This window comes from Oryx dammah, unplaced genomic scaffold (assembly GCF_014754425.2).
Source record: "Oryx dammah isolate SB20612 unplaced genomic scaffold, SCBI_Odam_1.1 HiC_scaffold_29, whole genome shotgun sequence".
Classification (NCBI taxonomy): domain Eukaryota; kingdom Metazoa; phylum Chordata; class Mammalia; order Artiodactyla; family Bovidae; genus Oryx; species Oryx dammah.
Window position 1 is genome coordinate 54,222,558 of NW_024070213.1, and position 115,160 is coordinate 54,337,717.

A 115,160-nucleotide genomic window follows, 5' to 3' on the forward strand; every position below is an offset into this window, starting at 1 on the left:
CACTATGCAATCCTTCTCACCCCTCCAGGTTTTAGTACACATAATCTCAAGTGTGTGACTATTACTTTTCAAATACATGTATCTTTTGGCAGAATGTATTTTAAAAGGGTTAAAAATATCACTATGATACACATACTGAACATGTGCAAATATTTAAGTTGCATTAATGATTGAACTAACTTTATATCCTATCTCGCTGGTTCCTGCATTAATGTGAATTAAATTTTTGATGCACATTCATTATACATTTGTATGACAGTCATGTTTTTAACTTTTTGAAAATCATACTTTGAACATTAAGTAGCAATGAACAAAAATGTAAATTTAAACCATAGAATTTATGGTGGGTTTATGATAGGCATTCTCTCAGTTAAAGGAGAGTCAAGTTGAAATTATTGCCATGTGTTTTCTAAAGAAAAAGATATTGTAACTACACTTATTAACGTGAAATATTCTTGAATAGTTCTTACTTCGAAAAGGAATTCTCATGTTGTTCTAGCACATTAGATACTTGCCATTAGAAGTCATGGACTTTGACACTTCTGTCCTTTTTCATGATGGTGTTCCAGCTGCTTGAAACATCCTTTTCCACCTAGTGAGTTAGTAATGATCGCCAACATTCTGTTGTGTCTGGTGCTCTCTAAGTATTTAACCTGTATTAGCTTAGTTAATCCTCACAACAACCTCATGAAGGTAAATAATACCACAGGGCTGGAGAGGTTCGGTACTTTCCCTACCATTACAAAGCTAAAAATCCACGGAGTGAAGTTTCAAATACAAGGCTGACTTTGGAGCCAATTCATTTAAGGTTAGGGCTTCCCTGATAGCTCAGTTGGTAAAGAATCTGCCAGCAATGCAGGAGACCCCGGTTTGATTCCTGGGTTGGGAAGATCCACTGGAGAAGGGAAAGGCTACCCACTCCACTATTCTTGGGCTTCCCTTGTGGCTCAGCTTATAGAGCGAAGTTTCAAATCCAAGTCTGACTTTGGAGGCAGTTCATTTAACATTAAGCTGACATTCTCACCCTTGAAATAATATCTCCACTAAAATCCCATCTCTGACTAACAAGATAGAATCACTCCATCCTTTGTGTTCTCTTGACCTTGTTTCCAATTATGCCAAGGATAATACTAGCATTAAGAGCTTGCTATATGCTAGGTACTTTGTTGAATGCTATATATTTTAATCCTCACAAAATTGTGAGATACTTTTATCTCCAATAGATGAGGTACTGAGGCTGAGACTAAAATAAGTTGCCCAAGTTTACACCCTGCCTACAAAGTGGCTAACTCAGCCTTTGAACAAGAGTCTAATTACAGAGCTCAAGGTCTTAGCATACAAATTTATCTTTCATCTGAGGCTGTTAATTAACTTCTTGATGACAGGAAAAGTTTGTTTTTGTTCAGGCTACCTAGTTACTTGAATAGTCCCTTATTTGTAGTGCATTATGGCTTCCCTGGAGAAGGCAATGGTACCCCACTCCAGTACTCTTGCCTGGAGAATCCCAGGGACAAGGGAGCCTGGTGGGCTGCCTTCCATGGGGTCGCACAGAGTCGGACATGACTGAAGTGACTTAGCAGCAGCGGCAGCATGGCTTCCCTGGTGGCTCAGATGGTAAAGCATCTGCCTACAATGCAGGAGACCCGGGTTCGATCCCTGAGTTGGGAAGATCCCCTGGAGAAGGAAATGGCAACCCATTCCAGTACTCTTGCCTGGAAAATCCCATGGACAGAAGAGCTTGGTAGGCTACAGTCCATGGTGTCGCAAAGAGTCTGACACGACTGAACAACTTCACTTTCATAAATGAGTAAATTGAGTAAATAGTCAATCCACAAGCATCTGCTTTCCCTTGCTTTAAAAGGGTCAGGTGTTGGACTATATGTAAACTATCCCCTTGCCATTCCCATACACTCCCACAGACTTTTCTGATACATCCCTCAGAGGTAGTGTAATTCTCACCCCCCCCCTCACCTTTTCAGATGTCACTGGATGGTCATTTTCATCTCTCTAAAGCGTTGGTTTGGAGCTGGGTCGAGTGAAGGTGCAGAGCTGTAACAGCTGTCCTTGATTTCAAGTATTTCCTTCCTTTTCATAGAAAATTTTAAGTGAAAGTTTACACCTTTATTTCACTAGATACAGCAACCTAGGGAGTTGGATAAGGCTGATATTAACCTATTGTATAGATAATTAAAAGTAAGAAATTATTTTCTCCAGGTTAATGTAACTAGAAAATACTAGAGACAAAACTAGAATGCTTTTGAACTGCGGTGTTGGAGAAGACTCTTGAGAGTCCCTTGGACTGCAAGGAGATCCAACCAGTCCATTCTGAAGGAGATCAGCCCTGGGATTTCTTTGGAAGGAATGATGCTAAAGCTGAAACTCCAGTACTTTGGCCACCTCATGCGAAGAGTTGACTCATTGGAAAAGAGTTTGATGCTAAGAAGGATTGGGGGCAGGAGGAGAAGGGGACGACAGAGGATGAGATGGCTGGATGGCATCACCGACTCGATGGACGTGAGTTTGGGTGAACTCCGGGAGTTGGTGATGGACAGGGAGGCCTGGCGTGCTGCGATTCATGGGGTCACAGAGTCGGACACGACTGAGCGACTGAACTGAACTGAACTGAATGTCCAGGTCCTGGACTCTATTAACACACCGTAACAACTTTCACTTTCCTTAGAATTTCTAGAGGAAACATCAAATTATAGCATTTGGCCAGGGTAACGCAGACTAAGCAAAGAAGAATATGAAGAAAACTGAGTAAGTAAAGAAAGCAAAGCAATCCGCACTTTGTGGAGTCAATTCTGACAGGGAAATGAAACAGAAAAGTGAGATATGGACGAAGCACTCAGTGAAGGACACTAGAGCCTGAAAATGAGGTCTAAAACCCACAAGGTTCTGGGGTTGGGAGTCAAACTACTCAAGAGAGTCAGGGACAGGTAGGACCCCGGACCCGAGACCCTTCAAGGGAAGCGGGACAGCAAACCACCCGAGCCGGCGTTGCCCCGCCCCGCGCCGCCCCGCCCCGCCTCGCGCCGCCCCGCCCCGCCTCGCGCCGGCCCCGCCCCGCCTCGCGCCCGCCGCTCCCGGGCCCTCCCCCAGGTCTCTTAGGTGATGCTGCAGCCAAGATGGCGCCGGCGGCGGCCGCGGCTGCCTGAGCGCAATGCTCCGGGTCCTTGGCGGCAGCGGTGGCGGCTGTGGCCTCGGCCGGGGCCTCGGGTCTGTCCCGGGCGTGAGTGCTCAGGAGACTCTCCTCCGGCCGGGTGAATCCGGACAAAGAGAAGACGGCCTCGAAGAGAGGAGGCAGTGAAGAACCGAGAGAGAGCGCGGCGCCTCCCGCCTCGGCACCATGGCTGGGCTCATCAAGAAACAGATCCTGAAGCACCTTTCCAGGTTAGAGCCTCGAGCGTGGGCACAAGCCCGCCTCCGCCCTACGGTACCAGAGGCAACCCGCGGCTTCTGGGGCGGCGGGGACTGGCAGCCGAGCAGGAGGCGACCCTTGGACTCCCTGCTCCAGAGGGGCAGAGGTCGCGCCCCCTGATCTCCCTTGGCCTCTGCACTCAGGGCTGGCCTCGCGAGTCAGCGCCTGATGGGGTCGTCCCCGGTCGGGGTCGCCCACAGACAGGTTCGCCCCTGGACGGCGCCCCTAGATGGATTTTCTCCCCCGATCGGCTCGCGGAGGAGCGTGTTGGGTGGCAGGGAGAGACTGATGGCTGGGATCGTCCCCGACGCGGCGTCTGGGGGGCGTCGGGAGGACCCTCTCGGGCGGTACTGCGCGGAGACTGGAGATGGTCTGACGTCGCCCAGGTGCTCGGTGTCTGCTCGCCTCCATTCGGAGCTGAGCGGTTCCGTTAACCCAGGGCGTCTAGCGCAGTGTGGACTCTTAAGGCTGAGCCTTGTCTTCTCACTGAAATGTTAACCTTGTTATTGTTCTGAATTCACCCTGCCTCGCCGTTCCCAGTCTGTACATTAGAGGGTGTGCCTGTTTGCATAGTTAGGATTTGTTTTAGGTAAATAATCAGAGTTACCAACTGTGGCAAGTTTTTTCTTAGCCCCACATCATTCGTACAGAGTTTATTACTATTTTTTAAAATCTAAGATCCATAAATTCAGGGAGTCAACATCTGTGGTAACAAACCCAAGACTTGTCATCCTTTCCATTTCATAACGCGGTTTTAGTCAGAATCATGACTCAGTAAAGCTGGCAGTTTGTTACTGCCCCTGACTTTTCCATATTTGTCTCAAAACACAGGCTAAATGTAGGATCTTGTTTCCAAGTTGTTAACAGCGAATTCAGAATGCTTGATTATGACCCTTTCCTCTGTTATTTATAAGATAAAGATTACTTTTAACTGATTTTAGGAAAACACTTGGGTGTGATGATATACTTTTTGTAGTAAAGAGAGCTCTTGGTTGTCCAAATCGTTGTATACCACAGGTTGTATCCTGGAGAACAAAATTATTATTTCTGTGATTCAGCAAATATTTTCCTCACTTATAACATTGAATAAGATAAAGGTATTTTTTTTAAAGTAACCGAGTATAGGAACACTGATGATTATATATTTCTTAATAGCATCACTAATTGGAAATTTTCTTTTGAAATTGTCCATATGATCCAATAATGAATTACTTCATTTTGGTAGAAGATTTTATCATTATTTTGTATGATTTAAGTAAGATCTGACTTGTCAGATGTCCTCCAGCCTTTCTCATACTCAGTTCACAAGAAAATTTACACCTACAGAAGATGATTTGAATTTCTATTTTCTCACTCTCCCGAGGATGACAGTATTTACATAGCTAGTTCCATTTTAGATGCACTGGAGAAAAGTTTGTTCAGTCATTAGGAACCTTAGGACATTATAGAGTTTAATTCTCTTATAGAACTCCCATTGAGAAGGACTCTTACAAATTAGTTGTAAAGGTAATGGCTTACTTCACAAAACAGACACATTCAGAATTGAATCTTGAGAATTACTTTTTTTTTTTTATAATAGAGTGTAGATTTACCATGTGTTAGTTTCAGGTATACAGCATAGTGAATCAGTTATACATATAGAGGATTACTTTTTTAATCTGTATGATTTCTAATAACTGCACTGTTAACTAATGATTTTTTTGAGATGTGTTTTTGAAGCACTTAAGTTTTCAGTTAATTCATGTTTCAAAACTTCCTTAAGTCAAGTGACTGAAGAGTATCTCATTCATCCTCTTGGTTAAGACATTAACCTTACTGCTGTTGCTGTCATCTCCTAAGAAAAATACAGTTATTTATAAATATAAAGGATGACAATAGAAGAAACAAGGTGGGTGTTGTGATAATTTACTGTTAGGTAGTGATGAACTTCTGAAATTATCTAGGTCAAACTTAATTTTATAGATTATTCAGTAATAAAGATGTCACTATACTGATCTAACCATCCGGAACACACTTTGATTGGAAATACTCAGAACATACTATCTTCCGATAATAGGCATTTCTTATGACTAGTGAATGGAACTCATGGTAGTTTCTTAATGGAAGGCTTACCTGACCATTCTTTTCTCTATAGCACTCATCCTCATCTGTAATAAGATGTACTTATTTATTTGCAGTTCATTTGTCTTCTGTACTGAATGTAAACTCCATGAGGGAAGGTTTTTTTTTTTTTGAGTCTAGAATAATGTAGGTACTCAATGACTATTTTTTGAATGAATGCATGAATGGCAACAATGAATTGACTGTGCTTCATACTTCTATTTTTTTTTTTTTAAGCCACCAATATTATCACAGATATTGGGCATGGCCAATTTTCCTGTGGTTATAGGAAATAAAAGCTTGAAGATGGGGTAATTTAAGCCAGGACGTAAAAAGAGATGGGGAAGATCCAGATACAAATGCTCCCCCGCTCCCCCTTTGGACAATTGAATAATTGAATAAATATGGTGTCTTTGGTATCCTGGAAAGAAAATGACACTTTATCTAAAGAGATAAAGAAGATAATGTAGGAACAAACAGGAGAGAAAGAGTGCTCATTCCGAGCTTGGAGGTTTAAGTGTGGTGAAATTTTAAGATTAAAACCAGTGTTATTCAGATACAAGGGCTTAAGAAAGCTGAGAACCGAAGAACTGATGCTTTTGAACTGTGGTGTTGGAGAAGACTCTTGAGAGTCGCTTGGACAGCAAGGAGATCAAACCAGTCAATCCTAAAGGGAATCAGTCCTGAATATTCATTGGAAGGACTGATGCTCAAGTTGAAGCTGTAATTTGGCACCTGATGCAAAGAACTGACTCCTTGGAAAAGACCCTGATGCTGGGAAAGATTGAAGGCAGGAGGAGAAGGGGACAACATGGATGGCATCACTGACTTGATGGATGTGAGTTTGAGCAAGATCTGGGAGTTGGTGAAGAATAGGAAGCCTGGTGTGCTACAGTCCTTGGGGTTGCAAAGTGTCATACACACTGCAGTCCTTGGGGTTGCAAAGAGTCAGACACGACTGAACGACTAAACTGAACTGAACTGATAAGAGAATTATTCTTTAGAGATTAACAAATGCTTAAAGCAAATGATGAACTATTTGAGAAGTGTAAATCTATATACTTATTCCCTATCTAGTTGTTTAGTTTGTATTCCAAGCATCTCTTTCATTGTTAATAAAAAGTTTGTATACTTGAAACAGATCTGAAACTGAAGAGGACAAGTGAGTGAATGACTGTGTGTGAGTTCATGTGCACACATGTGCAGATTAGTTACAGAGTAGTTACATTTTAATATAAGTGGAACAGGATAAGCCTTTGAAGGGGATTTTACCCTGATCTTTCATACTATAACTGTCACAGAATATGTTTTGGAGAGTTCTCTAGGAGAGTATTTTTTTCCCAAGGAAATGGAAAGCTCTAAAGAAAAGTTAGAACAAGTGTAAGAAAGAAAATAAAAGCAGGAGCTTACCTTTCAGCTCAAGTCCTCGTTACCTGTTACTGTGGTATGTGTACATATGTGCTCCAGCAAAGGTGAAGGGCAGGGAGTAAAAGCTTGAAGATGGGGTAATTTAAGCCAGGACGTAAAAAGAGATGGGGAAGATTCAGATACAAATGCTCCCCCGCTCCCCCTTTGGCTCAAGGCATATTATGCTGGAGGTAGAAGTGGGTGTTGCAAAGACATACACTACACCTGAGTGTAGTCTTTGTATAGTTTTAAGCAGTGGTTATGAAACATGGGTGTTTGACCCCTCAGAGGATATTTGGCAATGTCTGGAGACATTTCTGATTGTCATGACTTGGCAGAGTTGGGTCTTGGGGTTGTAACTAGCAGGTAGAGGCCAAGAATGCTGCTAAACATCCTATAGTGGACAGCATGTTCTCTCACAAAAAGAATTTGACCTACATGTCAATAGTTTTGAGGTTGAGAAACTGATTTAAAGTATACACATGTGTGTCAGATTATTGGACTAGGATACTGGGCTAATTAAGATTATATTGTCTGTCATAAATATACTGCTGCTGCTGCTGCTGCTAAGTCGCTTCAGTCGTGTCCGACCTTGTGCGACCCCATAGACGGCAGCCACCAGGCTCCCCCATCCCCTGCCATGTGTTAGATAGATAGCTAGTGGGAACGTCCTGTATAGCACAGGGAGCTTCGCTTGGTGCTCAGGTAATGACTAAGAGGGGAGGGGTGGAAGGAAGTTTCAAGAGGGAGGGGATATATGTATACATGTAACTGATTCCCAGGTAGTGCTAGTGGTAAAAATCCCACCTGCCAGTGCAGGAGAGGTAAGAGTTGAGGGTTTGATCCCTGGGTGGGGGAGATCCCCTGGAGGAGGGCATGTAACCTACTCCAGTATTCTTGCTTGGAGAATCCCATGGACAGCTGAGCCAGGAGGGCTGCAGACCTTGGGGTCACAAGGAGTCAGGCACGACTGAAGCACGTTAGCACCCACACATAGCTGATTCACTTCACTGGTCAACGGAAACTAACACAGCATTGTAAAGCAATTATACTCCAATTAAAAAAACTGTAAAAAAAAAGATTATTTGTCTGCAAACAACAAAAACATGCTCTGTTTCACTTAGGCTAAAAGAGGAAATGTAATAGAATCCTGTTAGTGTGGGTCACAGAATCTGGAACAGCCAATGCTTAGGGCCTCGTTGGAAGAGTACTTGAACCTCAGCACTATTGACATTTGAACCAGACGGTTCTTTTTTGTGAAAGGCTGCTGTGCGCATTGTAGGATGTTGAGCGGCACCTCTGGTCTCTATCCACTAGATGCCAGTAGCACTCACAGTCTTGACAATGAGAGCAGGTCTCCAGATGTTGCCAGATGTCCCCTGGAAGGTACAACGACTCTCAGTTGAGAACCACTACTTTAGGGTGCTGTCCCATCTTTCACAACTCCCAGTCTGATCTTTCCTGTTGAAGTTTCGGATTTCAGGGAGAGAGAATCTGTTTGACCCAGTTCTGTTTATCCATGGGTCAATTAGCAATGGCAAAGGGTCGTACAGCAAAGATGTGGTCATGGGAGGAACTGTTTAGAGTCAGGCTTGTTGCTCCATTTGGTGTCTTTAATAGGCACTGAACAAAATTAGGTTTTGGAGGGCCTCATTTGCAGTGTTAGGGAAATTGAAATTGAACTTCATCCCAGGAGGTGACTGCTAATAAAGAATTCCTGATTAAAGAAGGACATGATCACTTAAGAAAGGTACATGGTTATGAGTTTGATTTGCAGTCTAAGGTTCAGGAACATTTCTCTGGGTTGGAAACCTAGAGTCTATAGTGGTGCTCTGATTAGATTAAGTAGAAAAATAATGTAGAAAGATATCAGTATTCCACAGAATTTATGAGAAGGTTAGAGAAACAGACTTGGGAAAGGCCTGGATACCGGCCAGCTCCAAGGATTGAGGTAAAAGAAACTTCTTGACAGTCTCAACAAGACATACTCCCTAAACAAAGTGGAAGAAATGAGTAGAAAGGGAGAGTGGCCTGAGAAGATTAACTATTTGGAATATTTATTAAGGAGATTAGGAAAGGTTGAGTGTTTGCAGGATCTTGTGACTGAATGGCAAAATGAAGGGAGATTAGAGTGCCTCACAGTATATTTGATGAGTGCTTCTCTGTACCAGGTGTGTGTGAAGTCACTCAGTCATGTCCGACTCTTTGCGACCCAGTGGACTGTAGCCCACCAGACTCCTCTGTCCATGGGATTCTCCAGGCAAGAATACTGGAGTGGGTTGCCATTTCCTTCTCCAGGGGATCTTCCCAACCCAGGGATCGAACCTGAGTCTCCTGCATTGCAGGCAGACACTTTATCCTCTGAGCCACCAGGGAAGCCCTGTACCAGGTACTAGTCCATAATGTTGGGGCAAACTCCGTGCCCTCAGTGGAGCTTACATTTTAATCAGAGAGGGCTGAGAGTAATTAGATTAATAAACCTTCACATTTAAATTACATGTGAAGTACATTGCTATTGCAAAAAATAACAGAGAAAGGGAGTAGGAAGTGCATGGAGGTGGGAGGACAAACTTTGCAATTTTAAATCCAGTGATGGAGAAGGCTTAATTGAGAAGGTGTTATCTGAGGAGAGAGCTGAAATTGGGAGTGCGAACAAATGCAAAGATCCAGAAGAGGAAGCTTACTTGTCATTTTTTGGCAAATACATTAATGCCTCCAATATAGGTGAATTGGAATGAGGACTGAGGTGAGTAGAGCAAGATAAGATCAAAGATAAATCAAAGGCCAGATCTTGTGGGACTTTGTAGTGACTTTTGCTTTTACCCTGAGTGAGACTGGAACCCACTGGAAGGCTTTGAACCATTGATCACTCTGCAGCCAAGTGGGAAATAAATAATTGGAGGGCAGGGAAAGAAGCAGGAGCCTAGTGAAAAGTGTTAACTATCCAGATGAGAAAAAATACTGGCATGGAGCTAGGTGGATGCAGTGGAGTTGCTGAGATACATAGGTTTTAGACATATTTTGAAGGCAGAGCCACAGGTTTTGCCAATAGATAAGATGTGGATTGAGAAGGAGAACAGTCATGGATGACTTTGATGTAAGCAACTGGGAAGATGGAGTTGCTATTAATTAAGTTGGAGAAGATACGCAGAAGGAGCAGGTTTATGGAAAAAGATCTGGAGTTTGGCTCTGGATATGTTAATTTGATTGTCTAATAAGTATATAAGTGGAGATCTCTATTTGTAAGCTAATTTAGACTGGGCCTCTTACAGTTTGGCAACAGTGATGTCAGTGTTTTTTGTGTGTGGTCATCCTTTGGCTTAGCCAATAGATAATTACAGAAAAGTGAATTGTGAGTTGAATTTTAGGGGGTGGATTTTTTTTTTTTTCTATTAAGTACATTTCATAGAAGCATCTAAAATTGAGCAGGGTGCCTGTTTCTTTCACGTTAATTTACAACTACAACCAGATATTGATTTTTAGAAAAGTTACTTTCAGGAGATTGATTTGAAAACTTAAGGTGAGAAGGAGATTGAATGCGTGGTTTATTGGATATTATAATACTGTTATCCTAGAATCAGAAGGTATTTGTTTCTGTCACCTAGAAGGAAGTTATTAAAACGGTGAGGTTATAGACTTTCCTAAGATTTAACAGGTAGTGTTGACAGGGACAGGGGAGCCTGGTGGGCTGCAGTCCATGGGATTGCTAAGAGTCGGACACAACTGAGCAACTTCACTTTCACTTTTCACTTTCGTGCACTGGAGAAGGAAATGGCAACCCACTCCAGTGTTCTTGCCTGGAGAATCCCAGGGACGGGGGAGCCTGGTGGGCTTGCCGTCTATGGGGTTGCACATAGTCGGACATGACTGAAGCAACTTAACAGTAACAGTTGAGTAGTTAAGTCACTGATCCAGCACCTTCATAATTTGATTATTCTCCACTCCAGTATTCTTGCCTGGAGAATCTCATGGATGGAGGAGCCCAGTCCATGGGGTCGCAGAGTTGGGCATGACTGAACGACTTCACTTTCACTTCACTTTCATACTGCCTGTTCAGGCTGTAGTTTGCACCCAAGAGTTTGCTTTTCTTTGAGTTTTCAGCACTTCCTGTATTACTTCTTTATGGTATTTTATCATCCTGTTGCAATATCCCTTAGGAGATTCGTTTATTACTTGGAAATCATTTGACTTTAGGGATTTGGAAAACATAGTCTTTTGACTCAGCAGTTCTTTAAAGTTGGGGAAGGACAATTTCTCCATTCATTTCTTTTTACTTGCATAATTTTTTTTGCAGTATTACACTTTGCCTTAATACTGCAGTTTCCAGTCTAAATGTTTCCTCAGTAAGTTAATCTCTTAGCAGTTTATGTTTTAAAGTTTGCATACTGTGTTACTTAAGATGAGTAATTTAATATTTCTATTAATATTGATATTTACAAGTTGATATTAGCTCAGATTGAATGTAAGTTACAAGCTTTATGGGGCTTCCCTTGTGGCTCAGCTGGTAAAGAATCCACCTGCAATGCGGGAGACCTGGGTTCGATCCCTGGGTTGGGAAGATCCCCTAGAGAAGGGAAAGGCTACCCACTCCAGTATTCTGGCCTGGAGAATTCCATGGACTGTATAGTCCATGGGGTTGCAGAGGGTCGTACATGACTGAGCAACTTTCACTTCACTTTGCAAGTTTTATGACACCATTTCTATAAGTGAAATATAAGTAGTTATCATATCAAGACCAAATTATTAAAATTAAGAGCTGAGCAAATATGATCCAGGATGTATTTTTTTTTAGGCATTATACTTGTTATTGGTCTGTCTCATAATTTATTGACTTATTTTGAGACTTCTCCCAGCCAAAAAGAATGTTGTATAAAAAATTTGAACCTCTATATTAGTCTATCCTTTAAGACAATTTTGGCTGTATGTATAAATACTCTTTTTTCTACCCAAAAGTACCATTAAGAGAGGAATCTGTGACTTCTTTTCTGCCACTGTTATTATAACATTGTGGTGTTTTCCTCTACTGTTGTTTATTTATTTTAGAACAAAAGCTTCTTGTTTATTAGTTCCATAGACTGTCGTCTCTTTAAGGGCAGCATAACCCTGATAGGCTCTGAATTCTGGGGGCAGTGACTGTGCTTGTGTGGGTCGCTACTGTATCTTTAGCATCTGCCTCAGTACTGTGGTACATGGTAGTTATTCAGAAACATTTTTAGCTGACTGGAGAAATAGATTTATACTATCGTAAATTTATACATCTGCTGTCATAGAACACATAGGTCATAAATACATGTGTTTATAAAGCTGTATACATTTTTAGCAATATTACAATCTTGATGTTTGTGGGTTTTTTTCATAGGTGACTTTACTCTTTAGTATTCTTTATGAAATGAAATGAGGATTATAGTTTTAACTGGGCCTTCTGGCAGTTGAAATTTTGACAGTTTGTAGGTTGCCTGTCTTTTAGAGTGCTTGTCCTAATTGGTTTCATTTAATATTGAATTATTTAGTTCATTCTTTGTATAACTTTTGTATAGCATAGCTGTCTCATTTTTGTTAAATATTATTTTAAATATAAAATTTAAAACATATTGATTTAATAGAGTAGTAGTGCTACCAGTGGTAGAGAGAATAAAGAAAATCATAAATGATTAATTTTTCTTAGATTTTAAGCAGCATTTGCCTATAGTTATTCCAGTGTGAAATACAACTGTATTTTCTTTAAAGTGACTGACAGCTAAATATTTTTATCATATCATTCCTTTCCTCTTCCTTCCCTTAAACTTGCTCCCTTCTGTGTCCCCTGTGTACCCATTCCCTGCAGCGATCCCTGCTGGCTGTGGTGGAGATTGGTGTGCTGTGAATTTCATAATCACCCAAATGAGTCCCAGAGGAGTCTAAGAAACCCTGGCAACTGACTACTTGCTTTCACCAGAAGTAGGGACCTTTTGTCTGAATTTCCTGCCCTCAGGTAATTCTTCTATTCCCCATTTTTTTTTTTCTTCTCTCTCTGTAAATGCAACCACTTCCTGTGCCCACATAAAGATACTTTCAGAATATTTTCTAGTTCTTCTTTAGTCAGACACCAATTTCATGGTTTTTTTTTTTTTTTTATTAAACTATGTAGCTACAGGCCCATGCAATTCTCTTAGAATGTCTTCTAATATATAAGATTTGGCAATGCACTTAAAGTTATAACCAGGTCTTTCTGATGTTGCATGAGTGAGAAAGTTATAACCAGGTCTTTCTGATGTTGCATGAGTGAGTTTTTTAACTTATTGTCAGCTACTTGGAAATAGTAATTAACATTATCTACTCTTTAATGGGTTAGGCATTATAGTCTAATGTAATTAATGAGGTATGAAGGCTCTTTTCATAAAGAGAATGTTTTGACCAATTCACCGAAGAACTTGAAAGTTTTGTGTTTTTAATGTTGGTTATAATTTTTATCAAAGACATTGAAATAACTCTCATGAACAGCTGTGAAAATAGAATTCATTTTGAAGAATGTAAGGGCTCCCACCCCAATCTTTTCTTCTCTCTCCCACTGCCCTTTAAAAATCAGGGAAAACAGTTATGCTATAAAACCAGTTTCATGGAAATAGCGCTAAATTTTTTAGTCTAGGACTCAATGAAAAACCTAGAAACTTACATTTGAACGCTTCTCATGCTTGGGAAATTAATACACTTAAATACTTTGGACCTCTAAAAGTCTACTAAGAAATTCATAATTGAAGACTAGTCATGAGCAGAATTGAGCCACTTTTTACATACTTATCCTTGGTGTAATGGAACAGTTGACAAACTTGCTAACCATATATTAGCTGGCAATTGTAGGTGTGATGACTTAAATATTATTTTCCAATATTCTTGTATGCTGCCAGAGTCCAGCTGCAGCAGCCAGGCAATCAGCCTGAAGAGATGAGCAGTGTCTACGGGGAATGATGTAGTCTCTGACTCAAGGTGCGGGGCTACATGTTTATTTCAAGCTTCAGGTTTTCTTTTATACTTTGACAAAAGCATTAGGTCAGAGGTTTGACATTTTTAGTTTCCCCTCACCCAGATTTATTATCTCCAGAAATCATTGTTGCCCTTTAAACAGAGTTCCTGCTTCAGAGTCCCTACTCCTGGTGAAAGCTTTACTATCTATTATCTAATTCCTCTTATTTGTCCTATACTTAACTTTTGATTACATTGTAACTCATGTTTATGTCTGGGTTGCACACCACATTCCTCAGTTTATTTCTTATCTTTCTGAATCCTGTTTGCCCCTAGCATCTTTTTTTTTTTAATTTTAATTTTTATTTATTTTTTATTTTACTTTACAATTCTGTATTGGTTTTGCCATACATTGATGCCCCTAGCATCTTAAGCTCACTATCTCCTAAAAACACTTCTAGCTATTCTTAATTATTCCTAAACCCTAAGCTCAGCAAACTTCTTTTGCCATAAACATTCCCCTCACAAACAGGTCTCAGATAACAATCCTTCCCATGGCCTCAAGCTGCGGCCTACCTGCTCATCCTGGAACATTCTTGGTTAAGATCCTTGAACAAATGTCAGTGGTTACTTTATAGATTATTTTCTGGGCACAACTGCAGAAGGCTTTGTGCTTTCTCATGCTTTTCTCAAGAACAATAAGCACCTTAACATTCTTCCCAGCCAACTCAAGAAAGGAAAGAACAAGTCAGAATCACAAGACCTAACTCCTTCATCCTGGGACCGTGCCTGCAGGATGAGGAGAGGGGGTTGGGGCCGTGCCTCCGTTTTGTCAGTAATGCCTCTCGACAGTTTGCTTTCCAATATTCTTGATTCCATCATCATTTGGCTATCTGGATCTTATCCAAATTGCCAATGAAGAATGCCAAGCTTTATCTTTCAGTAGACTGTTAGAAAAACCTTTGAGATTGTTAAGATATTGGTAGTTAAGAACTTCTGTTGTTTCTGGTGGCATTCAAGGATGGTTCTGATTTTGTGTATACCTCTAGCAAATCCTCTGGAACCTTTGCTTCAGAAGTATAGTCATACTGTAAATTTTGCTTTGCCTAGATTACACCCCCTTAGTGTTTCTTTTTTGGTCTGGTTTGTGCTTAGCTTATTGAAGGTAAGGTATAGTGATTTTCATCTAAGCTTAAATCACATCTGTCTTTGCTTTTATTCAAGTCACCTACGAAGCTTAATTCCTTTTTCTTCTTAACCTTCTCATTTTAATCAGTGATTGTCTCTTTTTATTTAAATAACTCTTGAATTTATCTTTTTTATCCTGAATATAGCATCTAGCAGTTATTTGCTACAAAGTAGATATCAGTAAGATTTGAATATCTCTGCTGTCACTACCCAGATTTAAATCATAATTTCTTGGATCAGTTGAGGTTAAGTATTCTCATTTCTCATACTTCTTTAAAAAAAATTTTTTATTTATTTATTATTGGCTGCTCTTGGTCTTCATTGTTGCCTGCGTGCTTTCTCTCATTGCAGTTTGCAGGCTTCTCATTGCAATAGCTTCTCTTGTTGTGGAGCATGGGCTCTAGGTACCCGGGCTTCAGTAGTTTTGGCATATGGGCTCAGTAGTTGCAGTTTGCGGCCTCCAAATTGCAGGCTCAGTAGTTCTGGTGCATGGGCTTAGTTGCCCTGAAGCATGTGGGATCTTCAGGGACCAGGAATCGAACTGGTATCCCCTGCACTGCAAGGCGGATTCTTAACCACTGGACCACCAGGGAAGCCCTTCTCATATTTCTTTATTCCATTCTTGGAACTGTTACCAGAGAGATCTTGACAAAATACTAATCTTATTTAATTTCTTGGTAAATATTTTTCAATAGCTCATGTTCAAGCTTTAAATTTTTTTTTCTTTTTTTGGTTTATAACATAATTTTTTGTCCAAAGAAATATAAATAGAACTTTACTGTGTAGAATAGTAGTAGGGCTCATTCTAGTTGAAACAGCAATTGGGGGTGGGGTTCAGCTGGCATATCTTTACCCTTTTTATTTCTGTTCCACCTAGGTTGAATCATGAGCAGTCTACTCAGGGCAATGTGGGAATAATACTGATGTGTAGGATGAAACCTGCATTCCTTGGCATGAGATACAAGAGTTCGTCATGATCTGGCTGCTGCTATGCTTTCAAAGCATATAATTTCTTTTCAAACTACCTTATTGTTAGCCTTGTGCTTCATCTGTGCTGGCTGCATATGATCCTGTAACCTTGAACATGCTGCTGCTTATCTGAAATGTCCTCCTCTGCCCTGGTCACCTAGCAAAAACTTACTCTCAAAGACGTGGCTCCAATGCTGCCTCCTCCATGAAGCCTTTCCAAAGCAGTAGGCTTTTTAACAAAGTTGATGACCTCTTCCCTCCTCTATCTTAACCTAGTCTCATTTTTATTATAATATCCGTCACTCATTGCCTAACACATAGTATGACTGTAAAACACTACAATAATTTCTTTCTGTGATTGCTTCTAATAGTAAATCATGAGGTCTTTGAAAGCAGTAATTTTGTCTCATTTGTCTAAGTTATCCAAGAGCTTAATCAGAGCTCAGTTTTTGCCTTGAAGAATGTATATCTAATTGTGTCAGGTTTTCTGACATTTCAACGAAATTTAGAAACCCAGGTTTTGATGTAACATCTATCCATTTTAAATGTTAGCCACATATTCCGTTTGTTAGAAACACTGTGCAGGCCAGACAAAACATGTCTGTGGGCAAAACACAGCTCATAGGCTGCCAGTTTGCAGCCTTTCCATTCTTTGAATGTTTCTGTGGAAAAACTAGTGAGACAGGATTGGTTGGTTTTCTTTAAATGCATATTACAAAAATAAACCAAGCCAAATAAACTCTGAAAATTGTGAATGCTCAAAAAAAAAAAAAAAAAAAGGGAGAGGAATTTATTATGAGCATATCTTGATCGTTGTCCCATCCTTGTAATTTTTTAAAAACAAATTTGTTATTGTTCAGTTGCCAAGTCGTGGCCAACTCTTTGCGACCCTATGCACTGCAGCACACCAGCCTTCCTGAAGTTTGCCCAAGTTCATGTCCACTGAATGGGTGATGCCATCCAACCATCTCATCCTTTGTCGCCCTAATCCTTCTCCTGCCCTCAGTCTTTCCTAGCATCAGGGTCTTTTCCAATGAGTCAGTTCTTCACATCAGGTGGCCAAAGTATTGGAGCTCTAGCAACAGTCCTTCCAATGAATATTCAGGGTTAATTTTCCTTTAGGATTGACTGGTTTGATCTCCTGCAGTCTGAGGGACTCTCAAGAGTCTTCTCCAGCACCACAGTTCAAAAGCATCAATTCTTTAGTGCTCAGCCTTCTTGATGGTCCAACTCTCACATCCATACATGTTGGGAAAGCCATAGCTTTGACTATACCAATCTTGGTCTTCCGAGTGATATCTCTGCTGTTTAATATGCTGTCTAGGTTTGTCATAGCTTTTTTTCCAAGGAGCAAGTGTCTTAATTTTGTGGCTGCAGTGATTTTGTAGCCCAAGAAAATAAAATTTGTCACTGTTTCCACTTTTCCCCATCTATTTGCCATGAAGTGATGGGACTGGATGCCATCATCTTAGTTTTTTGAATGTTGAGATTTAAGCCAGCTTTTTCACTTTTCTCTTTCACCTTCATCAAGAGGCTCTTTAGTTTCTCTTCACTTTCATTAGAGTGGTATCATCTGCATATCTGAGGTTGTTGATATTTCTTCTAGCGATCTTGATTCCAGCTTGTGATTGCCCTTCTAGTTATATATATATATATATAAAACTGGTTATACTAGATTAGTTGACTTTAATTGTATAATATAAAAACAATCAAGCCAAACAAACTGTAAAGCAAATATGTGTGGGTGTGTATCTCTTAATAAAAAAGAATGGACTAGCTAACTTAATAAAATATAAGGAAATGAGAATTACTAAGGTCTTTGAACCATGGCTTTTTGAAAACCACACCATTGCTATTGTCATCTAGATTTAGAGCCAAGTAAAATAACTTAGCAGAGCCATAGGAAGTATTTATACAAGCAAAGAATATAAAATAATTTTATAATTTTAGTGTGACAGTTCCACTTGCTCCATTCTTCACTAGCATTCAGTTTAGTCTTTTAATTTTGCCCAGTTTAGTGGATAAGTAGCGGTATCTGATTGTGGTTTTTAATTTGCAGTTTCGTATTGACTGATGGAGAAGGCAATGGCCACTCACTCCAGTACTCTTGCCTGGAAAATCCCATGGAGGGAGGAGCCTGGTAGGCTGCAGTCCATGGTTTTGCAAAGAGTTGGACACGACTGAGCGACCTCACTTTCACTTTTCACTTTCATGCATTGGAGAAGGAAATAGCAACCCACTCCAGTGTTCTTGCCTGGAGAATCCCAGGGATGGCGGAGCCTGGTGGGCTGCCATCTATGGGGTCAAACAGAGTCGGGCATGACTGAAGCGACTTAGCAGCATTGACTGATGTACATCTTTCAGGGTGCTTATACACTATCTGTTATGACTTTTTTTGTTTGAGAGTCTGTTTAAATCTTTTACCTATTTAATTAATGAGATGTCTTACTTTTGCGTTGTAAGAGTTCCTTATATATTGTAGATACAAGTCCTTTTTCAGATATATGTTTGTAAGTATTTTCTGCCAGTCTGTGGCTTGTTTTGTAGAAATAGTATCTTTTGATGCACAGAGTTTTTAATTTTGATGAGTATAAATTGTTGATTTTTTCTTTTTTGGTTTGTGAATTTTTTGTTGTGTTATAGAAATCTTTACCAAGCTCAAAGTCTTTTTCTCCAGCATTTTCCTACAAAAGTTTTATAGTTTCTGTTCTTAGATTTTAGTCTGCAATCCATTTAGAGTTAATTTGTTATTTGTGGTGTGATTAAGTATCAAAGTTCATTTTTCCTTCTCTTTGCATATTGCTAAACAGTTGCTCTAACACAATTTATTGAAAATACCATCTTTTTCTCACTGAATTGATATTGTACCTTTGTTGAAAATCAGCTGACTATAAACTTGGGCTGTTTAAGGACAGTTTTGTTCCACTGATTATTTGTCTTTACTCCAATATCAGACTGTGTTGATTACTGTAGCTTTTAAATAAGCTTGAAATTGGTGGGACAAGGCCTCCAACTTGATTTATCTTTTTCAGAGTTATTTTGACATGCTAGGTTTTTTGCATTTTCATGTAAATTTTAGAATCAGCTTGTCATTCCTACCAAAAAATCTGCTGGATATTTGCTTTGGAGCCATAATTCTGTTTGGGAAGAACTGACATCTCAACGTTACTGTCTTCTGATCTACCTACTTGTTTTATTTCTCTATATAATTATGTCTTGTTTAATTTCTCTCAGCAGTATCTTCTAGTTTTAAGTATGTAGGTCTTATAACCCTTTGTCAGGTTTATCTCTAAAAATTTCAAACTCGTTCAGTTCAATTCATTCGCTCAGTCGTGTCTGATTCTTTGCAGCCCCATGAATCGCAGCACACCAGGCCTCCCTGTCCATCACCATCTCTCGGAGTTCACTCAAACTCACGTCCATCGAGTCAGTGATGCCATCCAGCCATCTCATCCTCGGTCGTCCCCTTCTCCTCCTGCCCCCAATCCCTCCCAGCATCAGAGTCTTTTCCACTGAATCACCTCTTTGCATGAGGTGGCCAAAGTACTGGAGTTTCAGCTTTAGCATCATTCCTTCCAAAGAAATCCCAGGGCTGATCTCCTTCATAATGGACTGGTTGGATCTCCTTGCAGTCCAGGGGACTCTGAAGAGTCTTCTCTAACACCACAGTTCAAAAGCATCAGTTCTTCAGTGCTCAGCTTTCTTCACAGTCCAACTCTTGCATCCATACATGACCACTGGAAAAACCATAGCCTTGACTAAATGACCTTTGTTGGCAAAGTAACGTCTCTGCTTTTCAATATGCTATCTAGGTTGGTCATAACTGACCTAGATTTCTTCCAAGGAGTAAGCGTCTTTTAATTTCATGGCTGCAGTCACCATCGGCAGTGATTTTGGAGTCCCCAAAAATAAAGTCTGACACTGTTTCCACTGTTTCCCTGTCTATTTCCCATGAAGTGATGGGACCGGATGCCATGCTCTTCATTTTCTGAATGTTGAGCTTTAAGCCAGCTTTTTCACTCTCCTCTTTCACTTTCATCAAGAGGCTTTTTTAGTTCCTCTTCACTTTCTGCCATAAGGGTGGTGTCGTCTGCATAGCTGAGGTGATTGATATTTCTCCTGGCAAACTTGATTCCAGCTTGTGCTTCTTCCAGCCCAGCATTTCCGATGATGTACTCTGCATATAAGTTAAATAAGCAGGGTGACAATATATAGCCTTGATGTACTCCTTTTCCTATTTGGAACCAGTCTATTGTTCCATGTCCAGTTCTAACTGTTGCTTCCTGGCTAATGTAAATGATACTTTAAAATTTTTTGATTGTTTGTTGCTAGCATATGGAACCATAATTAACACTTTTATTGCAGTAACTTTTTATTGAGATAAACTTCCCATATGCAGCTCAATGATTTTTTAAATGAGATTTTTACTTTAGAATACTTTTAGATTTGTGGAAAGGTTCTAAGGCTAGTACACAGAGTTTTCATACATTCCCTAGCGCATCTCCTGTATTGTTAACATCTTACATTAGTATGGTACATTTACCACAATTAATGAGTACATATTTATATAAATTATTATTAACTATAGCCAATATTTTATTCAAATTTCCTTAGTTTTTGCCTAGTATTCTTTTTCTGTTCCAGGAACCCATTGTGAATACTGCATTATATTTAATCATTATATCTTTTTAGGCCCCTCCAGGCTGTGACAGTTTCTCAGACTTTCCTTGTGTTTCATGACCTTGAGAGTTGAGTAATATTTGTCAGCTATTTTGTTCAGTGTCTTTCCAACAGGCTTTATCTGTTTTTTCTCATAATTAGAATGGGTTATGGGTTTTTGGCAAAAACACAACAAAAGTAAAGAGCCATTTTTATTGTCAAATTGAGGGTACATATTATCAGTGTGTTTTATCAGTTTTTTCCAGTTTTATTGAGATATATAATTAATTATACTGAGGTCATACAGCACTGTATGTTTAAGTTCTGTAGCATAATAATTTGTTTTATGTACATGCATCATGAAATGATGACCAAAATAAGTTTAGAGAGCATCAATCATATCACATGTATACAAAATTAAAGAATTGAAAACAATTTTGTTTGTGATGAGACCTTTTAGGATTTACTCTCTTAACGTTCATATTAATATACAGCAGTGTTAATTATTTTTATCATGTTTTACATGGCATCCTTAGTATTACTTATCTTATTACTAGAAGTTTGTATCTTTCAGTCAGTTCAGTCACTCAGTTGTGTCTGACTCTTTACGACCCCATGAACCGCAGCACGCCAGGCCTCCCTGTCCATCACCAACTCCCGGAGTTCAGTCAAACTCACGTCTATTGAGTCGGTGATTCCATCCAGCCGTCTCATCCTCTGTCATCCCCTTCTCCTCCTGCACTCAATCTTTCCCAGCATCAGGGTCTTTTCAAATGAGTCAACTCTTCACATGAGGTGGCCCAGAGTATTGGAGTTTCAGCTTCACCATCAGTCCTTCCAGTGAACACCCAGGACTGATCTCCTTTAGGATGGACTGGTTGGATCTCCTTGCAGTCCAAGGGACTCTTAAGAGTCTTCTCCAACACCACAGTTGAAAAGCATCAACTCTTCAGTGCTCAGCTTTCTTTATAGTCCAACTTTCACATCCATACGTGACTGCTGGAAAAACCATAGCCTTGACTAGATGGACCTTTGTTGACAAAGTAATGTCTATGCTTTTTAATATGCTATCTCAGTTCAGTTCAGTTCAGTCGCTCGGTTGTGTCCCACTCTTTGTGACCCCATGAATTGCAGCATGCCAGGCCTCCGTGTCCATCACCAACTCCCGGAGTTCACTCAGACTCACGGCCATCGAGTCAGTGATGCCATCCAGCCATCTCACCCTCTGTTGTCCCCTTCTCCTCCTGCCCCCAATCCCTCCCAGCATCAGAGTCTTTTCCAATGAGTCAACTCTTCACATGAGGTGGCCAAAGTACTGGAGTTTCAGCTTTAGCATCATTCCTTCCAAAGAAATCCCAGGGCTGATCTCCTTCAGAATGGACTGGTTGGATCTCCTTGCAGTCCAAGGGACTCTCAAGAGTCTTCTCCAGCACCATAGTTCAAAAGCATCAATTCTTCAGCGCTCAGCCTTCTTCACAGTCCAACTATGCTGTCTAGGTTGGTCATAACTTTCCTTTTGTACCTTTGGACTGCCTTCATCTTGTTACCCCTCCCTCTGCCCTCTGGTAACCGCAAATCTCATCTCTTTTTTGTAAGTTTATTTGTTTTTGAAGTGTAATTGACCTACAGCACTATGTTAGTTCTTGTTGCACAATATAGTGATTTGGCATTTCTATATATTTCCTAATGATCACCGCGATGTCTAGTTGACCATCTTTTCCCATACAGTGATATTACATACTTATGACTATTTCCCACACTGTAGATTTCACACCCGTGACTCGTTCATTTTGTGAGTGGAAGTTTGTACTGCTTAATGTCCCTCACCTATTTTTCTTCTTCTCCTGTCCCTCTCCCCTCTGGCAACCGCTTGTTCATTCTCTGTATCTGTTTTATGGCCGAGTAGCATTCCTTTGATAAACATGTCGATTGCTTCCATATCTTGGCTATTGTAAATGCTGCAGTGAACATAGGGGTACATATATCTTTTCTAAATAGCGTTTCAATTTCCTTCGGATAAATATCCAGGAGTGGAATTGCTGGATTGTGTGATAGCTCCTGGTGGCTCAGATGGTAAAGAGACTGCCAGCAATGCAGGAGACTTAAATTCTATCTCTGGGTTGGGTAATGCCCTGGAGGAGGGAATGGCGACCCATTCCAGTAGTCTTGCCTAGAGAATTCCGTGGACAGAGGAACCTGACCGTCTCCAGTCCATGGGTGGCAAAAAGTCAGACGCAATTGAGCGACTCTGTTTTTAATTTTTGGAGGAGCCTCCCTACTGTTCTCCATTGTTGCTGTACCCATTTACAGCCCCACCAACAATCCGTGAGGGTTCCCTTTTCTACACATCCTTGTTAATACTTATTACTTGTGGTTTTTCTGATAATGGCCAGTCTTACAGATGTGAGGTGATATCTCATTGCAGTTTTGATTAGCATTTCCCTCATGATTACTGATTTTGAGCATCTTTTCAGATTTTTTTTGATCATCTGTCTGCCTTCTTTGGGAAAATATCCAGGTCTTCTGACCTTTTTTAAATGTTTGAATTCTTTATTTTGTGTTTTAACCCTTTGTTAGATATATTGTTTATAGATATCTTCTCTCATCTAGGAGGTGACCTTTTTATTTGTTGATAATTTCCTTCACTGTATAAAAGCTTTTTAGTTTGATAGAGTCTCATTGTTTATTTTTGCTTTAGTTTCCCTTTCCTGAAGAGATATGTAAATATATCCAAAAATATATTACTAAGACCAATGTCCAAGAGCAAACTGCCTATGTGTTATTATAGAAGTTTTATGATTTCTGTTCTTACATTTGTTTTTATTAATCCATTTAAAATTTATTTTTGGGCATGGTATGAGAAATTAGTACAATTTGATTCTTTTGTATGCAGCTGTCCAGTTTTACCAACATCATTTATTGAGGAGGCTGTCTTTTCCACATTGCATATTCTTGCCTCTTTTGTTGTAGATTAATTGCCTATACAAGTGTTGGCTCATTCCTGAACTCTGTTCTTTTCCATTGATAGATGTGTCTGTGTTTGTGCCAGTACTGTACTGTTTTGATTATTGTAGCTTTGTAGAGTATTTTGAAACCAGGCAGTGTGATACTTCCAACTTTGTTCTTTCTCAAGATTATTTTGGCTCTCTGAGGTCTTTGTGTTTTCATACAAATTTTAAAATTATTTCTAGTCCTGTGAAAAATACTGTTGGTAATTTGTTAGGGATTGTGTTGAGGGTCAGACACGACTGAACGACTTCACTTTCACTTTTCACTTCCATGCACTGGAGAAGGAAATGGCAACCTACTCCAGTGTTCTTGCCTGGAGAATCCCAGGGACGGGGGAGCCTGGTGGGCTGCCGTCTGTGGGGTCACACAGAGTCAGACAAGACTGAAATGATTTAACAGCAGCAGCAGCAGCATTGAATCTATAGATTGCCTTGGGTAGTATGGTCATTTTAACAATATTAATTCTTCCAATTGAAGAACACATTATATCTTTGCATTTGTGTCTTCACTTTCTTTTGTCATTGTCTTACAGTTTTCAGAGGACATGTCTTTTGCCTCCTCAGATAGGTTTATTCCTAAGTATTTTATTCTTTTTTAATGCAGTGGTAAATGGGATTGTTTCTCATTCTGACAGTTCATTGTTAGTGTATAAGGATACAATAATTTATGCATATTATTTTGTATCCTACAAATTTACTGAGTTTATCAGTGAGTTTTAGTATTTTTTTCTTGGTTTCTTTGGGATTTTTATGTATAGTACCGTGTTATTTGCAAGCGGTGACAGTTTTACTTCTTCCTTTCCAATTTTGTTCCTTTTATTCATTTATTTTTCTTGTCTGATTTCTATGCCTAAGACTTCCAATACTATACTGAATAAAAAAGTGACAAGAGTGAGAATCCTTGTCTTGCTCCTGATCTTAGAGGAAATGCTTTCTGCTTTTACCATTAAGTATGATGTAGCTGTGGATTTGTCATATATGGCCTTTATTATGTTGAGCTGTGTTCCCTCTATACCACTTTGTTGAGTTTTTTTTTTGTTGTTGTTGAGAGTTTTTATCATAAATAATTGTTCAGTTTTATCAAAAGCTATATCTGTTGAGATGATCATATGATTTTACTCTTCAGTTAATATGGTTTATCACATTGATTGCTTTGTGGCTTTTGAGTCATTCTTGCATCCCTGGGACAAATCCCACTCAGTCATGCTGTGTGATACTTTTAATGTATTGTTTAATTTGGTTTGCTTATAATTCTCTAGAGGAGTATTGCATTTATGTTCATCAGTGATCTTGGCCTGGAATTTTCTTTTTTTGTGATGTGTTTGTCTGGTTTTGATATCAGGGTGATGCAAGCCTAGTAGAATGAGTTTGGAAGTATTTCTTCCTCTGTGTTTTTTGGGAATAATATGAGAGAGAGAGGTGTTAACTCTTCCTCTAGCTGGTAGAATTCCTCTAGCTGAATTCTACCAGCTAGAGGAAGAGCCAGCCCTCTGGTTCTGGACTTCTGTTTGTTGGGAGCTTTTGAAATTATTTAATTCACTTTTACTATTGGTAATTGGTCATGTTTTCTATTTCTTTTTGATTCAGTCTTTGAAAATTGTACATATCTAGGAATTTGTCATTTCTTCTAGGCTGTCCATTTTATTGACATATTTATTGGTAGTAATCTCTTATGATCTTTTATATTTCTGTGGTGTCAGTTGTAACTTCTTTTTCATTTTTGATTTTATTGATGTGGGCCCTTCCTTTTTTCTTGAGGAATCTGACTACAAGTTGGTCAGTTTTGTTTAAATTTTCAAAAAACCAACTCTTTATTTATCTTTTCTATTTTTTTCTATTTATTTCTGCTGTGATCTTTATGATTTTTTTCCTTCTACCAACTTTGGGTTTTGTTTGTTCTTTTTTTAGTTTCTTAGATTTACGATTTTCCTTGTTTCCTGACATAAGCTTGTATTGCTGTCAACTTCCCTCTTGTTACTGCTTTTGCTGAATCTGTAGATTTTGGGTCATTGTGTTTTCATTTTCATTTGTCTCTAGGTTATTTTTTAATTTCCTCTTTGACTTCTTCAGTGACTCACTGGTTGTTTAGAGCATATTGTTTACCCTCCACATGTTTGTGCTTTTTTGTTCTTTTTTTTCCCCCTTGTAGTTGATGTTTAGTCTCATAGTGTTGTGGTTAAAAATGATGCTTCATGTTTTCAGTCTTCTGAAATTTAATGAAACTTGTATTATAATCTATTGTGTCATCTGTCCTAAAGAATGTTCCATGTGCACTTGAAAATAATTTATATTCTGCTGCTTTTAGATGGAATGCTCTATAAATATCAATCAACTTCATGTGCTTGTGATTCTAATGTGTCATTTAGGATCAGTGTTTTCTTATTGATTTTTCTGTCAGAATCATCTGTCCGTTGATATAAGTAGGGTGTTGAAATCCCCTTCTGTTATTGTGTTACTCTCAGTTTCTTCCTCTGTGTCTGTTAATATTTGCTTACGTATTTAGAGTTTCCTATGTTTGGTGTGAATGCTAAGTTGCTTCAGTCGTGTCCAACACTTTGTGACCATATGTACTGTAGCCCATCAGGCTCCTCTGTCCATGGGATTCTCTAGGTAGGAATACTGGAGTGGGTTGCCATGCCCTTTTCCAGGGGGTCTTCCCGACCCAGGGATTGAACCTGGGTCTCCCAGATTCTTTACCACTAGTGCCACCTGGGAAACCCATGTTGGGTGCATATATGTATATTTACAATTGTTGCATCTTCAACTTGGATAGATCTTTTGATCACTATATAATTCCTTCTTTGTCTCTTGTTACAGTCTTTGTATTAAAGTATACTTTTTCTGATATAATTATTACTACTCTGGCTTTCTTTTGATTTCCAAGCATAGAATATCTTCTTTCATTCTCTTGACCTTCAGTCTCTATGTGTTTTGAGATCTCTTATTGGTGATGTTGTATTGATCACCTGATTGATAACAGTGTTTGTCAGGTTATCCACTATAAAATTACGCTATTCCTCACTTTCATACCATATGTTTTAGAAGGAAGGAAGTACTATATGCAGCTAACACAAAATGAGTGAGGAATTCTGCTCCACTTCCGTAAGGTTGGACCATCTTATAAGCAATTTAAAATTTTTCTGTGCGGGAGGTTTATCTATTTTCCCCCAGTTATTTACTTATTCAGTCATGCGTTTTTATCTATGTAGACTCACATATATTTATTTTATACTTTGAGTTATAATCCAATAAATTGCATTTTGTTGCCCAGATTTTTCCAGCTTTGGCCACTGGGAGTCTTTCTTGTGTCTTCAATTCATTTTATTTTTTTATGTTAGTCTTATATCTTGTAACCTTGCTAAACTCATTTATTAGTTCTGGTAATTTGGGTTTGTTTTTGTCCTAAGATTAGTAGGATTTTCTACATAAATGATAATGTCATCTGGAAAAAATAGTTTTATTTTATTTCTAAACTGAATGCCTTTTATTTTTATTATTTTAAAATTATTTATTATTATTTTTTTTGCCTTCCTATGTCAGCTAGAACCTCTAATACAGTGTTGAATAAAAGTATTGAGAGCAGACCTCCTTGTCTTGTCTCTGTCTTAGGGAAAAAGCATTTTAGTCTCTCATCATAAAGTATGATTGTAACTCTAGAGTTTTTGTATAAGTTCTTTGTAGTTTTGGGAACGTTCTCTTCAGTTCCTAGTTTATTGAGAGTTATGTGTTCATTCATGGTGTTAACTTTGTCAAATGCCTTTTTATGCCTTTACTGAGATCATCATGTGATTTTATTTTTCATATGGTGAATTATATTAATTGATTTTGAATGTTAAACCAGCCTTCATTACTGGAATGAATACTTGGTCATGATGTATATACTTCTTACATATTGTTTGTTAAACTGTGGGTCATAGTTTGCCTTGAACAGTCAGTGTTGTTGATGACCATTTTAAAAGAAGGAAATAGAATGGAAAATTTCAGACTATATTAACCTTTACTTCGAGAAATAATTTGTTTCGTATGTATGTACTGTAGTTCATATCCAAAATTTTGAAAACAACTAATTCACTTTTTGAGCCTGAAGATGATGAGGCACAAAGTGGGGCAAGAAGGCAACTAGCCTTAAGAGGAGGGTACCTGATTAAAGGAGGTACAACTGGGTATTGGGTAAGGTAGGTGGCACCGGTGGTAAAGAACCTGCCTGCCAGTGCAAGAGACATAGGAAACATGGGTTTGATCCCTGGGTTGGGAAGATCCCCTGGAGAAGGGCATGGTAACACACTCTAGTATTCTTGATGGAGAATCCCATGGATGGAGGAGCCTGGTGTGGGTTACAGTCTAGAGGGTTGCAAAGAATTGGACAAGACTGAAGCAACTTGGCGTGCACATAAGGCAGAAACGGAATAGGGGTTTCTTTAGAAAAGCCTCATTTATTTCTTAGTTTTGATTAGAGAAATCTTTTAAAAAATATTTATATTTACTTATTTGCCTGTGCCGGGTCTTAGTTGTGGCACACATGATCTTTGACCTTCGTTGCAGCAGGCAGTATCTTTAGTTGCATCATGTGGGAACTAGTTTTCCAACCAGGAATTGAACCCAGCCCCCCTGCATTGGGAGTGTGGAGTCTTAGCTGCTGGACCACCATGGAAATCCCAATTGGAGAAATCTTTATGGCTGCCTGATGAAGCCCATGGTCTGTGAAAGGATGTAATTAGGTGAAGATTAACAACTTAATGATCTTAGCCAAAGGACTTGGCAGACCATCAGATTTTGGGAGCATGCTGCAATAGCATGCTGTCTTGTACAACTTTACCATATGGTCTTAAGGTACTCTTCTAGAAATATTATTTTTAATAAAGTCAGGCAGAAGCTATTGTTAGTTTTGCTTGCATAAAGATTTTGGTTCTTATAATATCTTTTCATATGCAGTGAGAATGTAATTTTTGTAGGGACACACAGTCTTGAGATACTGGTTAGTGGTTTTACTTACTAGTTTGTTTCAGGATTTTAGCTGGGCCCAATAGGAGAGAATGGAATAATGATGGGGGAAGAATCTTTATGGTATCTTTTAAGTTTTAAAATGTTGGATTTGTGTTTCTCAGTCATCATTTTTCTTATTTGTAAGCTTGGTTCTAATGTAGTGTTTTAGTTTTAAATTTCTGAAGGAAGAAATCTGATTAAAGAATCTAGATGCCTTGTCATTCTCTAGATCAAATCACCTATAACCAAGGACGTATGTTAACGTGTCTTAGATCTGTATGTTTTCCCTATGTTTATAGCCTTCGAGAAGATGGAATCACTAGTAACTGGGCAGGTACCCTAGGAAGTATTTATTATTAATAAATTAATTTAAAAATAAGTTAATTAAATCAAACACAATGGTATTGAGGTAATTTATTTTCTGGATGGTTTAAATTAATCCTGTTCCTTTAAAGCAATGGTTCTTGGCCATTGTGGTGTTCAAAAACCCCCTTGAAGCCTATCCAAGAACTTCAGATTGTGCCTGCTTTAAACTTTTAAATTATACAATTCAACATGTGTTGTTAAATTACCTGTAAAATCTAGTTTTTCATGCATGGAATACCAGAATTAAAATGATTGTTTCTAATTATAGCTCTTACTTGAGAAAAATATTATCAAGTAGCATAGCCACTTCCTAAGTTTAGAAAAATAGTAGGCATTGATGTGAATCTCTAATAACATATACCATAATAGGAACCATAAAAACTTTCAGGACAAGGTGAATAATTCAAGAAATGTGTATTAGCTGATGAAGTTTTAAAAGAATGTCCAAGGATTTGTTATCTGAATGTGAAGAGATAATTGTGGAAGAAGGTAAGTAGTTCAGAAAAGGCTTTATAAACTATGTTCTAAGATGGTTTTTAACACTAAAATTTTATGATTCTACCCCCAAATAGTATAGTTAACCTAGAGATAGTTCATTTCATAAATCTGTTTCAGATTGCTTTAGCAAGTAAAATAATTTATAATCTTTTTTTTTAGGTATAGCTATGAAATGGATCTGATGAAATTTCAAATAAATCATGACTAAAATTTACAATAACATTACATACAAAATTTATACCTCTGTTTTGTCCTAAATATTTACCTTGCACAGTGCTTTATACATAATTTAGACTCTCATTATGTATTGATTATAAAATGTATAATATAAATCAAACCTATTCTTTGCATTTGCCTGGAAATTTTATTCCTTTGCTTAGCTATTTTGTTGTTAATAATGAAAAAACTAGTAAGTTTATTTTCATGTAATATATGTAATTAAAGAAGATTTTGGGTGAAATAGACATTAGCTTGCAGGTATTAAGTTAGCTTTAAAATTGGTACATTGTTAAAAATATAATATTAACCAGTAAAATGTATACATTCACCTTTAAATTTTATTTCATATAATACCAATGTTAAAATAACACCTGCTTATTTTAAAATAAATCTCTTTACATGGCATAATATACATAGTAATGGGACATTCTGGTGTGTTCTAATTTTAAAAATAAAATCAGTAAGAATTGTGCCAATTTTATCTTTATTATGTTTTGACTTTCTTCTGTGCATTTGTTATGATTTTGACATTTTCAGGTCAATCAGTTTTCTTTTTTACCCTCACTTTAAGTCTTTAACATATCTACTTTGGTTTTATATAGATTTCGTGTTTCTTATCTCCCACCTCTCCCTCATCTCTACCAAATAATTAATTATTCAGAAATTTAATTCATTGACTTAGAGTTTTACCATTTTTTAAAATGTTTGGTTTAAAATGTTTATATACCTTTTAGAGCTTTAAATGAGTCTTTAGTGAACTAAAGAGGTTTATTTCAGATAACAATTGATTCTCTTTAGGATCAGACTCTGGTATTATAATCCTGCTCAATTATAATGTTTAGTAGAAAAATACAATTATCTGGAGTGGCAATTTGGTCCAAAGAGCTTATAGCAACACTTGGACAAAGCATAGGTAGAGGCATAGTTCCCCCATGCCTTGATGTTATTTTGTGGGTTTTTGTTCCTTTGTTTGCCTAGCATACACTTACAGTGTATTTTTCCTCTATCAATTAAGAAATATAAGAAATGTGACTGAGGAACCATTCTCCTGTCTCTGTTTTTGGAAGGAACATAATTATATTAATAAATGATTGGGAAACATTTGTTTAAAACTGAAACATATGTTTAAAGCCTTACATATGAATAATAGCAGAGAAATAATTTGATGTGTCCTTGGCCTACCCAGTATAAGAAACCAACTTTCTCATAGCTGTGGATGTGACAGCATTATATCTTCAGCTTCCTCTTTAAAATGTTTTAATAGATGAGCAATATTAGCATGTTTAAAGTACTATTTGGATAAACTTGAACTTTATTTTTTGGCCCTGTTGCTTGTGGGATAGTAGTTCCCTGGCTAGGGATCAAATTCTTGTGTTCTCAGTGCTGAAGGTGCATAACCCTAACCACTGAACCATCAGGAAGTTCCTAAGCTTGAACTTTTGTTATTGCTCTAGTTAAAAAGCTATAATCAATGCCTTCATAAGTTTTTTTATTTAAACAAATTTTTTAAATGAATTAATTTATGGCTGTGCATGATCTCCCTTGCTGTGCCCAGGCTTTCCCTAGTTGCAGTACTCAGGTTTCTCCTTGGAGTGACTTCTCTTGTTGCAGAGCATGGATTCTAGAGCTCAGGCTTAGTCACCTCACAGCATGTGGAATCTTCCCAGACCAGGAATCAAACCTGTGTCCCCTGCATTGGCAGGCAGATTCTTAACCACTGGACCACCAGAGAACTTCAGTGCCTTTGTAATTTAATCTCAGTGAAAAGCAGGGCAGGAGAAAGAAGACTCTTAATTGGATGTCTGTTTTGTACCCATTACTTTATGTATTATTGATGTCTGTTTTGTACCCAATACTTTATGTATTATCTTTAATCCTCACTAAAATCTTTTGAGGTTGGTATTATTTTCTCCACTTTACAGATGAGCAGATTGAGGCAGAGAGATATCACAGCAGGTAGCTTAACTAGAGTTCACATCTGTTTGTCTGACTTTAAGGTCTATGCTCTTTGCAGGTGTTGTCCCTTTGGTATGAACTAAATTGAAAATAGAATTTCTTGTGAATAACATGTTTTAATCATTCCATCACCACTTTTGCTTGGTTTGTCTTTTTGGGTTTCTGTTGAAGTTTTGTCTTTTTCAAAGTTATATATACTCCTTATAAAATACTAAACCATACAGAAAAGTATAAAGATGAAGAAATAAATCTAAAATCTCACCAATCATAGGTACTATTGATTTGAGGTTTTATAATGCATTTTTTATATAATTGAAATCACAGTATATAATTTTGAACCTTGAATTTTCATCAGGCAGTATAGTGTAACTATTTCTTTATATAATTGGCAACATATATTACTTGATACCATCTTCCCAGATGGTGTTAGTGGTAAAGAATCTGCCTGCCAGTGAAAGAGACACAAGATACATGGGTTTGATTCCTGGGTCGGGAAAGAACCCTGGAGTAGGAAATGGCAACCCATTCCGGTTTTTTTGCCTGGAAAATTCCACAGATAGAAGAGCCAGGTGGGCTGTATTGTCCATGGGGTTGCAAAGAGTTGGACATGGCAGACTACACACACACACACACACACACACTACTTGATATATATGTAGGTATAATATATCATAATTAAAGGGATTATTATGGATATTTAGGTGCTTTTTCCCTTTTGTAAATATCATTGAGATGAACATTCCTGTATCATAGCCAGTTAAGATGTTGTCTGATTTCTCTACTAACAACTCCCCTCTGTCCAACACTAAAGATATATAGTTAGATGTTGGTATTTATGAGTTACTCAGATTAGTTTTTGTTCATCTGTCCATTTGTCCTTTCTTCCCATCTTCCCCTTCAGTATGGTTACAGTATTTTTTTTTTTAATACAATTAGGTTCATTTTTTTCAAGTTACTTTCAGTTTTAGGTGTTTTCCTCTTCACATTCTTTCTTACTTTGTTTTTTACATATGTAGAATATTAACATGCTTTTCAAAAATCAAAACTATTCAAAGCCAGCTTGTCTTCTTGTGTACTCTGTCTTCTAATCAAGGATTTTGTTATATCAGTTGTCTGCCCATTAGTAGTTCTCTTTTTTCTGCATCATTATTGTTCACATACAAGCCTGCTGAATTTTCTCCCACCAAAAAAAACAAAACTGATTGCTCTCCTACCTTACTGGCCCTTCCTTCTTAATCACCTTTGTTGGCTCTTTGGCCTCTTAGTAGTCTTTGACCACAGTCTTTGAGCCATTTCATTTTTTTGTCTCTATCTTGTAGACGTACATATATGACATTGATGATTATTAAATTTGTATCTGTAGCTACTGAATAAGATTTGAATATCTAGCTACTTAATTGGTATCTTCTCTTGGATATCTGATAAGCGTTTCTTAATTAAACTATTCTAAGCCTAAATTCTGATCCTTTATCCCAAACTTAATTCTCCCTCTCTCTCTTTAACCCAATAATTGGTGACTCTGTCCTCTTTGCTCAGATCAAAAACCTTGGAGCCATCCTTGCCTTCAGTATGTATTATCAAATCCTGTTGCTTTACCTTCAGAGTATGTCTTGAATTGTTCCCTTCTTACCACTTCCTACTCTTCCAACTTGATCCAAGGCACCATCTTCTGTTACCTGTATCATGGTAATAGTCTCCTGTCTGGGCTCACTGCTTCTGTCCATGTACTTCTTTCATCTCTTCTTAATAGAGTGATCCTTAAAAAAAATTGTTATCCTGTTCTAGTCAAAACTGTCTCCAGTCATTCTCATTTTTATTCATAGTAAAAACTTGAGTCCTTGGAGTGGCTTAAAAGGCCCCACGTGATCTGGCCCCTATTATTTCTCTAACTTTATCTCTTTTCATTTTGCCATTGTTCATTTCCTCTAGCCACCTTGGCCTTTTTGCTATTCCTCAGACCTGTGTGTTCTTACCTCAAGTTTTTGTCCTTAGCTTTAACTCTGCCTAGAGTATTCTTCCTCTAGATATTTGCATAGCTAGCTCCTTGGCTTTCTTCAGCTCTTTGCCCATATGTTATCTTTTTAATGAGGCTTTTCCTGTCCACTCTTTTAAAAATGAAAACATCCTCCTATGTTATTTTTGCTTTGTTTTTTCCCTCCATAGTTATCAGACTCTGACTTATTATATATTTAACTTTGTAGATATTGGTTAAAATTTATTGAATGACGAATGTGTAATCAGCCCTCTCTTTGTCCTTTAAGAGTTATCTTCTATTTCTCTGGTCTTCTTGCTACATTCCAGATGCTGATCTCTTTTCTTTTCTACTTTATACTGTCTCCTGCCTCAGAACCTTTGTATGTTTTATTCCCTCTACTTGGAAAACACTTTCCTGTCCCCTTCTTTTTCTTGCCTAGTTAAGTTCTACTACTCATCCTTTAGATATCAGCTCAAAAGTCCCTATTTCAAAGAACCTCTGGATTAAGAACCCCTGCTGTATTCACTCTTAGTCATGCTGTTTGATCTCCCTCACCAACTAAACTGAGCGCTTCACAAAGGCAGGAACCTGGAGTATACTGCTTGCCAGTGTATGTGTCTGAATAGTGAATCCTCAGGAAGTATTGAGTTGGCCAAAAAGTTCGCTCAGATTTTTTCGTTTGGCCAACCTAATACTTACTGAATTAGCTCCCGTCAAGCACTAATATTCTGTCTTGAGGCAATGATAGGTCATTCCTATGTACTTAGAAATGGCAGCCTATCAGGAAACTGTATTTTCAAATCAAACGTGATTTATGGTAAGTTTGAAACGACTTGGCATTATTGATCAACTCTGAGTTAAATATGAACTTTATATTGACAAAGTCAATGTGTTGACATCTTGTGAGAAGATATGAATCCAGATAAGATCTGACTCAAGAAATTCTGGTTTGAGTCAATGCAGAAGAATGTGTGTATTGATTCTTATTGGTGTGTGGGGCATGTAAATAACCCAGTACATTTTGTTGCTTTAATACTTAATATCAAAAAAAGGTAGAAGCCTGGCTAGTAACTTTTTTGGTAGCTAGTAGTTAACTTTGTCAATAGTTTCACTTTTGAAAAAGTAAAGCTGGGTAAAGTTAGCAGTTTTTTAACCTTTCAGGGTTGTGTTAAGAGTTAATATATATGAAAGTACTTTAAAGTACATGTGTAATTTATCGTTATCACTAATATCATCTTTATCGGTTGTGACATTGGGCAAACAAGTTGGTTTCTCATATTTAATCTTGTAAAAAATTGGAATAAAAGTAGTATTGACTCTAATGGGTTATCATGAGAATCAGTAATGCATGCACTCAAAGAGAAGAGTCTGGTACCATTAAACCCTTGGAAAATGTTTGCTCTTGTTCTGTTATTTCAGTCTGTTCTTTTAAGTTTAAGAACTTTCCTTTTTAAATCATTATAGAGAATGTGCATTCTTTAATTAGAATTCAGGGTCAAATCTTTAATGTGACTTTTGGCATTTTCATTAACTACTTGGCATGATGAATGGCTGTGGTGGCATCTGCTGCTGCTTCTACTTCTAAAGAGTTGTATCTCATTTCCTTTGTGATGGAATTCCAGCTGAGCTATTTCAAATCCTAAAAGATGATGCTGTTAAAGTACTGTACTCAATATGCCAGCAATTTGGAAAACACAGCAGTGGCCACAGGACTGGAAAAGGTCAGTTTTCTATTTCTGCTCTACTGACTACACTAAAGCCTTTGACCATGTGGATTACAAAAAACTGTGGAAAATTCTTAAAGAGATGGTAATATCAGATGACCTTACATGTCCCTGAGAAGCCTATATGCAGGACAAGAAGCATAGTTAGACATGGAACAATGAACTGGTTCAAAACTGGGAAAGGAGTAGGTCAAGGCTGTATATTGTCACCCTGCTTATTTAACTTACACAGAGTATATCATGCAAAATGCTGGACTAGATGACTCATAAGCTAGATTCAAGATTGCCAGGAGAAATAATAATCTGACATATGCAGATGATACACTTTAATGGCAGAAAGCAGAGGAGCTAAAGAGCCTCTTGATGAGGATGAAAGAGACGAGGGAAAAAGCTGGCTTAAAACTCAACATTCAGAAAACAAAGGCCATGGCTTCCAGTTCCATCACTTCATGGAAAATAGATGGGGAAAAAGAGGAAACAGTGACAGTTATTTTCTTGGGTTCCAGAATCACGGTGGATAGTGACTGTGGCCTTGCAATTGAAAGATACTTGCTCCTTGAAAGAAAAGCAATGACAGACCTAGACAGTGTATTAATAAACGGAGACATCACTTTGCTGACAAAAGTGCATATAGTCAAAGCTATGGTTTTTCAAGTAGTCATGTATGGATGTGAGAGTTGAATTTAGAAGGCTAAGTGCCGAAGAATTGATGCTTTTGAACTGTGGTGCTGGAGAAGACTCTTGAGAGTCCCTTGGACAGCAAGGAGTTTAAACCAGTCAGTCCTAAAGGAAAGCAACCTTGAATATTCGTGGAAAAGACTGATTCTGAAGCTGAAGCTCTGATAATTTCGCCACCTGATGTGAAGAGCTGAATTATTGGAAAAGACCCTGATGCTGGGAAAGACTGAGGGCAAGAGGAGAAGGGGGTGACAGAGCATGAGTTGCCTGGATGGCATCACCAACTCAATGGACATGAGTTTGAGCAAACTCTGGGAGATAGTGAAGGACGGGGAAGCCTGGTATGCTGCAGTCCCTGGGGTTGCAAAGAGTTGGACTTGACTTAGTGACTGAACAACGACAGCGTTTCCTTACCTCACTTGTGGATTGGTTGGTAAAATAAGAATATTCACTTCTGTGATATTATCTATAGCAAAGTAAAATGTAGTAGAGGCTGGCTCAAATCCTTGCCTAATACATGAAAAATAGTAGATACTAATTATTCATAAGTTTGAAAGATAATAAGAACTAGAGCTTGAATATATCTGGTTCTAAGATATTTAAATGTATGATGGAGGTTTAGTCACTAAGTCGTGTCCTACCGTTGTGACCCCAGCAACCTCAGTGACCCCAGCAACCTCAGTGACCCCAGGGACTGTAGCCTGCCAGGCTCCTTTGTCCATGGGATTTCCCAGGCAAGAATACTGGACTGGGTTGCCATTTCCTTCTCCTGGGAATCTTCCCAATGCATTGATTGAACCCAGGTCTCCAGCACCGCAGGCAGATTCTTTACAGCTGAACCACCAGGGAAGCCCATGCTGCTATTACATTCCTTTTTCTTACTATTTACTTATTTTTGTCTGCGCTGGGTCTTTGTTATTGTTCACAGGCTTTCTTTAGTTGCGGTGACATTGCAATGTGCCGGCTTCTTCTCTTGTTGCAGAGCTGTTGCAGAGCACAAGCTTGGGTGTGCAGGCTTTAGTAGTTGAGCCACATAGGCTCTAGAGCGAGGGCCCAGAAGTTGTGGTGCATTGGCTTAGTTGCCCTGCATCATGTGGAATCTTCCTGGATCAGTGATTGAACCCACACCCCCTTCATTGGCAGACGGTTTCTTAATCACTGGACACCAGCGAAATCCACTATTACATTCTTAATGCTCTGTATATATGCAAGAATGACTCAGCAGTACAGTAACTAACACTAAAATAAATGTCAATATATATTCTCTTTCAGATTTACCAAAAATTTATCTCCTGACAAGATAAATCTTAGTACCCTTAAAGGAGAAGGTGAACTAAAGAATTTGGAATTGGATGAAGAGGTGCTCCAGAACATGTTGGATTTGCCAACATGGCTTGCTATCAACAAAGTTTTTTGTAATAAAGCATCGATTAGGGTGAGACTTTGATATCTGTGCAAGGCATTTTCTGTTTTCATTTTATTTATTTCATCCCTATCGTTTAAAATAAATATTTTCTTTTCTGTATTATTTATTAATTTTATTGAAAATTTAATATTCATATTTAAGCAATATTGATAGTTTATTAAAATAATTTTTAAAATTTGGTACATATTTTAAGTTTTCTTCATAGGATTTGTTGTCAAATGGGACAGCTTAAATTTGTAGTAAGTAGAGTCTACTTCAAATGAAGGCATAAGGACTGATAAGTTATCTTATTCTGGACATTATACTTTTATTTGAAATTTTGTCTCTTTTCCTCATTTGTTTCTTATTTTGATAATTTTAAAGTTTTTTTAAAATATTATTCCTGCTTATTAAAACTTAAGCTTTTTTATTACCTTTGACTCTAATCATATCATATCACTTCTTTGTCTTAAAGATTAGGCTTAGTTTGAGAGCCTACTCAGTAAAAATACTGCATGCTAAAATTAAAATTAAAATTGAGCGATACAGAAAAGATTGTGGAAAGTTTGCTATATCCTTTGATGGTCACCTTTAATTTTTGTTCTATCTTCCATAAACCCAAATGTTTTCAAAAAATATTATCCTTAATATAGAATTTATTTGAACATTATTTATTTGATATTCCATTATTTATTTGATATTACTTCCATTTAGCTTCCATTACTTCCATTTAATGGTCTCACTTTTATGTTTGTCTTGAATATCTATAAGGAAATTGGCTGGAATTCTAGAATTTAAAAGATTATTAAATGAGCAAAACACTGATTAAGCTTTGCTGAGAATTCTTAAAGTATAAAATCAAAATGTACTTTCAGAACTGAAGAAAAAACCATATTATTTTTTAGATAATATTAATGTTAGTAGAACCTGAAATTTTTATTTAAAAAGATGACCAAGAAAATAAGGATAATAATCTTTTAAAAAATAAAATAGATGTAGCTGATTTCAAGAATATAAATGAATTGTTCAGTTTAAGTCATCTGATATAATTTGGTATGTCTATCACTATGTTAAGGAAACATCTTATGTTGATTACTGTTTTAAATTATGTTTTTGATGATTCATTTTAAAGAAAAATTTTCTTTTATAGATACCATGGACAAAATTGAAAACACATCCCATCTGTTTGGTAAGTTCTGAATTGCCTCAGAAATAAGCATTTATATTTGTGTATAATTACTCTGTTAATATTTTGTTTCTTAGAAACGTATCTTATGGCTTTGTTAGCATTCATTGTATTTTGATAGCATTTAGTTTTCTCAGTCTTTAAATGGGAAATTTAAACTTTAAAATGAGAGGGTCTTTAAAGTTTTTCAGGTCTAGAATATTATATTTTAGGTTAGTATATTTTATTGTATCTTTTAACTCTTTATTGACATACTGTAGGCTTCTTCTTTCAATAAAGTTTGATCCAGATTTTCTATGTTTCTGCTTTTACTGATCTAATATATAATATGTTCTTTAATGTACTTTACTGTTTAAGGAAAGTTGATTGTTTGGTCATTTACTGATTCATTCATTCCACCAAAACTTACTGAATGCTTCCCCTCTGCCCTGAGGGAACATATATTTTTATAAGGAGACTGACAGTGAACAAGTAAACAACATAAGGCAGTTTCAGACAAGTTCAACATTAAATAGAGAATGAAGAGATGACTGGAGATGTGTTAGTGATGACTACTAAGGATATTTGATCTTTCTTCAAGAAGAACTTAGCCTGAGGAATTTTTTCATTATGAGAGTGTTTATTTTTTTATATTTTTGTATATTTCATGTTTTTTATAGTTACATGTTTTAAATCTCAGGTTTTAGATTGGGAGAAGCTTTTAGAGGTTGTTTAGTCCTGTTTACAAGTAAGTAATTTATCAATTAGTAATGTCCATTCTGAGGTTAGCAATTATGCTTCTGTGAAACCTGATGGTATCAGCAGTATATGACTACTGCTGCTGCTGCAGCTAAGTCGCTTCAGTCGTGTCTGACTCTGTGCGACCCCATAGACGGCAGCCCATCAGGCTCCCCCGTCCCTGGGATTCTCTAGGCAAGAACATTGGAGTAGGTTGCCATTTCCTTCTCCAATGCATGAGAGTGAAAAGTGAAAGTGAAGTCGCTCAGTCGTTTCTGACTCTTCGCGACTCCATGGACTGCAGCCCACCAGGCTCCTCCATCCGTGGGATTGTCCAGGCAAGAGTACTGGAGTGGGGTGCCATCGCCTTCTCCGATATGGCTACTACTTACAGTTTTTTTCTCCTGTACTCCTGTAATAAGCTTTTCCAGCAGATAAGTGCCTTGAGAAAGGACTGAGCATTTTCTCTTTTTAGACCTTTAGAGAGACATTTAAAATGACTCTGCTTTATTTTCTTTGCTTCTAAAGAAGTGAGTGAGAAAGTAGTCTTTTTTTTTTTTTGAAAGTAGTCTTAAATAATATCCTTATACATAAAATAAAATATCTAATGTTTATATTTTAAATGTGTTTTTATTAGTCCTTGGATAAAGTAATAATGGAAATGAGTACATGTGAAGAACCACGAAACCCAAATGGCCCATCACCAATTGCAACTGCTTCAGGACAAAGGTAAGCTATCCATTAATATGTATGATTGGCAAAGGGAATTTTTTTTCTATAGTCAGCTCTATTATCTGTAGTAATAGGACATAAAATAAAATTTCCTAGCCTCAGTCTCTATTTCAGTCACTTCTCCCATCAAACATTTTATAGTTTTAGTAAACATTTTGCAAAAGTAGCGGAATTGATTTTTAACCTCTTCATTCATCTTGCTTTCCTTGATATTAAATAATAATGATCAGTCAAAGGCAGAATAGCAGCAGAAAATGGAAGAAGAGCTTAGGCATTCTATAAATCAGATAGTCTCTTATTTGGTCTCTGAACACTTTCTCTGCATAACATTTGTTCTGTGCATCAATGGACCTTTTATGACTCTTAAGAGTTAAGTTCATGCCTTAAAAAAGTATAGACCTTTTAGGTTACTCTAAAATTCATTAAATATAGAATACTCATACTTTATACAGATTGAATTTTGATAAATAAAAACCAGATGCTAATAAAGTAGAAACCTGTAAAGGAGAGCATTTCACAAAGTAAAGGAGAGCATTTCACAAAGCCATCTTGAGAAGTTAGAATGGTTCTTAAAAAATAGATACTTAAAAATTTGCCTGTTTATCTTTGCATTCAGTAAATTTGAATCTTATTTTATACATAATTTCTTCAAAACAGATTTTCTGCACTATTTTTGGGTGATACAGATATTCATGTAAAAAGTTTAGATAGATTTTAATGTGATTAGTGCCTCAAGTTGTACAACCTGGCAGCCCTGGACATTTACAGTATTCTAGGGGCTGTGTAGAACCAGTGATAAACTCTTCTTGAGACTGAATGTGCACATACAGGTACACACACATACTCTCTCTCACATTTTCCTTCTCTTTTACCAAGGCTGAACCATCTTTATATTAATGCATTCTGTGAAAATACCTACAGTCTGATCAGTGACTTTTCACATGGGAATCGAATGGTGATCCATCCACTGCTGAGAGTTGACTGAAAGCCAGATTTATCAGATATACAGTTTATATTTGGACTATAGGTAATAGTGATGGGGAAAAGAGCTTTCACATTAACATTTTTGTAGTTTATGTATTTTCCAGTAATTTGAGATTTAAAGTTTAGATTATGATTTCAGGTTAGGTAAAGTAGGTTGGAGCAGTTGATCTTAAAATTGGCTAGTCAGAAATACTGGAGAAAAAGGTGAAAGTGAAAGTCGCTCAGTTGTGTCTGACTTTGCAACCCCATGGGCTATACAGTCCACGGAAAACTCCAGGCCCAAATACTGGAGTAGGTAGCCATTCCCTTCTCCAGGGGATCTTCCCAACCCAGGGATCAGACCCAGGTCTCCCACATTGCAGGCAAATTGCTTACCAGCTGAGCCACCAGGGAAGCCCAGGTAGGAGCAGTTGATCTTAAAATCAGCTAGTGAGAAATATTGGAGAAAAACTGAGATGTTTATAAGACTATTAAAAGGGCAAAAGTAGATCAGGAAAGTTGTTATAAACAAATGATTTATTTTAATTAGGTGTGGCACAAATTAGGTATTATTGTATGCTAAGCAGTTGACATTATATTTCCTGATTCATGTTTTTATAGTACCAACAAGCTTTATAATTTTGGCTTTTTGTGTTAATCTATTTCTATGTTTTCCACACTTGCCAAATTGTAAGTCATTTAGGGTGCTTATAAAGATCTACAGGGTTTTTTAGGCTCCTTTTTTGAAATTAATGATTCATTAGGTCTCGAATGGTTGTCAAGAATATGAATATATATCTTCAGTTCTTTATAGTCATGCAATTTAGGAAAAAACAGATCCATTTGATTTTGTTTTTAGCTAAGAGATTAAAATAGAGGGAAATTAACAATGAATAAGCTGGCCCTTCCTTCTTTGTAGGACCTGTAAGCCAACAGTGCTGCCATAGACTGGTAGTTTAGTAAACTTTGTAAATTCAGGGATTTGATTTTCACTTCACATGGAGATAGGTATCTATGTAGAGATTAACCAAACTCAGAAGAGATTTTTGTAAACTAAAATTTAATTTATACTGGATGATATAATCAGAAAGAAGTAGACTTTAGTCACTGATTCAGCCTTTACCCTTCTGATGGTAAATCCTCCAATACAATTGTAAAACTTTTTAATGTGCATAGATTAGAGTAGATAGGTTTGAATATTCCAAAGGGTATTCTCAGATAATTATTATAAAAATATTCTTCCAACTCCAGAAATATTTCTAAGTGACCAATATTTGTTCTTAGGGTCGAAATAACTCTTCCCAAATAACATATTGCTTAAAGACCACAGCAACCTTTTGAAATAGGTATTATTTTCATTTTACAAGTGAGGAAACTGAGGCTCATAGACTTCTAATAATACCATCATACTACTATTTATAATACTACAAATAATACTTAAACACCTTTTAAAGTATCATGAGTCCAGGGATGGTCTTCTTGCTTCTTAAGCATTATTTCATACAGTCCAAAGGTATAAGCTACAAAGTATATCCTGATTTAAAAGATAAGTCATCTGAGTTTTAGGAAAGATAAGTGATTTTATTTATTCATTAGGATAGTAAATCAAGAAGCATAACAGGTATAGAGGAACAATGGATGATCAGTAAAAATGATGACCTCACTTTATGGATGTTGGCTTTGAAATATGTGAGAAGCAGCCAAATAGAGCTATCTGATGGACATTTGAATTTTATAGTCTGAAGTTTCAGCAAGAAATCTGATACAGATTTTGGAATAATGGTCATGATTGAAGTAAGGTGCCAATTTTGCAAAAACTTTCACCACCCCCCTGCAAAAATGTATCGATAGTCTAGTCTGTATTTAAGTCTTGCTGTACTTATCATTTTTAAAAACTTTTTATTTTGTATTGGAGTACAGCCGATTAACAATGTTATGATAGTTTCAGGTGGACAGCAGAGGGACTCAGCCATACATGTATACTTAAATATATATACATGTATACTTATTCTTGAAACATGACCTTTATTGTTTCTTTGTTCTTTGCTCCTGCTTTTCCCTCTTTTAAGATTTTCCTTCCTTCTTATCTCTCCTTGAGACAAGTTCATCTTTCTTTTCTGGATATATTTCTCATTAATTATAAACAGTTTCTTCCTCTACCGAGTGTACCAATGATTCCTTTTAAAAAAGCACCTAAAGACAAACTCCCTCATGTTTCAGTTACTAGGATATGTTTTTTTTTTTCCTCCCCAAGTAACTTTCAAGCCCCGTAATGCCACAACTCTGTTTTGGTTTTCTTAGGTCCTCGCATTTTTCACATAGTAGATGCTCCGTAAATATTTACTGAATTGAATTCTATAATGTGAACTTTTTCTGGCCTTATCCCTAAACTACGAGATTATATTCCAGTTGGCCTCTACAGCCTTCTTTGTGTCAGGAATTTAGCCGTCTTATTTACTTTATTGATGCCAGTTCTCTGCACTAATGCTTTTAAAGCAGGCAAATTTGGATGGCGATTATAATAATTTAGAGAGACCAATTTTAAAAACCTTTAGCATTTTGAAATAGCACTTTTTTTTTTGTAACTTACATGTAACCAGACCAGACTGTTTTAACAAAAATTCATTTTGTTAAACAAAAATGAGTAATATGGCAATTTGTGTGCTTGTGTGAGACTATTAACTTCTTTACTTTTAATGATTTATTTTTGGCTTTAATGCATTATATTTTGCTTTGTTTTCCCAGTGAATATGGCTTTGCTGAAAAAGTAGTTGAAGGAATTACTGTTTCTGTAAATTCTATTGTCATTCGCATTGGAGCAAAAGCCTTTAATGCCTCCTTTGAACTTTCCCAGCTAAGAATCTATAGTGTAAATGCAAACTGGGAACATGGAGATTTAAGATTTACTCGTATTCAAGATCCACAGAGAGGAGAGGTAAAGATTCAATTTTTCTTTCTTTGTTTAAAAATGTTTTAGCATTGATTAATATTAAAGTACATTTAAAATAATTACTTTTTATGGTTGCTTATATTCACATACTACTAGATTTACTTTTTTCTGTAAACTATACTTTTCTTTGTATTATTTTTGTTTAACTATAAAATGTACATTTTTAATGTTTTTACTGTAGTCTTTCAACTTACAGAGTTAATGAGTCCTATTTTAACTTCTAAGCTACTCAGAATTGAATTTTAAATTTACAAAATTAAAATATGTTTTGTTAAATTCTTTTTGGTTACATAATTCAAATGTTTTTTGTGTTTTATATTAAAATTAAATTACTTAAAACAAACGTGTCAGCAGCTTTACAGATGATGAATATAATTATGGAGATGTGTTACTGAATTTGAAAGTATATAATTAAAAGTTAAAGCTTGATGAATAGATCTAGAATATCATGTGAAAATTTGTGAAGAGATGCATTTTCTTTTTTGGCTGCACTTGGTCTTCACTGCAGTATGAGTGCTTTTCTTGAGTTGTGACACGCAGGGTCTTCTCTCGTTGTGGCCCACAGGCTTCTCTAATTGGCCCAGGGGCTTAGTTGCTCTGCGACATGAGTTGCTTCATGGCACATGGGATCTTAGTTCCCCGACTAGGAATCGAACCCTTGTGCCCTGAATTAGAAGGTGGATACTTACAGTTGGACCACCAGAGAAATCCCACAAGATACATTTTTGTAACAACTTTTTTGCTTTGTTTTTATAAATCTACATTTTTTCTTATTCCATTTTGTGTTTGTGAAGCTAATCTCTTGCTTTCCCTTTAGGTTTTGACCTTTAAGGAAATAAATTGGCAGATGATTCGAATAGAGGCAGATGCTACCCAAAGCTCACATCTTGAAATTATGTTTGCTCCTGTTCGATTAATAACCAACCAATCAAAAATCAGAGTCACACTTAAAAGAAGAGTAAGTTAACAGAGTTACCTTTTGATTCATGTGCTAACTATTGGAATTGATGAAAAATTTTAAATTATTTATAGGTGATATATTGGCCTATTAAAACAGTGCAAAATAAAAGGAAGAAATCTGGTGTGATGATAGCATTAGGTTTAATATTAGTATTTTTATTTTTGATAAATTGAATAGATTTCTCAATTACAAAATATTTATTGAATAGTAGCTTTTTTATAATTTTATGTCTCCTATGGAATATTCCTCAGGAGTGGGTAAAGTCTTCACTATTAGTGACCAAAACTACTAGTTTTAGAAGACTATTAAGATATGACTCGATATTTAGATAAATATGGAAGATAGCTGCTTAAGGATGTCAGCATTTGAAAATCCACCATAGACTTTGATGAAATTTAATGTGGGAAACTAATCACTTTTTAAAAAACATGGCTCAATTGAAAGAATTTTTCAGAGTATGACACTTAACACAAACATTGTGAAATGTGGTTAAAATAGCATTTTAGTTAATTACTTTTAATGCCTCCTTTTCTACTATAATTACAGTTGACCCTTGAACCACACATTTTGAGCTGTATGGGTCCACTTATATGTGGATATTTTTCAATAGCGTATACTGCAGTACTACATGGTCCAGATTGGTTGGACCCGAGGATACAGAGGAACCCTGGATATGGAGGAACCTTGGATACAGAGGGCAAACTATAAGTTATATGCATTAACCCCTGCATTGTTCAGGGATCAGTTAGGGTTGCATTAACATTGATAATTACATGATTTTAGCTATAAATGCAGAATTAAATTATATAAATGCTTATACCTATGTAACATGTGCCTGTTAAGGTAAAGGAACCTGTCAGTCTTTTTCTTACCACTGTATCTCCAATACTAGGAAATATTTCTTCCATATTATAGGAACTCAACAAATATTTGGTGATAAAGGAAGCGTTTATTTAAATCATTGAAAAAATTTTAACTTTTAAAAAATACAAGTGCATTCTAAGTTTTATTACTTGGCTTAATTTTATGAATAATTTTTCCCTGACAGTTAAAGGACTGCAATGTCATTGCAACAAAGTTAGTTCTAATATTGGATGACTTATTATGGGTTTTAACGGATTCCCAGTTGAAGGCTATGGTACAATATGCAAAATCTCTTAGTGAAGCAATAGAAAAATCAACAGAACAGAGGAAGAGTATGGCTCCTGAACCTACACAGGTATGCTATTAAATTTTAATAGGAAAAACACTTCACTTTACATGTAAGTGGTTTAAAACCCAGAATGGTTAGTTGTTTTCTCTATGTGAAATAGATTATAATACTTTGAGTCCAAAAATTTCTTGTATATCAAATATATTTCTGTGTATATAGTACATATCTTATTTGCAAGTCTGTGCTTGGCACTAGACTTAATGATAACATAAAAGTATTTTGATGTTATGAATACGTATTTTCAGGAAATTAAAAAAAATACAGTAGTTAAAAATTACTAAAATCCAAAAGAAAAAAACCTGGGTAATTATAGTCAAGGGAGAGAATGTAAGGATTGACATAAAAGCCCTAGGGAATTGCTGAAGATGAACACAAAGCTATTAGAATTGTCTGATGGCTGGGACAAAAATGAGGAAGCTATTTAATGATCACTTTCTTAAAATCAGAAGCATTACTAGTTTTTTTTTTCTAAAAAGAAAAAGTTTTCTAACCTTTCCTAGTACTAAATACTGAGAATTTAACATGAAGATTTTTGTAGAAGGGAAGTTGGAAATCCCAGTGTGTAGTGTCTTTTGATAATTTTATGAGTATGATTGACTTTTTATATCTGTCCAATAAAAACTTAATGGATATTGTGAAATCATACTTCTATGAATTATGTCATTGGAAATAGAGTAATTACATCTTAGATGCGTACTTTGTTGGTGATCTGGCTGACACGTGGTAATTTAGGCTTTATTGTGCCTGTCAAATTGTCATTGTTTACTGCCTGCCTGCTTTGTCATCAGGTGTAGGGCTAGATGCTGCTGATGTGAAAATAAATATTGTCTTAACCTGCCCTCAAGGAGCTCAGAATGTAATGGGGAATCAAATGTAAAACACATCATTGCAGTCCAACATAAATGCTAGAGTGCAGAATTAGAAATGGGGATGAGGGACTTCCCTGGTGGTACAGTGAATAAGAATTTGCCTGCCAGTGCAGTAGATGTGAGTTTGATCCCTGGTCCAGGAGGAAATGGCAGCTCACTCTAGTATTCTTGCCTGGTAAATCCCATGGATGGAGGAGTCTGTGAGATTTCAATCTTTAGAGTCAGACACAACTGAGCAACTGAACAACAAGAACAACTGGGAAGATTCCACATTCAGTGGAGCAACTGAGCACGTGCACCACAACTACCGAGCCTATGCTCTGGAGCGTGTGAGCCGTAGCTACTGCAGCCTACATGCCTAGAGCCTGTGCTCTGCAACAGGAGAAGCCACTGCAATGAGAAGCCCATACACCACAATAGTGAGTAGCTCCCTGCTCACTACAACTAGAGAAAGCCTGCACACAGCAATGAAGACTCAGAGCAGCCAAAAAAAAGAGGGGTTTAGTGTTACTAGAGCATTCTTTTTGAGAGTGATGTACACATGCCTTGTGAATGTGCCAGCTTCCTGTTTTAAAAAAATTGTTTCACATCTTCCATTTTGATGTATACTCTTTCTTGTGTTAAGATGTCAGTCTGGTTCTCCAGTTCCATGATTATGCCTATCCTAGTATCCTACTTTACTAATGAAAAGCATTCTTCTTACTCATCCTGGTTCTTACTGTGATAGATTTGTCAGGGGTGGATGGTGAGGCGGGCAGGAGGGTTTTGACCCAAAAATCTATGGGAAATGACAGGCAATTTGAAATATTGCTGTCCATGTAGGATGTGAATGACCAGTGACAAACTAACACATTAGGTGATAGAAGGAAGGAAGATTTAATAAATGTCTGCTGCTAGACTATTAAAAATAATTTTTTTACAATAGATCACTATGTGAATCCTGGCATGTAATTTGAAAGAGTTCAAAGGATCATGTTGCTTTGCTAAAATAAAGTTGATTTCATTCCAGCCTACCTATTGATGTGAACAAAGTTTCCCAGAGCTTTAAGCTATAAAAACAGAATTGATGGTGAATCTTGTTTCATTCTACCAAATAATTAATATTTATCCAATAAGATGTCTTCATATATAATTCTGTGTGGGAATCTAATTTTAAAAGTTTGATGAACTGAGTAATGGATCATAGCATAGAATAGGGTTTTCCTAGGGAAGTAGCCTGAGTTTAAGCAGAAGTGACCACTAGACATGACGGGCATTATATGTTTACTTTTCCCATGGGCATATAGAAGTCAATGGAAATTTTTAAATAGGAAACAAAAGTTAAGTATGAAATGGTGGTATTATAAGAGGGTAGATTGAAGAGTAGGAAGGCTGCCCCTCTAGGGAAGGGGTAGACTTGGATCTCTAGTAATGGTTTGAAAGAAGAAGAAACAAGCCAAATTGGGGAAAGATATTTGAGTGTTTTATCAGTTGAGGATAGAGAAGAGAGAAAAATTGAAAACTTCTTGAATAATTAGTAATTCCATTAACCAGAAGAATAAGTACGGAAGGAAGCAGGTTTGATTAGGGAACATAAGGCTAAGAAAAGGTAATAATGAGTTCCATTTTGGAGTGGAAAAAAATAATTGAGGCAGTACAGGAGGTAATATTTTGCAGTATTACCACTATAACACTAGCCTGTTAAAGCTTGAAGTGACAATTTGTGTATTATAATTTAGGATGTCATTAACAGAGATGATAATTGAAATGAAAGATCAATAGACAAAGTGTTGATGTTAGACAACATCAATAGACAAAGTGTTGTTACTATAGCTTATTTATGCAATATGTAGATAGATGTCTTTATATAAAATAGAATATAGATTAGGAAGCTATATAAAGATACAGGTTAGGAAATGAGAAACAAGGACAAAATTCTATAATGCTACTACCATAACAAAACCAGTGTTAGCATTTTGAGGTATTTCCTTACAGATTTTTTTTTTTTGCCTAAGCATCTGCATTATTTCATAGTTGAGAAAGGATGTAGTAGCAAATGGCTATAGTTTTCTTCCATGTCTTTAGTTAGTCTTTTTTTGTCACTCCTTAATATTTTTAGTAGTCACACTTAGCATTGACATTGCTGTGGAGTCTCTTTCTTCGATGGTAGTTGTCACATCACTATTTTAGGGGTCATTTGAGGTGCCAGGAGTGTGCATTAGAGAGTGAAGTAGTTGTGTTCCTTTGCTCAACTTAGAACTTGAGAGCTTTGCGAACTTGAAAATTAAGAATTTTTTAAAGATTATTCATGAGGTAAGAGTTTATAGTGGCCCACTTTCCCCCCTACAAATAGCATCCAAAAGCCTGAATGTACCTTAGTACGAAGAAAAGAGTTTGTAGGGAGATTAATGCTTATGTTTTTATTTGTATCAGTATTTATCTTGATCAAAGACAGGAAACACAATTAAAGCAATACAGGAGAGTGTTTTCTTTCAAAATATTACCATCATAGACATAAATAGTCTGTAAAGCTTTAAAAGTGGATGGGGGAAAACATAAGAAGAAGTGATTTTTCTGATGAAAATCAGTTTAATAATTAGTAAAAAAGCTTACTTGAATCCCTAGAATTTAAGGCTTCACAACTGTTTCATCTTTGTTTTCCTTTAAATAATGTGGCCCCAGTCATTTTCATCGAGATTCTCATTTACTGAGTACACTTTGAAATTCTTTTTACAGTATGAAAAAGGTATGTATTGTATATAAGCTGTGTATATAGTACTTTAATTTTCTGTAAATAACTATACTTTTGTTAACAAATTGTTCTTAGAAAGTTTAAAAATATTTTAAATAACAAATATGGTCTTCTTTTAATTGTTACCAAAGCTTCATGTATAGTTTTATGGTTAACAGATATACAGATCATCTCATAGTATAGTTATATATATATAGAGTTATTTTAAGCTATTGAACGTTCACAAATGTCTTTATACTTCAACAGTATAGTATGTTTTCTCTCTTTGGGGAGAAAAGAATGTGAACTCACAGACTGTTATAAACCTCTGCTGTTTTCTGGCTTCTTCAAGTTCAGAAGACATACCACACCTCTTAAGAGCACCTGTGGTACTAAATAATATCACAAGTGGTTTTACAAAGTAACTATTTGTTTCTTCAGGGCATATAATAGTGTATGTAGCTAATGTATACAGGGCTCACATTTGTTTTCATTTTTAATATATAGAACTAATATTTAAATAAGCTGCCTTTAATAGTTAATAAATATATTTTCTCAAACAGGAAGGGCTATAAATATGTGAATATAGCTATTCAGATATTTACTAAAACATATTAGGTTCATATTCAGATTGTTTATAGTTCTCTAGTTTTTAGGTTTTAGTTTTATTCCTATATAATTTAGAAAATATTTTAGGGAAACTTAGTTACTAATGCAAAATAAAATGTATTCGCTTATTTTTTATGACTTTATTATTAAAAATATTTAAGATTTCTTGAGTGGGGAATGACAAATATTTAACTTCCAGTGACAAGGCAGCTTTAAATCTTTTAGAGCTCTGCGGTAGCCCCATCTACCCAGCATGCGAAGACACCACAGACTTCAAATGCTCCGGATCTAAATGACGCAATTGTGAAACTGTTCAGTGACTTTGATGTTAAAGAAACCTCCCATCATTTAGTGATTTCTCATCTAGATCTACACATATGTGATGATATTCATGCTAAAGAAAAAGGTAATAAAAACTGCTATTTGAAACTGTTTTGGTTTTCTCTAAAATTTAATGCACATCTGGATTGTTTTTCATATGTAATGAGTAGTCTGTACTCTTAAAATAACTGGTCATAATTTTATCATTCATTGAGATACATAGATGAAAGGTATAATTTTAAGGATTATATATTGGTATAAAATTTTATTTTGCTTTGCTAGTTAGTGCCTCAACATAATTGTTAGCTGTCAATGCTAATGGTAAAATTAGTTTTTGTTTTTTTTTAAAGACTGACATCCTTAGAAGATAATGAAAAATTAGACTTGCCTTTGAATTAGCTTTCTCATAATTTTGAAATTGTTCATAAATTAAATTTTAGTCCATACTCAAGTCATAATTATTTTCACATATATTTTCACTTGATTTTAGCCCAAAGGATGAGAAGTGATACATGTGTATTTTCAGCATGATGGTTTATCTACTATTTTCTACCCCCTTGTGCAATATAAACACTGTTTAAATTTTTTTGTCTCCTTACTCTAGATCTTCCCTAAATTTGGTCAGGAAGCCAAATTCCAGTTAGGAAAGTGTTTTCTTTTAGCTTTAGCTTCTCTTATTTTTCCTTATTTAATGGACACAGGTAATGGGTTAACAGGGAGCTGCCCTTGGTCACTTTGAAAATCTGTGTTTCTGTATTCTAGGTGTTAGGCATTTCTGTATATCCTTCAGAGTGTCCCTGGCCCATAATTGTTAGAAGGTTTCAATGTCCTACTTCTAAGACATTGGTTCTCAAACCTTGATGAGCACGAGAATCAAGCTGAGAATCTTTCATTTATTATTTGTTAAATTTTTATTTATTTTATTTTGTGCTGTGTTGAGTCTTCAGTACTTTGTGTGGTCTTTTTCTTGTTGCAGCAGGCGGGGGTTACTCTTCATTACTGTGCATGAGCTTCTCATTTCACTGGCTTCTCTCGGGGAGCATAGGCTCTAGGTGCACAAGCTTCGGCAGTTGCAGCACATGGGCTCTGTAGTTGCAGTTTGTGGGCCCTAGAGGGCACAAGCTTCAGGAGCTGTGGCACTTGGCTTCAGTAGTTGCAACGTGTAGGCTCTAGAACGCTCAGTAGTTGCGGCACACGGACTTAGTTGCTTCACAGTGCATGGAGTCTTTCCAGACCAGGGATCAAACCTGTGTCCTCTGCATTGCATGTGGATTCTTGTCTGCTCTGCCACCAGGGAAGTCTAAGCTGAAACTCTTTTACATGGAGGTATCTAATCTGTGGGCCTCAGACCTGAATCAAAAACTATGTCTATGAAAGTTGTTGCTCTGGATTTTTATAACCATGAGAATGAATATTGAGACCAACCCTTGATACTTAGCCATAGACGTTATCCTGCCTTCTGAGGCAGCCAGATATCGGCTGCCAGATAAAAAGGTGGAGCAGAAAAGGTTAAAGAAGATTTGAAGTTTGGAGAGATTTGTTGTCTTTTGTTTGTCTACCTTTGTGTCATTTGGCTTATTGGCGGCATCTTCTGCTTTACTGATTTGACAGGCAAATTAAAAATAGTTAAACCAAAATATCAAAATGAGGGGTCAAGGTTAAGTGATAAGCCAGAAAACAGAGAAAAGTGTTTTCTAAGCTCTTTTACATTCCTCATTCTATATTCCCTTATCAGTTCAGTTCAGTTCAGTTCAGTTGCTGAGTTGTGTCCAACTCTTTGTGACCCCATGGACTGCAGCATCCCAGGCCTCCCTGTCCATCACCAGCTCTACTCAAACTCATGTCCATTGAGTCGGTGATGCCATCCAACCATCTCATCCTCTGTCATCCCCTTCTCTTCCTGGCTTCAGTCTTTCCCAGCATCAGGGTCTTTTAAAATGAGTCAGTTCTTCCCATCAGGTGGCCAAAGTATTGGAGTTTCAGCTTCAGCATCAGTCCTTCCAGTGATTATTCAGGACTGATTTCCTTTAGGATGGACTGGTTGTATCTCCTTGCAGTCCAAGGGACTCTCAAGAGTTCAAAAGCATCAATTCTTCAGCATTCAGTTTTCTTTATAGTCCAACTCTCTCATCTATACATGACCACTGGAAAAACCATAGCTTTGACTAGACGGACCTTTGTTGGCAGAGTAATGTCTCTGCTTTTTAATAAGCTGTCTAGGTTGGTCCCTTATAGAATAATATAAAAGATGTTATTTAAGGAGAAAATCCCTCTGCCAAAATAGCTTCCTCACACTACGGATCTATAATCAGTTCTCTGCTATTCTAAAATCCAGAAGGGCCCGAAATTCCTTTTCATAAGTTTGTAAAGAGTTTATTTTCTGGCATAAGTTTATCTAATGAGCATGTTGCTACTTATCATCTTTATTTTACCCACTTAGTGTAAATACTTGATTTTTGCTGAAGAATTACTGTCTTTCATTACTCTATGTAGACTTTCCAGGTGGTGCTAGTGGTAAAAGAACCCTCCTGCCAGTGCAGGAGACATTAAGAGGCACAGATTAAATTCCTAGGTTGGGAAGATGCCCGAGAGGAGGACATGGCAAACCACTCTGGTATTCTTGCCTGGAGAATCCATGGATAGAGGAGCCTCGCGGGCTATGGTCTATAGGGTCACAAAGAGTAGGACATGACTGAAGCAACTTAGCACACATTACTTTGTGCTGCCTCAAAACCTGCTGGCAGTGTTGTGTGTATGTACAAACACACACATACACCCTCACATACATACCATATTACTTTACTAAAAACCTGAAGCAATTTGGCTCCAGGTGTTTTAAATATGAGATTGTAGTTCTATACTAGAAATTCTGCCAGGTGAGATAAATTGGAGTTAAATTAATATAGAGAGTATGTACATAGCTTTATAGTAATTTGTATTTGTTTAGTCCATGCTAGGTTTTTTTATTATTTTTATTTTAGCCTGTGCTGGGTCTCCATTGTGGTACACAGACTTCTCATTGCTGTGGCCTCTCTTGGATTTCAGAAGTTGGAGCATGTGAGCTGGTAGTTGTGGCTCATGGGCTCTAGGGCATAGGCTCAGTAATTGTGATGCATGGCCTTAGCTGCTCCACAGCATGTGAAATCTTCCTGGACCAGGGATCCAACCCTCGTCCCCTGCATTGGCAGACAGATTCTTATCTACTGCATCACTAGGGAAATACTGTCCGGGCTGTTTTAATATTTGATTTTTATGTTGGAGTTATACTGACTGTTTACCATTGGATTTTTTTTAACCTTTTAATTTTTTTCCTTCTAGTTTTATCAAGATATAATTATCATGTAACACTGTATAAGTTTAAGGCATACAGCATATTGATTTGACTTACATATGTTATGAAATGACCATCATAGTAAATGTAGTGCCCATCCATCATCTCATATAGACACAAAATTCAAGAAATAAAAAAAATTTTTCCTGGTGATGAGAATTCCTAGGATTTATTTTCTTAACAACTTTCATATATAACATACAACTGTTAATTATATGTATCATGTTGTACATTATATTCCAAGTACTTGCTTATCTGATAACTATGAAAGTTTATACCTTTTGACTGCCTTTAACCCACTGCCTTTAACCCGTTCTCCCTTACCCTATCTATAACTCATGTATATGTGGAATCTAAAACACAAAATATATGAACAGACATAACAAAATAGAAACAGTTTTAGATACTTCCAATCTTAATGTAGCTATGTGACTTTAGATAATTCACCTAAACTGCTTCTGCTGCTGCTATGTCACTTCAGTCGTGTCCGACTCTGTGCGACCCCATAGATGGCAGCCCACTAGGCTCCCCTGTCCCTGGGATTCTAGGCAAGAACACTGGAGTGGGTTGCCATTTCCTTCTCCAGTGCCTGAAAGTGAAAGGTGAAAGTGAAGTCGCTCAGTCGTGTCCGACTCTATGGACTGCAGCCTACCATGCTCCTCTGTCCATGGGATTTTCCAGGCAAGAGCACTGGAGTGGGGTGCCATTGCCTTCTCCTCACCTAAACTAGTAAATTCAATTGCTTCTTCAATAGGAGGCAAGATGGTGTAGTGTAGTGGTTAAGATTTCCTGGTTTCAAAACCAGCTCTGCACTTACTGGTTGTACAACCTTGACCTATTTAATTTTGTTAAGTAAACAGATTAATGTTACCTGTTTTATAGGTTCATCATGAAGAACAAATAAGTACACTTAAAAATTTTAAAACAGTGCTTGGCATCTGGTTAGGGTTGTAAATATAAAAGTTCTGCTATTCTTGTATACTTACCTTTTAGCTTAGTACTTGCATATGATAAGGGCTCAATAAATATTTACTGATTGAATGCATTTCTTAAAATCATTGTATTATTAACCTTGGTAACAGAGACAGTTGTCACTGCTTGGACTGCCAATGTGGTAAGTGAAATGTTTCTGATATTTGCTTAATCCTTCTTTCTCTATCTCTCTTTCAATTTCATTTTTTTCTTTACCCAGAGTCAAACAGACGTATCACTGGAGGGGCTATGCAACTGTCTTTTACACAGCTAACTATAGATTATTATCCTTATCACAAAGCAGGTTTGTATAATAGTTTCTTTAAATTATGTAAATCTTGCTTTTAAATTATATAGCCAATCTATTGCATTTGTTTTTATTTAATTTTTTAAGGAGAAAACAGATCAAGACACTTGATATTTTTTCCCCTGGCCAGTATCTTATGAAGAAAATATAATTGCCATAGAAAACATTCATGTAGCTTATGTTGAGGTTTATGTAGATTATTAGCAAGTATACTTGTTAGAAATTGAGAAAGATTAGAATATAGACTACATTTGTACTATTTTGTTAGCTGTGACAAAAGAAAGTTATTAATATGTTTTGCATTTTAAATTATATATATTCAAAAATAAAGAAAGTAAAGCAAAAGGGTAACAGTTATTTTAGTTAAGTTTAGGATTCCAGGTACCTTTTTTGAAACTTTTCTGTACTTTCTAAATTTCATCAATAGATATGATTTAATAGATTCTTTAATCAAATATTGATAGGTACTCCCCCTCCCCAAATAATGAAAACTAAAATATGTATGTTTATGGCCAAATTAAGTAATTTGACCGTTTATCCATTTTTGCATTTTGGTGATATGTGACTTTTTTTTTTAAAATTCATACAAATAAGGAAAAACAGATAGCTATAAAGAATTTTCTAGGACTTTTAAAATATAATCAAATTTTTCTCTTCACAAATTTCAATTTTCCAGTATTGTTCATTTCTGTGTCAGTACCTGATAGAATTTAAAGGTTGTGCTATTTAGAGTTTTGTTTGAAGGACTTTGTGTTGCTTTGTCTGTCCTCCTGATTCATTGGTTACTTACATATATTGAATATAATTTTTACCATAGAAATCTTTCCTATTTGTGAGGTAAAACTTGTAGTCATAAAGTAGATTTTATTTTCTTAACCCTTTTACATAGATATTACTTCTCTTAATTGCTACAGAAAAACCTAATAATCCTGATTTAAAATTTTTCCTCCAAAGATACATATATATATCAGTATTTCGGCAGTTACTTTACAATACGTCTTTGATGAAGAACCTTTTTTTCTCTATGGTATTTTCCAGGATTCTATCTAATGGGGTTATGCCAGGTGGGTGAGCATTCAATGGAGGTTGACTGCCGGTGCTGCTTCTTATTGAAACTTTGACTGATGGTCTGCTAAGCCTGGGTTCTAGATACAAATCCTCCCAGGTTATTTTCTTTTAATACTCTCTCTCAATTCTAAATATTTTACTCATGTTTTATAGGAAGATTAATGTCTGTAGTCAGTGAAAACTTCAAATTTATTGAAAGATTAAAGAATCCCTTGAGAAAATAAATATATTACTAGAAACTTTCAGTTCAGTTCAGTTCAATTCAGTTGCTCAGACTCTTTGTGACCCCATGGATTGCAGCACGCCAGGCTCCCTGTCTATCACCAACTCCCAGGGCTTGCTCAGACTCATGTCCATCGAGTCAGTGATGCCATCCAACCATCTCATTCTCTGTCATCCGCTTCTCCTCCCAATTTCAATCTTTCCAAGCATCAGGGTCTTTTCTAGTGAGTCAGTTCTTCGCATCAGGTGGCCAAAGTGTTGGAGTTTCAGCTTGAGCATCAGAAGCTTTGCTATAATGGAATATGTGAAAAGTGTATTTTTCAGTGAAATAGTTGTTATTCATTTTACAGGAGATAGTTGTAATCATTGGATGTATTTTAGTGATGCAACCAAAACAAAAAATGGATGGGCCAACGAGTTGTTACATGAATTTGAGTGCAACGTTGAAATGCTTAAGCAGGCTGTAAAGGATCATAATGTAGGTTCACCTCCTAAATCCCCAACACATGCCTCTCCCCAGCACACACAAACAGGTATTTTACCTATAACAACATTATGTCATTCCCCTAATATTAATTGTATGTGTGTATATGTGTGAATGTGTGTGTATGTTCACCATATGGTATTTTCTGTAAATAAGTATTGTGTTTAATTAATGTCTAGAACACCTGTACCTCATTCAGATCATAGGATTATAGATAAAGCACTTTATAAATTAATATAACTAATAGAAGTAATACCCCTGTAGAATATTACAGACTCCTAAATGACAGGTAGATTTCTCTTTTTAACAGTAGTTCTACCAAAAGTTATTGTATGAGAGTTTCTTAAGTGTGATATAAGTATGATTCCCATTTAAAGAATAGTCATCACAAATAAGAAAGTAATCATCATAACAACTTACATTCTTGTATCAGTTTATATATAAAGTGTTTCCACATATGTTATCTTGTTTGAGAAATTAGGGTTCATCTATATTTCTAGTAGCTGATTAACAATAGAAGAGTGACTGTTAAAAATAATTTTACTCTAAATTGAAAGGAATTTTTGTTTCCCACAGAGAAAGATTCAGCTCTGAAAGGGGCTTCTAAAAAGCCTTTAGCATTATCTCAACAGTCCAAAGTGAAGTTAATGTCTAGTTCTGTTGTGGTTAGACTTGCTGATTTCAATATATACCAGGTATGTTTTATTTTTTTAATTAAATCTTCTGATAAACACCTTTAGTATCTCCTGCAAGCAGCTCTTATAAACTGTGCCACCATTTTATTTATAAATATCTTGACCAGCTTTGTGGAATGACTAAATTAGAGTGGAAATACCAGTTCATTGATTTTTGTTTGCATGGCTGCTCAGAGTTAGGCAGAATGTGAGGTTAAGTGCTCAGTTTGCCATACTGCTAAGTCTGCACAAGACTTCTGACTCCAATCATAGGTTTTTGGATTTCCCTGAATGGCCCATGGATTTGAGAATTCCCTAGAAAAACTCACAGAACACACTCAAATCAATTATGCTCAGCGTCTCATTTATTACAGGGGAGGGATATAAATTAGACAATAGGAAGAGAGCCTAGAGTGAAGTTCTAGAGGGCTCCAAGTTTAGAACATCCTTGCCTCCCAGGATGAACATTTAATAATATGCATGAAATATTGCCCATGTAGTTGAATTCAGTCTCTGGGTGGACTTGATTCCAGATGACACAAGCCTTCACCCTCTAAATACCACTAAGACTATCAAGTGTGGTCAGTCCCGTTCTGAGTCATTTTGTAAAGCATATACTATCAGTTGTGGTCTCAGAGGTCTTCCATGAATAGGAAATTCTAAGAGTTTAGAATTAGCTCCCAAGAGCAGGAACAAAGACCAGACAGACCTCTCTTTGGAGGCCATATTCCATATTACACAAAGGTCTTCATGGAGGAAACTAAAATACAGTTTTTGCTTAACTAAGTATTGGTTATCCTGTGAACAATACTTTTTGGCTAAGAACTCTGTCCTGTTTATACTAACAGTCTTATTCAGGCTATAATTATACAACATGGTCTGACATCCCAGTTGTTGAGACCAATACAATAGGGACATGACCCTTTTTTTTTAAATAAAGAATTTCAAGTATAAATTATCATTTATGAATTATTCTGGTATATTTTGATAAATCTATGTCTTTGAAACTTGGTTTTATCTGAAAAGTTTTCATTTTACTTAGTAATTTTTGACTGGGGCCAGTTTTGCCCTGCAGGGGACACTTGATGATGTCTGAGGACAGTTGTCACAGCTGGGGGGAGGTTGTCACATCTGGGGGGAGGTTGTCACATCTGGAGGGGGTTGCTGCTGATGTCTAGTGGGTAGAGATAGTGATGCTGCTGAACATTCTACAGCCCCCACAGCAAAGAATTATCTGTCCTCAGATATCAATTATGCCAGTTTGGAGATAGGTTGATGTAAGAGTTATTTTCTTGTTGTGCAATTGTTTCTTTCTTAGTATTCTATATGTAATGCATTGTATTTGAATAAGTTCATATGGAAATGGGGAAGGAGGATCACCCGTAATCCAGTATAATTAAGGATGAAGTACAATAAAGAAATCCCACATATACAGAGAACCAAAACAAAGCAAAAGTAACTGGAAGAAAATAAGATAGTATGTTCATCCCAATTTGAAAAACTTTTTAACTGTTAAAAGAAAAAGGAAAAAATTATTATCTACTAAAATAACTTGACACTCTAGAGTTGAAAAGAATTTTTTTCCATGAGTACATAGAAAAACTTATTAGATAGTATAAGGGACTGACTTAAATTTAAGAAGACTGTACAGATACTCACAAGATTTGATTAGCAATTTATAAAAAGGGAACAAACCATTGAAGAGTATCTACTTTGAGAAATATACATGTTTGTTGAATGAACAAAAAAAAAATAACTTTGAGATACATCCCTGGGTCTGCTAAGCAAGCATAAATAAATGAAATTGATAAGATGCTATCTGTTGAACTTTGGAGAGATTTGTGTACATGATTTGATGTAATTATAATTAGCTGTTTTGTGGAGAGCGAAAGATGTGTAACATGAATCTTAAAACTACTAGTTTTTTTGGAAGAAAGCTCAGACTGACAGGAGCATTTATAGTTGTACTGTTATTTTTAAATTTTTATTGTGGTAAAATATACATAACATTTATCATTTTAGCCATTTTTAAGTGTACAGTTCATTGACATTAAGTATATTCCCATTATTGTGTGATTATCACCACTGTCCATCTCCATAATTTTTTTATTGTTCTAAACTAAAGGTCTATAATAGTTATATTATTTTTCATAATAATGAATTATAGTAAATAATTATTATGAAGTACGTAGTTGGGAAGTAGTCTAGTCTTTAAAACTTGAATCTTGTCCTGACTCTGCCATTTATATATTTATACTGTCTCACAGAAATAAGAGTAGTAAATTTGCGAATAAATTTGAACAGAATTGAGTTTGTAATTGATGAGAATCCAAAGAGGTTATGGTTTTATAAGTTGTTTTGTATTATTTTAAAAGAGTTTAATGTGAAATTAAATATATAATAAAGATTACAGTGGCAGTTAATTATTGGAAATAGTTTTAAGTTTGAAGTGATGTTTGTGTTGCATAAATCTTTGGTGGAAAGGGCTTTGTTTAGTGTTACTTCAATAAACTTAATTTCTTTTTTTAGGTCTCTACAGCAGAACAATGTCGCTCTTCCCCTAAAAGTATGATTTCTTGCAATAAAAAATCCCTGTATCTTCCACAAGAAATGTCAGCTGTCTATATAGAGTTCACAGAGTATTACTATCCAGATGGGAAGGATTTTCCAAGTAAGAGCATTTCCTATTTTGTTTTTATTTGTTCATTACTCATGAAGTTTTTTTTTTTTATTCTAAGTTTTTGAGTTTTATAAATGTGAAAAAAGAAAAACAGAAGTCTGTTGTTCTTTACCCTTATAATCATTGTGTTTTGTATGTAACTCTAGTATAGCATTTTTACATACTTATTATTTGTTTCTGTGTTCTTTTTCCTTACTAGCTTGTAGCATCCTTCATATCAAAACTGTGTAGTATTTATGCTTAATTTTATTCCTGTGGTTTGACTCATTTTTGTTCTTAGCAGCTGTTGTTAAATGAAGGAATGAATGAGTTAGATTATTTGTAGAATAAGATCAATGTTTTTTCTTTAGTAAAACTCATTTATATTTCATTTATATAAAACTAAATTTCATTGAAAAATGAATGATGAAGTTACCCATTTAGCTGTAGAGAATTTGGGAGGCTGGGTTTTGATACCCAGATGTATACCTTGGACAACTTGTCTTTAGTTAGAAACATTGAATTACATGAATTTTTATTTGTAAGCTACTTTATGACTGTACATTTGTGTTCTTTGCTATTGTCTCAGTTCATCTGATTCTTCAAACAAAAATTTGCCTTTGTTTATGTGTTACCTTTTTCATTATTTTAGTTGAAAATCATAGTTGAAAAAAGCTGTTTAAATGAAATGGGTTATGTTATTTTTAATTTTAAGTGGGTTAATTTTTAAGTGGAACTCCAAATTCTCTGGCCTACTTAGCCCATTTGTTTATTATTCACTTAATATAGGTTTTTAGTTTCAAAGGGAATTTCTGATGCTCATGCCTTTTTTTGTAAAAAAGAAGATATCCTGGAAATTACTTTGAAAAAAATGTATCAAGCTATTTTATTTCAATCCTCACTTGTACCAATTGTTTAGGATCTAATCCTCACCATCTTCATGCTTTTCAGTGGTCTTTTTGTATGTTTCAAATGTGTTTTCTCTTCCACCTTCTTGACAGAAACTGTGAAAATTAAGATAGGTTAAGGCATTTGCTCAGCACCTCATAAAGAATAAAGTGGCACAGCTGAAACTCAAGTATAGGTTTTCTAAATCAAAATTCTTCCCAGCCATCCCATCCTCACCCCCAAATTGTATTTCACTGCCCTCTAGTTGTTTGCAATCATTTATCTGTAATTGGATAATCCCTTTGTTTCCAACACCCCCTATTGTTTTCCTTAAATAATGTCTCATTCATTGAACTAGTAATTTTTCTTCAGAGTAAAGCCTATAGTTTCCAAGATTTCTGACTTCTAATCTACGTTTATTTTTATCAGTTTTGTTAATGTGCACCAAGGGAATTAAAATATTCTATAATCTATATATTTTCTTCTGATAAAAATATAAAATTCCTCACAGCAATTTGAATCTTAGCTCCCTAATATTTAGGAGTGAAACTGGTTGATGATGTTTAACTACTTTTAACTTTTTATTATGGAAAATTTCACATATATAGAAATAAAGAACATAACATTGAATCCCTATGTACAGGGAAGGATTCATTTGCAGTTCTCACATTTCATCTTTCTGTTAAGTGCTCCAACTTTAAAAATATATAATCTTTTCTTTATAATTATAAATATAACATGCATTCATTATATATTATATATAAAGAACCCCCCCAAAAAAGAAAATATGCCCATGAGCCTACAGTTTAGAGAGAACTTCTGCTAATAAAAGTGTATCAGTTTGCTAACACTGCCATAGTAAAATACTACAGACTGAGTGGTTTAAATAACAGAAATGCATTTCCTCATAGTTCTAGAGGCTGGAATTCTAGGTCAAAGTGTTGGCATGGTTGTTTCCTCAGAGACCTCTCTTCTTGGCTTCTAGAGGGTTGTCTCTTCACATCTTTCCTGTGTGTGTGTCCGTTTTCTAATCTCTTCTTATCACACCTGTCATATTGGACTAGGGCCCACCCCTATGAACTCATTTCGACCATAATTAAGTTTTTAAAAGGCCTGTCTCCAAATACAGTTACTCCTGAGGTATTTGGAGTTAGAACTTCAGTGTGTCTATTTTGAAGGGATGCATTTCAGACCATAACAATGAGTATAGTGTTGTTAGTCCTGTTTTGAATGTATGCATTTGTTTAACATATTTGATTTACATTCTGACCTTTCCCCTTAATGATCCTAGTTTTCTACAAGTTTATTTTAAATGTCTTTAATAGCTATGTAATAACCTATTTCATAAGTAGACCTTAGAAACTGCATATAGATCTTTTTACTGCCTAGTGTACGAAGTTTCTTCCTCTGTCTCAGATCTGCCGTCAGAGTTCTATTCTTCTGAACTACATTTACTCTCTAGTTCTCTCTATGGCTGCCACTATCACTAATCTATATTTGAGATTCCCTCTCCTTTTTTCCCTCAACGTGATTGCCTCAGCAGCTCACCTCCTTACTATCCTTGAAGATAAGCACCTCCACATCCCTGATAAGATGTCTCTGTTGTACTCTAATTTTTCTCCTTTCATATATGTCTCTTATAATCATCCATGAACTTTTAAAGGAAAGATTTGTGACCTTTTATATATTCTTTGTGCCTAATACAATACAGTTAATGTAGTTGGCTTGTTTGAATCTGCTGAAAGAAAGTAAATGAATGAAAGAAAAAAATCCTGTTCAAGACATTGTTACAATGTCATTTCTCTACTGGTATCTCACACCTTGTGTTTATTTTCCTTAAATTAGCATAGTTTAAAAGTTCTAGGTATTCATACTGTTTGCTTTGGTAAAAGTGAATAGGTCTGAAATTTTGGAATAAAAGATCTTCACCAAAATACTCTGAAAATGATAATGGCTTTTATGCAGCAATAGATACAGATTTCAGGGAGTGATACACTCCCTGAACAAATATTCATTTAACGTAAATGAATGAATAAATGAATGAATATTCATTTAACATAAATTAGCACTAAAACATTTATTCAGCCCATAAGAGTCCAATGTTTTGAAGGATCTATGAGTGTATTTGTTTGATTATTCAAGTGATACTTGATTTTTTACTTGGCACCAGATACTGTTCTAGGCTTAGGATTAAGTGGAGAATAAAACTTGTGTCTCACTTAGCACTTTCATAAGAAATTAGTCATTAGGCTTGGTCCTTTCATTTTAGAGAATTCAGATTAAGTCAGATAGTAAATCCTTGTAGAAATATGTGACTGAGGATCACAACTTTGATGTGATCCTTTGATACTTTGAGCAAGAAGGTAACATTTTTGAAGTTTGCTTCTTGGTGACTGTAACATTAGGAAAAGAAATCCAAATAATACCTCTTATTTATACAGTCAGATTTAGATCAAACTGTATAGTTTTCTATTAGTGAAGCATTGAAGATGTTTCCTATCTCTCCAGACATGTTTGCTACCATCCCCTTCCACATATAGTATCACTTAAATTTTGTAAATAACATTGTAAAACATTTTAATGTTAATATGGAAAGAATAAAGCTTAAACATGTATTTTCTGTTCTCAGGGAAGATTTAGAACTATCGGTTTATTAAAAATCTTTCTAAATTTTTTTTCTCTACAGTTCCATCTCCCAACCTTTATAGCCAGCTGAATGCACTACAGTTTACTGTGGATGAAAGAAGTATTTTATGGTTAAATCAGTTTGTGTTGGATTTAAAACAAAGTCTTAATCAATTTATGGCTGTGTACAAGTTGAATGACAATTCAAAATCTGATGAGCATGTTGATATTCGAGTCGATGGCTTAATGCTAAAGGTACCATATAAACAAGTGGCTGTGAGAATAAAAACCATTTTTACAGAAGAAAAGTTAACAGCATTGTAATTTCCAGGATTTAAGATGGGTACTCAAATATAAATCAACTTCATTGCAATCTTAATTTTAATCTGTTTTCAATTATAGAAGCTTTAAGGGACTGCTTCCTTTCTCTTCCCCATTCCTTCTTTCTCTACTTCTTTTTTTATTTTTTCCACTGCTCATCCATTTGGAGGTAAGCAGTAGAAATAAGTTATTTTTTCTTCATAATCTGTTTTATTTTTGACTACACTGGGTCTTCGTTGCTGTGCTCAGGCTTTCTCTAGCTGCAGTGAGTAGAGTCTACTGTTAGTTGAGGTGTGCAGGCTTCTCAGAGTGGTGGCTTCTCTTGTTCCCGAGGGTAGTTTGTAGGTACACGGGCTTTAGTAGTTGCAGTGTGCGGGCTCAGTAGTTGTGGCTCACAGGCTCTAGAATGTGGTCTTCAGTGCTTGTGGCACGTGGGCTTAGTTGCCTGGCAGCATGTAGAATCTTCCTGGACCAGGGATTGAACCTGTGTACCCTGCATTGACAGGTGGATTCTTAGCTACTATACCACCTGCTGCTGCTAAGTCGCTTTAGTCATGTCCAACTCTGTGCGACCCCAGAGATGACAGCCCACCAGGCTGCCCCATCCCTGGGTTTCTCCAGGCAAGAAGACTGGAGTCGGTTGCCATTTCCTTCTCCAATGCATGAAAGTGAAAAGTGAAAGTGAAGTCACTCAGTCGTGTCCGACCCTTAGCGACCCCATGGACTGCAGCCTACCAGGCTCCTCCATCCATGGGATTTTCCAGGAAAAAGTACTATACCACCAGGGAAGTCCTAAATGTCATTTTTTCACTCCGCTTCTTACCAGAGCTGATAAAATTTTTTTTAATAAAGGTAAATAATACAGTGAAGTTTTAAAATTGTGTCTGGGCTTTATTTATTACATTTATTCTGTTATTAATATCTAGAGATAATGAAAGTTCCTTTTTATTGCTGCCAAGTAGTTGATAATCAGAGTTCCATGGATACTTGAACTTTAAAGGAAGGAAGCTAAAAAAAAATAGTAGTATAGTTTGAACTCTTTGTTGTAAATATTTTGAAGATTGGGCTTTATTATCTGTAGAAAATAATTTTACTAAATAGTTTGACCTACACTCCTATGTTATTTTCTTAATAGTTTTCTCCCAAATAAATGGCTCAAACGACAATTATCCAGTCATTCCATTTACTTATCTAGTCATCTTCCAGATCACTTGAATTTAAAATATTATGACAAAAAATTCTCTTTTCCAAACTTGGCACTTATATACTCAGGGCATATATATATACAAACTCAGGGCATAGTAAGAATTTAATAATTGATTTACTTGATTTAATTCAGTTTTGTCCCTTTTATTTTGTGATAGTGTGTTATGTATATCTTTCATTGTGGTTTTTTTCCCCTTTGGTTCTTTTCTTAGTTGTTAATCATTTAAGCCTTTTCATTTGGTTTAATCAGATTTGGGGGGAGAGAATATTTTATGTCAGGATAGAAAAATAGTGTTTTGGGGAGAAATGTCAGAAAGGATTTCTGTGCTGTCATTTTATTTTCAAGCTGTGTGGATTTGTAAGTCAGGCTAGATTTTTTTTTTTTCTCTTCTAGTTTGTTATTCCTTCTGAAATGAAATCTGAATGTCATCAAGATCAACCACGTGCAATTTCTATTCAGAGTTCTGAAATGATTGCTACAAATACAAGACACTGTCCAAACTGTCGACATTCTGATTTAGAAGCTTTATTTCAAGACTTCAAAGATTGTGATTTTTTCAGTAAAACATATACCAGTTTCCCCAAATCTGGTGACAATTTTAATCTTCTGCATCCAATCTTCCAGAGACATGCTCATGAACAGGATACCAAACTGCATGAAGTTTATAAAGGCAATGTTACCCCCAAGTTGAGTAAACACACTCTTAAAACCTCTGCTGCCACGGATGTTTGGGCTGTGTACTTTTCTCAATTTTGGATGGATTATGAAGGGATGAAAAGTGGAAAAGGACGACCAATAAATTTTGTAGATTCTTTCCCTCTTTCCATCTGGATTTGTCAACCAAAAAGGTATGCAGTGTCACAAAAATTGCTGCAGACTTGTAATCAAATCTCTCTAAATACATCACAAAGTGAGTCTAGTGATCTGACTGGCCGATGGAAGCGAAAAAAGCTCTTGAAGGAGTATTACAGTACAGAATCTGATCCCTTGACCAGTGGTGATCAGAAACCTTCTTCAGATACATTTTTAAGATTTTCTTCACCATCATCAGATGCAGATATTCATGTCCTGGTTCACGTTCGTAAACATGTCAGTATGCAAATCAATCACTACCAGTATTTGCTCTTGCTTTTCCTCCACGAGTCACTTATTTTGCTTTCAGAGAATTTAAGGAAAGATGTAGAAGCTGTGACTGGCAGTCCAGCTAGTCAGATGTCTGTTTGCATCGGAATTTTACTTAAAAGTGCAGAAGTGGCTCTTTTGCTACATCCTGTGGATCAAGCAAATACTCTTAAGTCTCCCGTCTCTGAAAGTGTGAGCCCAGTGGTTCCGGATTATCTGCCTGCAGAAAATGGAGAATTTTTGTCTTCAAAAAGAAAACAAGTTAGTAGTGGAATAAATCAAATTAGAAGCGTAACTCTTAATCATATGTCAGACAACAGATCTATGAGTGTTGACCTTAGCCATGTCCCTATGAAGGATTCTTTGCTTTTTAAATCAGCTAGTGATACAAATCTGCAAAAAGATATTTCTTTCCCAGATTATTTATCAGATAAAAATTTAGGGAAAATAAGCGAAGATGAAAGTAGTGGACTTGTTTGCCAAAGTGGCTCAGGAGAAATTGGATCAGAAACAAGTGGCAAAAAGGATTCATCTTACACAGATTCAAATAGTGTCTTAAACTACAGAGAAGATTCACGTATACCGTCATTTGATGATGGTGGTAATCAGAACATACTTTCAAATAGTTTAACTAGTAAAAGAAGTGAAACCATAGAGTCGATCTTTAAGGCTGAAGATTTGCTTCCAGAAACAGCTTCACTCTCTGAGAATGTGGAAATCAGTAAAGAAGAAGCACCCATCATCAGAACACTTAAATCACAATCATCCTTCAGGTAATGACTTACTGTTGGATTCGGATTGGGAGTTTGTTTAATTGTATGTGTTTGTGTGTGTGTGCGTGTGTGTGCGTGCACATGCACACAACACCCAAGCATGTGCATGAGCTTTTGAGTATCTTTTGGCTTTGGACAGAGAACCATGAAAAATGAGGCATTGTTAAAATTAGCACATGGAAAAATAAGTTTTTCAGAATATGAAAATACTTCGAGCTTATCCTTAGATAATATAATTTTAAAACTTTGTGTATATTATATATATATATATATATTGTTTGACATATTCTTTAGAAAGTATCCTTTTCCATTTATGTGATGATTTTCTGATACTTTTGTTTGTTAACAGTGGAAAGCCTAAGGAACGTTGCCTACCCAACTTGGCTCCACTATCTATTTCTTATAAGAACATGAGAAGAAGCCCCTCACAAACCTCACTGGATACCATTTCACTTGACAGCATGATATTGGAAGAACAGTTATTAGAAAGTGATGGAAGTGATAGTCATATATTTTTTGAAAAAGGTAAAGCAATTCAATTTAAGAATTTATATACACACAAATCTTAGAAGTGGCATTTAAGGTGTTTTTAGTTATACTCAGTAATCAGTCATAGCCTAAAAAGATCTATTTATACACACATACACACACAATACAAAGAACATTGTACCTAACTTCCTAATAGTTGTTCTAGTGCATCTTTTGACCAGATACTCCTTCCTTTTTATGGATGACGTGTAGCAGTTATTTATATATAGTCATTTAGATCATAAAGTTATTTATATATAGTCTTTAGATCATTAATGCTACTAGCCTCTATCACAGGGACCCCTGTATCTGGAATTTGATTCAGTTCAGTTCAGTCGCTCAGTCGTGTCCGACTCTTTGTGACCCCATGAATCGCAACACGCCAGGCCTCCCTGTCCATTACCAACTCCCGGAGTTCACTCAGATTCACATCCATCGAGTCAGTGATGCCATCCAGCCATCTCATCCTCGGTCGTCCCCTTCTCCTCCTGCCCCCAAACCCTCCCAGCATCAGAGTCTTTTCCAATGAGTCAACTCTTCACATGAGGTGGCCAAAGTACTGGAGTTTCAGCTTTAGCATCATTCCTTCCAAAGAAATCCCAGGGCTGATCTCCTTCAGAATAGATTGGTTGGATCTCCTTGCAGTCCAAGGGACTCTTAAGAGTCTTCTCCAACACCACAGTTCAAAAGCATCAATTCTTCGGCGCTCAGCCTTCTTCACAGTCCAACTCTCACATCCATACATGACCACTGGAAAAACTGTAGCCTTAGATGGGCTTAATTTGCATGATGAATTCTCAACTATGACTGTAATTTTTCCAGTCTATATGTTCTATGATTGTAATTTTTCCCAAATGGATCTATGTGGTTCTGTGACTATGGTTCTATGACTGTAATTTTTCCAGAACGGATCTGTTGATTCTTTGTAGTTCTGTGACTAATTTTTCCAGAATGGATTTTTGATTCCCATAACCAGAATTCTCCTTCATACATGATAGTGTATGATGGAACTACATGATTCCCCTATTTTATTCAGAAGCAATGAATGCCCCAGTACAGACCATTAAGAATAACTTAGTATTAGACACATCCCCATCACTAAGACATTGGGGACTTTGTGAATAGGAATAAAACTGTGGACCATAGCCAGAAAATAGTTGCCTGTACAGACCTTAAAGTTTAAGAGAGGCAAATATGAATTACTTTGCATATGAAGAGTAAAAGCCTGTTGATATAGTTGAAAACAGCTTAGGTTAGGAAAAGCTCATAGCTTTAGAAACTGAAGCTTGGAGAAATTAATGTCCAGATAAGAAGTGATAGAGGCAGATTTGGATCTCAATTGGTCTGACTCAGGAACCTAAGCTTTCAACCAACCAGTATGCTATGCCAGCAATCCAGCCTTGGGAAATGATTACTGTATGTAAACAAAAAGCGCTTTTGTAGCCCATTCACAGTAATCATCTTCCCAGCATACTTTACCAGTTAAATATAGATGAGGTACTGATAGGGGTCATAGAAATGTATTCTTGATTCAGATAGCTCTATTTCCTAGTTCCCTTGCCCCCTTTATGGCTTAAGATTCTACTTTAATACAAGATTTCTGTTTTGTGATCAAATGATGCTTCTACAGTGTTCCTATAGAAAACATCTCCATTTATTTTCAGAAAGTATCAGTGATTTTCTTATTTCTGAAAATTAAATAATAAAAGTGACTACCACTCAGTGTGGAAAATTTGGAAAATATAAACTACTACAATTTGGAGAATAACCCAAAAGTCCCACAGTCTAGAGATACCAATTGTAATTTATCTTGTTCAGTTCAGTTCAGTTCAGTACAGTTGCTCAGTCGTGTCTGATTCTTTGCGACCCCATGAATCGCAGCACGCCAGGCCTCCCTGTTCATCACCATCTCCCGGAGATCACTCAGACTCATGTCCATTGAGTCCGTGATGCCATCCAGCCATCTCATCCTTGGTCGTTCCCTTCTCCTCCTGCCCCCAATCCCTCCCAGCATCAGAGTCTTTTCCAATGAGTCAACTCTTCCTAGGAGGTGGCCAAAGTACTGGAGTTTCAGCTTTAGCATCATTCCTTCCAAAGAAATCCCAGGGTTGATCTCCTACAGAATGGACTGGTTGGATCTCCTTGCAGTCCAAGGGACTCTCAAGAGTCTTCTCCAACACCACAGTTCAAAAGCATCAATTCTTCGGCGCTCAGCCTTCTTCACAGTCCAACTCTCACATCCATACATGGCCACAGGAAAAACCATAGCCTTGGCTAGACGGACCTTAGTCGGCAAGGTAATGTCTCTGCTTTTGAATATACTATCTAGGTTGGTCATAACTTTTCTTCCAAGGAGTAAGCGTCTGTTAATTTCATGGCTGCAATCACCATCTGCAGTGATTTTGGAGCCCCCCAAAATAAAGTCTGACACTGTTTCCACTGTTTCCCCATCTATTTCCCATGAAGTGATGGGACCGGATGCTATGATCTTCGTTTTCTGAATGTTGAACTTTAAGCCAACTTTTTCACTCTCCTCTTTCACTTTCATCAAGAGGCTTTTTAGCTCTTCTTCACTTTCTGCCATAAGGGTGGTGTCATCTGCATATCTGAGGTTATTCATATTTCTCCCAGCAATCTTGATTCCAGCTTGTGCTTCTTCCAGTCCAGCGTTTCTCATGATGTAGTCTGCATAGATGTTAAATAAGCAGGGTGACAATATACAGCCTTGACGTACTCCTTTTCCTATTTGGAAAATGTATATATATATTTCCATACATGTATATATAGTATCACACCATATATATGGTTTTCAGCCTGTTTTTTTTTTTTACCAGTATTAAATTATTAAATTTTCATAAGAATGGACCCTGACTTTTCAATTGTTTCCCTGATACTGGATATTTAGATTGTTTTTATTTTTTTTCACAGCTATAAGATGCTATAATTAGTATCATTGTACATAAATTTTTATCTTCATTTCTAATAACTGTCTTAGAATAGATTCTAGCTGTAGACTGTTCTTAGGATCTTGAAAAATACAGAGGCATTTGATTTTATGTGTAACGCTTAAATGATATATGAGTGTGTATTCATAGTTCTCTTTAATAATTTTCTTTCTATTAAAATAATTATTTTCATTAGGAAAAGACTCTTATTTTTTCTGTGTTTTGTTTTAATTTTACAAGAAATATATGAGTTCTTTCTCATTTAAGAAAACATCAGATGTCATAGAAATATCTAGAGTAAAAATTTAAGGTATCACTGTAATACCACCATTACTTTGCCCTTGATACTGTTCCCCATTCTGAAAATAGCTACCATTGACTTTTGGTATATATAATTCCAGACATTTTTCTTTGTGTTTTTATATACATGTTTGTATGTTTACATGGCTTCCTGATGGCTCAGATGATAATGAATCTGCCTGAGGGTAGGAGACCCAGGTTTGATCCTTGGGTTGGGAAGATCCCTGGAGAAGGGAATGGCTAACCACTCCAGTACTCTTGCCTGGAAAATTCTATGGACAGAGGAACCTGGCGAGCAAAAGTCTGTGGCGTCACAAAAAGTCGGACATGACTGAGTGACTAACACTTTTCATTTCACTTTCATGTATGTTTCCACATATGAATACTAACACACACACACACACACACACACATACATTTACATACACATCTATATTGTGATTTTGTATTTTTGAATATATATACATATTTATAAATGAACAAACCCATAGCTGTACTGCCATCCCACCACAAATTTCAAACTAGTCTCTCCAGTTTTTTTTCCTTTCATAGGCAGAATATTCTTTTAAAATGTGTATATTATCATGTCAGTTTCCATTTTAGTCCTGATAAGTTTTAACTGCTATAAGGCTGTTAATTTAAAAAGAAACTTAATGTTACTGACAATGTTCTGTGTGACCTGGCCCCAGCTTACATTTCTGCTGTTTTCCCACATGCTTACTACACTTAAGTTGTACTGTTATATTTACTATACAGTATATATCAGTCTGTCAGCCTCGTCACTATGACAGATTTCCTCAGTCTTTGTACCTGTGCCTCAGATAGTGTTTTTTCTTTCTTTTTACTTTATCTTAAATATTATTTTATTAGTGAAATTTTTTTAACCTCTGGCAGTGTTAGGAACTCCCTGTGAAATGTGGGAATTTATTCATACTACAGTTTTATTTATATACATTTCTCTGACCTAAAAATCTTTTTATTTATCCATTCAATAGGTAATTTATTGAACACCTACTTGCTTTGTCAGGCACTGAGTTAGAACCTGATTATATATAGTAGTAAATATAATAATAAAAATTATTACAAAGAAAGACAAATACGATATGATTTCACACATATTGTGGGTTATATTTTTTAAAAACCAAAATGAAAACAGAGCAAAAACAAGTTTATAGATACAAAAACAGATTAGTTGTTACCAGAGGGCAAGGGGATGGGGAAATGGTCAAAATGGATGAAGGAGATCAATTTTATCAGTATGGATGGTGAACTAGTCTTTTGATGGTGCACTTTGTAGTGTACACAGATGTCAAATTATAAAGTACATCTGAAAAAAAGAAATTTTTAACAAGCTGCTTGCAAGTTACATTCAGCAGAATGTTCTTTCAGTGAATGAAAATGATAACTCATTCTGTAATACATAGTGAAGTGTTGTGAAGACTTATGATCAAGATGTTTATAACAACAACAAAGTAAAGCTTTGTAAAATGCTATCATGTAAACAAAAGTGTTTAGAGAATGACTAACTTGATTATTTTGTCATTCAGTGAATTAATTCTTGAAATCATTTTTAGAATTATTAGCTTTTCTTTTTTTTTAATATAAAATCAGAATTCAGGCATGATTGAAGTGAAAACAAAAATGAGGCATTGTTTTGTATCTTTGGCTCTTCTCATTTTTCTAGATTCATTTTCATTTCAATAATTCTTTTTTATGGTATTTCTAAAAAGTGTTGATCTGTTATGAACACAAAATTTTTAAAATTATCTTTATCACAGGGAGTTTGAGAAATATTGAAAAAGAGCACATTAAGGAATTAAGGCAGGTTGGTAAGGACGGAAAACAATCACATTGACAATAGTAGTATTAATTTCATGTAGAAAAACTATAGGATACAGAAAAGGGAAATGAAATGGTCAGACTGGGATCACTGAATGTTGGATAGAACAGAGGAGGCAGAGCTGGCTGACCAGGCACTGCCAGCACCACACCTGCACTGGGCAGAACACAGACTGTGGTTGGCTGCGGTAGACTCCTTTTCTTCTTTTTTTCAGACTTCTTTTCTTACTAAGTTTAGGGTTTAATATCTCTAACACCTTATTGTGGAAAGTTATTTCTTACTTTTTGCTGACTAACTGCAATTTAATTTTTGTTTGCTTCTTGTCTTCTTAAATAAGACTATGCTTGAGAAAGAGTTGAAGGTACAGTCCATTTTGGTTAGATAAATGTAACATTATTGGATCATGTATAAACTGATTTTAATTTATTAGTTTATTTTTATCTTATTTCAGGTATTAAAAAGAACTCAACTACAAATTACCAGAGCCCAGCCGATCAGACAAATGCCAGTGCAAACCTACAGAATTATGGTGAAACCTCTCCAGATGCCATCAGTACAAATTCAGAGGGTGCTCAAGAAAGTCATGATGACCTGGTAATCTTTTCAGACACATTCTATGAAGAGAGATGCCACCAACTTTATCTCATATTCAATACGTACCCATTTATGGGCATTGATATGTAAAAATAATTGACTGAGATTGTGGGTAATTTACTTTGCTCTTCCTACTCTTGAAATTTTTTCTTCACTCTTACTGAATTGTTATTCTCTGATTTTCATTTTTCTAAATTTTTTTTTTAATTGTGTTGAAGAGGAAAGGTTCTATCCTTTTTTCATTCTTTATGTTTTGATGTTTATTTTAATTTGATTAAATCTTCTGTGAAAAAGTTTGATAGTAGGGATGGTAGTCAGTCCTTATGAGGGGCTGTCTACAAAAGAAATATGTTACTGGTTTATTTTAAGCCCTCTTCACCTGATGAAGTATTCTTATGGATGCCTTAGAAAATGTATTCAGTTTTTAATGAAAAACTAATGAAAAATATATAGGAAAGCCATCATATATTTAATCTTTGTGACCTAAAGCAATTCTCTTGACTGAGCAGAAAGAAAGGAAGTGGAAGTTTATCACTGTAATATAATAACTGCTTTCTGTTGGTCACAAATATATTTTTATTTTATTAAGTCACAGTTGAATTTTTAGAGGCTATAGTAGTTTCCTGTTTTTTTCCTAAATTTTGTTTTGAATTATTTGGTATACTAATATTATTTATGCAATCCTTATTAGATGTCAGTTGTGGTATTTAAGATTACTGGTGTTAATGGGGAAATTGACATCCGAGGTGAAGATACAGAAATCTGTCTTCAGGTGGACCAAGTGATACCAGATCAGTTAGGCAATATCAGTCTACGGCATTACCTTAGTCATCGTCCAGTAGGTAAGACTTTAATGTGATTTAAGCTTGTTTTCTTTTTTAATATATATGACTCATCAGCAGTTCTACCTTTGATGTAAATAAAGGAAAATGATATTTATTTATAATAATGCAAAAGATTTGCTTTTTTAGATTATCATATTTCCATAAAGTACTTTAAGTTATTAGAAACACAATCTATTGAAGAGGTACTCTCAAATTTCTTTTTGTTTCTGCTAAGTTCTATCTTTAATTTTTTGAGTCTTTCCATTCTCTGAAATGATAGGTTTGAGAAAACTAAGATTTTTTTCTACATGACAAGAGTGATAAAGTAATCCTGAAAGGTCAAAGTTAGTTCCGCACTAGAATAAGTGTCAATTTTTGTATTCCATTGTCTTGTTGTATCAGTTGGTTATATCTGACTCTTTGTGACCCCGTGCACTACAGAAAACCAGGCTTCCCCGTCCTTCACCATCTCCTGGAGCTTGCTCAAACTCATGTCCATTGAGTCGGTGATGCCACCCAACCATCTCATCCTCTGTTGTCCCATTCTCCTCCTGCCTTCAGTCTTTCCCAGCATCACAGGGTCTTTTCTAATGAGTCGGCTCTTCGCATCAAGCAGCCAACGTATTGGAGTTTCAGCTTCATCATCAGTCCTTCCAATGAATAGTCAGGATTGATTTCCTTTAGGATTGACTGGTTGGATCTCCTTGCAGTCCAAGGGACTCTCAAGAGTCTTCTCCAGCACCACAGTTCAGAAGCATCAGTTCTTCGGTGCTCAGCCTTCTTTGTGGTCCAACTCTCACATCCATACCTGACTACTGGAAAAACCATAGCTTTGACTAGATGGACCTTTGTTGGCCAAGTAATGTGTCTGCTTTTCAATGCACTGTCTATGTTTGTCATAGCTTTTCTTCCAAGGAGCAAGTGTCTTGTAATTTCATGGCTGCAGTCACCATCCATAGTGATTTTGGAACCCAATGAAAGGTTGTTGGTGAACCTTGAAAAGATGCCAGGATTCTTGGCCTCCAGAGAAGAATTTAATCCAGGGCCAGAGATGAGGCTTGATTGCTCAGAGCTTTTGTGTAATAAAGTTTTATTAAAGTATAAACGAAATAGAGAAAGCTTCTGACATAGGCATCAGAAGGGGGCAGAAAGAATACCCCCTTGCTAGTGTTAGCAATGGAGTTATATACTCTCCAATGAATCAAAAGAATGTCTGGAGGTTGTAAAGACCTCACTAGACCTACTCCCGTAATTTACATTTTAAGATAATAGGATAAGCCAGAAGGTTTAATCCAGAGACTGTCATCAGGCAGGATACATAATCCTAAGGAATGTAGAGGGAAAAAAAAAAAAGTTTGTCCTTTCTTCCTCCTTGAGAATTCCAGACCCGTCTCTCCTTGGGGACCCCTAGACTTCTTATCAACTTGCCTAGGAAATGACTCTCTCACCAAGAAAGTAAAGTCTGTCACTGTTTCCATTGTTTCCCCATCTGTTTGCCATGAAATGATGGGACCAGATGCCATGATCTTAGTTTTTTGACTTTTGAATTATCTTGCTTTATTTTCCATTATCTTGCTTATATGCAAGTATTTCCTGAGTCTGGTGTGGTACTTGATATTTGGTAAAATCATGTATCCTGTTCTTATGGATTTTCATTCTAAGATCAACACATTCTCTTAGATACAGAGGGATATAAGCAATAAAACGTGCAGTGTATGACGAGGAATACCACATTAAATCATTCCTTTTTCAAGCTTCATGTGGAATTATCACTTATAGTTTTCAGTCATTTAAAGACATAAATTTATTAAAATAATTATACTGAGAAATTTAAATGACAGTGTTCAGGTTTTTAAATCTTTTGAAAAGTCACTGAGCTGTAATATTTTTCTTTGCTACATATACAGAATGCAATATCTGATATAACACATGTTGAAATACTTGCAATCCTGCATATCAAACAAACATGCTATCACCTCACATCCTGGGAATTGCAGGTAAATGTGCCATTTGTCAATAAACCAGCATCATAGAAGAAAATTACCTCCTGATTTTTTCTATGTGTAGGCCTTGCAGTTTATGAATTTCATATTAGGAAATGTCAATCCCAATAGCATACAAAATGAAAGAAGCTAAGTATTCAATGTATATAGTTGGAAAGATTTTATAGTAGATGAAAAAACAACAAAAAAAAGATGGAATGTTGAATTTCAAAAGCTAAACCTTATTCTGTACCCAACCAAACACTTTTTGCACAGCTTTTTGCTTTATACCCCACTTATTACCATGTCCTATTGCTTTGTTTCACCTGTTTCTAACTGTAGAAATTATTTTGAAATGCTTTGTATGTATGGGTTATACAGGCAGTGCTGTCTAATACCTTATTATTATTATTATTATTTATAGCTGTCTTGGTTTAAAAATGAACAAAATAACAAGAAAGAAAGGAAAGGGAAAGAGAATAAAGGGAAAAGGAGAAAAAAATAGTTTAGTGAACATTTAAGACAATAAGCCATATGAACAAAGATTGTAATTTGGTTTACAGTTTATATACACTGTCACTCTGACATGAACAGTTAAAATTTTAAAGTTGTTTTTGGTTTTGTTTTAGTTTTTCTATAATAATGTGTAGAGTTTGGATCCCTTTAATGGGAAGCCTTTTTAAAGTTTCATGGCATAAGAGGTCGTAGGGAGGAGTGATTTTGTTTTATCTCTGCTCTAAATACTCTTTTTGTTCGAAATGATTTATGGCTCTCAGGTCCCTGGAGTAAGTATATCTGTGTGTGTGTGTGTGTGTGTGTGTGTGTGTGTGTGTAGATAGACATGTGTAGTTATAGACAGATAAAAGGCAAAATAAAATCACATTTACCAAGTTGTTTGTTTTGAATTGTTCTTACTGTTAAATAGACAAGTTAGTTAACTCATACTTTTCTTGATACAGGAAAAAACATTAATCATTATGAATTTGTGGCCATTTCTTTTACCTTCTGTTTAAAAAAATTAAAAATATATGAGTTCTTAATTTTTTTGAATAATTTTTTGAGAGGTTTTTTTTTTTTTCTTTTTGTCCACACCATGTGGCTCATATTCTCTGATCTGGGATGGAACCTGGCCTCTGGCAAGTGTTACCCAGTGGACCACCAGGAGAATTCCCTGGGAGTCTTTTTGAACTCTTCTGATATCTATACTATTTATTTTGAATCTTAGCAAGTAGAGCTAGCATTAATTAAATGTCATTTTTTATCTGAAATAAAAGTTTTAAAACAACTCTCCACTTTGTGTTGTGTAAGGAGATCTATCCTTGGTGCATAAATATACATATCTTTAATTTCTTGTACCCTTTTCCCTTTCATAAATATGTATACATTTGACTTCAGTAAGACTAAAGTATTCACATACATACTGAGGGAAAATAAACATCTTTTCATCATGAATTTGATTAGTGAGGTCTTCTTATAAGGGCCCATGGGACAGATAACTTGGAACCTCAATAAATGAAATAGCTTCACCTTTCCAGAACAGTTTGTTTTTATGTCATGGGTTCTATGAATTGTGAAACTGATTGTATTTTCCCTTTGCTATTAGAAAGCTATTTTTGGTCTGCCTTTGGCACAGAAATTTAAATAATGTAGTTTGAGTTAATAATCTTACTACCTATTTTACTCTTCCATTCCCTGCTTATTTTTTAATTCTGATTGTGTGATGTTCGTGTTGCCTCTTATTCTTTTTGGAGCTAGATAATGTAAAATAAAGAAAAAGATTTATTTACCATGAAGGCTGATTCACTTAAGTAGTTCCACTAGGAACTCTTATTTTTAAAGCTATTCTATGTGTTCTTTATTGAAATTAAACAACATTTTTTGAACTTGAGTCCTTATAGCTCTGTAATCCACCTCAAATTCTTTTTGGGAAAAAGGCCAAGGCATAAGTAAATATAAATATAAACATAAACATATCTGTATTTCCTTTGGTATAAATGTAATTTTAAGATTGTAAATCAATAGTAACATTTTAATGAAGTCTTCTCTGTTTTCCTTTCCAGTTATTTAAAGGCTCGATTTTAATAAAGAACAAACAAATATTCAGACTTTTGTCACCTCTTGAGAAGTGACTTGAGTCACTTTAAATGCCATGACTATTTCTTCATTGCAATTGTCTGTTATATTATAAATGTATAGATATGTACACACTCAGACACACTCAAAATACCTGAGTTATGAATCATGTCAGATTTATATTGTGGCATGTTTTTGCATGTTACAAACAAATAAAAAATATAGACAGCATTATTGCAGTAGAAGATTGTCTGTAAAAATGGAAATTAGGGAAATTAGGGTTGAATGTATTACTCAGTTATATCCAACTCTTTGCAACCCAAATGGACTGTAACCCGCCAGACTCCTCTGTTCATGAAATTATCCCAGCAAGAATGTTGGTGGGGGTTGCCATGTTCTCCTCCAGGGGACCTACCTGGTCCTTTCCAGGGATCTCATTCTTACCTCCTGCGGCTCCTGCATGACAGGCGGAGTCTTTAGCACTCAGCGACCTGGGCAGCCATGTGTTATGTATGAACTATAATCAGTTAAGTTAAGAATACATATTAAAATTTTAATCTGTTATTTCTTTAATACTATTCAAAGTGACAGTGACCTCTTAATGACAAATAATTGAGAGTGACGTTTTTGAGTCGTAATACAAAGTTACAATTTTTATTTGTTCTTTTTTCATAGGTTCGGATCATAAAGCTGTAATTCATTCTAAGTCCTCTCCTGAGATTACTCTGAGATTTGAAAGTGGGCCTGGTGCTGTAATACACTCTTTGCTTGCAGAAAAGAGTGGATTTCTGCAATGCCATATAGAAAACTTTAGCACTGAGTTTCTTGTGTCTTCTCTTATGAATATTCAACATTTTTTGGAAGATGAAACAGTTGCAACAGTGATGCCAATGAAAATACAAGTTTCTAACACAAAAATAAATTTAAAAGTATGTTAACAAATATTTTTATATTTTCATTTTATAAATGTTCGTTTAGCCTACTGGACTTTGATTCATGCCTAACAATATGAACTTGTTGGTCCTTGTGGTGATGGTGTAGAGATTCTTCTTAGAAATTAGAAAATATCAAAATAAAATGGGCAGTTTTCTCACTGTATCAACTAAAGCATATTAAAGGTATATTTCTAGCTCATTAAAAATATTTTTGGCAGAAGTAGTGTTTAAGAAAATGATTAATTGAAAATGATTGATTTTATCTTTTACTTCAGTAGCAACATGCCAATACTATTTCTCTTTCCCGTAGGATGACAGTCCTCGTAGTAGTACAATATCCCTTGAACCAGCTCCTGTGACTGTTCATATTGATCATCTTGTGGTAGAGAGAAATGATGATGGCTCTTTTCATATCAGAGGTATATATGAAAGCAGTTTAAGTGAACACCTACTGAAATTTGAAATTATTTACATGCTGATTATTTTTTTTGACTCATACTTTTTATATAGTATTTTATATTTATATACATATGTAGTAGTAGATGATTGAGGGACACTTAGTACCTTGTGATAAAATATCATCCATGTATGAAACTCTACCTCAGAAATAACTCATCTACAATTGATTTAGTATCTATTTTACAAATGTGTTTTGAATGAAATCCTTCCTGGGTTCATTCACGCTTCTACTTTTCAGTGAGCCCTTCCACATAACCTAATGTGACTTCTTAAAGTTCTTGAGTACTTATTTGCCATGCATTAGTTACTTTATAGTATATTATTGTGTATTTAGTTCTGCTTAACTTTTGTATCTCCATTCTAATAGGATTTTTAAGGTCTCTAATGTAAGGACTATGTCTTATAAGGTAGTGTGGAAAGAGCTTGAGTTGGTAGACTTAGGTGTTCTAAGTTTCACTTTATCAATTGAGGGTGAAATGTGAGGGACTGAGAAGAGGCAAACTAGAAAACTCTGTAGCCAGAAACCATGAGAGAACTATTGCTGAGGTGGAATCAGTTTGTGGGGAACTCTTGATTGAAGAGTCTTCCTCTTTGAATTTGGGGAACAGCTACAGCAAACAGAAGTCAGACCAAAAAAGATCAAAATGGCAGCTTCATTACTGATAAAAGCTCAGGGGAAGATAGCTTCAGTGTGAGAAGATAGGCTTGCTGTATGGCTGTTGCTCTCAGATACTTTAAGATCTCCAAACTTCAAGTCTTACCTTGTAAGAAAGCTGAACAGAGTGTTCTAGTACTTGAGAGTACTGAAGAAAAGCTGAGACTTTTATAGAAATATAATTAATATCCTCAGAGAGATGATAGGATTTTGAACTCAAACAGGACCAAGCTTTTATGGAGAATAACTACTTAGAAATCGTTAAAAATTAAAAACCTCATCTTTGAAGTGAAAAATAATAGGTCACCTAAAATCTTATCAGCTCTACCTTCAAGAGATACCCAGAGTCAGATCTGAGTCATACAGTATGTCACCTTCGCAGATTGGCTTCTTTTACTACGTAATATGATTTAAGGTTTCTTCATGTCTTTTTGAGGCTTACTAGCTCATTTCCTCTTCCTGCTGAATAATATTCCATTGTCTGATGTGACACAATTTATTTCACCTACTGTAGGACATCTTGGTTGCTTCCTTATTTTGGCAATCAGAATAAAATTGCTGTAAAGAATTGTGTGGACATAAGTTTTCAGCGCCTTATGAATAAATGCAAAGGAGTGTGATGGCTGGGTCTTATGGTCGAGAGTATGTTTAGTTTTAGAAGAAAGTGACTGTACCATTTTACCTTCTCACCAGCAGTAAATGAGAATTCTTGTTGCTCTGTGTCTGTGTTTACATTTGGTGTTGTCAATGTTCTGTATTTTGGCCATTCTAAATAGGTGTGTCGTGGTATGCTGTTGTTTTAATTTGCATTTCCTTGATGACATATTATGTACAGCATCTTTTCATATGCTGATTTGCCATCTGTTTATTTTCTTTTGTGAGGTGCCTGTTAAAGTCATTGGCCTTAGAGAGAAATTTTATATTGATAAAAGATCTCCTAAAATGTAGCTTAGTCATAAGAAATGTATGTATCCATGTAACAGCATAACTGAAAATGTATAAAAGAAAGCTGTTTGAAATAAAGAGAAATGGAATTATAGCATATTGTGATATTACTGTCATAGAGAAACTCTTAACATGCCTCTCTCTCTCTCTGTGTGTATAAGATGTTATGGAAAAACCCAAATGAACTTTTTAGCCAACCCAGTATCTATATACACACACATATATATGTAAATATAAATTTGACTTTAGCAAACAGGTAATTTCAGATACCCATGAATGAATTTTGCTATCTGCAGCAACATGGATGGACTTGGAGAATATTAAGCTTAGTGAAGTAAGTCAGAGAAAAAGAAATACTATCTGATTTAACTTACATGTGGAATCTAAATGGTACTACAAGTGAGTGGATGTGCAGAACAGAAACAGATGCACAGTTAACTCTCCCTTTTTATCTCCAGTTATATCTGCCTCTCTCTCCTTTTTTTCCCATGCTCATTCTTTCTTCTCCACTCTCTAAATGTCTCCTCCCTTTTTTTCCATCTCATTTCTTTTCCTCTTTCCATATTTCTTCCTCTTCTCTTCTTTCTCTCTGCTCCCATTTTCTCTCCTCGTTTCATTTCCCAATATTTGAAATAAAATGGATTTCAGAGTTGTTTTGGTCAGTGGTTTTTCATTATTCTTAGGATCCCGTGAGTGGTGAGATATATAGGCTAAATAACATGGGCTTTGGACCCTGTTTTCCTCACTACAGCCTATGTAACAGCTGTTTTTTTTGTTTTTACTTTATATTAGCATTCTATATCAGATTTCATTTAAAAGAAGGGTTTTGCTCTTCTAAGTTTGAAAGCCAAAAGTATATGATAAATTCATAATCAAGTCAAATTTTAGGGGTGTTACTAGTTTTTTGAGTTTGAAAGAGTAGAGGATTTGACTTTTCCATGGCGTATTACTTTAGGATTTCCCTTACAGTCCCTACCAAGCTGAATGGTATGCTAGTCTGACCCAGTACAACAGTTCTTGTGTATTTTTTCTAACTAATATTACTAAAAAACATAATCAGTACAGGACAATATTGTAAAAAGTAGTTTCTGATTTGAGACTTCTGTAATATGAATTCAAGAACAAACCAAAACTCAATTCAGTGACATTTACCCATGTACATAAAACTATTTTGATACATAAAAAATTGGGGTAAAATTATTAGAATCATTACGAAGGGTAATTTGACAATATGAACAAAAGCTTTAAAAAGTATTTTTGTTCTTTGACCTAGCTGACACCTTCTGGGAATGTTTTTAAGGGGAAAAATTACGTTGAACAGATATTACTCTTCTGTCTTCTTAATATAATTTGGTTTGATGAACTACCTCTCTGTCATGACAGTTAAGTGTGGTTTTGGTTGAACCTGACAATCATATGGCCCTATCACTAAAGTGGGAAAGGGACCCAGGTGGACCAATCAAAAGATTTCAGCCCTTGGGACACTGAATGATAACATGGATGGACTGTGAACCAAGCATTCTGAGTCTTGTGTGTGTGAATTGAAAATGACACTGAGAGTGAAGGGGTCACAGGCTGTAAAACTTACTTGTTTGGTCACCAGAGGTTACCTTTGCCATCATGTGACTGGACTAACGTAGAAGAAGAGAGAAACGGACCTGAAAAGTGGATAGAATCAGGTTCCTAAAATGACACTCCTGAGGACATCATATGAATTCCAATATCTGTCCATACCTGAAGCACCATCACTTTGACTCTACTATTATGGAAACAAATACATTTCCTTGTTTAAAAACAAGTTTGACTTGGGCTTCTGTTCACTTGCAACCTAAATGCTCTGACTCTCTGTGATTCAAAAAGTTAGAAAAAAATGTTGATTTGTAAAAATATTTCATGTCTTTTGGATAACATTTTAAATGGAACTGTTTTCTTAATTTAATTTTGAATTATTCATTGCAAGTGCTTAGAAAAACAATTAATTTTTGCACATTGATCATATATCCTGCAGACTTGCTAAGCTTGTTTATTAGCTCTACGAGTTTTTAGTGGATTCTCTATTTTTTTTTTTCCTGTGTACAAGATCAGGTCATCTGTGAATGGAGATAGTTTTACTTCTTCCTTGCTGATCTGGATGCCTTTTATTTCCTTTTCTTGCCTAATTACCTTGCCTGGGACCTCCGGGACAGTGTTGAGTAAAAGTATTGAGAGAAAACATCCTTGTCTTATTTCCAATATTAGGGGGAAAACATCCAGTCTTTTACCATTAAGTGTGGTATTAGCTGTGGAATTTTGGAAAATTTCCTTTAACAGATTGAGGAACTTCTATTCCTGGTTTGCAGTTTTTATCATGAGAATGTACTGAGTTTTGTCAGATATCTTTTTTCTGCATCTGTTGAGATGACTGTGTGGCTTTTGTTTTATTCTGTTTTGTTGATGTGATGTACTACATTAATTTATTTTTTGTATGTTAAATCAATCTTGCACTCCTGGGGTAAATCTCACTTGGCCATGGCCTATAATTATTTTTATTATATTGCTGAGTTCAGTTTGCTAATGTTTACTGAGGATTTTTGTATTCATTTATATTAAGTATATTGATTTTAGTTTACTTTTTTATGATTTCTTTGGTTTTGGAATCAGGGTAATGCTGGTTTTATAGAGTGAGTTAAAAAATGCTCCTCCTCTTCTATTTTTTGGAAGAGTTTGTAAAGATTTGGTATTAATTCTTTTAATGTTTGGTAGAAATCACTGTTGAAGCCATATCTGGGCCTGGGCTTTTCTCTGAATATATTTTTGTTTTGTTTTTGATTACTGATTTAGTCTGTTTCTTATTGAGTCTGTTTTGGTAGTTTGTGTCTTTGTAGAAGTTTTTCTACCTCATCTAAGTTATCTAATTTATTGGTATACAGTTCTTCACAGTATTCCTATATAGTTATTTTTATTTCTGTTAAAGGGACAATAGTAATGTCCCTTCTTTCATTTCTGATTCTAGTAATTTTTTTCTTTTTGTCTTTTATTTTTTGGTCTCTATAACTAAGGTTTTTTTTCAATTTTATTCTTCTTTTCAACAGATGAGCTTTTGATTTTGAGTTTGTTAATCTTCCCAATGAATGAGCTTTTTCTTTATTTGACTTTATTGTTTTTTGTTTCATAATAATGTCTTCATACTATGACATACTCATTTAAAATTAGGTTTTCACAAGAGAACTTAAGATTTATCAAGTATTTATAAATTTTATCTGAATATTTTATTTGTCTGATTAGATTCTCAGATGCTTAACACTAGAAATGATTTGGAAGAAAATGTCAAAAGTGATTCAGTGCTGAGTACCAGTGGAAAGTGTGATCTGAAGAAACAACACAGTGTCACTCAAGCCACTCAGACGAGCCCAGAAGTTCCTTGGCCTTCGCAGTCAGCCAACCTTCCTGAGTGCTCTTTTGACTTTACTAGGGAACAGGTAATGGGAAACCTAGTTCATACTCATTCAGTTCAGCAATTAACATAATTATTAGGCATTATTTATTTACTTATTTAAATCACGTTTGTTGAGTGCTTGTTATGTACTAGGCAGTTAGTTGATACAGTGTTGAGCAAGGTATGGCCATTCCCAGCCTTCACAGAAGTTGTAGTCTAATAGAAGATAAAGGAGGAAATGTGGGAGAGTGCCATTTCTGGCATCTGCAAAGGCTAACTGGAGGATATATTCATTTTGATGTCTTATTTTTAAGTTACAAAAGTATCATAATATTTCAGAACTTTGGAAAAATATTTTAAAACAGCTCTGACATATTGTAACCTCCCATAGTGCTATAAGTATTTTTTAATTTTTCCTCTCAGTCTCTTTCCATAATTTTTCTAAACAATTGCTATCCTAGTGTATATGCTGTAGGGCTTCCCTGGTGACTCAGGCAATAGAGAATCTGCCTGCAGTGGGGGAGACCCAGATTTAATCCCTGGGTTGGGAAGATCCCCTGGAGAAGGAAATGGCAACCCACTCCAGTATTTGCCTGGAGAACTCCATGGATGGAGGAGCCTGGTGGGCTACAGTCCATGGGGTCACAGAGTCTGATACGACTGATGGACTAACACTTTCATACATATATATACTTTTTGTTTAACGTTGTTTAACAAATGTTTTCTATATTGCTGCATATGCTTAATCTATTTTATTTTATATTTATTGAAGTATAGTCAATGCTTCATATTTATTGTTAATGGCAGATTAATATGGATGTGTCTATATTATCATTTCTAAAGGTTACTCTTAACATTTATCAATATTTGAGTTGCTGCTTTTTATTTTTTGCTATTATAAAATTCTATCCAGCAGAATTTTAATTCTCTTTGATGGAACTACAGAATGAGTTTATTCATCTATTTAGCAGGATTTGATAGATGTCAGCTCTAAGCTAAGGATATAGAATTGGAAGAGAATACCACTCCCTATCTATTGAGAAACTCAGAATTGAATGGGAAAGTAGAAGTGTGTAAACAGTAGTCACAGCATACATGTGTTATATGTACTAGAGTTTAGGAAAGTATGGTAAAATATCCAATTTGGTCTGTGAGAGAGGCATTCTTAAAGCTGCACCTAAAAGAAATCTGAGAACTCTTTGAAGTTGAATGCATATATTTTAATGTATCTGTGTAAATACTTGTTCCTGTGGAGAAGGTTTTATCACATTTTCTTCATTAGAGATTAGAGAATGGTTCCAAGAGGATTGAACTGAGTCTTAATGAGAGAAGACCTATTGACATCTAGATGAAAATGTCCAGTGAGATCTTCAGAATGTGGGTCTGGAGCTCAAGAGAGGCTTGCCCTATATCAGACTATATAATTGTTGGAGCCACAGGAGTAGAAGAGAACATCTAAGAGAGTGACTCAAGTGATAAGAGAAGACAACCAATTATGGACTTTAACAGAATGCAAAAAATTTAAGAGTTCTCAAACATCAGAGGGAAAGATGAAAAGTCCGTAGGTAGAGTGGAGTAGACAAGAAATATCTGTGACATAAAAGGTGAAAGAGGAGAGAGGCTTAGCAAGAAGGAGTGAGGTCAGCAGCATCTTAAGGCAAATTGAAATTAAACAAAATCACGATTAGATTTGGAACTTAGGAGTTAATTCGTGTTTTAAATTGCTGGGTCAGAACTTAATAGACATTTGTAAGTGCTTGGTATGTGTTTCCAAATAACTTCTCAGAGCAATTTTTAGCTTAAGTGCACCCTCACCAGCATTGGGTAATGTTGCTGACTTGTGGGTCACACCTTTAGATACTGTATAAATTGTCTGTATTTCCTGAAAATGGTTATATTTTCTTATTTTCCAAATTTATCATTTCAGCTCATGGAAGAGAATGAATCACTTAAACAAGAATTGGCTAAAGCTAAAACGGCTCTTGCAGAGGCTCACTTAGAAAAAGATGCTCTTCTCCATCAGTTGAATATCAGGAGTGGCAGCCAGAAACTCAAGTTATAGCTTTGGAGTGTGGAGGTTATATTTATAATGTGATGTTACCAATTAATGGGAAACTTTCCTTTTCATGAAAAGACAATAAAATGAAATAGAATGTAATGAAGTGGTGACTATTCCAAAACCAGTTTAGAAAATACTAGGTACGGGCATTACAATCTTTTGGTTGTTTTGTGTTTTAGGGTTTAACCCTCTTTTAAACTGGTGTGATATAGGGGAAGTCAGTGCATACTGTAAGATGAATTCTATGCCTCATGAATAGGAGATGTCATTTCCTAATTTTGATATTACATTATAGACATTTTTTAAAAAGAAAAATGAAAATCTATTGTGTTCTCACAGATTGCTGAATTTATTTATCACTTTGTTAATAATTTGCTATTATTTACAGAGATTCAGATGCTTTTAGGGCTAATGTAAAATAAAAGGAGACTTACATTTTAAGTGTTACTAAAATTATGTACTTAAATCTATAACTATTACTTAAAAAAAAAAGCCCAATCAAATTAATAAATTATCTAATTGCTGGGTTTGAAAACTCTGGAAAATCATCACCCTACAGAATGTAGGAGGTAACTTTAAAATGTGAAAAAGAATCATTTTAAGTGATGGGTATACTTTATAAGTTGAAGCTATAGTTTTCAAGAAAGAAGATGGTACAAATGTTAAAATAAAAAGCACAAACTGTAAAAAAGCAAAGCATTAGAGTATATGGCCAACTGATTTAAAAAGCATTACTTGTACATTCCTTTAAACATGTATCGTTAGACATCAAAGAGTAATTTAACTATCCTGCTAAATTTGGCAGCCTTTGTAACTATAAGAATTTTAATTAATACTATTTATATTTCTTTTTCTTTGTCCTTCCTCTATTTAACAAGGGGAATGTTTTCAGAGAATTTTCTTTTCACATACATAAAATGATTTCATACCATTCCTACATTATCTTAACAGGTGGTTGTTTGCACATGTCGAATTTATAATGCTAGTTTTGATTAAAGTTCTATGTGACTTATATATTGAAATAAGAATAACTGGTAAATTTTGAATTCTATTTTCTAGGGATTGTTAAGGTTGAAACCGACATGAGAGAGAGTCTCAATCATGCATTATGAAATAAAAGTTGATGAGTATTTAAGAAACAGGCTTTTAACAATTTAAAATATATTTCCTGTAGAATTAAACTAAGTGGGGTCTATTTTAAAATTCACATTCTTAAACATAAATATATTCAAGATAGAACTGAAACAGCTGGACTGCTCTTTAAGTTACTTGAAAAATTTCAAATTTTCAGCCACATTAGGATAACTTTATGGTGCTTTGCTTGTTTGGCATGACTTATATAGCCATTGCTATATCTAAATACTTGGAAGGAAATATGTTTCATTTTACATTAAGTGTTAGAGTGATTTTAGATTTCATTGAAAATGGTACTGGCCTTTTTTTTTTTGTCTTTAATGTCCATTTTCATTAACATTATATAAAAATACAGGCCTTGTTTTGGGAGCTAAGGATATAGCAAAGAACAAGTTAAATTGTTATTATTTTACCTCAGAGTATTTTAGAAATCACGTTAAACCATTTTAATCTAAGACTGTTGTATAGTTTTAGATTAAAAGCAAAGGTCTAATTAAATATTTTGAATGTATAGCTTATATCCTTAGTACTTTTGATCTATAGGTATATATTCAACAAAAGCAGTCTCTATTATAGAAAAGCAGGATTGATGGTACATGAACTTCTCTAGAACTTGCAGTGTTTTTCAGATTTGACATATTTGTTCCATATGAACTTTAAATTTATGATGTATTATAATTACTTACTGTTATAGATCCTGAATGTTTTTCTTATTTTCAATTTATTTGGCCATCTCAAGAAAGTCATATAAACAGTAGAGATAATAATTAATATGAAGCTGAATATTCTATATGCTTTGTTAGATTTTTAAAAATTTATAATGATTACTATTTTTATAGAGATTTAAAATTCATAAATCATTTCCAAAAACATTGTATAATTCCCACAACAAGCCTGTGAGGTAGGTGTTATTTACATTTTAAAAGTTTAATAAAGACCTTATGGCTCAGAAAGAACAAATGACTTGACTGAAATCACAATTAATAACCTGTTCTTTTCACTGGAATCCCAATTATATGTTTTTATTTAACCTTATTCCTTATTTCACATATTTTTCCAGAGGTAGGGAAAGGAATCATTTATTGGTCTTTTATCTTCTTCTTTTAAGATGAATATAATGCTTTTAAAAGATGTGTGTATATAAAAACAAACTACTTGAAAAATAAGGGGAGAATTTTAAGTTAGTCTCAATCTTTTTTGCTGTATGAGAAATATAAGAATCAACCTGTAATAAGCTTATCAGAGTTTTTAAATGACCACAAATTAAAATTAAAGTTGCCTTGTCTTTGCTAAATCCCTAGCAGAGATGTTAGTAATCAGGGGAAGAAAATTATGTTAGTGTTTTTCTTTTAAATTGCATATATGTGAAAAACATATTCTTGGTATTGTATTTTTATCTTTTCTCATTGTAGAGTTCAAAAGATCACCATGTGACACCAGGTGTAATGGAACATTATTATTTAAGCCATGTAAGAATAGCTTTATATGATTGCAGGCAAATATATGTGACAAAATTAATCAGAAACTTCTTTTGGGTTTTTATTGTAGTTATTTTTATTCAGTACTTGTCAATACAAGGCTTAAATATTCCTCTTTAAGTTTTTATTAATGTATCCAATCTAAGGTTCCACCATCACAGTGGTCAGTAGTTCCCAAGTTAGTAACCTAGAACTTCCTCTCTCTAACCACCCCCTCCCCAATCAGTTCATTACCACATCCTTTCATTTTAGCTAGTAAATTTGTCTACTTCTTTTCATTTACCACTTTTCTGGTCTAAGCTGACATTAGCACTTTTTGCTTGCAGTTACTTCTGTAGCCTCCTAGTTGGTCTTCCTAAGCTACCCTGACCTTTCTGATTCATTTTTATACTGCAGGCAGATTTCACTCTCTCTTTTTTTTTAAAGTGCAGTTTTAATCAAGGTAACTCACCTAACCCTAGATGGAAACAAAAATGTTTTATGTTACCTATGATATCAATTATTAGGGCTGCTATTTATAATTCTGAACATTGAAAGAGTTAATACCTCAAAACATTAAGGCAGTGACTGGCACATCACCTAAAAAGCATTTAGGAGAAGTTAGTTATTACTACTTCTTAGTTTCATTGTGCTCCTTGTTTAATTTACTTTGTATTTGACTCATTGCACTTTAAATATCTGAAACTAGTGAGAATTAAAGTGCTTCTTCCACCAAAGGAACCTTTGTTCATGCTATTCTTTTGCTTGAAATACCTTCATCATTTAGTTAACTCCTATTTGTCTTTCAGATCTCAGCTCATTCATCACTTCCTCAGGGAAGCATTCCCTAATTTTTTTCAGCGTAAGAAAAAAATTACATTATCACATGACCTCTATTTAATGTTGAACACCTTTGTAATTTTATATATATTTGTTTGATTAATGTAGACCCTCTAGATTGTAAACTCCATGAGGACAGGAATTCTGTTTCTGTGTCATTGTTCAACTTTGTATTCTTTGTGCCTCATATAGTGCCTGGCACGTAGTAGGTTCCCAATAAATTTGTTGAAATAATAAAATAATGGATGAGATATCAAGGATGTTTTTCAGGTATTGAGTTCTTCCTCTCAGTTGGAATTGAGGGGAGATGAAACATTAGGCATAAGAGTAGGAGGTGGTAGTTATTAAAAGTGGCACACTCCTTGTGTCCATCAGTTCAATTCAGTTCAGTCGCTCAGTTGTGTCCGACTCTTTGCGACCCCATGAATCGCAGCACGCCAGGCCTCCCTGTCCATCACCAACTCCCGGAGTTCACTCAGAATCACGGCCATCGAGTCAGTGATGCCATCCAGCCATCTCATCCTCGGTCGTCCCCTTCTCCTCCTGCCCCCAATCCCTCCCAGCATCAAAGTCTTTTCCAATGAGTCAACTCTTCACATGAGGTGGCCAAAGTACTGGAGTTTCAGCTTTAGCATCATTCCTTCCAAAGAAATCCCAGGGTTGATCTCCTTCAGAATGGACTGGTTGGATCTCCTTGCAGTGCAAGGGACTCTCAAGAGTCTTCTCCAACACCACAGTTCAAAAGCATCAATTCTTCGGCGCTCAGCCTTCTTCACAGTCCAACTCTCACATCCATACATGACCACAGGAAAAACCATAGCCTTGGCTAGACGGACCTTAGTCAGCAAATAATGTCTCTGCTTTTCAATATGCTATCTAGGTTGGTCATACCTTTTCTTCCAAGGAGTCAGCGTCAAGAAAAAAGATGGAGAATGGAGAAATTTGGCTCTATTACACTCTTCTGAGTTTTGAGAATCTGAAATTTTACTTAGTTTATCGCAAATCATCACAGAACTGAAAATTAGCACCGATTCATTACAACTGCTAGTGCCAGAATGTCATCTGGCTTTGATTGTAGCATATGGTGTTGTGGCTGTTGAGATCTGCCAGTTCTGTTAGCTAAACAGAATGGAAGTAAGGCCAAAAGAGTAGTGGCTGAAATAGTTTTCAGTTTTTAGAAATTGTTACCTAAGATCAGTTGTGCCTTATTTCTTAAGGTATGCGCAGTGTCATTTGACCTTGCACCCAGGGATGCTGAAGAGAGTAAATTTTGAGCTATATTTCAATTTCCTTTTAGGATAAAATATGAAAAGGTGGATTCATACAGGACATATAGAAATACGAAAGCAGTAGTGTTTTCAAAACACCGATTTCATTAAATTATGATACTTGACATTTAAAAAAACTTTGCTGCCTTTTTGAGAAGTACACAAATTAAGGTAATATGAAGCAAAAATGTATGTGTGATGGTTTTAGAAACCATTAGGTAGTATCCAATGGCTCATTGTACAGTGGAGGGAAATTCATGTTAATGTTACAGTATTAAAATTCAGCATAAGTGTTGCCAACACTCCTGTGTAGTTTTGGTAGGTCTGAGAATTTGAAACACTTTTAGGAGAATAATGTTAAGAAATATTGATATGAAATCAACTAAATGTCTTTTTTTTCCATTTGTATGATAGTTTTTTGGTCTTAGAAGAAAAAGTATCATTGAATCAGCAAGAGGAGTAATAGGTTTTAAAAGATTTTGAAACCATTTAAATAAAAAGATGATACTAAATAACTTATAGATTAGATTTTATTTTCATTTTATTGAATGGTAAGTAAGATTTCTCATTCTTGACTCTTAATTCTTCACTTTTATGTGAAGACATATTTGATAGTTTAGGTGAAGGAATATACTTGAGCATTTTGGAGGTTAGGATTATACAGTGAAGTGATCAACCTTTCAGCCACTTAGGAGAATTGTTTTATTGATGTAACAAAAAACTCAAGATACCTTAAGAATTGCAAAAATAAGAAAGCATATAGAATAAAGAATAAGTAGAGATCAAAACTACCCCTGAAGGATATAGGTGAAATAAATGCATTAGGGATCTGATCAAAGTCAAATTTCTTTTCACAATACTTAAAATAACTCCAATTAAAATATACATAGCATTATCAGGGCAGAAGTTTTTAAAAGTAACCATAGGGAGCAAATCCAGTGTAAGGAAATAATGTTGAATAGAATTCCAGTCACTAAGAGAGAGATCTATGAGAAGAAATTCACTTGGTGTGTCATGTGAACTGAAGTCTAAAGAACAAAATGGAAACGGACAGTCTTCAAGTCAGTGTGCAAAGATTGGCACTTACGTACAGAAGTTCAGTTCTGTAAATGATTTGCCCACAAAAGTATATCTGTGGGGATCTTAAGATTCCAATATCTATGGAAAAGTGAGTCAGGACTATTCCAATATCTATGGAAAAGTGAGTCAGGACTTTTCCAATAGCTTGGTGCTATTGGAGAAATTTTATTGGCATAGCAATAATATTGTGGCATCTTAGCATTTGTCTTAAATCATTTGCTTCATAATTCTTAATAGTGTATGTAACACTGTGATAATCATTTGGTGCTTTCTTCACTCTGGTTTATTTTCACTTTCTCCATTCCTTGCTGTTGATCAAGAGGTTTTCTGTATGATGCATTAGAACTATGAAGGCAAGGCAAAAGGTTCCGAAGAGGGAAACAGAATGAGCAAGCTAAGCAACTTTTTAGTTTCCTTTTTCTGTAAATTTACAGAACTTTGCTGCTACTGCTGCTAAGTCGCTTCAGCCGTGTCCGACTCTGTGCGACCCCAGAGACGGCAGCCCACCAGGCTCCCCCGTCCCTGGGATTTTCCAGGCAAGAACACTGGAGTGGGTTGCCATTTCCTTCTCCAATGCATGAAAGTGAAAAGTGAAAGTGAAGTCACTCAGTTGTGTCTGACTCTTCGCGACCCCATGGACTGCAACCTACCAGGCTCCTCCATCCATGGGATTTTCCAGGCAAGAATACTGGAGTGGGGTGCCATTTAGGCATTGCCATATTCTCAGTATAAAAACATGCCAATGCCAAGTATATCTTTTAACAGTGGTAGATAATTGCTGCATTAGCACAGATGTTTAAGAGTAACTGTAATCATATGTGTAAGCCTTTCCTATAATTTTAGTGGGGGTCCAGTTAATACTTCACAATTGTTACATGCTTATTAAGTCCTCTACCCCACTTTTTGCCTTCAGAATTCAGTGTCTTGTTAATATATTTTGCTGAGTCAGCTTCCACTTTGATTTTTGTTTTGATCCACTTTTTGTGCAGTTCTTTAATATGTCCAGAGGCCATTTGTGTGAACATTTTAGAAGTTGAAGCACAAATAATATAAAAATGTACACTGGTGACTTTCATTATTTTTAAAGTAAAATTCCTTTTCAGAAATTCCTCATCAGATGTGCCCTCATGTCTCTTACTGAAGCATATCACATTCCTGCCAAAACCAAATTAGGGCTCTGCCTGCAGGGAAGTGGTAGATTTGAGTGGGAAACCAGCAGTTTGCTCAACTGAATACTTAATACCATGTGGTCTGACTGATGAGAACTATAATGGGATTCATTAACCCAAAACATGTTTAAAACTATTACATGGCAGGCATTGAGTCTGGTATTAGGATACCAGCTACCTGTCCTTGCCCACATGGATTAAATCTCCCACACAGGGAACTAGACAGGTAAATTCCAATTTTAATATGATGAATTAAATGCCATGATAGGTAAGTACATGTAACCTACTGTTGGGGAATCAAAGGCTTTACAGAGGAGATGATAGCTAAAGTCTGAAAGATGTGTTCATTAACCAGAATGATAAGGTTCTAGGCAGAGAACAGGTTGGAGAGAAGAGTATGTATTGCAGCATGGTTAATGCCAGAAGAACTGCAACTACTGGTCCAGATACTGTTTCTTTTAGGGTAATCTAAGGGTACATTTGGGGTTTCCCAAGTGGCTCAGTGGGTAAAGAATCCACCTGCAGTGCAGGAGACAGAGAAGACATGGGTCCAGTCGCTGGGTTGGGAAGATTCCCTGGAGGAGGGCACGGCAACCTACTCCAGTATTCTTGCCTGGAGAATCCCATGGACAGAGGAGCCTGGCGGGCTATAGTCCATAAGGTCACAAAGAGTTGGACATGACTGAAGCGACTTAGCACAGCACCAGAGTATGTCTACTTGGTTTTTAAGGACTTTTTCCTGTCCATACAAAATATGTACTGGTTTGTAACCATTAGGACTTTTTCGTTCATATGTGTTATTGCTGAGTCAGGTCTCTCCTGTCCTTTATATTTGTAATTTATTTTTTTTTAAACCTCAGTGTACATTTTTCCATTTACCTCATTTCATTTAAGCCTTGTATTCATTAGTCCAGGAGTCAGCAGGTGGGTTTTTCCTTTTTTTTCCTGTAAAGGGCCAAATGGTATCTTGTGGACGATGTGGTATCTGTTACAGCTACTCAGTTCTGCCATCACAGAGTGAAAACAGCTGCGGACAATATGAAAAGGAATGGATATGGCGATGTTCCAGTAAAACTTCACAAAAATAGGCAGTTGGCCATAGCCTGCCAGTTCCTATCTAAACCTAGACTACCCTGTATTATTCTAGTCCCAAGTACCTTGTACACAGCACCAGGAAAATGAGTTTCATGTCTTCCCAGTCAGTCTTCATCTAGAAGTGCTGACCTGAAAAAAGAGTGACACACCTCTTCTCAGCCTTTTGGCTAAGATCAAGTATAATTAAATGATTTTATTAACCATATGACTTGATCAGAGTCAGCACATTTACTTCCAGATACCCAAGCTCACAGGTTGGTTCAACATTTGTATTTAACAATCCACTGCTTAGTTGCCTTTCTTAATTGCACCCAAATTCCCAAACTGCCTTGAATGACCAGACCGTTTGATCTTTTCATTATCCAATCATTGTATTAGAGTGGTTTGACACCCATGACAACCTTGTTTTTTCTCCTTCTAACCCTTTTTGGTGATAGCCTATTAATACTATTTTAAGTATACAGTATAATGATTAAATATTTTTATAGATTTTACTCCATTTAAAGTTACTACATAATAATGGCTGTGCTGTACAATGTATCCTATAATATACCCCTGTCTTTTGCATACCCCGTTCCCTCTCCCAACTGATAACCACTAGTTTGTGCTCTGTATCTGTGAGTCTGTTTCTATTTGTTATATAAAATATTCATTTGTTTTATTTTTTTAGATTCCACATATTAGCAATAACAAAGTACTTGTTTATTGTATTTTATTAAGCACAAGACTCTCTCAGTCCATCCAGGAATACTATTAAGCTTCCTTTTATAGTATGCATGTTGTCTCCATGATCAAAAATATGTGAAAGGTGGGACTTCTCTGTTGGTTCAGGGGTTAAGACTCTGCGTTTCACTGCAGGGGGCACAGGTTGGATCCCTGGTCAGGGAACTTAAGATCCCGTATACTGTGTAGCACAGAAAAAAAAAAAAAAAAAAAGTGGAAGGTATGTATTCCTTTCCTCTTTATAGTGTGCTTATGTCATTTGTTATTAAGCTGACCTCCTATGTTTCACCCGCTGCATTAGTTTCCTACTGTTGCCATAAGAAACTACAAGTTACTATTTCACAGTTCAGTAGGTACAGTGGTTCAGTTGGGAACACTTGTGAGAGTCATGAGAATCTGAAATCAAGGTGTTAGTCCGGTTGCATTCCTTTCTGGAGGCTCTGGGGTGAATCTGCTTTGAAGTCATTCAGTTGGCCAACATCAGTTCCTTGCGGTTTGGCTGAGGTTCCATTTCTTTGCTGGTTGTCATTCCCAACTTGGAATTGTTCTTGGCATCGAAAGTCCACCCATATCCTTTAGCTTGAGACTTCCTTTTGCCATCTTCAAAGTGAGCAACAGTAGGTTGAGTCCTTTTTACACTTCACATCTCTCTGACCTTCCCATTCTATCTCATCTCTTCTGTTTCTGCTGCTGCTGCTAAGTCACTTCAATCGTGTCTGACTCTGTGCGACCCCACAGACAGCAGCCCACCAGGCTCCCCCATTCCTGGAGAACATTCTTAGCTTTTAAGGACTCCTATGATTAGATCTGAGCTACTTGGATAACCCAGAATGATCTCCATGTTTGAAAGTCTAAATTATATTTGCAATAAAACAAATAACATAAAACAACAAAAAGTTTTGCACATAAAACAACAAAAAGTTCTAGGGAGGTGAATTTGGGGGGGGGCATTATTCTACCTATCACAACCTCATTGTATTTTTTTTTTAGCATAATTGCTTGGATTGTCCACTTCTAAAGTATCTTAATAATATGAGTATACTAAGTATGTTTTCATCAATATTACATCTCATTATTTTATTTTGTAATTATACAAATTGCCTGGCATTTACATTTGTGGACTGTGAAGAAAGCTGAGCACCAGAAAATTGATGCTTTTGAACTGTGGTGTTGGAGAAGACTCTTGAGAGTCTCTTGGACTGCAAGGAGAGCCAACCAGTCCATTCTAAAGATCAGTCCTAGGTGTTCTTTGGAAGGAATGATGTAAAGCTGAAACTCCAGTACTTTGGCCACCTCATGTGAAGAGTTGACTCATTGGAAAAGACTCTGATGCTGGGAGGGATTGGGGGCAGGAGGAGAAGGGGATGACAGAGGATGACAGAGGATGAGATGGCTGGATGGCATCACCAGCTCGATGGACATGAGTTTGAGTGAACTCTGGGAGTTGGTGATGGACAGGGAGGCCTGGCGTGCTGCAATTCATGGGGTCGCAAAGAGTTGGACACAACTGAGCGACTGAACTGAACTGAATCATGGAATAGTTTTTCTTCTTAATATACTATGAACCATTTCCCCATAGCACTTTGAATGCTTTATAGATACAATTTTATTATTATATAAGACTTATTGAGTATATATACTAAGTTTATGTAACAGTTGCTCTATTATTAATCATTTGGGTCTTGCCCAGTGTTTCACTAATGTAAGTAACTCTAACAAACATTTTTGTTCAAAATGATTGCCTATATTTTGGGATTATTTTCTTAGGATAGATTTCCAAGTGGAATAACTGCATCGAAGACCATGAATTTTCCAAGATAGAAACTACTTTCCAAAAGGTTTGAACAAAGTTTGTATCCTCAGGAGCACTCTTACCAGTTGTGACTGTCATCATTAAAAACCAGGCATACAAAGTGTGAAATGAAATTAGACAGTAACTTGAAGTCATATGAAGGAATAAAAGTTTCAGTAAAAGTTAATATATAGACAATTATAACATCTAGTATTATTGTAACAATGATGTGTGACTCCACTCTTTGTTTTATACAAGATTTAAGAGACTAATACATTAAAAAAAATAGTTCAATAGCTAGTATTATTGTAACTTTGGTTTGTAACTCCAGATTTTATTTTCTGTATACTTTGAGGACAGTGCATTAAAAATTATTAGTTTTTGTTTTTGGACTCAATATATAATGATGTTAATTTTGTGTGACATTAGCAACTGAAAGGTATAGGATCAAAGGTGTTAAAGGAACAGAAGTGGTGAGAAGTGGTTGGAGCCTAGATACATTTTGGAGGTGCAGCTGTAGGGAATTTGCTGTTGGATTGGACCTAGTATATGAAAGCTAAGAGTCTAGGGTTGATCCATAGTTTCTAACGTGAGCATCTTACTTAAATGCCTAGTAGAATGTTCAGCCTTTGCATCTGAAACACTCAGCTGTGTTGTACACACCCAAAGCAAAGCAAAGCAAAATCCTTGAAGATAAGTCTCTTCCTTAGACAAAATTAAGAACCATCTATTGTTATTTTAGCATCTCTTTACTCTGAGTGTGTGTTGTTGGGGAGGTATGATGGATTTTAGTTCCATCCCTAAATAGCTTGGGAGAATAGTAAGGAGAGAATGAATATAGATAAAAAGCAGAAGTTTAAAGAATGAGCTCTTTGCCAATCCAGTGTTCAGAGGCCAGAAAGGTGAGGAAAAACCAGGACAGGAGACCATGAAGTGGTGATGGAAGGAAAATCAGACAGTGGTGCCCTAAAATTTAGCCTAATGAAGACATTGTTTACGAAGGAGGGAATGGCTGACTGTTAAATGCTGCTCAGAGGTCAAAAAGATGATTGTGGGGGCAAGATCTGGTTGTCGTGGGGCACAAGAGAAAATAAAAGGTGAAACATTGGAGAGAATGAAGACAGACAACAGTTTTAGGGAGTTTTACACCAAGAGGTAAGCTAGCTATATAATTTACACTCCAAACTGGAATGCATTTGAAAAGGGCACTATTAATAATTAAACCAGTATTTAATAATAAAATGTAAACTGCAACTGTCATGGTAAACTGAAGTAGATGTTATTTTATGGAGAAAAGAAGAGAGGGCTATGGCTGAAAGTGAAGTGGGAGAAAAAGTTGATTTGTTGTTGTTGTTTTCTAAGAAGGGAGAAATAATAGCTAGTAGAAATGATCTGGTAGGGAAGGAAAGTTTTATGGTAGAGGAAGGAAAGGACATTTTTAGAGCAATTTCTTTGAGTAGAGAAGAGGGGATAATGAATTGTGTAAAGGGAAGGGCTAAGAACACAGACAAAGAACACAGGCAAAGAACATGAGGACCTGTAGATAACATGAGGACATGTAGATAAGATGATGTCCTGGGAGCTTGTGGAAATTTTTTCAGAAAGGTTATCGAAATAGGACATTTACTCTGAGTAAGGATTAGGGAGGAGTTTTTGGAGATTTTGAGAGAGATGAAATAGTTTCATAGGAGAAAGGAGGAATGAGTGGAGTAGAGAAATACAGTATAATTGCCAAGCACCATTCGAGTCCAATTGCATTTAATAACCATGTATTTTAAGTAAGATCAATCAATATGGTTGTGTATTTTTCTTAAACCAGGCTTTACTGTGCAAGTGTAGTCATGAAGAAAGATGAAAATGGAATTTAATCAGTGTTTATTGTTTAGTCAAGTACAATAAAGTGAGAGACAAGGGAATTAATTCAGAGTGTATGCATGGGAATGATTTTATCATTTGGCCATTTAATACCTTTTATCATAATGTCATTATCTGACCATATATAGTTTAACCTGGTGTATTAGTTTAACAGGACTTCTGTAACAGAGTACCATAAAGTTAGTACTTTAAAATAACAGAAATGTATTGTCTCAGAGTTCTGGAGGTTAGAAATGTGCAATCAAGGTGTTGGCAGGGCCGTGTTCCTCTTCCAGCTTCTGATAGCTCCAGGTGTTCCTTGGCTTGTGCTTGCATAATTCAGATCTCTACCTCTGTCTTAACGTGGTTGTCTTCCCTCTGAGTGTTGGTGTTCAAATTTTCCTCTTTCTATTAAGGACACTAGTCATATTGGATTAAGGACTATCCTAATGACCTCAATTGATTACATCTGCAAAGCCCCTATATTAAAATAAGATCACATTCACAGCTGCTGGGGACTACTAGGTACACGTACTAGGACTTCAGCATATTTTTGGAGAGGTCACAGTTCAACCCATAATACCAAGGAGAGAGAGAAAGAAATAAGGAGATGAGCAAAAGGGTAAAAGACAATGAGATAGTGGTAGGATCAATGGATTGTAGATCCCAATGGTATTGAAGGGTGTCTGGAATTGAGATTCTAGAAATAAGGTAGAGATTAGAAGATGGAATGTTTGAAATTGAGATTGAAGTGAAGTCGCTCAGTTGTGTCCAGCTCTTTGCGACCCCATGGACTGTAGCCTACAAGGCTCCTTTGTCCATGGAATTTTCCAGGCAGGAGTGCTGGAGTGGGTGGCCATTTCCTTCTCCAGGGGATCTTCCTGACCCAGGGATTGAACCCGGGTCTCCCACATTGCAGGCAGATGCTTTACTGTCTGAGCCACCAGGGAAATTGAGATTATATAGAGATTAATTAATGGTAATGAAAAATCTAGAATGATTTTAGGGTGAGTAACAGAGTAAAAGGCAATGTCATTGGAGGAGAGGAGACTAAAGAACTGAGAGGCCAAGGTATTGGATGGATTATCAGTGAGAATCTCAAAATCCCCAAGAGTAAGAATAGGAGGAATCTTAGAGTGAAGTGGTCCAGGAGCTAAAATGTTCAAGGATCAAGGGAGGAGTAAACTGTGGGGTTGGAAGGTAACTTCAACAAGAGTGGTAATGGGTGCAGTAGTCTGACAGTACAAGATTCAAAGATGAGGGGAGAGGGAGGAAAATGTTCTGGAAGCATTAATAAAGCACTAAACACCTACTGCACCATCAGGATCTGTGATATGAAGACAGGGAGGAAAAACTACCACTGCTTGAAGCAGGGGCTGTAGCGAAGAGACAGGGTTCAGTAAGATAAATTTAGTAGAAGGAATATTTTAAAGAAGACTTTAAGGAAATATGATTTGGTTGATAACTTGTGTTCCAGAAGGACTCATGGTGGAAAGATTTTGTGCACTGGAGAGGGATGGAAGATTGACTCAGGAAATGTGATGTACAAATCAGTATAGGGATTAATGGTTGGATAGTGAGGGATGTGTACGGAGACCATGGCTTGTGATGAATGGCTTGTGAGGCTATGAGTTTTAAAGGAAAGAGAAGTGGAGTTTTGCCTGAGTCACAAGATTTGGAAGCTCCTACTTGATTTTGGTTTTTGGCTAACACACGGAGGCATGCAGAGCATGGTCTGGCTCTAGCACTTGGACTCTCTTGACTGCTTTATAGCAATTATTAATATTAAAAATAATCTTATATATTCATTTACTTGTTTACATGTTTTCTTTCTTCCACATTAAAAATTACAGTCTTTTAGGGCAGGCTTATTGGCTATCTTCTTCACTTTTACAGCACTGGTGCCTAGTAGTGAGCTTGACACATAGCACTCAAGAACTGTATTGACTGGTGAAAACAAGATTACATTCTCTGTCTACTGGTGGGTTTAAAGCCTTCTGAAGACATTCACTCCTTCAGTTAAACCCTATCTTCCTCATATCTTCAACTACTTCCTATCAGATTATGTATCAGTATTCAAACATATACTTGTATCTCCCATCATTAAAGTGAAAATCAAAACCCAACAAACGTCTCTGGAGCTTTTGTCTCTCTCCAGTCTTTCTCCAAGATATTGTTACAGTCTTCTTCAGGGCCACATTTCTCAGAAGAGTTACCTGAAACAAGCTGTCTCCACTTCCTCACATTCTCTTTTTTCTCAATTCCACCGCAACCTGAAGTTTCACCCCTGCCAACGCAAGTCAACTGAAACTGTTTTTGTTATCATTAGCCTCTATGTTGCAACATCTGACAAAAATGTGCATGTCTTCATATTTATGAGACTTTTTATAGTTTTTGCACAACTGAATACTTCCTTCTTGCTCTTGACTCTTATGATTCTAACACTCCCTTGGATTTCCTCTGAAGTCATGGTTTGTTTCTTTTACATATCCTTTATTTTCTTCTTTTCTATCTAACCTTTATATGCTAGGATTTCATTTTTCATTTTGTAGGTAATATTCATTTACTATAGTTGTAAGTATCTTCTATATGCCAAGACTTCCAAAAATGTATCTTCTACTCAGACCACTATCCTGAACTTCTTAACATCTTCGTTTGGATGTTTCCAAAGCATCTCACACTTAAAATGTTCAAAGTAGAGCTCTTGGTCCCCATTTCCCTTCCCCATGCTAACATCCACCATGATAATCTTTTGTTTCTCATTTTAGTAAACAGCCCTAGCGCCCTCCCAGGCAAAATTCGGGATCTTTGTTTCTACAGTCTCCCTCAGCTTTTCCTAATGTACATGCAGTCCATCAGCTTGTCCTATTGAGCCTATCTATACAGAGTTCTAATTTATCAATTGCTTACCACTTCTTTCTTCTTTACATTCCTTCCCGGTCCAAGCAGCATGATTTCTTACCTTCAATAGCCACTCAGTTTTCATCCTTGCCCAGCCTCCCACCTGCCTTTTTAAAGAGCAACCAGAATGATCTGCTTAAAATAGAGTGCAGATATGTCAGTCCTCTACTTAAAATATATGACCAATGTTCAGTATACTTAAATCTCCAAATCTTTAACATGGCTTGCAAGACAGCATGATCTGATTCCTGTCACATCTAATTTGTGCTTACCTCCATTCCAGGCCTAAGGAAATGCTCCCATGTTGTTCCTTCTGTCTGTAATGCTCTTCTCCCAGTTCTTCATCTGTCTAAATATTGTTTTCAGATCCCAGCTTAAATGTTATCTAAGCTTTTAATATAAGTTGTAGAGATATTTATTAAAAACAAGTAATTAGACTTAATTTTGTTTTACTTGATTACCAGCTTTTTTATAACACGATTTCCCCTCTGTGAGTTGTTTTGATTATTCGCTCAATCATTTGTCATATTTTCAAGAAAAAATTTCTGGACAGTTGTATGTGTAGTATATTTTTTCTAAATATTTTTATGTCTGAGAATATGTCTTTAAAAAAATGATAGCTTAGTAGTTTTTTTTTAAATTTTATTTTCATAGTGGTCTGATGGCTCCCCCTGACCCATGTCTTTTCCTTTCAAAGAAGTCACTCCCCAGTAATCATTTTAGGTTCCTCACTTTTCTCAGTGTCTGCTTCCTGAAACCCTCCTTAAATCTATTGGTCAAACAACATCTGTACCTGTATACACTGCCTTGCTTGAGTGAAATGGATGGACTGCCAACTCACGCCAAATCCTCCATTTGTGCACCAAATACTGTTATTTCTAAACCACTCCAGGCTTTTTCTGCTAAAATGTTTTCCCCTCTCTTTTACATCATCAATTTTTCTTTTTCTATAGGATTATTTTTTTTTTTTTACCAACTTAGAAACCTGTTGTAAAATTTCTCAACCTAAAAAACAATTTGCCCATTGATTATATAGCCCTTCAACTTCTGATTTTTTTTTTTTTCTGCTCGTCTCTATAGAAAAACTCTTAAAAGTACTGTCTGTCTCTGTTTTGTCCCTTCTCATTTTATCCTGAACCAACTCCAGTTAGGTTATGTCCCTCTCTTCCTCTGAAACTGTTCTTGTCCCATGTCCACTTTGCTTCAAGTCTCGGTCTTATCTGATCTGCTCTCTCAGAAGCATTTAACACAGTGGACCATTTCCACCGGTTGAAACACTTTATTTAGTTTTCAGGACCCAGTCCTTCTGTGTTTTTCTCTTCACTTCCCTGGCTGCCTCCAATCAGTCTTGCTTAATGAATCTCCCTTATGTTCCCAAATGTCCCAAGACCCACTTGTTGGTCTTCTCTGTCTATACCCACTTCCTAGTGATCTCTTCAGTCTCATGGATTTAAATATCACAAATGACTGACTGGTCCAAGTTCATATTACTAGCCTTAACTCTTCCCTGAACTTCAAAATTCATATCTTTCACTTCTGGGTGTTTCTTAGCCTATACTTGGTGTCCCTCTCCCAGGTGGCTCAGTGGTAAATCTCAGCCAATGCAGGAGATGTGAGTTCAGTCCCTGGGCTGACAAGATCCCATGGAAGAGGAAATGGAACCTGCTGCAGTATTCTTGCCTGGAAAACTCCAGGCAAGAAGAGTTTGGTGGGCTACAGTCCATGGACTCACAAAGAGTCAGACACGACTGAGCAACTGAGCATGTACATGCATGCTTGATGTCTTTAGGCTTACCATGCAGAGAAGGAGGCATCAATTTTGATAATTTGAGAACAGTACCATTCAAGTTTTTCTACTTTTTTAATATTTATTTTTATATGTTTATTTATTTATTTATTTGGCTGAACCGTGTCTTAGTTGAGGCTTGTGAACTCTCTTAGTTGAGGCGTGTGGAATCTAGTTCCCAGATCAGGGCTTGAAACCCAGCCCCCCGCATTGGGAGCACAGAGTGTTAGCCACTGGACCACCAGGGAAGTCCCAAGTTTTTCTGTTTTTTAAATCTAGAATTGTACACAATATTTTAAAAATAATTTTGTTTGGATACCATTGTTTGTTTACCTCATTTATTTTCTTTCTTTCCATTGTATGATTTCTCAGAGAAAGGTTTGAGGTTGCCTTACTTTGTCTTTGGATTAACCAAAGAAATTGTAACATATGGGAAGAGTATATACATCAAAGTCAGAACTTGACTCAAGTTGAGAGTGCATTGCATTATTTACTGGTCGTACAATCTATATTTTACAAAACTCTTAGTCTTTAGTTCCAACATCTGTAAGGTATATACTTAAAAGGTATATAGTAAGATGCATGTGAAGGCATCTTCCCGAAATCTTAGAGCTGGATAAATATATTTTCCTGTGATTATCAGAAAACAGTAAACCCTCCTTTCCCATAAAAAAGATTGCTTTACTTAAAAAAAAAAAATTACTAGTCACAGTAATTCAGGATCTGTGTTAGTCATTTTCAGGTGTGTAATTTAAGGGATTTAGTTTGGTGAAAAATCTCCCAATGATCATTTGAAAAAATTGTTGATAAAATATATCTTTATCTCTTCTTTAATTTTATCAGCTTTAGATATTATGTTTATTAGCCTTCAGTTTCTAGAATCTATTTTTTTATGTTTTGAAAATGAAAACATCTGTGCATCTTCAGTCTTCTATCATGTCTTGTGGTCTCCATTTCTCAAAATTACTGACAATGATTCTGTCGTTACATCACCTAACATTATGTTTTATACCCATGGTTGTAATCCATCTGTGGTTAAAGACTTTAACCAGTTTAATAGAACTATGTGTATTCTTACTATGCTTTAGTTTTCTCATAATCATATTTATTTAACCCTCTTAAATTTGGAAATTATTCTTCTTAATGAATTTACCCTTCACAGTAGTTAATAAGAGTTTACTACCACAGACAATAGGTTTTTCCTTTTATTTTTTCCACATCCAGTAAAAATATCCAAAATGATCTAATAATTATCACTTTTGTTTTAGACAGTAGTAAAGAATACTTGTAAAGAAAGATTAATCATCCTTGTTTGCCTATTATTATATTTAAATTTAGAGAAATTGTATGTTTCAATGAAAGGTATTGAACATGATTAGTTTTCTCTAAACATTATCCTGTTTTGCAGGATTAAGGATAGACATATAGATCAATGGAACAGAATTGAGCATCCCAATATGGGCCTACACTTATGTGGTCAGTTGATTTTCAGTAAAGGTATCAAAGAATGTCAATTGGAAGAGAATAGGCTTTTCAAGAAATGTTTCTGGAATAACTATATACCCACATGGAAAACAAATGAACTTTAATCTCTCTTCACTCCATATACCAATATTAATTCAAAATAGATCACCAGCCTAAATGTAAGAGCAAAACCATAAACATCAAGTAGAACAAAGTATAGGAGAAAAACTTTGAGACCTTGAGACAACACACAAGAAGCATGAACCATAAATTTAAAAACTGATAAATAGACTTTAAAAAATTAAAATTTTTTGCTTATTGATATCATTAAGAAGATGAAAAGGCAAGCTACGGCTTGGGGAAAAAATATTTGTAAAGCATATATCTGACAAGGGACTTGTGTCCAGATCTAATTTAGAACTTTTACAACTCAATGATCAATTTTAAGAAATGGAAAAGATCTGTACAGGTACTTCACAAAAAGATATCCAACTTGATTGATCATTAAGGACATGCAAATTTAAACCACAGTAAGATACTACTATACTCAGTAGAATTTCTCAAAAAGACTGAAATGTCAAGTGTTGGTGAAGACATGGTACAACCGAAACTCTCACACACTGCTAGTGAAAGTGCAAAGTGGTTCAGCTACTGGAAACAGTTTTGTCAGTGTCTTAACAACTGAAACATGCCTACTGCATGACCCAATGATTCTACTCCTACGGATTTACCTTAGTAACATGAAAATATATGTCCACACAAAGATTTGTACACAAATGTTCATAGCAGCATTATTCATAGTAACCAAACAATAGGAACACTCAAATACCTATCAGCTGGTCCATGTGTGAACAAAATGTGACATATGCATTCAACAGAATACAACTGCAAATAAAGCAAAATAAACGACTGACACACAGAACGATGTAGAAATATCTTAGAAATATAATGACAGGTAAAAAAATAAATGACACAAAAGACATAGGAAATGTGAATGTGAAGTTCTGGAAAAAGCAAAATACAACAGCAGAAGACAGACCAGTGCTTGCCTTGAGGCTGGGGGTTGAGGAACAGCTTGATCACAAAGGGGAATGAGGGATTTTGGGAGGGTGAGTAAAGTGTTCCAAAGCTTACTCCTGTTGCACAGCTCTATATACTTACTAAAACCATACTACTTTACACTTAAAATGGGTGAGTTTTATGTTATATAAATATGCTCCAAAATGATCTTAAAAGTATACATTAAGCCTCAAGGTTTTTAAAAAAAGATAATTGTTATTCAGCAAAAAATTTGTTGCTGATAAGCATCAATTTAAAATGCCAAAAAAAAAATAAGATGCCTACCAATCCATTTTCTACAAAACATAATTATCTTTGTGCAGTCTAGTTTTAATATTTTAAAATCTTAATCCTACTATAAATAATTTTATATTTATCATGATTTGAGTAACAGACTATGAATTGTGGGATTATGAATTTAATAGTAAATAATTTTATATTTATCATGATTTGAGTAACAGACTATGAATTGTGGGATTATGAATTTAATAGTAAACTTTACAGTGAAATTCATTTATTTGAAGTTTAGTTGTCTCTTAATCTCATATGTCTATAACACATTCAGGAACGTGTAAATAATAAAAATACATTCTGTACAGCTCATTTTGAGATCATAATGTCTATACATTAAAATTATGAAAAATATAGTGTATTATTTGCTAAAATTAATAGGATAATTTACACAGGGAATGAAAATGTAAAATGAATGTCTATATTTAGTTGTTTATTACTTATCATCATCTTTGCCACCCCTACCTATTATCATCTACTATTAGATGAATACATTTTTTATTTACTTCTTGTTCTGGACCAAAATTTCTAATTATATGACTTTAGGAGCAGTCCAAAATAATGGCATTTCTGTTAACAAAGAAATGAACACATTGCCAACTGTCAATGCATTTCAGAAATGGTTTTCAGGAATAATAGCTTGTGAATTGTATTAAAAGTAATTTAAGTAGACGTATAACAGTCACTTAACATTTAAAATAAAAAATTCCAGGGCTGTATATTAAAAAAAATATTGCGGGATGGGGAGAGAAAATTTTCCTTTTAGCTAAATATAACATAAAATGACTTGAAGTTAAATCTTATCTTCAAAATGCCATTTATTTTATGACAATTATCTTGAAAATAATCATTTGCCTCTTAGTTCAAAATATAAAGCAAGCTTAAAAAATTAGGAAGAATATGGGAAAATGAGAAGATGAAATATTACACCTAATTTTAAGAAGCTCCTGAAGGAAATGGTGAAATTATTTACTATTTCATAGAATTGTCTTCCTAGAAAAGAATTGCCTGGAGTAAATTTGTCATTTTGACACAGGTGACCTCAGTTCTCAGTGCCAATAGTTAAGCTATGAGTGTGAATGGTCTCAATTTTCTATCCCAGGATAGGAAGTGAGGTGAGGAACCCTATTAGCCTCAATTCCAGAATTGAAATGCCTCATCCTTCTCTTAAGGGCCCAGAATTTTGAACGCCAGAAGCAAGGAAGAAAAGGTTATTTACCAGGTACCTCCTTTGACAAATGAAATGTGTGTGCTTAGTTGCTTAGTCATTTCTGACTCTTTGTGACCCTATGGACTGTAGCCCACCAGGCTCCTGTATCCATGAAAGTTTCCAGGCAAGACTACTGGAATGGGTTGCATTTCCTACTCCAGGGGATCTTCCATACCTAGGGATTGAACCTAGATCTCTTGCATCTCCTGCATTGGCAAGTGGATTCTCTACCACCGTGCCGCCTGGGAAGCCCAACAAATGAAATACTTGATATTTTTTTTTCTGATGGGGCATGGGTTGCTGAAGGTGAAGACCAAATGGAAAGGGAATGGGAGCGGATTTTCTGTTTGTCACATTCTTACAAGTGATGTATATTGAGAGAAGAGAGTATACAAAAGAATGAGTTTTAAAAGTTTTATGTGGGGGGTGTTTTTAATGTGATGATATTTCACTTTAAGAGAAGTAGTTCACTGAATCCCTGCCTACTCTAGCAGTTTGAATTGCTCAGTATTTCCTATCCTTCCCAAATTCCCTGGACTCTCTGGAATTTTCTCCATGCTGCCTCTATAATTATAGATACTAGAAAGTAATTTCATTTTTTCTCTTTTTTCTAGACTCTAGGTGTTTGCAATGTTTTTCTTATCAAGTTGAGCTCTAGCTATCTACTTTGCACATAGTTTCCTTCACCTGAAACAACATATTCCAACATACAAGTGAAATGCTTGTTTCAGGTTGCAGGTTCTGTAATTGATTTCTTTGTTCTCCTTCACTAAGAATCATAGAGCAAACTTACTTGATTCAAGTGATATCTGTATTTTTCTATTAGTATATGTGATATTTATTAAATGAATACTTCATAGCTACTAAAAAATCATCATAAAACTGGAGCTGATAGTGTTCAAGAAAAGTAATTCAGTGATGAAAGTATTGGAGAGGTCCTTCTCTTTTCTCTTTCCTGCCTAGACTGTTGTTTAGTCCCTAAGTCATGTTCAACTCTTTGTGACCCTTTGGACTGTAGCCTGCCAGGTTCCTCTGTCCATGGGATTTCCCAGGCAAGAATGCTGGAGTGGGTTGCCATTTCCTACCTGGTCTCCTGCATTGCAGGCGGATTCTTTACTGCTGAGTCACCGGGAAGCCCCTGCCCAGACTAGTCCCTTCAAAAGTATTGAGAGTTCATCTATTTTTTATGTATGAATTATAGTAACAATGCATTTATTGATGTGGTATTTATTATTAAAGTATTTATTAGTATTATGCAGGATTTTTCTATTTTTACAGTTTTTCTACATGCATAGGAAACACATATATACACATTTACACACATCTTGGATATGAGTCAAACTATCAGACTTAAAATTTTGACTCTTTAGATACAGGGCCTTGAAGAAAATTAACTCCAATTAGCTCAGAGGTGAAAGCATCTGTCTGGAATGTGGGAGACCGGGGTTTGATCCCTGGATTGGGAAGATCCCCTGGAGAAGGAAATGGCAACCCACTCCAGTACTCATGCCTGGACAATCCCATGGAAGGAGGAGCCTGATAGGCTACAGTCCATGGGGTCGCAAAGAGTAGGACAAAACTGAGCGACTTCACTTTCACTTTCTTTAAAATACTCAGAACTCCCCCAAAGAGAAAATTTTTATGATTTTCATGAGCAGGATGATCACATGGGTACTGAAGGGAAGTAATTTCTCCATGGTTACTGCTGAACCTCAAAGGCAGCAAAGGAATTAACTCAAGAGTTTGAATTACTTTATTATAGGATTGCAGTTGTGCATCCCTATAAGAAGTATAGATTTCTTATTTAAAATCTATCTTCAACATCAGATGTTTCTGGAAAATATTACATTAGATATTGATAATATAAAATTGTAGTAAATAATGATATAAAATGAATACTTTAAAAATTACTTGTTTAGATTTAATTGGCATTTATAAAAAAGAGCCAAATAACTTCACTTTTTTCATCTCATTCAATCTGATCCACAAAACATTCATCAACTGTCTTATTAACTGTATCGTATCCTCTCCAGATTCATATAATGAGGTCCTAAGGCCCAGTACATCAGAATGTGGCTGTATTTGGAGATGGAGTCTTTAAAGAAGTAGTTAAATTGAAGTGAGATTATTAGAATGGCCATAACCGAATATGACTTTTGTCTTTACAAGAAGAGATTAGGACATACGCACATAGAGGACTATGTGAAGCATAGGAAGAAGACTGCTATTATAAGCCAAAGAAGGACTCCTCAAAGGAAGCCAACACTGCCTTCAACTTGATCTCAGACCCTAGTCTCCAGAATTGTGAGGAAATAAATTTCTCATGTTTAAGCCACCCAGTCTGTGATACTTTGTTGCAGCAGGTAACAAACTGACATACTTGTAAAGGTATGTATTACTCTTCTCTATGGACTGATGGCTCTAGAAGGCTTCTAATCTAAGAAGAGGTAGCACTACGATCAAAACCCAGGTCTTCTGACCACAGTTCTATTGTATGTTTGTGTGTATTTAAATTATAAAACTAATTGGTGGAAAAAGTGCTTTGGAAAGCATTTAGGTACCAATGTAGAAGATGACACATTTAGTCAGATAATGTTAGCTACTAAGTCCAGGAAAATCTCATAATTACTCCCCTTCTGTTCTTGGCTGCAAATCCAGCCCAGCTTGGTCCCCCAGTTGGCAGGCTTGGAGCTCAGCTGGGTAATAGGAAGAAGCTGGTCCATGAATATGGAAGGTGGGAGGACTTTGGATTGTGGCAAATAAATAGAGAATTGGTTGCACATGTTTCTTTGTTAGTGTAAGAGAATTAAAAAACATATGTATGCTGGACAATTATAGTTAGAATTAACCATTCATTTTTTTTCATATTCAGCTTAGCTTTGTTTTTAAGTTGTTCCATGCAACTAACTCCCATCCCTATTCATTGATCTATAATGTATACATAGATATTTAAAAATGAACAAGCCATGGTTTATTTATTTTAGTGTTTTTCATGTAAAGAAAGAGGGGAGCTCCTCTGAAGTGGGCAAATATCATCAGTTAAAAAGGAATCAGAGACCATATACAAGTGAAAAAGCAACTTTATTTTTAGAAAAAGTGTTTGTAAATATTTAATTTTGAAATTAAGAACATTCAACAACAATAACAGACTTAATTTTCATAATGCAAGAATGATTGGGAGATATGAATGAATAAAACAAGGTAGAAACAGAGGTAAAGAAGAAGATGGCAGGAGGTGACATGGGGATTTAGTTCTGAGAGTAATTCTACCTACTGATTCCCAAACAGCTTTCTGCATGGAACACTCTTTCTTCACTTTCTGCTTCCCTTTGCCATGTATTTCTCAAGCCTCAGTTTAAATGTCTCCTCTGGTGACAAGTCTTCACTTCAAGAAAGGATCTTCCTTCAGGTAGAAGAGAATTAGGATTTGCTGCTTTCGAATAAGTCATTCCTAAACCTGTAGGCTTATGGCTCATGGACCAAATCCTACCCATAGCCTCTATGGCCAGTAAACTGGTTTCTGCGTTTTAAAATGGTTGAAAAAGAGTCAAAAGAATATTTTATGACACATGGAAAGTATACACAATTCACATTTCAGTATCCAGAAAGAAAGTTTTATTGGTTCACAGCCACACTCATTTGTTTTGAATACTATGACTCAGGGCTTCCCAGGTAGTACTAGTGGTAAAGAATCTGCCTGCCAATGCAGGAGACATAGGAGATGCCTGATCAATCCCTGGGTTGGGAAGACCCCCTGGAGAAGGGTATGGCAACCGACTCCAGTACTCCTGCCTGGAAAATCCAATGGACAAAGGAGTCTCACGGGCTACATTCAATAGGGTCGCAGAGTCGACATGGCTGAAGCAATTTACACATACACACGAGCTTTCACGCTACAATGGTGAGCTGAGCGTAGTGGCCACAAACCTGAAGATATTTACTCTCTCCTTTACCAAAAAAGTCTGTGACCCATGTGTAGGAGGGAGATAGAAATAGAGGATGGGGTATAAGAATGAGGTAGGTTGAGATTAGCCCTTGAGAGAGATGAGATTCCAAAATGGATACTGTGTTCTTTGTGTCTTCTTAGACACCCCTCTGAGAGATTGCATAATAGGTTTATTGGGATGCTAGCCCTTTTCCTCACTGGGAAATAAAAAGAGATGGTGAAAAATTATTTTTGGAATCTCAGGGGTTTCTTTCTGTGAGGAAAAATAGTTTTGAGACAAGACTACCTTTTTCAGTGGGTTGTGTACTGGGTCACCTGTAGGGAATACAGGTTTTCAAAGGTAGGAGCACACAGGCAGGGGGGCTCTGAGAGAGGAGGAAGCTAATGATAGAATCAGCAGGATAGTGGTGGAATGTTTTGTGACGTGATGGTCTTGTTGTTAAGTCACCAAGTCGTGTCCAACTCTTTTGCAATCCCATGGACTGTAGCCCACCAGGCTCCTCTGTCCATGGGATTTCTCAGGCAAGAATACTAGTGAGTAGCCATTTCCTTCTTCAAGGGGTCTTCCCGACCCAGGGATCAAACCTGCATCTTCTGCATTGCAGGCAGATTCTTTACTGCTGAGCCACCAGAGAAGCCCGTGATGATCTTGGAGGCGCTCTTTATTTTTCCACATCAAATTTCCCTAGAGAGGAAAAAACTTCTGATAGATGATACTCTAATGTGATGCTCATTTGGTTCCTTATGTCTACTCTCAGTTGGTTAGAACTTGGAGAAGATGGGTGATTGACATTCCATGGCCTTCAATACTCATAACCATAAATTTAGAAAGACTGCTAACATGCTTGATGTCTGGGTCTCCTCAGGAAGATAATGAAGGGCAGAATTTGTGCCATATAGGCATGAGGAGACAAATTTACATAGAATGAAGAAACTTAGAACTTGGTGTTCTATTCAGATGTCTAATATCTTCATAGTATTTTGTAGCCTGGAGCTGCTAACTTCTGTCCCACAGCCTATCATAGTCCCAGTTACACAGAGTAACTATAGAGCTCAAGGTGGAGATAAAGCAGATATTTTCCAAATCTACTCCCTAAATCACAGAGTTATCCTATCTTAGCTCAGCTGCTAACTTGATGCTATGGGACATTATCTTTTCCTCTTCCTCACTGTGGGCTCTAGGTTTGAGGGCTCAGTATTTGAAGCACACTGCCTTAGTTGCCCCAGGGCATGTGGAATCTTTCAGGACCAGGGATTGAACGGTGCAGGGAGTGTCCCCTGCATTGCTAGGTAGATTCTTAATCTACCTGAGAAGTCCATGGCTTCTTCAGATTTTTGGAAGAATGTTTTTACTTTTTGTTTGCATGTTCCCATGCAGTCAAGCCTTTGTCCTCTTCAACAAGAAACAAGGATGTAACTACAAAGAGTTTGGAGTTGAAAACTGGCTTTGAGTATCATATACCACTAGAGTATATGAAACAGTGGAACTGACTTTTAGTAAATCATTACTAATGGTTTTCCCATTGGGGGTTAACCCTCTTGATAACTAACTCAGTCGTGATTAACTGTTGTTGCTTTCAAAACTGCGGGTTACTTTTAGCTCTGACCATCTGAATACTTACAGTCTATTTTGGGAAAGATGTGTTTTGCTTAGGTGGCAACATTAGGAAAGTGGAAGAAGGATTTCTCCATGCCATTTTCAAAATGAAATTAATGGCTCCTTATCTCTTGTTTCTTTAACTGGTCTGCTAGTCTTAGTATGTCAGAGATCATATTATTATCATATATAATATCATCTTACTATTAAAACAGATTGAAAAACAAAAATCTAGCTCAAAATCTACTTCCTTTAGCCATAATATATCTAATACTTTGAGCCAAATAAAATCTCAGAATACTAAATTTCATTAAAAATTTAAAACTACACTTGTTGCTTATCCCTGAATGTCTTTTAAGTTTTTCCCAATTATTTACTTAAAAATTCTGCCTGTAGCAGGCAGTCCTGTATTTGAGTCTTGGCTCACTTTCTAGCCCCATGATTTTCAGCTCATCTTTAAAATAAAGTTAAAAGTGGTATCCATCTCATGGGATTGTTACAAGGTTAAGACAACAGATGAAAAACAGAATAGTATCTGGTCCCTAGTAACTGCTCATGAAATGTCTTTGATCATTATTGTCTGTCCATTTAATTTTTTCATGGGGGCAGTAAGGTGCATTGGGAGTCAGTGAGTCAGTTCTGTGGTCCAATTCTTTCAGCCACTTACTGTGCAGCATCTTAAGAAATTTAATTAACGCTTTGACCCAATATTTCCTCGTTACCAAAATGGACATATGGTAGTAATATCCAGTTCACTGAGTTATGAGGAAAGTGCCTCTTATGTCCCTTTCCTCCCAACTGATTATCAACAAGTTAACATTTATGAAGTTTATTCCAAGGGCAAGGCAAAGCACAGGATGTTACAGGAAGTTTCCAAAGAAATGCGTGCTCTCCATCGCGGGCAAGGAGAGCAGCTAACAAAATCAAGCCAACCATACACAATGAATTGCTGATGAATATGCAAATTAAAGTGGGTCTCTAATCCGTGTTCATTTATATTTTTTCCCAGTGTGAATGTGGAGGAATTTTCAATGAGAGCCTTTTTCCTGGTATTTCCACAAGTCAGCAGATCCTCAAAGCCCAAATGAAATACAGGGTTGATGAAAGACCCTAGAAAAACTGCAACAGTCACAAACCATTCAGTGGCCAGGGCCACTGAAACTAAACTAAAACAAGGGCAGGTCTCAGGCAGGTAAACGGACGGACGTCCGTCGCCTGGACACCGACACAAGCGGTGGCAGGAGAGCTTCTCCCCAGCATCACCGGCCTCGCATCCGGTCATGGAGGATTTTCCTCACGCGTCGTGACTGACCCGAGGTGTGGCGCCGGCGGCCGCCAGGCTGAGGAGTCGTAGAGGCCCGGAGAGCTCCAGTCCTCACACGGTTAAACCTCTCCCCAGGAGACTGGAGGAGGGAGGCTCCCCGCCCACGAAAACCAAGAGAATCTCGTCCCGGCGCCCCGCCCCCACCTCGTCTCCCCGCCCCCCGAGCCCCCCTCCCCCAGACGGACTCACGGGCCGCACCTGCCGGTGCTCACACGCCCCCCGCGCGCCCGCGGCCCC

The 115,160-nt window shown here is 36.1% G+C and overlaps 1 protein-coding gene across 1 annotated transcript; it reads left to right on the forward strand.

The window, feature by feature from the left end:
• Window positions 1–3,109: 3,109 nt before the first annotated feature.
• UHRF1BP1L (UHRF1 binding protein 1 like) lies at window positions 3,110–90,621 on the forward strand. Its single transcript, XM_040234912.1, has 21 exons — window positions 3,110–3,393; window positions 37,363–37,525; window positions 38,646–38,684; window positions 40,036–40,127; window positions 43,839–44,028; window positions 44,861–45,001; window positions 46,053–46,223; window positions 50,631–50,811; window positions 55,250–55,333; window positions 56,977–57,159; window positions 57,687–57,805; window positions 60,314–60,455; window positions 64,018–64,211; window positions 65,878–67,379; window positions 67,729–67,904; window positions 73,444–73,586; window positions 74,278–74,428; window positions 79,141–79,394; window positions 79,711–79,819; window positions 84,724–84,917; window positions 86,802–90,621. Exons 1-21 carry the CDS (start codon window positions 3,350–3,352, stop codon window positions 86,934–86,936), a joined length of 4,407 nt encoding a protein of 1,468 aa, XP_040090846.1. The 5' UTR covers window positions 3,110–3,349; the 3' UTR covers window positions 86,937–90,621.
• The last annotated feature ends 24,539 nt before the right edge of the window (window positions 90,622–115,160 follow it).

What these genes read in the sequence shown, in the direction of transcription:
- UHRF1BP1L (XM_040234912.1), top strand. Translation starts at nt 3,350, where the DNA reads ATGGCTGGGCTCATCAAGAAACAGATCCTGAAGCACCTTTCCAG. An exon ending in ATCCTGAAGCACCTTTCCAG is followed by an intron (nt 3,394 to 37,362) that starts GTTAGAGCCTCG and finishes ATTCTCTTTCAG; the next exon opens with ATTTACCAAAAATTTATCTC. An exon ending in AAATCACAATCATCCTTCAG is followed by an intron (nt 67,380 to 67,728) that starts GTAATGACTTAC and finishes GTTTGTTAACAG; the next exon opens with TGGAAAGCCTAAGGAACGTT.